The sequence below is a fragment of the Eriocheir sinensis genome, chromosome 55 (genome assembly GCF_024679095.1).
Source record: "Eriocheir sinensis breed Jianghai 21 chromosome 55, ASM2467909v1, whole genome shotgun sequence".
In the NCBI taxonomy this organism is placed as follows: Eukaryota; Metazoa; Arthropoda; class Malacostraca; order Decapoda; family Varunidae; genus Eriocheir; species Eriocheir sinensis.
This window is the reverse complement of record NC_066563.1, coordinates 6,227,078-6,366,415: the sequence shown is the minus strand read 5'-3', so window position 1 is coordinate 6,366,415 and position 139,338 is coordinate 6,227,078. Positions and strand designations below refer to the sequence as shown.

Sequence of the window (139,338 nt, the reverse complement as noted above, 5' to 3'; positions counted from 1 at the left end):
GGAAGCAAAGGAGGAAAGAGAGAAGGTGAGAAAGTATGACCCAACACAGACCCCGTGGAGCGAAAGGAAATATGAGAGGAAAAGAGGGAGTGTATAGAGGAGCGAAAAGGGATAACTCAGCACTCATAAAAGAAGAAATGGGTACTAAAATAAAATAAAAGAAGGCATAAACTAATGGAAAATATTGAGTGGAAGGAGCAGAGAAAGTAACAGTAGAAAGAATATCAAAAACAGAAGACTTGGAAATCATTAAACAAAGAATAAGTACTAAAAGAAAAACTGAGAAAGTAGAAAACAAGGGAAAATATGGAGTGGAAGGAAATGAGAGAGAGGGAGAGAGCGAGGGAGTGTATAGAGTACCAAAAAGGGTAGCAGAGTAGGTACAAAAAAAGTATATGAGATAGTATAAACTTATGGAAAATATGAAATGGAAGGAGTTGAGAGAGAAGGACAGTAATAATAAAGTTACGAAAAAAGGAGAACGCAGAACTCGTAAAGGAAGGAATGAGATAATAACATGACAAGAAGGAAGTGAAGAGTCTATTCTTCCAAAAATAATGAATTTAGACCCGCCGAAGGAAGAGTTAAATGGGAAAATCATAAAGGAACTAGCAAACGGGTCTACACTCTTGCACACCGAAATGAGATACAAAGAACACATAATTTAATAAAGGAAGATATTATAGGAAAAAGTTATGTATTTAGAACCCTGGCAGAGGAGGGTTGAGGAGGAGAAGGACGAGTTGAAGGAGAGTAATAAAGGGAAAGTAAGAAAGTTATGCCAAAGGAAGAAAGTTTAGAAGCAAGAAGGAAATGCAGGGTAAAGGGGAAAGGGAGGTCTTGTAATTGTGCCAAAATTGAGTTGGTAATAGCGAAGAGAGAGAGAGAGAGAGAGAGAGAGAGAGAGATGAAAAATGAAACAAAAACGTTGACTAGACGGATAAAAGTGAATGTATTGAAATATGTTTGTGATCGATTACCGGGAGCCTCACTTAATCCCTTGAGGCAGAGACATATATATTTTATCCATATGAAAATACAGAGAATCCAACAGCTCTCGAAACGTAATACTCTTGTTTAAACTGTATTACTCTTCTCGAAAACAAATGGCAAATAAAATGGTAATGAAAAACTTACATTCACGTGTAAATTAAATATCAGTTATTGAAACGCAGAATAAATTGAAAGAGAGAACGATTTTGTAATTTATATTGATAAACCAGGGAGAGATAACAAGCTTTGGAAACTTAATAAGTCTGTGTAAATTTTATTGTTACAAAAATATAAATAAAAAATGGGAAGATTATGTTTAGGAAGCAATTTTACATCGTTATTGAAATATTGTTATAGATATATGAGAGAGAGAGAGAGAGAGAGAGAGAGAGAGAGAGAGAGAGAGAGAGAGAGAGAGAGAGAGAGAGAGAGAGAGAGAGAGAGAGAACAAAGAGTTGTCGTTGATTTTAAAATTGCACAGAAGAAAAAACGAAATCCCCCAAATCGTCGCCTTTCCCTGATGACGTAGGAGGTAAACACAGGCGTTGATTGGCTCTCGCGGCAAACGTTTCGAAAATATTGGAACACCGGAAACTGGCGCGACGGTTCTCTTTTTTTTATGACTTTTTTTTGGCGTTTTTTGCAGTTTTGTCGCGATCCTTTTGTGTGCTTTTTTTGTGCGATTTTGTGTTTTGTGTGATTGCGTGTTTTTTTTTTTTTTTTGGTTGATTTTTCCTTGTTTTATGTCATGCGTGTTTTTTTTTTGTGTGTGTGTTTTTCGTGTTTCTGTCGTGATGCAGAAATACATACATACATACATACATACAAGAACACAGGCATACATGAATACAAATAACTCTTACTTTATTAAACACACACACACACACACACACACACACACACACACACACACACACAAAACACACACTCACCAACAATACCTCCACTCAAACACCATACGCAATCACCTCCATCAAACACACGCACACACAAACAAAAAAGAAAAACAACAATTCCAGTATTTTATTTCGTCGGCCTTCGAGCAATCTCTTTTACTGTCAATAAAGATCAATTTACTCCAAAAGGAACGATCACCTGACTAGAGACATCACCTTTGATCCAAAATTATGCGCAAACAACGTATTCAATCCTTCACTGTAACACGACACACTACAATAGACTCACGCAGGCCCATCGATCGTTCCTTCCTGCACTTCGATAAAACATTCAGTCAATTTAGTTTTTTTTTTTTCTGTGCATGCAAATATCTGTGCCGCGTCTCATTTCTCTTATTCTCTTCTTTCTTTGCTCATACTCTTTCATCTCCTTTCTTTTCGTTTTTTTTTTCTTTCCTTACTGTCACGACTCACTGTTCCTGCTCTTCTGTAAGACATTCAGTCAATTCACTCTTTTTTTCTGTGCATGCAAATAGCTGTCACGATTCACTGCTCTTTCTCTTCTTCTTTTACTCATACTCTTTCATTTCCTTTCTCTTCGTTTCTTGTTCCTTCCTCAAATTACTGTCACGACTCACTCCTCTTTCTCCTTTCTTTTGTTACTCACACTCTTTCCCTTCTCTTCCTTTCTTTTGCCTTCCCCAATTTGCTCTCACGATTCACTACACTTCCGTCTTTCTCTACCCATACTCTTTCATCTCCCTTCTCTCCGTTTCTCTCTCTTTCCTTCCCCTCTCCATGGCTCAATCTCCGTGCACGCAACTATCTCTTTATCTCACTCTCTCACTCCTTTCCCTCCTTCCTCCTGTCATACTCTTTCCTCTCAACGCTTTCCATTTCTTTCCTTCCCCCTCTTCATTGCTCCATCTCTGTCCACGGGAAATATATCTGTTTACTACCTCCTACTCCACCCCTCCTCCTCCCTTACTCCTTCCTCTCTCTGGTGTCCTTCCGAGGTGGAGTGTCCGTGAGAGAGAAGAAGGGCAGTTACGAGTGGCTGGTGAGTGAAAAGATTGCGTTGAGGACGGCGAGAGAGAGAAGAGTCAGTGGTGAGTGGGAGATGAGGATAAATACTGCGTGGGACGTTGAGGAGGAGGACGAGAACGAGGTAGAGGAGGACGAGAGAGAGTAGAATGCAAGTTGAAAGCTGTGGGTAAGTGGGAGGAGGGAAACACTGAGGCTTGATTGAGTGGCTTTAGCGTGAACGAGTTACAGGGGCGAGGGTCTTGGTTAAGCTTAATGATAGTGGGAGAGGAGGACTAGGATTAAAGGGAATATGGAGTAATGAAGAGATGGAAGAAGGGAGATAGACGGCATAAAAATTTAAATGGCAGTACCGAATTAAAGTATAGAGATTAGAGAGATAGAAAGATAAAGTCAGTCAGTCGGTCAGTCATTTAAAGGGAAGATAAAGGTATGAAAAGAGAGAGAGAGAGGAAGGGACATAGAAGAAATAAAAAAAAAGAATGTCAGTACCGAATTGAAATAGAAGGATTTAAGAGATTGATAGATACAGTCAGTCAGTCACTCAGTCAGCCAGTTCATTTAAAGGGAAGATAAAGGTTTTAAGAGAGAAAGAGAGGATGGGACATAAAAGAGATGAAAAAAATAAAATGCCAGTACCGAATTGAAATAGAAGGATTTAAGCGATAGAAAGATAGTCAGTCAGTCAGTCAGTCAGTCACCCACATCATCAACACCAAGGGAACTGAAACCAATTAGGCCTACACACACAAAAAAAAGTCATTTCCGAATTGAAATAGAAGGATTCAAGAGATAAAAAGATAGTCAGTCAGTTAGTCAGTCAGTCAGTCAGTCGATCGGTCAGTTACCCACATCATCAACGCCAAGGGAACTGAAACCAATTACACACACACACAAAAAAAAGTTGACGGACACACAAACACACACACGTACCCCACAACATATCACCACTCCCAGCGTTCTACAACCCTCCCATACGGCCCTATCAGTCCTCTTTAAGACCAGCAGATCCAAGAAAACAAACATAACAAGAGAGCAATGACGACAAATACGACTGCAATGAAACTAAATCGTCCTCCCTCTCCCTCTCCCTCTTTCACTCTCCAGCGAGCTCTCTCTCTTGCGCTCTCTTCTGGCAAACTAATTAAGTAGAACCTCACACACCCCTGCCCTCGCGAGCCTCATCCCCAACGCAATATCGGGCCTTAACTGAAGCCGCCTCCCTCCTTTACGTTGCTTCTAAAATAGTGTTTTGAGAGCGCTCGCCATTGCAGTCTGGTATCGTACGTCTGGCAGGCTGAGGGACCGTGGGTTGGACCGGACTGCTGGCGGCGCGGGTTGCTTGGCCGAAGAGAGCGTGACTGTGATGTGATATTTTCGTACCGTATTGCAATATGGAAATGTGTTGTGTCGTGTTGTGTGTGTATTGTGTGTGTGTTTTGGGGTCTAATTTGATACTCGTCAGTTTTCATATGTGTTTATATGTTTTTTGTTTCGTTTTCGCTATTTTCGTTTTGTGTCGTGTTGTTATTATTTTCATTTGTTTTGTCTTGTCTGTCGTTTTCTCGTTTTCGTTATTTTTCACGCCATTTTTCTTTATATCTTTTTTTTTTGCAGTTTCATTTTGCTCATTTTTGTTATCTTTCACGCCTTTTTCTTTATTTTTTTGTAGTTGCATTTTGCTCATTTTTGTTATCTTTCACGTCACTTTTCTTTTATTTATTCTTTCACGCTCGTTTCCATTAGTGTGCGGAACTTTTTATGTATTTCACACTCCCAAGGTATTTTGAATCAGCCTATTTTGAAAACCAAAATCTTATGGTTAATAATTGTAAAATTATATATTTTACTTCTGGGTGTATAGACTGGCGAGTATTTCACGGCGGCAAACTTATTTTAGGTCTCCAGAAAGCTTAAAAATTTGGAAAGCTTGAGTCAATGCCGTTATATAATGGAACGTTTTGTAGCATGTGGTGACAGGCTTTTTTTTCTATTTTATTTTCCTTTTTTTTATTCATTCGCATCATCTGTTATCATCTTTTTTACCTCTCAACTTTTATTTCTGAATCTGCTGCAGACAACGTTGCGACTCGCCTTTGTAAGTTTCGGCTCCTGGCATAGAAAAAGGATTAGAATATTTATGAAAAAATCCACAAAGGATCTGAACCCAAGCAGCGAGCAGTCAGGCGTATGAGCTGGAGGTAAGGGAAGCTTCGGGAAACGATTCTGATTGCAAAAGGGATCAAGATGCTGATATTTATATTTTTTTTCTGTCCCTTAGTGCTTTGCCCCCGCTGCCCTTTCTCTTCCTTTCCCCCTTTTACTTGATTTTCCTTTTCCCTTATGTATCTCTTCTCTTTTGTTAATCTCTGGTCTTTTATTTACTTCGAAGCATTCACTCTCACCTTTTTTTATCATTTTTTCGCCTTCCTCTTTTCCTCCCAAACTGTTATCTCTATTTGTTTTTATTTTCTGACGTTAAAGTTTTCCACCCTTCACCTTTCTATCTCTTCTTTATTTTCCTCTTTGTTCGCATCAAACTTTTACTGGAATCCAACTTCCATTCCTTTTTCCTTTTGCCCTCCTTTCATTTCTATTTTTTTCTTCCATCCTGGGTAACATATTCTCTTGTTTTCCTTCACCTTCTATTTCCCTTCTTCCTTCTCCTCCTCTTCCTTCTCCTCCTCCTCCTTTAAAAACTTACATCTCCTATTCTTTCCACCTTTCTTACGCCTTTCCCTCATTCTCATCCATTGTTAGTTTTTCTCTCACATCTCTTCACTTTTTATTTTCCTTTTTGCTTCATTTTCTTCACTTCGTTTTATTCCCCGCCTTCATCGCTTTCCTTCATTTTCCATTTCCTTTCCTTCTCCTTCTATTCTTTTCACTTTTCTCTCGCCTTTTCCTTGTTTTTGCCCACTGTTAGCATCCTCCATCTTCTATTTTCTTTCTTTTCTTTTTCATTTCTTCATTTTATTTCTGCCTCCTTCGCTTTCCTTCATTTTCCATTTCCTTTCCTTCTCCTTCTTCCTACTTCTCTTCCCTTCCTGTCTCTCCATCACATCCTTTAAGACGTGGTTCCCTATCATCTTTCCTACTTCCACATCCGCAATCTCAAATATTTTTCCTCCCCTACATTTTCTTTCTATTTTCGTCTCTGTTTGGCTTCTTACCTCCTTTCTTTCTCCGCCTTTCGTCAGCTCACCTTCATGTCTTGTTTCTTGCTTTCCACCTATTTTCCTTCTTTTTTTCTTTCTTCCTATCTCTATATTTTACTATATCACATGTCTTTCTTAGTGTTCTGTCTTTTCCTTCTATTTATTCCCTTTCTTCCTTCCTATTTTCACCTTAATATTTGGTCATTTATTTTATTTCTTCTTTCACTCCCTTTCCATCTATCATATATTACGTCTTCTTTACTCTCTTTCTTCATTTTATCTCCGTCTCTATTCCTTACTTACCTTTTCTTCCCTTCTGACTTTTCTTCCTTTTTATTTCCTTCTATCTTTCCTGTTTTCACTTTGATGTTTGGTCATTTATCATATTTCGCTTTCACTTCCTTTCGATCTATCATACCTCATGTCTTTGTTGTCCTTCCTTATTTTTACCTCTTTTCCTCGTACTTTCCAATCTTTCTTTTTTCTCTTTTGGTTCTCGTCTTTTCCTTTTTTTTCAATGATAATCTTTTCGTGCAATATTTCTGGATTTTGTTTCACTTTTGTTGCTATTCTTATTTATCTATTCCCTTCCTCATATCTCTTCTCTTCCTCCCTCTTCCTCCCTCATCACTATTCCGTGTGTAAGCAAGAACTGACGCATCAAAGATAAAGTAGAATGCAAAAAGTCGACTTTTCTCGATCCACAAAAGGAAAAATTCGAAGAAGGAAGCCCCCTGACGCAGTTTCCAATCCCATAAAGTGTTTCGATATTCTGGCTCTGAAACTACAGAAGCCATAAAAATATAAAGGAAAAGAAAAAGGGTTGGCGGTAAATGCATTCGCGATCAGAATTTTGTCGTTTTTGAAGCTTACATGAACGAGAAAAAGAAAGCAAAAGAAAATAAATAAATGATTGTACTCGTGCATTGAATTTTGCAATTGTGAAAGTGCAGAAATCACGGGTCAGTGCAAGAGTGGGCGGAGCTTATTCAAATCATATTATCGCCTATTGCTGCCAATGCTGAAATATTCGTGGGATGCATGACCCACTATTACTTAGTGCATGGTGTTAGGTTATTAATAAATAATAACCTATAGCCGTTAGGGCGTTAGTTAAGTGTTATGTAGATAAGAGATGTCAGCTGTGGCGAGTGCTGGCATCTTGGCCGCGGCCCGCGAGCCCGCCAACGTTCGGGGGGCACCTTCTCTTCCCTGAGTGACCCAGCGACGACCGGACGCGCCTTCTCCCTCTCCCGGCCACGTGTTTTACATCGTGGTGGTCTTCCTACCACCTGCCGTATCCACAAGTCAGGTGACTGTGTACTGCAGGCAAGGGAAGCCCTTGGGAGGTTACGAGAGGCGTGTTTGCTGTGTGGAGCACCTTGGGAGGTTATGAGAAACGGCAGGACTCATCGTGGGCGTGAGACCACATGGCTTCCAGGCGGGATTCAGGTGCGCCCATCTACAGCAAAGTACAGTTCGTGCCTAGGATCGTTTAAGCCTGTAAGCTAGGTAGCTGTATGCCTGGAATTAATTAACTTTCCTTATTTTCAGCGAGTTTTCCTTGTTGAGTTAAATAGACTTAGGAGCAGGTTTATCTGGTCTTTGTTTATCCTATGAGGGTGTGATTGGTCAAAAATAAGTGACAAGAAGGGGCCTGTGAGCGTGAGAACTCAATTTTCAGATAATTTGATTAATATTTTTATGGCTGAGAATACATCGAGATCTTCAGAGGTCAAGACCTTTTACAAGAACCCCACAGTAATGGGACTTGTAGATAGGGGAAGGATTGGTAATGGGACTGGTGGATAGGGGAAGGACTGGTAATGGGACTGGTGGATAGGGGAAGGGTTGGTAATTGGACTGGTGGATAGGGGAAGGGTTGGTCATTTGACTAGTGGAGAGGGGAATGGTTGGTAATGGGAATGGTGGATAGGGGAAGGGTTGGTAATGGGACTGGTGGATAGGGGAAGGATTGGTAATGGGACTGGTGGATAGGGGAAGGGTTGGTAATGGGACTGGTGGATAGGGGAAGGGTTGGTAGTGGGACCTCTCTTTTAGCCACTCTTTAGTTTTGTATATTATGGGAGCGGTGAGTAGCGTGCTTTTTCCTTCTACAGTCTACACTCTTTTTGTTGCCCTTGAACCGTCTCTTCGTTGTAAAAAAAAAGTGACCTAAATTTTGGCGTTGTGAAAGTGCACAAATCACGGGAGAAAAAGAGGGAAAAAAAGGAAAACAAGACAAACAAAGGCATTCGTGGTCTCAATATTGTGAACTTGAACTGTTAAATTTAATAACAAAATAAAATAAGTATATACGTTCGAGTGGCCGGAATCACAAGGAGAAGATAATGAAAAAAACAAACGATATGAACGATGGCGGGGAGACGTTGGAAGGGGAGCGATATGAGTGGAAGCTTGGAGGGCGGAGGAATCGCATCAGAACCAAAGCAAACTGGACCAACCTAAATCATGCACGTTGGAATAAACAAAATGAGGCAAGTAGAGCGCAACGGGCCGTGTCAAACCTTGCCAAACTAAACTGAAATAGACTGTACATGCAGAAATAGATAAGATAAAGCATGTAGGGTGCAGCAGACCGTATAATACCATGGCAAACTAGACCGCAATAGACCATACACGCGAGAATATTTAGGTGAAGTCATGTAGAGCGAAAGAGGCCGTACCAGACTCAACGGTGCCAGATTGTCGTACTCAGCCGCTTATATTTCCCGACTTCCTACCCCAAAACTATCTTCTGGGCTCCAATAACGAAACTCATTTATAGTTATCGTTAAAAGGTTTAGCTCCTGATGTTTCTTGGCAACAGGCTTCAGAAACCGGTAAATACTATGCTCTGAGTACGATAATCTGGCAACGGTGAATTCAGACCATGCCAAACCGTACTGCAATAAACTATACACGCACCACTACACAAGAGAAGGCACCCAGGGAAAAAAAATATCTATAGCACTACATGGAAGGCTGATGGAGCTGCGCCAAGATCATAAACTTAAGCATATATGAGGAGGAAGGAAAATATGCATGAAAGTTTTCTCTGGCTCTTAGACTTCGACGCTGATTGGAACAGAGATTGGCAGGACGCGAGGACTGGAGAGCAATGCAGTTCTTCGAGGAAAAGAGAGAGGGGGAGAGGGAGAGGGAGAGAGAGATTCTGCATGGAGCTCACTGATATCAGAAGCATTTGTAAGGGACGCATGCATGTTTCTGCCTCACTTGCTTAAAATATTTGGCATTGCGAGGAGCTGTGGGGATGAGGTCGGGGAAGGGAATGCTAAAAGAAGAGGAGGGAAAGGGGGATTGGGAGGGTAGAAGGGGAGGTGAAGGGGGATTGGGAGGGTAGAAGAGGAGAATGGGAGGGGGCAAGGGGGTTAGTAATGGAGGAGGGTAGAGGGAAGGGGTAAGTAAAAGAGGAGAGGATATAAGGGGATGGAGATGGTAATAAGGGAGGGGAAAGGAAGGGGGAGGAGGAGGAGAGAGAGGAAGAGAGCGGGAAGCGTAAGAAAAGAAAGAAGGGGGTGGGTATGGTAAAAGAGGAAGAGAAGGGGAAGGAGTTAGTAAAAGAGGGGAGGGGAGAGAGAGGAAGAGACAGCGAGAAGCGAAAGAAAAGAAAGAGGAAGGGGGTGGGTATGATAAAAGAGGAAGAGAAGGGGAAGGAGTTAGCAAAAGAGAAGGAGGGGAGAGAGAACGAGAGACCGAGAAGCGAGAGAAAAGAAGCGGGGAATTGCAGGGGCGGAGGAAGGAAAGTGCGCACAAAAAGAGAGAAAAGAAAAAACGAAAAAAAGGCAATGTGTTTCTTGACCGTCTCCGTTTTCTTCGCTTTTCCGTCGCAAATTGAACCCGAGACTTATTATTGAATGAAAGTGAGACAAAAATGCATCGTTATCTTCTGCCTTAAGACCAATTAGGCGGAAATAGTATACGAAATTCTTTCCAACTGTCTTTTAGTTATTTAGTTTATGTTTCTTTAATCTTGATATGTTATTGCTTTTGTCTGAGTATGAATCGTTTCTGGTAATGTTTTTTTTCTCTGTTTTTTTTTTCTGTTCCTTCTTCTCTACATTTATTCCTTTCTCTTCTTCCGCATTTTGTCTCTTTCCATCATTTCTTTCCTTCTTACGACTTTTCTTTTCTCCGTCCTTCATAAATTGTATCTTCTTTTCCTTATTGATTTACGTGCTTATCGTCTCTGGTAATAATTCTTGTATTTTTTCTGTTCTTGTTATCATTTATTTTACTTTTTGATTTGTACTTTTTATCGCTTCTTGTAATATTTCCTGATTTATTGTTCTTTTGGTTTCCTTTTTTTTCCTTTTCAATTTACATGATAATTTTTCTTGTAGTATTTTTTTTTTCCTTTTTTTCTGTTCCTTGCTAATGTTTCCTTTCCTTTTAGATTTACACATTTTCCGTTTCTTGTATTTTTTCTGTATTTTTTGTTTCGTTCTTGCTTTTTTTCTCTTTTCTATTTACATGATTATTTTTTTTCGTGTAATATTTTTTTTTTCGTTCTTGCTGTTTTCCTCTCTTTCCAATTTACATGATCGTCGTTTTTTCTATATTTCTTGATTATTCATTTTTTTTCTCTTCTTTCCTATTTACATGATAATTTTTTTTGTAATGCTTCTTGATTTCTTCCTGTTCTTGCTCTTCTTATTTTCCTTTTTGGCAAACTTGTCTCATATTTCTGTTTTCACTTTGTCATAGTTTGTCTCTGTATCTCTTTTCTTCCCCGCGTCCTCGTATTACTCTATTCACTCCCTCTTCCTGACTTCTTTATGTTAAAAATAAGCTCCTTTTTGTCTTTCTGTCCTTCCTTCCTCCTTGACTCATTAATTAATACCTTCATTCCACCTGCAGACTCTCCCTTTCCCGGTTCTTTTGCATGTATTTTTGCCTCTCGTCACTCCTCTGTTCTTCTTTTCTTCTTTTTTTCTTTATTTGTACTTTCCTTTCTTCCTTCCTTCCTTCTGCAGTCCCTCCGCATTCTGACTTCTTCCTTCATTTTTTCCGCCATACCTGTCTCCCTCCCTCATTCCTTCGTTCCTTCCCTCACACCCGTCCTTTCTTTTTCATTTATTCCTTTCCTCCATCCCGGATTTTGTCTTCTCTCCGTCAAATCTTCCCTTTTCACGGTTTTCCTTCTCTCTTTCCCTCCCATATTATATCTTCTCTCCTCCCCCTGTATTCTGCTTCCTTTTTTCCTTTCTGCTTCCTATTCTTCGTTTCTTCCCTCTTTACGATATCCTTTCCCTATTTTTCCCTCACAAATTGTATATTCCTTCCTCCTCCGCATTTCCTTCCCTCCCTCCCTCAATCCTTCCCGCATTCTGCTTTCTTTTCTTTCATTCTTGCCCTTTCTCTTTTTTCCTTCTACATTTTGTCATATTTCCTCTTTTTGGCTTTCCTTCACTTCCTTTATAGTAACCTCATTCTCCTTTCTTTCCTCTATTCTATCCCATTACTCAGCCTTGTCCTTCCTTTCCCTCCTTTCCCAACAGTTTCCCTCCTATTCTTTCCTTCCGTCTCTCTCTTTTCTACATTATTTTGATCTTATTTCCTCCCTCTGCCTTGTTTTCCCTCCCTCAGTTCCTCAATCTTTCCCTCGTTCTGCTTCCCATCCTCCATTCTTCCCTTCATAAGCCTTGTCCTTCCCTACCTCCCTTTGCCGACCGACACATGCCTCTCCTCCCCGTGGGGTTCCCGACACAGCTGATTTGATGATTCTTTGATGCCGCCTCAGTCAGCTGGCGGCACGTTGCTCCTCAGCGGGTGCCCTCTGGTGATCTGGAGAGCAGTAGGGGACAGGGACGTAGAGAGGGCGAGTAGAGGGTATGGGTGGACACGGTTTGGGGGAGGGGGAGTCGGTTTCTCTGTGTGTGTGATGGGGAAGGGAGCGATCGACAGGGTGTGGTTTTGTTGGCTTCAGTGTTTGGGTTGGAATATGCTTTGTTATGCCTTTGTTGTTGGTCGTGGTCGTGTTGTTGTTGGTGGTGGTTGCTGTAGTGGTTCAGTTCAGCTTTTGCAACACAAACATAGAGGGATAAAACAAAGGAAAGGAAATGAGAGAGGAAAATGAAGGAAGGAGGAAAGGAGAAAGGAGAGAATTGGGAAAAGAAGATAGAAAAAAGTAAAGAGAAACAAAGATTTAAGAATGAAAATAAGAGGAATGAAGGAGGAAAGAAGAAAGGAAAGAACTAGAGAAAGAAGATGGAGAAAAAAGTAACGAAAAACAGAGTAAAAAAATAATAAATAGGAGGAAAGAAGGAAAGTAAGGTACGGAAAGAAAACAAAGAAAGAAAATAAGAGACAGACAAACAAAATAAATGATAAAACCATTAGCGGTTTCCTTTTTGTCATTTCGTGGGTGGCTGTTATCCGTTGTTTTTCTCTTATTTTCCAAACCTGTGTGTGGTGACGGCGATACGTAAAGGTTATTGTTGTTAACGATGGTAGTGAGGGATGAAAGGAGTTTGTTTTGACGGTAGGTTGCGAAGTGGTGATGGTTGAGGTGCTGCTGGTTGTTGTTGTTGATGGTGGTGGTGGTGGTATTGTTGTTGTTATTGTCGTTGAAGTTGCTGAAAGAGTAGTAGTAGCGATGGTATTAAAAGTATGATAGTGGTTTGTCCTGACGGTAAGCTTAGGAACGGTGATGGTAGAAGCGTTGGTTGTTGCTGCTGCAGTAGTTGTTGTTTTGTAATAGTTGCAGAAAAAGTAGTACTGTCTATCATGGTTTTCCCTTTTGTTTTTTGTTTATATGCAGTTGGAAATACGGATAAAAGTTTACCATATTAACAAGACTAAAGGAAATCCATATATATTTAAACAATTATCCCTCCGCCCCCAAAAACTGGATATCCTTTTTGTTCCCAGCTGTACGAAATACGATGACAGTCAATTTATAAGTTACATTGAAAACTAACAAAACCCATGAATATTGAAATAGGCATACCCCACAATTTCGTTATCCTATTTGATTTCCACGTACTACATCCCGTTGCAAATGCCGGAATGTCAGAATATCGAAATCCCTTACTATTGACGTACTTACACAACAAAAGTCGGTCGTCCTCTTTCGTTTTTATGCCCAGTGGAGAGGAACGCAGAGAACATAGGGAATTTATTAACACGGCAAATAAATAAAAATCACTCACAGAAATCCAATAACAGTCAATATAAAAGTGAGTTTTCATCGAATTTTCAAGGAGTGGCGGACGGCGACGGACATTCAGGAAGCCGGGACGAAAAACTGTACCGAGTGTTTTTGTTGAGTATTTCCTCACCACAGTCCTCTATATTACTGTTCTCTCTCTCTCTCTCTCTCTCTCTCTCTCTCTCTCTCTCTCTCTCTCTCTCTCTCTCTCTCTCTCTCTCTCTCTCTCTCTCTCTCTCTCTCTCTCTCTCTCCCCCCCCCACACACACACACACACACACACCTACACAGAAGAAGGAATTTGAATAATGTATTTCGGAAACTTTCATCCCATTCTCTCTATCCCATTATCCCTCGGCTTTTTATCCAAATCTACAATATTTTTTGAGTGCGGGCGATAAATCAACACAAAAAGCCCATCACCACGAGACTACAATGAATATATAAGAAGATAGATGGACATACACACATAGAAAGAGAGATTTGGTATGTTTTTTTTTCAGGAGTTAGTAGCATATTAATTATTTTTTACTGTACTTTTATTCATTGTTTTAGGGAATGTTGGTGAGGATTCTGAATTATTTGATGAGTTTCCACTGACTGGGTTTAATAATGTCACTCTGATCACATCTTATTAGGCGACCATTCACGCTTTTCCGAGTTACTGATTCGGGAACTTAAATGAAAGAAATCCGTTTTTTATTCTTTTTCTCTCATTTCCTCCTTCATTCTCCGCTCCTTCTCCTTTCACCTTTATTTCTTCTTTTCTTTCCATTTATGACTCTCTCTTTGCCTCTCTTCTTCTTCCCTCCTTCCCTCCATCCCTGTTTCCTCTTTCCCGTCCTTCCTTCCTCCATCCGTCTATCCCTTCCTTTCCTTACCTCCTTCTCCCTCTTCTCCCCCTATTCTTCCCTTCCTTCATTATTCCTCTCTCCCTGCCTCCTTCGCAACACCTGCCCCACCAAGTGTTGCAAGTTGTTTTGCCTCGCACGCCTGTTTTTAACGAAGTCTGGAAGTGTTCTTGTTGAAAAAATGTTGTGCATGAGAAGTTTTTGCTCATTCACTTTTACGCAAGAAGTCGTGTTCGCGAGTGGGAAGTTGCGTCAGTGTTGCCAGAAGCGTCTTGTTGCGATGTTCTTTTGTCTGGTGGAGTGAGTGTGTGCGTGTTGTGTAAAGGAATCTAGTCAGAACAGGAAAAGTTACGTAAAATTAATTATGTGGAGGATCTGCATAAGACTGTCTCTTTTCCATTCTCCTTGTTTCTCTTTAATTATCCTTAAGTTGAATTGTATACATTTGCAGATACGATTATTTGCTACCTCTAGAATATTAAGTGTCACGCTAATTATGCAAGGAAAACTAGAAGGAATATCAACCCACCCCCCAAAATAAACAAAATAAAATAAAATAAATAGAGACAATTAATAGTTGAAAATAAAGTAGACCTGTAAAACTCTGCGGTACTTTACACCCGCGTTTCATTGTACGTCCGTTTGGTATTTATTCGAATCAATTTGCAAGTTCTCGTTGGTATGTCGAGTTAAAGCACATGTATCGCTTTGAAATTCATTACCATGGTTCTTTTAATATATATGTTTGCTTAAGCGTACGATTCTCTCTCTTTCTCTCTCTTACTTACCTATTTTTTATTATTTTATAGGTAGTTTTTAGTTGGATTTCTACGTCTTTTACATGTTTTATTTTACTTTTCACTTTTAATATTCTTTTTGACCTCATTCCTGCTCTCTCTCTCTCTCTCTCTCTCTCTCTCTCTCTCTCTCTCTCTCTCTCTCTCTCTCTCTCTCTCTCTCTCTCTCTCTCTCTCTCTCTCTCTCTCTCTCTCTCTCTCTCTCTCTCTCTCGATCTATCTATCTCTCGTTTTTGGGGTGTAATTGAATCCACGCCACAACTCCCCCACACTCCTAACCAATCATCACCCAAGTCATCAATTAGTCATCATCCACGAACGCCAATCTCATAGGAATTATCGTACACGGGCATCCCAGCGTGAGGAGGTACGAGAGTTTTGCGAGGAACGTACGTCAGGAGTTTTCTTTCTCTTCTTCATCTTTCCATTATGCGTTTTATAATCAGGTTTAGTATGTGTTATGTTATGTTATGTTATGTATGTGTTAGGTTAGGTGTGGTTTAGTATATGTTAGGTTCGGCATGTATTAGGTATGGTTAGGTATATGTTAGGTTAGGTTGGGTTTATTATATGTCAGGTTAGGTTAGGCTAGGTTAGGTTACGCATGTGTTAGGTTAGGTTAGATGTGTGTTAGGTATGTGGTGGTGATTAAAGAAATGTGTCCGTAAAGAATCCGTCCGTAAAGAAAAAAGTAATATTTGTTTCTTATCTTTCACTCTGTCTTTGTTTAGTTGAAAAACATTATATATTTGTTTGGGTTTCGCTCATGTATAGTACGTGTCTCGAGCTGAAGGATATAGATAAAGAAACATTGCTACATCCTCTCTTTCCATCCTGCAACCATTTTTTCTCTCTCTCTCTCTCTCTCTCTCTCTCTCTCTCTCTCTCTCTCTCTCTCTCTCTCTCTCTCTCTCTCTCTCTCTCTCTCTCTCTCTCTCTCTCTCTCTCTCTCTCTCTCTCTCTCTCTCTCTCTCTCTCTCTCTCTCTCTCTCTCTCTCTCTCTCTCTCTCTCTCTCTCTCTCTCTCTCTCTCACATGTTTGATCGATTCCCAATATGCTTGGTACCAGGGTATGTTTGTTTTCATAATAGAACGTATTTTGAGAGGAGGAACAGAACCAGGACGAGGAAGGGGAGGAAAAGGAGGAGGAGGAGGAGGAGGAAGAGGAGGAAGAGGAGACTGCCAGAATAGGAGAGAAGACAAAGGAGGAGGATTGGTTCAGAGAGAAGAGTTGCCCAAATAAGAAATTGCTTGTGTAGGAAGAAGTGAAGAGGAAGATGAAGGACGAAGTAAAATGAAAAATGAAAAAGGAGGAAAAAAGAAGAAAGTGATACAAGAGGATGAGAAAGAAAATAAAGAAAAAAGGGCAGGAAAAGGAGTGAAGATAAGAAAAGGAAATGGGGTAAGTCTTGAAAATAGAGTGACAGGAACGAAAATAAGAGGAAGAAGAAGAAAGAAAAGAAAAAGAAGTTAGACGAGAAAGAAGAAAATCAGAGTTGGAAGAAACAAAAACAAAACAAAAATAGAGTGCTTTTAAGAGACAATGCCTGAACTAACCCAACATTTTTTTGCCAACGAGAAGATGAAAGACGGACACAAAAGAGAAAATAAGAGGAAAATAAAACACTAGAAAGCCAAACCTGAAAAAAAGAACAATGAACCGTAACGAAGCGTGTGATTAACGAACACAAAACGGGCATGAAAAACGACGGACATAAAACAAAGCGACTGGCATTGATTGGAGAGAGAGAGAGAGAGAGAGAGTTACACAAAGGACATCGAAGTAAACAAACATATCAAGGATGGAAAACAAATGGTAAACAGATTCTCTTGTAAGCAAACACACATTAATTTCGTCAACATAAACAACATCAACCAGAGAGATAAAAACAAAGACAAGTAGAGATGGAGAAAGGACAAGTACACACGAAAAGACTGCTTAGCGATAGAGAGACAGGCATATAGAGATGAAGAAAGGATAAAAAACAAAATAACAGACTACTTGGAGATAGAAACAAACAGAGGTAGAGATAAAGACAGGATGAACACTTACAAACAGACAGCTTAGAGAAAGAAAGAGATAGAGAAAGAGCATATACACACTAACACACTGAATACAACGGGAAAAGAAAAGTATCACGGCTCTCTACGTAAACACATCTGTCAACGTAACTCCTCGTCAGGTGTGTCTTCCCGGCCAGGCAATGCACGTGTTCTACCTCCCAGGTGTACAAAGCCTTGCCTCAGCCTCCTCTGATCCAGGGCTTCACTTTTTATCCAGCGCTTCCCTTTGATCTTCTCTGTGAGCTTTCCGTTGCTGTTATTACTTCTCCTCACACGAGTTGATGTTGTCCTAATGGGATGAGAAGGGTATATGGTTGTGTGTGTGTGTGTGTGTGTGTGTGTGTGTGTGTGTGTGTGTGTGTGTGTGTGTGTGTGTGTGTGTGTGTGTGTGTTTATAATGTATGCTCCAGTTTTACACGGTCTCCCCTCCAAAGCCATTCCATTGACAATAGTTTCAACAATATCAGTCAGCCGGTATTGTTATTGTGATTTTGTTTCAGTTTCGCCAGTTTTGTTTTCTCTTGCCCTCTCTCAAAATATTGTCTTCTGTTTATCGTTTTTGTTTTATTGGTGTTTTGTACGAACTTCATGTGATTTTATTAATGCTATCGTTATGGGTATTAGTATCATCATCATCATTATTATTATTATTATCATTGTATTACTATTATTATCATCACTAAAACCGACATTAATTTCCTCAATATTCCACTACCAACGCTCTATCAAGTTCTCTCTCCCTCCCCCCACTTCCCACTCCCTCCCAGCCTCACACGGTCACCTCGGACACGGGGGCTTCGGCTCCGGCCACCACCGCGGCATGTTTCGGCACCCTGGTCACTCTCGGTCCGCCTACGCAGGTACAGCCTCTTCCCTTCCCCTGTAGATGGCGTAGCAAGCCCCTGGGGAAACGTATAGCCCGCCTGAGTGACTTTATGGCAGAAGCGTATATCGTATAAATGCGTTAAAAGTTGAAGTATGCCGTAAAGTATGTTCGTTTTAGAGTATTTCGCTATTTGATGTGTGACTTTATGGTTGAGGTGTATAGCGTACAAATGCGTTAAAAGTTGATGAGTATGTCGCATATGTTCGTTGTGGAGTATTACGCTATTTGATGTGTTTTACTTTTGGACCTGTTTCGTTTTTTTATGCTTTTTTACGTTTTATTTTGGGTTTTCAGAAGTATGTTTATTTTTGTTTGCTTCCTTCGTAAGTGTCCTTTTTTTACGGTTTCTTTTCCTTTCTTTCTTCCTACATACGATGCTTTTTCTTTTTTGTTAGAGTATTATGCTAGTTTTGCGTTTTTTTGTACCTGTTTCGTTTCTTTGTGCGTCATTTTAGGTTTTCGGAGGTCTTTATTTTTCTGTATATCTTTCGTAGGCTTTTTATTGGTTTTCTTTCCCTCTCTTACTTCTCTCTTACTTTCTATATTTATCTCTTACTTTATTTATCTTTATTTATTTATCTATGTATTTATCTCTTCCTTTATTTTTTTATTTCTCTTATTTTATTTTTATTTCTTTATTTTTTTGGCTTTTTATTGGTTTTCCTTATCTGTTTTACTTCGTGTATGCGTTGCGGTTTGTATCTTCTCCTATTGTTGCCATTCTTCCTTCACTGCAATTTCATCCTTCCTTTGTGTGTGTGTGTGTGTGTGTGTGTGTGTGTGTGTGTGTGTGTGTGTGTGTGTGTGTGTGTGTGTGCTCGAGGCCTTCCCTGCTTCCTTTTTCCTTCCTTTCGTTCGTGTTGATCTTTCCTCCCTCTTCCATTCATTTCTCGTTCCTCCCCTCTCTCATTTTCTCCATTGTGCTCTTTGGCTTTTTCCTTCCCTCTTCATATTCGTCCTCCTCTCGTCTCATTTTATACTCTTCCTCCTCCTATCCGTCTTTATTTTTTACCTTTCTCGCGTTTTTCTCGTGTTTTTTTTTTGTCTGATCCCTCGTCCCTTCTGCTTCCTTTGTCTGCCTCTTTCCCTTATCATTCTCCGCTTCTCCTCTTTTTCTCTCGTCTTTCTTTCTTTCATCTCCTTCCCTCCTCTTCCCTCCCTTTCCCTTCCCCAGTCGAGAAGAAGCATGCAGCGAGCCGCGAAACAGCTCTCGTTTTCTGGCCAATTTCCCGCCAATCATAAATCCTCTATGTTATACTCTCAACGCTGATTGGCCCGCTACCCGAGCCAGCTTCGTCAATGAGGAGTCCCGTTCCGGCTGCGCCAATCAGTTAAGGCGACGCTGGGCTGTGATTGTAACCAGGAATGCAGTGGTCCCTGGTTTTCCGCATGGTCGTTCGTTGGTGAATTCCCTTCCTGGTGCGACTCAGCTCTTCCCCTGATGCTAAACGGGTCCTCTTCTCTTTTTACCCATATTCTTAAACACATCGGCGCCCTGTCACACACATTAGACAAGGCTTTTGTAGGAGATGTAGGCATTCCCAAGGGTAGTTTGATGACCCTGGTGGAAGGTTGACATTTCTTCTGTATGATGAAGGTAAAAAAAAACTCATTAGAACCCGATCAATCTCTTCTTAGGCCTTTGGAAAAAGCTGATGTGAGAGGCGGAGGTGTCTGAGAATACTGACCCAGAATAGTGTGTTTAAAGCATCCGATCGTCCTTCTGGCACTCAGGATGCACAAGTGGTAGTGGATTCCCTTCCCCCGCGATTCCCTTCCTCCCATCCTGCCTTGCGAGCTCTCCGATCCCTCCGCACAAGGGCTTCAGCCTAACTAAGAATTTGATTGGGCTGTCAGTGCTCCGGAGGCTCGTTTGGCAGTGAATTCCATTATTCCCTTAACTCAGCCGGTCCCATCAAGCCTTGCCCGCTCCGCCCCTCTCTCCCTCCCTCGCCGGCCACAGGGAACGAGGCCAAAACCTCCACAGTTGCGTCCAGACCATGTTACGACGCTATATTTTTTTGTGGCCAGTCACACTATATTCAGTCGCCCTCCCTTGCCCTTCCCCATCACCCCCACACCCACGCCCTCACTTTCCCTCACTCTTTCCCTCACCCCCACGCCCTCACTCTCCCACTCCTCCCTCATGCTATCCTTCCTCTCCTTCACCCCCTTTCACCCTCTCCCTCACCCCCACCTTCACCCTATTCCCTTACCTCCTCCCCTTCATTCTCTCCCTCACCCCTGCCCTCCATCTCTCCTTCACCCTCTCCTTCCTCTCCCACGCCCTCTTTCACCCCCCCCTCTATCTCACCCTTCCCCTCTCCTTCGCCCCCTCACTCACCTTTTCTCTGCCACACTTGGCCTATGTTGAGTATTTCCCTGCTATAGTTCAAGTTTTGTTTACTCTACATATTTTCTCCTTGTTTGTACGAGTATGTATTAAAATATTATTCGTTAGTGGACGAGTATAGTTTTTATATGTTGATTTTGTTTGCCAGGGAAATCGGATATATATAACGTCTTCATATTTCCATACTTTCCGTAATGCTAAATATATAAGAAAAGTTTAAGGAAAAGTAACGTTGTGAAAGAAAATATGGATTATGTATATTTAAATTCCATCTCCATAACTTTGAAAAATAAACTAAAGGAATCAATCCAACCTTACATGTTCAAGCAGGAGAAAAACAATGAATTAATAAACAACCTTCAGAAGGGAAAGAAAAATACATAAAAACAAAAAAGAAGACACAGAGAGATACATCAAAACAAAAATGAGACACACAGAGAGATACAGAAAACCATCACACCGTCTCTTGGTAAAAGCAAAAATGTATCTTCTCTTTTCCTGCCTGTACTTTTTTTTTACCCCGCCTTTCACTTTAAAGTTGTGTGGGCGTTTCTCTGTCTAGACGGATGTGTACTAGTGTGTGTGTGTGTGTGTGTGTGTGTGTGTGTGTGTGTGTGTGTGTGAGTGTGTGTGTGTGTGTGTTTGTGTGTGTGCGTCTTTTCACGTTTGTTTTAATATGATTTTTTATGCCGCATTTGCGTGTTAATAGTCGTGCAAGTGTCATGTTATCTGTCTGTCTGTCTGTCTGTCTGTCTCTCTCTCTCTCTCTCTCTCTCTCTCTCTCTCTCTCTCTCTCTCTCTCTCTCTCTCTCTCTCTCTCTCTCTCTCTCTCTCTCTCTCTCTCTCTCTCTCTCTCTCTCTCTCTCTCTCTCTCTCTCTCTCTCTCTCTCTCTCTCTCTCTCTCTCTCTCTCTCTCTCTCTCTCTCTCTCTCTCTCTCTCTCTCTCTCTCTCTCTCTCTCTCTATCCTCTCTCTGCAAAGCCTCCTGATCTCCAATTCTTCTTCATTTTCTTCTTCCCAGTCTTTCCCAGTCTTACCTTTGCTCCTCTCCCGCCCCGGAGCCATTACCTGAGCAGACAACCTAATTACATTTCCTCTCTCTCGATATGATCATTGCGGGATTCCAGGCGAGAGAGAAGACAGACATTTATGGACACCCAGACAGATCTTCAGACAGACCGAAATACAGACACACAGATAAAGACATACACAAACAAACAAACAAATATAGATAGACAAACACATACAGAGAGAGAGCGGCAGGTAGGGTCCCAGAATCAAGGTATCGGCTGTCACGACCACACCTGCGTTTTGATTAATGGAATGGGAGGAAGGTGTTCGTTTGTTTGTTTGTCTATGTTTGTTTGTGTGTATGTGTGTTTGTGTATGTGTGTCGTCTTGTGTGTGTATTACGTGTTACTTGAGGGAGTATATATGGTAACGAGGCAGTTGTTATACTATTTGTTTTTCCTGTTTTCAATTTTTACTACGTACTTACTTACTATACTATTTACTATTACTAGTTACTATTTCTAGGCTTTTCTCTTTTTTCTTTGCTCTTTTTCCATGTTAGTTACTATTGTTTGTTTTTAAGTTTCGGCCTGTGCCGCCGGTTGGCTTTCTTGGTGGGGCCTGATGATTGGCCCGATCCGTACAGGCGCAAGCAAGTGTTTATATTGACGCCATCCTGCTTGTCTCATGCTGCCCCCGGAGCTCACCTTTAATCCTCTCTTTTTGAGAGAGAATCTAGAGTCCGGGCTGATGGGTGGTCTTCAGGATAGCCTGTGGGTAGTCTGAGGCCGCTCGGCTGTGACTGGAATATCCCAGCCTGTGGCGGCGGGCAGGACCCGAACCCGCGTCCTCCAGGACGCTGCGCAGGGACGCTAACCACTCAGCCACCCAGAAGTTGATTCATTTTTTACATAGTTATCTCCTTACGTAACAGTATCGACAAAAAAATGATAACTTAAGCATTTCTGCCAGTAAGAAAAATGGATGACAACAGCAAAGATTATGGAGGAAACATAAAAACTAATCCCATAAAGAAGGATTGGATAACATTAGGCTCACGTTACGAGCATAATTGATAAAATATTGTCAATTAGGCTGACGGAACGGCAATTCTGTGATGAAAAAAACATTCTCTCTCTCTCTCTCTCTCTCTCTCTCTCTCTCTCTCTCTCTCTCTCTCTCTCTCTCTCTCTCTCTCTCTCTCTCTCTCTCTCTCTCTCTCTCTCTCTCTCTCTCTCTCTCTCTCTCTCTCTCTCTCTCTCTCTCTCTCTCTCTCTCTCTCTCTCTCTCTCTCTCTCTCTCTCTCTCTCTCTCTCTCTCTCTCTCTCTCTCTCTCTCTCTCTCTCTCTCTCTCTCTCTCTCTCTCTCTCTCTCTCTCTCTCTCTCTCTCTCTCTCTCTCTCTCTCTCTCTCTCATTGATTTCTCTTTGTAAGCAGGTTTATGTAAGTCTCTTGGAAATGGACTGTAAGAAGCAGGTATTTAGTTCTTGAGTTCCTTCGATTTTGCTGAATTAATGTTTTTCTTTCATTTAATCGTATCATTTTTTTTTCTTCTTCTTTGTCAAAGCTCACATTTCTTATACACTTGTCAATGAAAACCTTCCTGTACTTTCTTATTTTAATTTTCTTTTAACTTTTCATTTGCTTCTTATTCCTTTTCATGCTCTTTTATGTTTCCTGACTATTATTTGCTTCTTTTTACTCTTTTAATATTTATTTATCATTTTCTCTCTAGCGAAATCCCATCTTCATTTATGCACGTCAAAATTGTATCAGTAACGTAATATCTCTCCTTTTTCTCCTTTATATTTTCATCTTTCCAGTAATTCTTCTTTGTTTCCTGTTTTTATTTTCCTTCCCTGCCCTCGTTCCTCACTGGTCTAATCTTCTTGACATCCTATTATCATATTCGTCCTTTGCCCACCCTTGACAACATACATCACAACATTACTTCTTTTATTATTCATTCTCTAGCATGCATTCTTCAAAGGTGTTACTATATTATTCTCTCTTAATAATCTTCTTTGCATTCCACAATCTGTAGCTCACCCCACCTGCGTTCCATTCCCTTGACACACACACACACACACACACACACACACACACACACACACACACACACACACACACACACACACACACACACACAGACACACAGACAGACACACGTTCCTCCCCCTCACCTTTTTTTTGTCCTCCTCCATCTCTCCCCCTCTCTCGTTTTTTCTCTCTCCCTCCCTACATCCACTACGTTCTTACCTCCTTCCTTCCCCCTCTTTTTTTCTATTTATCTCCCTGTCCTTACTAGTTTTTACTCTCCCTTTGTCTTTTCCTCTCTCTTATTCCCTTTACCTCCCTCTCTTTCTCTGTTCTTTCCTTTCTCTTGTCAATGTAATTATTCTTCATTTTTCGATTTTTTTTCTTATGAAGGTATTTAGTACTTTTGGAGGTCTATTTCTTAATGGGTTTCCAATTTCGTTTAATCTATTTTTTTGCATAGTTGAGTGTTGTAATCGTTATGTTATGGTATTGTTTTGTTTTCTGCTTTATAATGATGATGGCTTTCCAATCTCTTGCTGTGGTTGTTAAGGTGAGTTTCATTTTTCCCTTCTCATTTTTTCTTCTTACTCTTCATCAACGTTTTATTTGATGTTATTCCTCTTTCCCTTTTTTTTTTGCCCTTTTCTACATTCCCTCTTCGCCAAGGTTCGTCGTTTTTATCAACCGGTTTACTTGTTTTTGTTTTCTTTCCATTTTCCCATTTCGTTCATTCCCTCTTACCCGGTTCTCGTTTTCCCGCTATTAGTTCTACTCTCGCTGATCTTCCCTCTGTTATTCCGGTTCCTCTCCTCTCCTTTGTTCTTTTTCTTTCTTTTCCCCTTTTTTCCGTCTTTTCCAGCAGCTGCGAAGGTCTTTAACAGATTTACGAAGATTGTGGCAAAGCTCCAGGTGCTCTCTCTCTCTCTCTCTCTCTCTCTCTCTCTCTCTCTCTCTCTCTCTCTCTCTCTCTCTCTCTCTCTCTCTCTCTCTCTCTCTCTCTCTCTCTCTCTCTCTCTCTCTCTCTCTCTCTCTCTCTCTCTCTCTCTCTCTCTCTCTCTCTCTCTCTCTCTCTCTCTCTCTCTCTCTCTCTCTCTCTCTCTCTCTCTCTCTCTCTCTCTCTCTCTCTCTCTCTCTCTCTTTTATTTTTCTTTTCGTAACTTCTCATGTCTCCAATTCTCTCGGTTGAACTTTTCTTTTCAATGGTCGTATTTTTGGGGGTTTATCTTCACATTCTTATTTTCCTTCATTTGTCGTTTTCTCAATCTCCCTTCCGTCTGTCGTTCCCTTAATTCCCTCGGCCTCTCGTCCCTTACCTATCTCATTTATTTAATCTCCTTCCCTCTTCAGTCCATCCCATTTACCCTCTAGCTCTCTCTTCCCTTCCCTTCCCTACCTTCCCTTGCCTGCCTTCCTACCTTTAATCTCTCTACCTGTCCAATCTAACCCAAGTTCTTTTCTTGGCTTCCGTTCTACCCTTGTTTTTTTCTTCCTTCACTTTTTTCTTCCTTTCCTCGTTTCCTTTTCTTCTATTCTTTCTTTTTCGTATCCTCTCTTCCTACCTTCCCCCTTTCTCTCTTCGTCCCTTTCTTCCCCTGTTTCTTTCCATCACTTGTATGCCTTTTCACTACCTTCATCCTTCCTTCCTTTCTTACTTTCTTATTTTCATCATCCCTTTAACCTTTCCTATATCTTCCTTTCCTTTTCTTCTTCCTGAACTCTCTCTTGTTTTACTCATTTCCACATTTTATATTTTCTGCACTGACTCCTTCCCCTTTCTACTCTCCTCCTTTCTTTTATTCTTCCTCCTTCCCATTCTCCTTATCCTTCTCAATATCATTTTCCCTGTCTCCTTCCTTTCCTTCCTAGTCCTATCCTCCTCCCTCTTATAATTCTTCCTCTCTCCCATTCTTCCTTCCTTCTCCTTATCATTCTTTCAGTTTCCCTTCCTCCTTCCTTTCCTTTTCCCCTCCCTCCCTCTACCCTGGTTTCCTTCCCACCTCATCTTCCTAATAACATATTTTAGCAGATTTCCCAAAGCCGCAAAAAAGATCACTCAGACGAAAAATTCAATCACGTAAAATGAATGAGACTCGGCACTAATCTTGGTGTCTGTTGATAGGACGGATTAATACAGGCGCTGCCTTCATTAGTGTGTCTGTCTGTCTGTCTGTCTGTCTGTTTACCTGTCTGCATGCCTGTCAGCCTGTCTATCTACCTATCACTTTTGTTTTCCTCTATCTACTAATCTAAATATCAGTCCATCTATTAAATATATATCCGAATCTATTTATTTATTTGTCTCCCTGTCTATCTATCTATCTGTGTATGTACCTATCTATCTATCTATCTATCTATCTATATCTATCTATCTATATTTCATTATCTAACTATCTGTATCTCTCTACCTACTCGCTTTTCCCTCTTCCTCTTTCTCATTTCCCTGAATCATTATTATTTTTATTGCTTTGATGTTTTTTTTCTTATTTGATGTTCATGTTAATTAATTTCACCTCCAGCAGATGCTCACCTATTTTTATTTTTCCCTCGTGTATGTGTGTGTGTGTGTGTGTGTGTGTGTGTGTGTGTGTGTGTGTGTGCCTTACCTGTTGACTTATTGACGTGTGTTATAATTCATGTCTTTTTATTCTCTCTCTCTCTCTCTCTCTCTCTCTCTCTCTCTCTCTCTCTCTCTCTCTCTCTCTCTCTCTCTCTCTCTCTCTCTCTCTCTCTCTCTCTCTCTCTCTCTCTCTCTCTCTCTCTCTCTCTCTCTCTCTCTCTCTCTCTCTCTCTCTCTCTCTCTCTCTCTCTCTCTCTCTCATCGATTCTTTCTTAAAACACACACACACACACACACACACACACACACACACACACACACACACACAATTTCCTGACCTTTCAGTTTCCCCTCGCCTGCCCTCACCTTCCACCTTTATTTTCACCTCCCTCCCTCCCTCATCGCTCCCTCCCTCTCCCCCTCCCTCTTTACGAAGTACGGAGCCATAGATTTTCTTTTTTTTTCCATATTTCCTTTCTCTTATTATTTTCTTTCCTATTTCTCGACTGTTTTATTTCATTTTGCATAGTTCTTTCTCTGTTATTTTTTTTCTATATCTCTCTTATGTTTTACTTTATCTTGTATATTTTTTCTCTGGTATTTCTAGCGTTTTTCTCCTCTTCATATTTTATCTTTTGGGTTTTCGTTATTCATGAAGCACATACATATATTTATTCTTGCGCACACACACACACACACACACACACACACACACACACACACACACACAAATACACACAATTGCAGAGAGAGAGAGAGAGAGAGAGAGAGAGAGAGAGTCTGGACTAGGCTTTGTCTAAGGTGGTTGCCATGGTGACTCTCAGAGAAATAGATGAACATCATATCTCGCTCGGCTTAGCGGCGCGAGCAAAAGATGCCGACGGGGAAAAAAACTGATCGACGGAAATCTGAGAAAAAATGGAAAAGCTGGCCGATAGGTAAGAGGAGCGGAATGGAGGATTGAAATATATAAAAATCTGAAGAAAGAGAAGGAAACTTAGAGCAGAAGTTAGATAAATAATTTACAGAAGAAAGAAAAAGAGAAGGAAGAGTAGGAAATGGAAAAGCTCGTTGATAGGGAGAAGGAATGGGAGTTGGAGGAATGGAATCGACAAAAATCTGAAGGAAGGGAAGGAAAAGTAGAATAGGAGTTATATAAATAATGTATAGGAGAAAGAAAGAGAAGGAAGTATAGGAAATGGAAAAGCTAGTCGATAGGGAGAAGGAATGGGAGTTGGAGGAATGGAATCGACAAAAATCTGAAGAAAGGGAAGGAAAAGTAGAATATGAGTTATATAAATAATGTATAGGAGAAAGAAAGAGAAGGAAGTATAGGAAATGGAAAAGCTAGTCGATAGGGAGGAGGAGAGGGAGGTGGAGGAGTGGAATAGACAAAAGCATTAAAAAGAGTGAAAATCTCAGATAGGAAGGAAAGTTAGAAAAGGAGTTAGCTAAATAATGTATAGGAAAAACAAAAAAAGATAAGGAATAGAAGGAAACAGAGAGGTTAGATAGATAATATACTGGAGAGAGAAAAAATCGGAAAAAAATGGAAAGCTAGTCGATAGATGGGAGAGAGAGAGAGAGAGACGAGGAGGGGAATAGACAAAGGCCTAAACAAAGATGAAAGAAAGTTACAGAAAAGAGGAAAAGTTAGAACAAGAGTTTAATAAATAATATACAGGAGAAAGAGAAGGAAGAGGAGGAAGTGGAGGGGTGGTTAGATAGGAGGAAAAAAGAGATAGAGGAGGGGAGTAGACACAAGCCAGGAAAAAAGTGAAGGGAAAATTTCAGAAAAGAGGGAAAGTTAGAACAGGAGTTAGAGAAATAATATATAAGAGGAGGAGGAGGAGAAGGAAGAGGAAAAAAAAAATCAGAGGTCAAAAATCTATAACGCCAAAACATACAGAACATAAATGAAAATAAAAATAAAAAGACTAGTTAAGGAAAAAATACAATATGAATCTGAAGCACACTATTGGTGCGGTTTTTTTATATTTACGATTAAATAGGAAAAAAAAGGAGAGAGGGAAAGTGAACACAGAAGTTAGATAGATAATATTGAAGAGGAGAAGGAGAAGGAGTAGGAGATAATGTAGCGAAGAAATGATAAATAGTAAAACAAAGAAAACATAAGATGAAACAGTAATAGAGAAAATAAAAAAACAAGCTCAGAAAAGTGCACTAACAATTTACAGTACTTTTTTGCTGCCTATTTGTACCTATTATTGTACAGAAAGGGAGAATAAAGGAGCGTCCAGATGTAGAAACACTTTAGTTAAAAAAAAAATGATGGAAAAATGAAGTCTCGGGTAAAAACATAACGCTAAAGCCAACACTCAAATATTTGTCTTACCTGACGTGGCTTACCTGAGTGATGGCCGCCGCCTGCCACACACCTTTCCCGGGACTCATTCTCTCTGACACCGCTCCCGACCCTTCCTTCTTCCTGTTCCTTCTTCCTTTTTCTGCGTCTTTCTTTTATTGTGTATGCTTTATTTTTTTAGTCTTTTAATCAGTTTTTTTATTCTTTAACCTCTATTTCCCTCTGTTAACTTATCTGTTTATTTATGTATTTATGTATTTATAATTTATCTAATCCATTTATTGTTTTCATCATGTCTACCTTCATTCATCTCTATTTTCTTTATATTTTACTATTTCATCCTCTTTCTCCTTTTTTTCTACCTTTATTTTCTGTAGTTTTCTTTCGTCGTGTTTCCATTCATTAATTCGCTCTCTTTTGCATGTACCGTTTTAGCTTTTATATTCCTAATGACTAATTTTTTCACTTCTTCCTCTTTCTCTTCTTCTTCCTTCTTATTTTCTCTATTTATTCCACCCAACGCTTTCTTTATTTCCTTCTCCAAAGTCCTATTGATCCATTTTTCTGTCCTGCTTTCTATTCTCTCCCCATTTTTATATTCCGTCCTCATTCCTCTTGCTTTCTCTCTCTCCCCCTCTCCTTCCCATTCATCACGCGCCCTTTCATCCATTCACTTGCACTCCCACTTCCGTATTTCCATTCCCTTTCTCCACCCTCCTTTGTCTTCTGTCCTTCCCCGCGGCTAAGAGGGTTTAAGAAGCTCTAAAAATAAACCTTAGTTTCCAGTGGCTTCCAGGGATGAAGAAAGAATAATCCCTTGTAGTAGAATTGCTATAATGATTGTGAGCTGTGAGGCTTTGTTTAAGGGGCTCGGGTTGAATGCGTGTGTGTGTGAGTGTTTGATTGTGTGTTTGATTGTGTGATTGTGTGTGAGCGTGTGTGTGTGTGTGTGTGTGTGTGTGTGTGTGTGTGTGTGTGTGTGTGTGTGTGTGTGTGTGTTTGTGATTGTGTATGAGACAGACAGATAGATTCATTGGTAGATAAAGGAGAAAAAAATGATAAAAATAGAAGGAATAGAAGTAGGAAAAAACATACGAATGACATAATTAATAAACAAGGAAAGGAAGAGAGAAAGAAAGAACTGAAGAGAGAATGAAAGGAACGAAAATAAGAAAGAGTTATATACTAAGGTAGGTGTGTGTGTGTGTGTGTGTGTGTGTGTGTGTGTGTGTGTGTGTGTGTGTGTGTGTGTGTGTGTGTGTGTGTGTGTGTATGTGTGTGTGTTTGTTCGCGCTTTCTCGGAATAGCGCAAAAGGTATTAGACTCGATGCTATTCTTGCTCACGTCTGTATCTGTCTCGTTAGTGACCTGAACGCCTCCTGAAATAAACTCAGGTACACGAGATTGAGGTCAAGTGAGGTCAGACTCCATTACGTAAAGGTATGAAAATGAGAACAGGTCAAAATCTGATAGACGTTGGTAAGTAGGTCATCTTACTATATTCGGGTTAAAAGGGGAGGGCGTATGGAGATAAGGAAAAGTAGGAGAGGAAGAGGGAAGGAGGTCAGAATGAATGAATGTATGGAGGTAGTTGTGGGTCATTCTAATGTACGAAAAAAGAAATGAAGGATGTGTGGAAAAATAAATAGAGAAAGACACCAAGAACCGAAGGATGGATAGTAGAAAGGAAGGAAGAATATGAAAAAAGGTATGTGAGAGTAATGAAAGAAAAAAAAGCTAGTAGAGAAAGAAGGATAAGTAGGAAAAAAAAAAGAGAAAGGCACCTCTATCCAAGACTTTCCCTAATGAGTCTTATGCTAAAAATATGTCCTCAGAAAATGTTCGTATGCTAAAATTGGGCTCTCAGAAAACTGGTACGTTGGAAAATATTATTGAAGGGATCGTTTGAATGTACCCAAGGAAATATTACTCTGGAAAATAACTACCAACGTCATTGAACTTTCGCTCATGAAAAAAATTAACTTGCAACTTTCACGAATCAAAGTTTTCAGAAATGTTTTGCCTTTGATCCTCTTGCTCAGTTTTTTTTTCTTTAATTAAGTTTTCTTTCTTCTCTTCCTTGCTTTCCTTCCTTCCTTCCTTCCTTCTTTCCCTCCCGCCCGTGCCTGCTTCTTTCCTAACTTTCTTTCATTTTTCATTTTTGTTTTCTTTTCTTTACTATTTTTTCTTCTTTCCATTTTTTTTACTTTGCGTTTTCATTTTCTTCTTTCTCTTCTACTATCTACTCTTCAGTCCTTCTTTCCTTTCTTTCTTTTTTTCTACCTCTCTTCCTTCCTTTCTCTGTCTATCCATTATTTCCAACTTCCTTCATTCCTTTTTTTCCGCTCTTTCTTCATCCTTCTTTCCTTCATTCACTTCTCTTCCATTTTTCATCTCATCTCTTCTAACTTTTCTTCCTCCTTTCTTCTCTCCATGACCAAGCAATTCCTCTTCGTTTTCATCCGTCTTCTGTATCTATCATCAGCCCCATCGTCCCTTCCTCATCTATATTCTCCGTCATCTAATCATACATTCCATTTTCACTTTCTCCCCTCCTCTTCCCCTTCCTCTTTCCATCCTCTTTACCACCTCTCCCTTCCATCACCTTTCCTACCTCTCCCTGCTTCATCTCACCGTCCACGAACCATTATAAGCAGCGAAGAAGAATGATGTGTCGATGCAAATGAATTCTCACCTTAAGTTGTGTTGATGATCATAATGGTGTTAATGATTCTGATGACTTCCTTTGTAGTTAGTGAATAGGTGATTATGTGAAAAGGCCTCTCCTTCCTTCCTCCTCCTTTCCCCCCTTTCCTCTAGTCTCGGTTCCTCTAAGTAAGGGAGATACAGGTTAATGAATGGACCGCTTACAGGTAATGGAGGGGAAAGGTGGAATGGAGATAGAGGATGAGGGAAGGAGAATGGAATGGGGGAGATAAAGGGAATAACGATAGTGCTGGAAGATATTGTGGGCATGCAGTTGTTGTGTTTAAATGCCTGAGAGAGAGAGATTACAGGCTTATACGTTTTGCATCGTTACGTTTAATCTCTCTCTCTCTCTCTCTCTCTCTCTCTCTCTCTCTCTCTCTCTCTCTCTCTCTCGCTTTCCAATTATCATGTTTTGTCTTCTTATTTTCTTCCTTGTTCTCTCTTTCTTCTTGTTCGATTTTCTTTTATCAATATTCTCTCCCTCAATTTCCTCCCTTCATTGGCTCCATTCATACGTTTTCTTTGATTATCTCTCTAATTATGCTTTTTTTCTCTCTTTTCTTTCTTCTTGGTTTTGTTTGTGTGTGAATGTGTTGAAGGGATTGATTTATTTATATTTTCTTCATCTTTCTTATCATCCGTTACTTGAAGGTACATATTTATCTTCTTTCCCCTGTGATTTTTTTTTCACTCCCACTCTCCCTCTCAAAGCAATACCTCTCTTTATTTCTATACAATATGAATTTTTTCGATTTTTTTTTTATTTCGTTTTAAGTTGCTACATTTTGATTTTTCATTTCCATTTTTTTGTGACACTTTTTTCGAATATTTTGTTTTTCTCTCATAATCGGAAGGTTTCAATGTTTTGTTTATCATATCATTTCTTTCACATCTTTTCCGTACTTTTTTTTCCGAGTCGTGGATCTTCCCGCTCCTTTTTTTCCTCTCTCTTTACTCGCTTAATTTAACAATCTTTCTTCTTTCCACATATTTTCGTTTATCGACATTTCTTCCAATATTTTAGCTTGTTATCAATCTCTCATCTTCCTCCTCCTCCTCTACCTACTCCCTCTTTTATTCTTCTTTTTCCTACTTTTCATCCTCCCTTTTCTCTTCTCGTCGTCCTCCTCTTTATTTCTCTCCTCTTTTTCCTCCTCCTTTACCATCTCCGTCTTTTATTCTTCTTTTTCGCACTTTTCATTCTCCCTTTTTTCTTCTCGTCGTTCTCCTCTTTATTTCTCTCCTCTTTCTCCTCCTCCTCCCCCCCCTCTCCGTGACTTCCTCAGCCCCTCGCCTTTAGACCCAGGGAAGACGACAGTCCCTTCAAGGAAGCCAAAAGTACAGGAGATCAATGCAGTCCCATCTCGCGCCCGTTACTGCTCCCCTCCCCTTCCGCTGTTTGTTTGTTCGTTTCTCTCTCTCTCTCTCTCTCTCTCTCTCTCTCTCTCTCTCTCTCTCTCTCTCTCTCTCTCTCTCTCTCTCTCTCTCTCTCTCTCTCTCTCTCTCTCTCTCTCTCTCTCTCTCTCTCTCTCTCTCTCTCTCTCTCTCTCTCTCTCTCTCTCTCTCTCTCTCTCTCTCTCTCTCACTCTCTCTCTCTCTCTCTCTCTCTCTCTCTCTCTCTCTCTCTCTCTCTCTCTCTCTCTCTCTCTCTCTCTCTCTCTCTCTCTCTCTCTCTCTCTCTCTCTCTCTCTCTCAAGGGTCACTCAGGATGGAAGATTCTTAAGAGATTCTTTCGGCCTAACTCTCCTTAACTTTCCTCTAATGTTATTTTCCGTACTTTTAACACTGATTTTTTTTTAACGTTCCCGAGAATGCGTGAAGTGTGTGTGTGTGTGTGTGTGTGTGTGTGTGTGTGTGTGTGTGTGTGTGTGTGTGTGTGTGAGTGTGAGTGTGAGAGAGATGGATAAATCGACCGAAAGATGTCCAAATATAGATAGATAAACAGATATATTAAAAGAGCGACTGAGAGAGAATGAAAGAAAGACAGACAGATAGACATAAACGAGACGAGATACATACAGAGACACTAACAGACACTAACAAACAGACAGCTACAGAGGCACAAAGGGCACAGACAGATTGAGTGACAGACCTGGATAGCTAATGAGATGTGTCGGGAAAATCTTCAATCATATAAGAAATTTTTGATCGAGTCGCGTAAGAAGTCATCTCTCTATATAATCTCCTAAAAACCTCCCTGTATACATAATCTTCTAAAATATTTTCTCTATATATATACAGGTGCCTTGCTTGACCCTCTACCCTCTCCTCCTGATCTTCCTCTTCTTCTTTTTCGACATATTATTATTCTTTCTTTTCCTCTCCTTCTCCTCCTCCTCCTCCTCTTCTTTTGCTCTCATCTCAACGAAACGAGAGTGAAGTGGGTGGACAAGGCGAGGAGGGAAAGATGGAGAGAACGAGGAAAGAAGGTCATTTATCACGTTTTTTTCCCCTCCCTTCCTCTCTCTCTATCTCTTTGTCCTTCGCTTACTTCTCTTTATCTCTCTGTCTTTCTCTTCTTTATTCCTTTTCTTCAGCTTTGCGATCTTGACAATTATTCCTGTTTTTTTTATGCCTTGATTCGTTTTTTTACTTGTGTTTGCATCGTTTTCTCTTTTTTGTGTGTGTCCTCTCTCTCTCTCTCTCTCTCTCTCTCTCTCTCTCTCTCTCTCTCTCTCTCTCTCTCTCTCTCTCTCTCTCTCTCTCTCTCTCTCTCTCTCTCTCTCTCTCTCTCTCTCTCTCTCTCTCTCTCTCTCTCTCTCTCTCTCTCTCCCTCTGTCTCTCTCTCTCTCTCTCTCTCTCTCTCTCTCTCTCTCTCTCTCTCTCTCTCTCTCTCTCTCTCTCTCTCTCTCTCTGTCTCTCTCTCTCTCTCTATCTCTATCTCTCTATCTGCCCTTCCCTTCCCTTCCCTCCCCCTCCCTTTCCTTCCCTTCCCTTCCCTTTCCCCCCCTCACCTTCCCTTCCCTTCCCTTCCCTTTCCTTTAATTTCCTTTCCTTTCCTTTCCTTTCCTATCCTTTCCTTTCCTGCCCTTCCTTTCCCTTCCCTTCCCTTTCCATTTCATCTCTCCCCAAACATGTTTCTCACTTTACTAATCTCACTTTGTCACTCTTTTATCTCCTTCTCGTACTTCTCTTTTCTTGTCTTTAATCTTACCTTCATGCTCCCTTGCGGCCGCTCTCCTAAATCTAATCGGCTTATGTTTCCTGCTCGTCATTCACTCTATCTCTCTCTCCGTCTGTCTGTCTGTCCCTGCATCCGTTCTTTCACAATATGTCACTCTCTCCATCGCCATTTTCCTCTTCTTCTTCCTTTCCCGACTTTAATCTTGTTCCTTATGCTTCCTTGCGGTCACCTCCTAAATCTCATCGACTTATGTGTCCTGCTCGTGTCTTTCTCTCTCTTTCCTTGTCCCTTTCTGTGACTCTCTATCGCATATTTCTCTCTCTTTCCCGTCACTGGTTTCCTTCCTTCCTTCCTTCCTTCCTTCCTTCCTTCTCACCTTCCCCTCCTGCCCTTATGCGCTATTATTCCTCTACTGTTTTTGTTTTTATATTCCATATTCTCTCTACTTCTCCTTATTCTTCTTTTATTGCTGTACTTATATCAGTTATTCTCTTCTCCTATTTCCTCTTCTGTTTCTGTATTTATGTCCCTTATTCTTTATTCTTCTCCCAGCTCTTTTTTTTACTGTCCTTGGATCTTCTATTATCTCTTATTATTATTATTCTTCGTCTATTTCTGTTCTTAAATCTCCTATCCTCTCTTCTTCTCTTTATTCCTCTTCGTCTATTTCTGTTCTTTGAGTCCTGGAACTTCCGACGTTTAGGAAAGGCTGATTGGTTTAAATTTCTCCTTCTTTGTGTCGTAAATTTAAAGTGTCACCCAAGAAACGTAAACATTTTCTATTAGTGTTTCTTTTTTGTGTGTGTGTTAACTTCGGCTCGATGGAGAACTTTGAAACGACGAAGAAAAATGTATTGGAAGTGGAATAGGAATGAACTGTTTTATGTGTGTGTGTGTGTGTGTGTATGTGTGTGTGTGTGTGTGTGTGTGTGTGTGTGTGTGTGTGTGTGTGTGTTTTAATTAAATTCGATAGTTCGGTTTTTATTTCCCTTGATTGGTCATTAATGTCACTGGGCTTCGATGCATTTTTTTTTATGTATATATTTTAATTTTCATATTTTTTATTCAGTTTGAAGCGATCACTGTTTTCAATCAAGGACGACCATGTTTTATGACTTTGACGGCTGGGTTTAATGGCGGGGAAACACACACACACACACACACACACACATCCATACTCTCTTATATAGGAGCATTGATTAGCGGACTTCTTTTTCTCATTTATTTTTGCCCTTGAGCTGCTTCCTTCACCGTAAAACACACACACACACACACACACACACACACACACACACACACACACACACACACACACTTGCTGGCTGTGTTGCTGTCAGCGTGTACCATCATAAGGTTAAGTGGACACTTCCTTCCCGCCTCCACCCTCCTCCTCCTCCTCCTCCTCCTCCTCCTCCCTACACGTCCTTCTAAACCTCCTACTCAACCTCCTCCTGCTTCCCTCCCACCCTCCTCATCCTCTCTTTCTTTTCATTCATACTCTTATACATCATTCATTTCTTCTTTTTCTTCTTTTTTCTTCTTTTTGCTTCTGTGATTTTTTTTTTTTATCATTCTTCAAAAACAGCCATCCGCCTCTCTCTCTCTCTCTCTCTCTCTCTCTCTCTCTCTCTCTCTCTCTCTCTCTCTCTCTCTCTCTCTCTCTCTCTCTCTCTCTCTCTCTCTCTCTCTCTCTCTCTCTCTCTCTCTCTCTCTCTCTCTCTCTCTCTCTCTCTCTCTCTCTCTCTCTCTCTCTCTCTCTCTCTCTCTCTCTCTCTCTCTCTCTCTCTCTCTCTCTCTCTCTCCCCCGTCTCTCATCTCTCTCATCCACCTTCCACTTATACTCCACATCACCCATCTCGTTGTCCATTTAACCTCACTCCATCTGTCCCTTATACCACTCCACATTGCCTTCCTCTCTCTCTTCCTTGCCTCTCCATCCCCCCTTCTCCACCCTCCCCACATCTTCCTTCAGACTACCTACTATGCGTGTGTGTGTGTGTGTGTGTTACCGTGAGTGATGAAGGTGAATCTAAAGCAGTTAAGACTACCGCCCACCCCCATCACCACCATCACGACCACTGCCATCATCACCACCACCACGACCGCTATCATCACCACCACCTCCACTATCGTCAGTCAGTCAGTTAATCAGCCAGTCTTCCGCTTAGTGTCTCGTGCGGGATTTGCTTGTTGAGTCGCTTGCGCAGACAGTCAGCTAGTCGGCCAGTCAATCAGTCAGTCTATTAGTCAGTCAGTCACTCACTCACTCACTCACTCACTCACCTACTTTACTCGTCAGTTGCTTGCTTATTCACTCCTTCCTTCCTTCATTCGTCCATTCTCTTCATTTATTCATTCATTCTTTCATTCAATCATTCATTCACTCATTTATCCATTCATTCAGTTAGTCAGTTAGTCAGTCAGTCAGGTAGTCATTGGTCAATCTGTCAATCAGTCAGTCAATCATTCAATCAGCTATTCAGTCAATCAGCCTTTTCATCTCAGGTTCGTTTCTCATCTCATTAGTAGTTAATTAGGGTAAAGACGATCATTAAGAGGCTCAGAACATACTGCTTCTAACTTTTGCAATCTGTTAGTTAGTGTGTATGTGTGTGTGTGTGTGTGTGTGTGTGTGTGTGTGTGTGTGTGTGTGTGTGTGTGTGTGTGTGTGTGTGTGTGTGTGTGTGTGTGTGATTAATTCATCTTTAGGGTTAGCACAAAACTCTTCACGTTCTTTCCCTTTTCGTTTAAATGAGTTTGGATGAGACGCAAGGCTTCAGTAGGTGGTAATTTATGATGTGGTGTGATTAATACGGTTCTTTAGGGCTGTGGGTAGGTGGGGGGGGGAGAGAAGGATAAAGGAATGAGAGGAAAAAGGAAAGAGGAAGAAGAGATAAGCAGGAGGAGGAAGAGGAAAAGGGGAAGTGGGGTTATGGTTGATAGGGGGAGGAAGAGACTGTGAATGAGGAGGAGAAATGAAGAATAGAAGGGGAAAGAGTAGGAGAGAAAAGGAAAGAAGAGGAGGAGGCAAAGGGAAACAGGAGATGAAGGAGGAAAAGAATAAGAATAAGAATAAAAAGGTGTAAGGATTAAATGTCTTGTAAATTATTTGGTGGTATGAATAATGTGGGTCCTTGGTGCTGTGTGTGCGTGTGTGTGTGCGTGAGGAGGTGTAGTCATGGAGGTGGAGAGTCTGTCGTGGGCATTACTCAGCTTCATCGTCGGGTTTAAGAGCCTAGCGAGCGAGCGTGTGGATGTGAAAACTTGGCCTCGTCAGGACGGTGATGGATCATGACAGACAACAACCCTCATCACGACCCCGCTGGCCTCATGTTCCCCTCGCACGCCACACGCATCACACACACACCGGGCCATACAACACAGCTTTTTTTTTTTTACAACAAAGGAGACAGTTCAAGGGCACAAAAAAAGTAAACAATAATAAAAAAAAGCCCGCTACTCGCTGCTCACAAAAAGAATCCAAAGAGGTGGCCGAAAGAGAGAGCTACACACCACTACCTCTTAAGTTTTTCTAGCGCCTCTTCTCTGTGCATATGTAAGCTTATAAGTACGGTAGGAGAAGGAGAAAAAGAATAAGAAATGGAGTTTGTGTCGTGAGCATAACTAGGAGATGTAAGGATTAAGTGCCTTGTAAATTATTTGGTGGTATGAATAATGTGGGTCTTTTGTGCTGTGTGTGTGTGTGTGTGTGTGTGTGTGTGTGTGTGTGTGTGTGTGTGTGTGTGTGTGCGTGAGGAGGTGTAGTCATGGCGATATATGTGTTTCTTCTTTCACATCACACCCTCGGCCATACACATCTCCCCACCATTGCCTCTTAACTTTTTCTAACACCCTTTTTCTATGCATCTGCAAGCTTTTAAGTACAAAGGGCTGTGTGTCTTTGTTTCTCTGTGTTTCTTCCTTACTCATATCAGCCTTCACCATATACCACATCACCTAATCTCTGTCTGCATTACTTTTACAACTTCGAAGCTTCCAAGTCATATTTTCAACCTTGTTAACTTTACGACACATTTGTAAGCCGATAAAGACTTAAAAGCTGTGTCACTGTGCTCCCTCTCACTCGTAACATCTTCCACCATCCACCACAGCTCCATACCACTACCTCTGTTAACTCTCCCAAGTGCCTCTTTACTATCCATTTGCAAGCCTCTAAGTACAAAAAGCTGTGTATATGGGTTACTTCTTACTCGCAACAGCCTTCACCGTACACATCTTCCTACCGCGGCCTTCACCACTGTTGTAGCCCTTCCAGCGTTCGAGTCATATTTTCATTATTATTACCTTGAGAACCCATTTTGTAAGCCTCTAAGTACTAAGAGCTGTGTACCTGTGTTTCTTCTTACTCGCACCAGCATCCACCATATACCACAGCTCCCTATCATTGTAATTCTGCCGTTGTAACTTTTTCCAGCTTCCAAGTCATATTTTAACCATTATTACTGTTCCAATCCATTTGCAAGCCTCTAAGTACTAAGATCTGCGTGCCTGTGTTTCGTCTTACTCGCAAAAGCCTCCGCCATACACCACATCTACCCCCCACTACCTCTGTTAACTCTTCCCAGCGCCCGAGTCATATTTTAACCATTGCCTTTATGATCCTTTTGTAAGCCTCGTTTCTTTCTTACTTGTAGCAGCCTCGACCATACGCCTCATCTCCCTACCACGGCTTCCACCACTAATGTAACTTCTCTCAGCACACGGGTTATATTTTAAGCATTATTACTTTTAGGACCCATGTTGTAAGCCTTGTGGTACTCATAATCGTTCTTTTTTTTTCTTCTTTTCTTTGTTCTTATTATTTCTTCTTTTTTTATCATCCTTCATAAACTGCCTTCCATTTCCTTTCTCCATCTTCTTCCTCCTCTTTTCTTCATTCATTCTCTCAGTTATCATTCTTTTCTTCATCTTTTCTTCTCTTTCTTTTCTTTCCTTTTTTTTCTTAGTTTTTTCCTTCTTCCTATCATTCTACATAAACTGCCATCTCCCTCCCTTCTTCTACGTCCCACACATTATCTCTCTCACACATAAGTACACTACCAACGTACCTATCTATACTATACTAAACACAACTATACTCTTATCTACTCTATTCTATACACATGCTGCTCTCTCTATATATTTTACCCCCGTGTACTAATCAAGCTCTCGCTGCTCCCTTGTCGGCTAGTCGCACTCTCCGCCGTATATGAATAACTAATATGTTTTCCCTCATTCGCAGGTACGTGGCAGGTGACTGGTTGCCATAGAAACACATCATCGCTAGGCCTGGAAGGGGAGTGAGTATAAGCGAGTGACGGAGTGGATGAAGGGATGGAGGGAGAGAATACTGGAGTTAGATTTAAGTAGAGGAGTGAGGGAGGAAATTGGTTAGTGTTGAGGGAGTAAGGGAGTGTGGGAGTGGGTAAGGACGTGAGGAAACACAAGCAAACGGTAGAGAAAAGGAGAATGTGAGAAGAGGAATTATGGGGTAAGGGAATGAATTAGGGAGAGAATGATAGAGGAAGGGAGAATGTAAGTTAAGGGCGTGTAAAATATGGAAAGTATAAGGAAGTTAGGGAGTGAGAGAAAAAGGAGAAACGTAAATAAAAGAATAATGGATGAGGGAAAGGAGCGAGAAAATGAGTAAGGAGGTGAGACAGGAAAGAGAAATGAGAATAGAAAGGTAATGGATAAAATAAATGAGTGATTAAATACGTAAGGGATTAAAGAAAGGAGTAAGAGAGTGAGTGAATGAATGAATGAGTAAGTAAAAGAGGAAGGAAGTGAGTTAACAATTGAATATAGTGAGTGAGCGAGTAAAGAAGTAAAGGAGTGAATAAGCTAATGATTAGGTGAGTGAGTGGGTAAAGGAATTAGGGAGAGTGAGTAAGCAAAGTGGCAAGGGAGTGATTAGTATTGACTGCAGAACCCCCATTTGTTTTGATGAGATGAATTCGCCTTCCTGTGCGGCCGTGGGAGGCAAGAACGTCACTCGCCCGCCACTCATTAGGGCGCTCATTGTGTTCCTCGGTATCATTGTTGGCGTTCTTGTTGTTGCTGTCGGGCTGTCAAGGAGTCCCCGATGGGTTATTAGACAGCCGAGGATGAAAGCCGTAACACCACCACACCAACACCCACAACACCACAACCTCTTCAACCCTCCCCATATCATGTCAACACCCCCTACACCACCACCTCCAACATCCCTTAAAGCCTCTTCAACACCACAGCAAGCGAATATTGGCATCAGGGGAGCCTAGGCCATTACCAAAAGCCTTCTTATGTGTGTTATCTAAAGGCGCCCTCCTACCACACTCCACACAACTCCCGCCTACGCACGACCGGCTCCTCCTCCTCCTCCTCCTTCCCTCTCTCTCTCTGCTTCCATCTATACTCTCCGCCACCCCCGCTTACATATCCTCACCTCCTCTTCCTCCTCCTCCTCCTTCTCCCTCGCTGCTTCCCTCTTCGTCTGTTATCCCGCTGCAAGCCGCACGAACAATGCCTGCCAATGTCAACACTTCATTTGCAGCCCAGACTCGGATCCGCCAGCGTCGATACTGTGTGATCTGCTCCGGCGAGGCTTTGGCGTGAATACAAATTATGCCGCCCAGCTAATGGCTCCCTCTCAGCTCCCGAGCGTGTCTATCACCTATAACACTGCAGGAGACTGTATCCATTATGTTGGGTTTTCAGGCTTATTTAGGTGTAAATGGGTTTGAGTTAGCGTTACGTTCCCCCCCTCTAAGCTTACCTTCACAGCACGTAAACTTGGTCTCGTATATATCAGCATTGCAGTAGATTATGTATGTTTATTGGTCTTTAAGCTTAGATATGTTGCCAAGGCGAAAAGTGCGAGTTATACCGTTTAGCAAATCGTTTATCTTGGCTCAAGCGGCCTTCTACATATAATCATAATAAGTTGTATGCATAAAATTGGTCTTTCAGTTTAAATATATCAAGAGCAAAGGTTCTTCTCTTTCCTTATACGTCATATACCCTATACTTATGAATTTGATGTTTTACGAATTTTGCCGCCTTGCTAATCATATATTTCAGCTCAGGAGGTTTTATATTAACATTTCAGTAGATAGTATGCATAATTTGCGTCTTTGGGCTTAAATATATCACCAGGAACAAAGGTGCTTCGTCTCTTAGCCTTATTTGCCCCTCACACAGCGTTGGTACTCTTTCCGGAGGGATGGAGCTTCTCTTTCTTTTCCTCCTCCACTTTCCATTTCCCTTCTCACCTTTCTTTCGGCAAGTACTGTGTGAGAGTTCATTCTTCCTCTTTTTTCCTTCTCTCCCTCCTCACTCTTCCTGTCATCCTCCTTTGTACTCGCCTGCTAGTGTTATTTTTCCCTTCTTCTTTCCTCCTTCTTCTTCCATCTCCCTTCTTCTCATCTTTCCTCCCGCATGTGTACTGTATGAGACTCCTTTCTTTCCCTTCTTTCCTTCCCTCACTCTTCACTCTTCTTACCTTCCTCCTTTGTGGTCGCCTCCCAGAGCTGCTCTTCTCTCCTCCTTACCTCCTTCCCGTCCCAACTCCCTTCTCACTTTTTCTCCTGCAAGTACCGTATAAGGATCCATTCTTCCCCTTCTTCTTTACCCATCTCCCCCCTCACTCTTCCTTCCTTCTTTGCATTCGCCTCTCAGTGTTCTTCTTTCCTCCTCCTCTTCCCATCTCTCATCTCTTTCCTCCCGCGAGTACTCCACGAGGCGCCATTCTTTCCCTTCTTCTCTCCTTTCTCCCTCTTCACTCTTCCTGGCGTTCTCCTTTGTGCTTGCCTCCCCGGGCCACACACTCTACCTCACCCCTTCCTACACTCCCCACCTCACCCCCTCCCTACACTCTCCACCACACCCCCTCTCTGCATACACATACCACCAACGCCGCCCCGCTTACTCGCTCACCCCAAACATGACACACAAACACTTGAACCCGCGTCTGCATACCTGCCCGCTGCCGCATTCGTAGTCATATGAGAATGTGGAGGAGGAGGAGGAGGAGGAGGAGGAAGTAGAATAGGACGGGAAGGAGGAGGAGGACGAGAGAATATGAGAGAAAGGAGAGAGGCGTATGTGGGAATAGAAAGAATATATGAAAGAAAAGGAGTAGGAGGCAGTGAAACGGATGTGGAGATGAAAAAAATAATAATAAGGAAGAGAAAACATTAGAAAAAAGAGAAGAACATTGGTAGTCGTGGAAGGAGGTGGAGAAGGAGAGGAAGGAGAAAGAGGAATGAAGAGGAGGAAGGAAAGGAAGAGGAGAAAGAGTATGAGGAGAAGAAGGAAGGGTAGTAGGAGAATGGCTAACGAGATGAGATGAGAGAAAGGAGAAAGACAAATAATGGAGTTGAAAGATGAAATTAAGAAAAACGAGTTGGTGAATACGAAATAGAAGAGAAGGAAAACTAAAGAGGAAGACCCGACCTGAAACGGGATAAAGCTAAAAGTAAAAAGAAAACATGGAGACACGAAAGAGCAGACAGACACACACGAGAGAGATATTCATGGGAAGGTGGGAAGTTTCTCTCGGCTAAAATACTCGCGTCTTACAAGAGCTTCTCGTGTTGGAATACTAATGTTTTCATCCGGCTGAAGATTCTTGCACTGTGGAGGAGCGTTGGAGAAGGAGGAAAGGAGGGATGAGGAGGGAGTAGGAAAGAATTAAAAGATGGAAAAGTGTTAGAAAGGGAGGAGGGAAGAAAAGGAAGTGGGAAAGAGCTAAAAAGTGGAAGAATGTTAGTGGGGAAAGAAGGGATGAAGGGGGAATGGAAGAGAGTTGAAGGTGGAAGAAGGGATGAAGGGTGAGTAGAAAAGGGTTGAAAGATGAAGTTTTAGAAAGAGAGGAAGAAAAAGAGGGAAATGGGAGAGAGAGATTGAGAGAGAGTTGAAAGGTGAATGAATATCAGAAATGGAGGAGGGAAAAGAGGGGAACAGAGAGAGAGAGAGAGAGAGAGAGAGAGAGAGTTAAAAGATGGAAGAGTTTCAAAGGGAGGAGGGATGATAGGGAAGTGGAAGAGAGTTAAAAGGTGGGAAAGGGAGAGACAGGAAGAATAAAAAAAAGGAAATGGGAGAGAGAGAAAGTTGAAAAATGAAAGAGTACCAGAAAAGGGGAAGAAGGGATAACAAGGGATTGGGAAAAAGTTGAAAAGGGGAGAGAGGGAAACTGAAAAGGGCGTGGCATAGTCCGACAACGCAGTAGAAGTCAGCGAGGCGGGATGAAACAATACCAAGTGGAGTTCAATCCTAAACACTGCCTCGGTAAGTGTATTTGTAAAAGGATCGCATTGCATATCAGAGGTCTTGGTTTTGTTCCTTTGTTCTGCTCGCAATTTCAGCAGGAGGTTGTCTCTTAAGTAACTGAGAGAAAGAGAGAGAGAGAGAGAGAGAACGGAGAAAGGCAGTAAGTCGAAGGATAGAAAGATGAAAACACGTGAATAAATTGGAACAAAAGTCATTAATGTGTAAAAAAAAATGTGCTTTTAATCTTTCAATTTTTTTTACTTTTCATGACATTAATAACAGTTTAAATATAGAAACACTAAGACGAGAGCAACGAAGGAAACTAATACTAGATAGTGGGAACGTATGTATGTGTGTGTGTGTGTGTGTGTGTGTGTGTGTGTGCGGGACTGACCGCTGAAAGGTCGGCCCATTGTTAGCTCACAAACACAACTGATCTCAGGTTCCGGCAGGGGGGACTCTAATGGTGTGTGGCAGACTGGCTCCCATTACCTACATCCCCTTTGAACACCCCTTTACCTATCACTAACCTACCCATTTCCCTTTTCTAGCTCCATTCAACTAGCACCGCCCCTTAGCAAACCTATAGCATCCTACCATTTCCCTTCATACAACAGCCCCTTGCTCAGCACTTCCCTCTAGAACACCCCTTAACATATCACCTCCCTAACTATTCCCCTTTCCCAGCTCCCTCTTCATGGCACATCCCTTAGAGAACTTACCCATTCGCTTCCTTTAAACAGCATCTCCCTTAGCACACTTTTTACCCCTTTTCATCTTTTAAAACCTCCTCCCACCCATCATCTCCCCTTAACAATCACCACCTTACTTATTCCCCTTTCCCAACTCCCTTTATCCCAACACCTCCCTTTGAGACACCCCTTAACACCATCAGCGTCCTGCCTTTTCCCCTTTCCCAGTTCCCTTTACTCAGTTACCTCCCTTAGAAGGACCATTAGCTCCCAAAGCCCTGCCTAAGCTTCTCTCGTCTAGTTTATCTTTCCCCATTCTTCCCCTATTTCCTTTCCTCGTCCGTCTTTCTCCCCTTTCTGGTCATCTATATTCTCTTCTATTCTGCTCGGATTTGGTTTTCCCCTCACATCCCTGTTTCATCCTCTGCTCTGTCTGTCTGTCTGTCTGTTTGTCTGCCTGTCTGTCATGTCTTTTACTTGTTTTGTTTTGTTTATGTTTTCTGATTCTTCCATCTCTATCTCCCTCTCATTTTTTTTTCTATGCATTGCTTCTTTTTATCATGTCTATTTTTATTCATCTTTATTCATCTCCATTTTCTGTTACTTCCATCTCTTTCTTTCTTCTCTTCCCCTTTATTTTCTATTATATTCATTCAACCTCTTCCTTCTCCTCCTCCGCGCTTTCTCTCTCTCTCTCTCTCTCTCTCTCTCTCTCTCTCTCTCTCTCTCTCTCTCTCTCTCTCTCTCTCTCATCTAACCTAATTTATGGTCATCCTGCCAAGTTTTACTCACCCTTACTCAGCCTACGAATCCCCCCTTGCCACCCTTTCCGCACGTCCCCTTCCTTCAACTCCGTTCACATACCCTGAAGTTGGCCCTCTCATCTATCTAAGTTTACCCTTCAATCACCGCCTTCCTCGTCTTCTGTAAACAATCATCGTATATCCTCCTATCTCTAAACTTGCCTCCTACGAACCAAACACACACACACACACACACACACACACCAACTAAAACAAAGGGACTCCAATCGACCGGAGTGAGAAGGAGAAAAGGAAGAATAGGAAGGAAAAGAAAATGTATCGCTGGTCGTTCATGAGCGAGAGATGTATTGATGGCGATGATGGTGATGGTGCCGCTGATGGCGAGGAAAAGATGGGCCATAAAGGGTTTGTTGAAAATAATGAAGGTGATGATGATAGCGAGAAGGAGAAAGAGGAGGAGGAGCAGCGGGAGGAGAGGGTTTTGGTGGGGGATGTGAAAAGTGGGGGGAGGAGGAGAAGTAGAGAAGGAGGAGGAGAAAGAGGGGGAGGAGGAGAGAGGAGTTGAGGGTGAGAAGAAGGGAAGAACAGCCTGTGAATGAGGAGAGCAGAGGAGGAATAAAAAGGGAATGTGAAGGAAACAAAAGAGGAGGAAGAAGAGGGAAACAAGAGGAAGAGGAGAGAAAGAGGAGAAGTGGCGATAAGAGGGAAAAAAAGAGGGAAGAACAGACCATGAATGATGAAAAGAAAGAGGAAGAATAAAAGGAAAAGTGCAAAAAGAAGAGGAAAAAAATATTAGAAAGGGAAAGACCAAAGAAAAGAAGGAAAGACGAGGAAAAAGAGGGAAAAAAGGAAGAAGAATAGAAAGGGAAAAAGCAGAAGGAAGATAAAAGGAAGAACGAATGGGCTGAAAGAACAAGGGAAGAGGGAAATTATGAAGAATAAATGGAAAAGAACAGAGGAAAAAGGGAAACAGAGGGGGAGGAGGAGAGGGGAGGAGGGGATTGAGGGTTGTTGAAGAGGGCAGTTTATAACGATGATTTAGCGGACGTGATTGGTAATTAGTGTCTTAATTGCGTGCCCTTCGTAAGTTATCGATGATTTAATGGCTCATAAGGGCCCTCCGTGTGTGTGTGTGTGTGTGTGTGTGTGTGTGTGTGTGTGTGTGTGTGTGTGTGTGTGTGTTCATGTTCTCCATTAATCACGCAACACACACACACACACACACACACACACACACACACACACACACACACACACACACACACACACACACACACACACACACACACACACATTTACACACATTACAAGCAACTCCACAAAACACAATGCAAGGAAAAAACAATAAAACCAAAGTGCCTAAATCTGCTGGTCATCCACAAAACTCACTAATTGAAAGAAGGAAAAAATAGTAACGTTTCTTTATTGTCTCTCTTGTTTGCGTTCAAAAGCCTTTCCGAGCAAGAAGTGTTTGGAGACCATTCCTGAGGCCGAACGTTCAAGTATCCATTGTGTTGAGATTCTAAAGAGTGTGTGTGTGTGTGTGTGTGTGAGAGAGAGAGAGAGAGAGTGACAGTGATATAGAGACGAAGATAAAGAGAGAGCGAGAGAGAAAGCATTATCCAGGAGGTGTGACAAAGACAAACGACAACACTTAACTAGTCACTCTCGGATCCACTTTTTCCCTTATATACAGATTGCGTACAGGGGAGAGAGAAGGGCTGCCAGAGACCACCACCAGATTAAACTTTTTCGATTTATTCATTATTCTTCTCTCTCTCTCTCTCTCTCTCTCTCTCTCTCATTAGACAAATTGCATATAACCTAATGCATAAATATTTCCGTTTATTACACATTTTTATTTACATCTTCCATTATTTTATTATTATTATTATTGTTATTATTATTATTATTATTATTATTATTATTATTATTATTATTATTATTATTATTATTATTATTATTATTATTATTATTATTATTATTATTATTATTATTATTATCGTTATTATTATTATTTTGCTCCCGCCCGTGCTTTCAACTTATTAACTTTTCGTAATTTCCTGTATTAAATTTGCATAACGTTAGAGAGATACAGACAAACGGACAGACAGAAACAGGGACAAACTTCGACAGATTTATAGACAGCCAGACATTCAGACGGACAGAAAGAGAGAGAGAGAGAGAGAGAGAGAGAGAACAAGGCCAACACCACCACCATCACACCGGAGAGAGAGGGAGGTAAATATTTAGACAAGAGGACTCAACACCAAGAGGAAGGAGAGGAGGAGGAGGAGGAGGAGGAGGAGGAGGAGGAGGAAGAGAAAAGGAATGAGGAGAACGGTGGTAGGAAGGAAAGAGGTTGAATGGGAAAGAAAGGAAATTAAATATTGAAGAAAAAAAAAGACTAAAAACTCAATGGAAAGAAAAAGATTGAAATTAGAACGTAAGAAAGAGGGAATGGAGGAAGAAGGAAGAAGAGGAAGAAGGAGGAGAAATGAAAGCTATAAAAGAAAGAGAAAAAGGTACGCTATGAAATAGGAATGAAGGAGAGAGAGAGAGAGAGAGAGAGAGAGAGATGACGTATAGTTGGTATCATCGTCGCTAGGGGAAACTTTTAAAATATCCTTTCGTCTTCAGTGAACCTTCAAATTCTTCCCCCCTTCATAACTCTCTCTCTCTCTCTCTCTCTCTCTCTCCATCTGCTCTTCTCTTTCTCCATTCTTAATTCCTTTCTTTCACTTTCCTCCCTCTCTTCTTTATTATCCTTTCAATCCTCCCTCTTATCACTCTTTCCTCCCTCATCTTCCTTCCTCTCTTTCTCCTCTTTCCCTCATCCTCCTCTCAAGCATCTTCAGTTTCCTCTCTCATTTTTTCTCTTTCATCCTTCCCTATTTTTTTCTCCATACCCCCTTCCTTTCTCTCCTCTCTCTCCTGCCTCTCTCCCTCTCCCTCTTCTCTTCTTCCTCTCCCACGCTGGCTGCTTGGCTGAATCCTTTAAAATGACCTCTTACCTTCTTCAGTCATTGATCTGCATGTGCTCCCACGAGTCTAAGGACCCTCATGTCTGGCTGCCTTCCCCTTCACTCCCCTCCTTCCCTTCGTCTGCCCTTCCTTACCTCCCTCCTCCCCTCCTCTAAACCCCTTTCTCTCTATCTCTTTCCCTCCCTTTGCCCTTCCTCACCTCCCTCCTCCTCTTCCCTCCTTCCCCTCTTTCTCAACCTCACCCCCTTTCCCTCTCCCTCTTTTCCTTCCTCTGCACTTCCTTACCGCCATCCTCCCCTTCTCTCCCCCTCTCTATCTCGCCCCCTTTCCCTTTCTCTCTCTTTCGTTCCTTCTACTCTTCCTTGCCTCCCTCCTTCTCTACCCTTCTTTCCCTCTCCTCTCTCTCTATCTCACCCACATTTCCCACTTTCTCTTTTTCATGCCATTTCCCTTCCTCTCTTCCTCTCTTCCCCTCCTCTTCCCTTCCTCCTTACCCCCTTCATCCCTCGTCTTCCCTTCCCTTTCACCCCCCCTACCCCCCTCGTTTTCCTTTCCTTCTCCTTTCCCTGCCGCTCGTCTTCCCTTCCTTCCCTTTGCGCCCTAGTCACTTCCTCTTCAACCCCCTCCCTTCGTCTTCCCTTCCTTCCCCTTAACCCAAACTCCTTACCCTCATCTTCTCCGGCCGCTCTTCTCCCTCTCTCCCACCCTCTTAGCCTGACCCATTCCACCCTATTCAATAAACAAGAAGAAGAGGAAGAAGGTATTTGGATGATCTCAATTTGGTGTAGTTGAGTGAAGGACGAAATCAAACAAGACGAAAGAAGATAGACAGATAGATACAGAGACAGAGAGAGAGTGAGAGATTGAGAGTGAGTGAGTGTGAGTGTTAGAGAGAGCGGCAACACCAATTGGTAGCGGATTGGAAGCCTTTGGACGGTAAAGATTAAAGGTTCGTTCCATGCATATCCCAGGCGGTCGGGTGGAGGACGCGGCGGGGGCGGTGCTGGACATATTTAGGAGAGGCATTGAGTGTCTCGTCCGGGCAGGCAGCGGAGCCCACCACGAGAGAGAGAGAGAGAGAGAGAGAGAGAGAGAGAGAGAGAGAGAGAGTCCTTGAATAACAATTTGTATCATGAATTGCCTACTTAGATGGAGATAAAAGTCTTGTAAAACGAAAGGAATGATTTTTTTTATTTGCATTTTGTATAGTTTGTTATGTTTTATCTTATTTGTTGTATATTTCTATATATTTATCTGTTATGTGTGTGTCTCCGAATTTCTTATTTGTGGAAGGAAAATTAAGATGTACTGCTAGGCTATTTGTAAACCAAGGTGGGGTTAGGCTTACAGGAGCGCTCTCTCTCTCTCTCTCTCTCTCTCTCTCATTTTCATGTAATTCATTTCTTTCCCCCATTTTCTTTCGTGGACTTGCTTTTTCTCTGTCTTTTACCATCCTTTTCTTTCCTCTTATCTCCCTTACTAGCCCCCCCCCCTTCACTCTCTCTCTCTCTCTCTCTCTCTCTCTCTCTCTCTCTCTCTCTCATGGCAGGCTGGGAACGCGGCTCTTTCAAGGTCACTTCTCACCCCGCTTGACACCACTTTTGTTGGGCCGACACCTCCCGTCAGAGAGAGAGAGAGAGCGAGAGAGAGAGGGAGAGGGAGAGGGGGGTAGGAGAGAGGGAGGGGATCAGAGGAGCTAAGAAGAAGAAACAAAAAAAAAGAGATGTAGGAAACGAGAAAGGTCAAAAGGGGAGAGAGAGAGAGAGAGAGAGAGAGAGAGAGAGAGAGAGAGAGAGAGAGGTGGGAATGGGATGAAAAAAGCAAGCAAGCAGACGAAAGAAAATGGGGAAAGGGAAGAGAAAGCAAAAAAAAATCGAGGGGAAGCTTATCCATAAAAAAAATGATAATCGTCTTTTTAATTATAGTACTAAATTACGAAAGAAAAACTCATGTTCTCCCTCACTCATCATTTTTTCTCCCCTTCCCTTCGTCTCTTAACACAAAGACATAAACAATTCCCGGAAACCATTAATTTTTATCCTCTTTTCTAGGACTCGTCGTGTTTTCTGTGTGAATTATTTCCCCGCCGCCTCCCCTTGCCTGTGTGTTTACCGACCCGCGCACAAATTAATCGCATAACATTTGAATAATAATAAGTGCGACCGCCTGAATGTATGTATTTTTCCGCGCCTCTGTTGCCCGTGTTACTGAATAATTAAGGAGCGTTCAGGTACCAGCATCCTTCATGTTGTAATTTGTGAAAGAGGTGTGTGTGTGGGGGGGGGTGAGAGAGAGAGAGAGAGAGAGAGAGAGAGAGAGAGAGAGAGAGAGAGAGAATCTGGAAGGACTATATTAAGTTTAGCTAAGTTACCCTCCCTAACTTTTCCATCAATTTTGCTTCGACTTCTTCTTTTCATAATTTTTTGCTTTGCTGTCATTTCTTTTCTTTTTTCCATTTGTTTCTGTTTTCTTTGTTTTGAGAGAGAGAGAGAGAGGGAACCCAGATATCCAATTCATTAATGCTCTCCTTAAATCATTACTCATTATTATTACACGTCATTAGTATGTATAATTTTAGTTACTTATTCACCCTCACACACACACACACATGCGTTTCCCTCTCCAAGTCTCGCGTGAATGCATGATTGAAAAAGCTTAATGTAAACGGTTTTGATATATATTAATCTCTTCTTTCACCCTTTCTCTCTCTCTCGTTCTCTTTATCTTGTTCTCCCTTCCATTCTCCCTCCTCTACATTGCCGCTTTTTAGTGTATGTAAGATCGGTTTGAAGGTATGAAGACACCTCTCCTCCCGAAATTGACCTCTCTTTTTGGACACTCTTTTGACCTCTATTCAGGAGCAGTAAGTAGCGGACTTTTTTTTCATATTTTTCTTTACGCCCTTGAACTGTCTCCTTAGCTTTAAAAAAAATAATAATAATCAGCTGTAGATATTTTTGTAACACCATCTTCGCCTCCTTCTCATCACCCTTCTCTTCTTCTCTCTCCCCATTCTCTCTTCCTCACACATTTCTTTTCTCTCTTCTCCACATTTTTCTCTTTTTTGTGTAAACAGGATCCCTTTTAAGGTTTGGTCAACTATAAATACATCCTAACACATCCTTTCGCCTCCTCCTCATCCTCCTGTCCTTCCTCTTCCCTCTCCTTCCTCCTCCTCTTTTCCTCACACATTTCCTCTCTAAACCTCAAGTGAATTTAGAATCTGTTTATTAGTTTAGTCTGGTTATGTTATGACACTCTTACATCCTTACTACCTCCCTCTCGCTGCCCTTTCCTCTCTCCCTCGGTTACCCTTCTTCTCCCTCCCTCCCTGACCTTATTTCTTCCCTCTCCCTTCTCCTTCTTTCCGTCCTCCTCTTTTTTCCCTCCCTCTCTCTCTCTCTCCTTTTCTCCCTCAATTCTGCACGTATACCCTTCTCCCTTCTCTCTCGCTGTCCCTTTCTTTTCTTTTCTCCCTCAATTCCTTTCTTATGCCCTTTCTTGGCCTTTCTTCCTTCTCTCCTGATCTGCCTTTCTTGGCCTCTCTCCCCTCCCTCCCTCCCTCCTCTCCTCCTTCTCTTCTCCTTCTCTTGTTTACGGCAGCAGCTCTCCATCACCTCATCCATCCCACAAGTTCACGGAAAACTGCGACCAACTCAAAATACGTAGGAAAGTTTGCTGAGCGGGGCGCGGCATAACTCCTGCTTAAGACCGAACGGAGACAGACGCGGAGGAGAGACGCGAATTTTGAGAAATGATGGAATGAAGAGAAACGGTGAAGGGAAATGAACGTAGTGAAGGAATGGAGTGAATGGATGAATGGAATGAATGAATGAATAATTGAATGAAGTGAGTGGAATGAAAATAAATGTTGAATGGAGTGAATGAAGAGAAGTGAATGGAATGAATAAAGGAATGGAAGAGGTGAATGACAGAAGTGAACGGAATGAATGAATGAATGTAAGAAGTAAATGGAGTGAATGTATGAGTGAAAGAAGTGAATTAATGAATGAGGGAAAGTGTATGCAGTGAGTGGGTGAATGAATGAAGTGAATGGAGTGAATCAGTGAATAATAAAAATGAAGGAAGTCTTGGGAGTTTTGCAGTTTTTGTTCTGATAATTCTTGGTTCCTCGTTTTGCTGTTTATTTTACTAGTTGCTTTAGCGAAATGGTACATATTTTGTTTTTAGGTTAGAATATGTGACGTACTTTTACCCATCAGGAAAATATAGCAAATTTCAATGTCACGAAGATGAAGAATTTGATAGTTGTTAAAAATCTTTGTCTATTACTTCTACTTTTTATTTTCTTCTTCTTCTTCTTCTTCATATTCTTCTTATTAATATTCTTCATTTCTTCTTCTTCTTTCTTAGTCTTTGTATTTTTACTATCGTTATTGTTCTTCTTATTATTATTGTTATTATTATTATTATTATTATTAGTAGTAGTAGTAGTAGTAGTAGTAGAAGTAGCATTAGTAGCAGTGGGTTTTAAATTATTATTATTATTATCATCATTAAAGCGAGTAATTATAGATGCGAGTAAATATATTTTTGTTGTGTTTTTACTTCAGATTTGTGAGAGGAATTAAAACTTTTGTTATCTAAGTATATTTATGGAGAGAATTAAAATTATTGGAACGGAAGGGTGTATCCAGACTTTCTCTCTTATCTCCTTGCTAATTCAAACTTTCTTCTTATATAAATATTTAACTTATTTTCTTCACCTTATCTTTCTTCTTCCTCTCTTCTTTCCTCCTTCCTTTCCTTTCTCCCTCAACACTGGCTTTCCGTCCCTCCCTTTCTTCCCTCCTTCCTTCATTTTGTCTCTCCCTTTTCCTCCATCTCTCCCTCCTCATAAACCCTCTCCCAATATCTCCCCTCTGACCCTCCCTCCTTATCTCTCTCCTTATCTCCCCTTTTGCCCTTCTCTCTCGTTTCCTTCATTCTTTTATCATTGTTTTCCCTCCCTCTTACTCCTTCACCCTTTCTTATTATATTTCCTTCTCCCCAGCTCTTCCTCCTTCTTCCTCTCCTTTCCTCTCTTCGTTCCACTGATTACTCCTTCCATTCTCTCTTCGTTCCTTCTCCCATCTCCCTCTTTTTTCTCTTCCTTCCATCCCTTCTTCATTACTCATCCTCCTCACGTTAATCCTTCCTTCATTCCTTCATTCTCATCTCTCCCTCCTCCCTTCCTTTCTTCTCTTATTTATTGCTTCCCTTCTTCACATTCCTTCCTACTTCCTTTCTTCCTTCCTTCTCATCTCTTCGTTTATTCCCTTCTTTATTATTTCCCTTCCTTCATCCTTCCTCCCTTCCTTCTTCCTTCCCATTTCCCTTCCCTCCCTTTTTCATTTCCTACCTTCCTCACATTCCATCATCCTTCTTTTCTTCCATAATCTCCCTCCTTCCCTCCCTTTCCTTCACCCCCTTGCTATCCCTCCCTTCCTTCTCTCCTTTCCTCCCTCCCTCCTTCATCCAATATACACTAAGTTACCTCCTTGTTGACTGCCATTTTGCCTTCTTTTCCTCCTCTCTTTCCTCCTCCTCCTCCTCCTCCTCCTCCTCCTCCTCCTCTTCCTCCTTCTCCTTTCCCTCGTTCTCTCCCCTCCCTCCCTCCCTCCCTAACCTTTATCCGTCCTTAACTTGTCTCGCTGCGCTGGCAACACTGAGGAAGAAGAAGAAGAAGAAGAAGAAGAAGAAGAAGAAGAAGAGGAAGAAGATTAGAAAATTAATTGAAAAAGAGAAAGATGGAGAAAAAGAATAATAATTAGAAGAGAAGAACTACGAAAATGAAGAAGAAGAAGAAAAGGAAGAAGAAAAAAAGAAGAAGAAGAAGAGGAAAGAATCAGATGATAAAGAAAATGAAAACAAAAAGAGCCTAAAATTAGTTAGTAAACACATCGCAAAACAAAATAAAAACAGGAAAAAACTGGAAAAAAATGAAAACCAAAGAAAAATTAAGAACGGAAGAAGGAAGAAGGCGAAGCGAAATTTATGGAAAAGTTAAAGAGGGTAATTTAGATAAAACTTACATAATCTCTCTCTCTCTCTCTCTCTCTCTCTCTCTCTCTCTCTCTCTCTCTCTCTCTCACTCCAACCGTTTCTAATTATATTCATAGTTGTAAAAGTTTATCCCAAGATCCTCGAGTTCACCTGCGAGTGGATTTAATGGGCAGTTGGGAAATTGGAGATGAGGGAACTGAAATGAATGTTAGAGATGAAAGTGGAGTGATGCAGAAGAGGAGGAGGAGGAGAAGGAGGAGGAATGAGTGGATTGATATGAAAGGAAAAGGAGAATAAGGAAGAGGATATATGAATTTAATAGGAAGATAAGAGGAAAGGAATGAATAGTGAAGGATGAATAAGTGCAAAGTGCAGTGAGAAAGAAAGGAAGTGAAGAGAAAAACAGGAAAATAGAGTGAAATGAAAAAAGATGAATGTAAAAAAGGATATAAAGAGGAAGAGAAGAAAAGAGAAAAAGACACCATCAAAAAAAGGAATAATGAGGTAGAGAAGAATAAGGAGTGAAAAAAAATGGGGATATAGCGAAACGAAATAGGATAGATAGACAGACAGAGAAATGGGAAATATGAGAAAAGGAGAGAACAAAGGAATATAGAGAGTAATTACTATTAGAGGAGAAAAAGGAAAAGGAAGAAGAATGAAAAGGGAGTGAGGGGGTCGAGAGAGGGGGAAATAAAGGAGATGGAAGAGAAAGGGAAATGAACAATAGGAATGATTTTTTTTCTCATCATATAAGATTTTTAGGTTCAAGAAAATCGATATATTGATGTTGAGACCCCGTGGATCTCTCTCTCTCTCTCGTGGAAATAAATGAAATGCAAATAAAGAGACAATAAACCATTAACACACACACACACACACACACACACACGCACACATGCACATACACACCTTACCCCCCCAACCCCACACACACTCACACACACACACCCTTTCCGTCACAAAATTAAAAATAAACATTGAATAATCATCAAAATAAACACCTTATCTAATTATGTCCAACACTTCTGCAGGAAATTGGACTTAAAAAAAAACACGATCCAGTCTTGTATTGCGAACGACATGAGGGAGAAAAACGTAATCTCGTAATCTGATCAGTTCGTTCTTTCTCCATTTGTCTCCTAAGGGACGGAAGGAGAGAGAGAGAGAGAGAGAGAGAGAGAGAGAGAGAGAGAGAGTGCAGGAGTAAAGTGAAGAAAGAAAAGCAAAATGAAATGAAATGGAAATGAAATGGAAGCAAAAAGAAATGAAACAGATAAACGTAGATAGACAGACAGATAGATAGATAGAGATATATAGATATACAGACATATAGATAAACATAGAGAGAGAGAGAGAGAGAGAGAGAGAGAGAGAGAGAGAGAGAGAGAGAGAGAGAGAGAGAGAGAGAGAGAGAGGGGGGTGCAAGGACATGGCAGCGAGGATGAAAAGTTAAAAGGGCAGCGAGGGGACGACGATCGGGGAGGAAGAAACATTTTGGAATGACAAGACAGAAAACGACGAAGCGAAAAAAATAAAAGACAAAAATAATTCAGAAGTAAAAATAGAAGCCATAGAAAAACTGAAGAGAAAAGCAGGATGGTATTAAGTGAATCAGACGCATGGAGAAAATGAGGAAGGAAATGACAAGTGGAGAAGAATGAGGAATGAATGAAAGGAAGGGAAAAGAAGATAATAATGGCAATGGTGAAAAAAAGGAACAAAGAAAATATGAGGATAAGAGTTAACGATGCAAACAGTAGAAGAAATAGAGAACCAGAGAACAATGAGGTATGAAAGGAAGGAGAAAAAAAGAAAAAGAGCAATGGTGAAAAAGAAAAAAGGACAAAGAAAATAAGAGGATAAGAGGAAACGATGCAAGCAGTAGAAGTAGAGAACCAGATAACAAATAAGGAATGAAAGGAAGGGAATGAAAAGGGGAGATAGCAAAATATAAATAAATCAAAAAGTTAAGAGAGAAAGTAAAAGACTTTAGATCAGAACAACAGATGAAAAAACATATTGGAACAAGGGAAAGGAGGAAAAGAAGACTACAATAAATTAAAATAAAATGAAAGCAAATATAAAGAAAAATACACCGACGCAAAATCAGGGCAAGAGATGGAAATAAAAAGAGGAATATAATAAGATTTCGAGGTTAAGAAGAAGGAATGAAGAAGAGAAGCAAATGGAGGAGGAGAAGAAAGAGAAAGATGCAGAGAAACAAGATCAAGGGGGAAGAGAGGAACAAAGAGAGGTGGAAAAGGTAATTGGGAGGTGAGGACAGAAGGAATAGGAAAGGGAGTAAAGGGAAGACAAAGAGAAACAAGAACAGAAGCGAGAATTGAAGAGAATAGGAATAGAGAGCGACAAAAAAAGTTACTTCGTGGTGGAGGAACAAGATAGAAAGATGAATAACTGAAGAACAAGAAGAAGAGAACAAGTAAAGAAAAAGAGATCAAGAAACCAAAACATGGATAAAAAGATGATTTCAAGTCAAACAGAAAACAAAATAGCATCAAAAATAAAAGTAGAAAGACTCAAGGAATAGAAAAAAAAGGGTACGATAAAGGTGATTTCGTAACAGATAAAGAGTAGAAGGAGGAGGAGGAGGAGGAGGAAGAAGAGAAGGTACACGAGAAAAAGGAGAAAAGGCGGAAAGAGGAAGGGACTGCGGGACTTGACAAGAATGTGTATCGAATTTTTTTGTCTCAGGAAACCAATTGCAGCGCGGAGGCCGGCAGGGAGGAAGAAAACAAAACCTGAGAGAAGAGAAGGAGGAGGAGGAAAGTAAGATGAAGGTAGAGCAGAGAGAGAAACAGAGAGAGAGAGAGAGAGGGGGACAGAGACAGATAGACAGGATAGGTGAGGGCGAAGAAGGCGGAAGAAAGTAAGATAAATGTAGAGCAGAGAAGGAAACAGAGAGACACAGACAGATAAAGACAGACAGACATATAATTGGACAGAAACGAAGACAGATACTGATTGATAGATAGATGAATTGAGACAGGCAGAAAGAAAGAATGATGAAAGAGAAACAGGCAGATAGACAGACAGGCAGACAGAGACAGAGAAAGAGAAAGAGATAGACGGACACATAATTGGACAAAAAACGAAGACATATAGTGATAGAGAGATGGATAGAGACGGAAAGAGAGAGGCAGACAGAAAGAAGGAATGGAAAAGAAGCTAAGACAGGCAGATGTGCATGATAATAGACGGAGGGATAAAACTAGGACACGTATTAGACAGGACAAACAAAAAGAAGACACACACAATAACAGAAAAACGGACGGACAGACAGAAAGACAGACAGACAGACAGATAGACAGACAGACAGACAGACAGACAGAAAGAAACACAAGCTAAGCACAAATAAAACAAAAAAGTGATTAAATTTATAGCCAATCAAGAGTAGCCATTTTTTTGTTGTTGTTTTTTCATTCGCTCCAAGAAAAAAAATTCCCCCCTTTCGTACCCTTCACGGGGAAGGGGTCGAGAGAGAGAGAGAGAGAGAGAGAGAGAGAGAGAGAGAGAGAGAGAGAGAGAGAGAGAGAGAGAGAGTTCTTGAAAAAAAACGCGTAATAGGTTTTCCAATAATTTCATCAGGGATTCCTGAGAATTCTTGGTATCTCAACAGAAATATGAAATCCTGGAGCTGAAAAACAAACAGGAAAACGGAAAATAAGAGCTAGTAAACAGAGAAAAAGGAGCTTGCTATCATAAAAGCAGCAAACAAACAGAAAACAAAGAAATAAAAAAGCTTCAAAACAGAGAAAAGGCAAGTAAACATAAATAAAACCGGAAGGCAGAAAAAAAGGAGCCTGCCAACAGGAAAAAAACAAAGTCCACAAACAGAAACAAACAAAAAACAGAAATAAACAAAAAGAAAAACAAACAAAAGCAAAAGATACAAAAAAAGCTAAAAAATGCATCCGAATAGAAAGAAAAGGAGCTTACAAAAAAAATAAAACAAAAACAAGGAAAATAGACCACTAACAGAGATTTAAAGAAGACGCAAACGAAAAAAAAAAGCCTGAGAACAGAATAAAGAGATAAAGAAAAAGAAAAAGACCAAGAAAATAAAAAAAAACTGAAAACGGAAAAAAATGAACTTGCAAAGAAAAATAAGCCCCCCAAAAAAGTAAACAAAGAAAATTCCACAAATAGAGATAAAATGAAGACCGCACGCGCACACACACACACACACACACACACACACACACACACACACACACACACAATGAAGCCAAACCAAAGAACAGAACGAAAAAAAAGATCACACGCAGAAAAAAAGCTCAGCCCCGTAAATTTGTAAGAAAAGAAAAACTCCTGAGCTGCGACTCCGTTTAATTTCCAGGCGGCCTCGAAAAAGGTGCCAAAAATCCTTCGCGAGGGGAGAATTTAAAGCGTCGACTCATGAAGGTGAATATTTTGCGTTATTTATTAAGAATCGCGTGAAGTATTGACTCCATTTCCTCCTCCTCCTCCCTTCCTTCCTTCCTTCCTTCCTTCCTTCCTCCATCCCTCTCTCCCTCCCTTCCTCCTCCCGTCCTCCGTTTCTCAATCCTATTCCTCCTTCTTTTCCCCTTTCTTTCCTCCTCTTTTCATGAGAGAGAGAGAGAGAGAGAGAGAGAGAGAGAGAGAGAGAGAGAGAGAGAGAGAGAGAGAGAAGGGAGGAGGAGGAGGAGGAAAGGTAAAAAATATTGCTGGAGAGAGACGAATGAGGAGGAAAAGGAGGAAGAAGAGGAAGAGGAGGAGGAGGAGGAGGAGGAAGAAGAAGGGAGAGAAAAATATTGCAAGAGAGAGAGAGAGAGAGAGAGAGAGAGAGAGAGAGAGAGAGAGAGAGAGAGAGAGAGAGAGAGAGAGAGAGAGAGAGAGAGAGAGAGACGGGCAAGAAAACTGGGAAGTGGAGTAGGTCGGAAAATAAGAGGGAAAAGAAAAATCCGGGAATAAAATAATGTCATAAATAATAGGAAGAAATGGACTGCGAGGAAGGAATACAAGAATGGGAAACAAGATTAGGTTTTAGAGTTTTCTCTCGCAGTCTTACATTTTCTTACTTTATTTTCTTTTTCTCTTTTCTTTCCTTTTAATATTTTTTTTTCTGTGAGTCCAAAAGTCGAGGAAAATTTAATGTAACACGGAACACTTAAGTCAGGCAAGAGAGAGAGAGCTCTCTCTCTCTCTCTCTCTCTCTCTCTCTCTCTCTCTCTCTCTCTCTCTCTCTCTCTCTCTCTCTCTCTCTGTCTCGTCCATTTTTCTTTTGTGGGTCTGAGGGCGCCAGGGACGAGGGGAGACTGATGGAAGTGGGAGGAAGGGGAGACGGAGGGGACGGAAAGCGAAAAAGTAGAGGGAGAAAAAACAGACAGACAGACAGAAAAGAATCATTTGTTTTTCGTAGATCCTTATGGTGACATGGGGCCTTGGCAGCGTCTGTCTGTATGTCTGTCTGTGTCTGTTCTTTTTTTTTATTTATATTTTTTTCTTTCTAGTTTTTACTGTTTGTGTCTACCTACTGTTGTTTTATTTTTATTTTTTCATGTTTTTTCCTTCCATTTTGAGTGAGTGTTTTACTGATTGGAAAGGAAAGTAATCTAGTTAAAAGGAAAATACTGAAGTCTGTCTCTGTCTGTGTCTGTCTGTCTGTCTGTCTGTCTGTCTGTCTGTTTGTTTCTCTCTCTCTCTCTCTCTCTCTCTCTCTCTCTCTCTCCGTGTTCCTCCTCCTCTCACCCTTTCCCTCCCTTTGTCTGGGAACTGGAGGGAAAAAAGGTTGAGTGAATCTTCTGTTTCCTCCTCCTCTCTCTCCTCCACAAAGGGCTGGGCGATCAGTCCAAAAATATCTCCTCCTCCAACTACCTCCTCAACCCACCTCGTCCTCAACCAACCTGCTCCTCGATCTACCTACCAACCTCTTGTTCACCCACCTTCGTCCTTGTAATAGATTTAGTTTTATTCTGATATTTTCTTCGCTTTCTTCTTAACACCTTTCTTTTTTGCTGTTTTTCGTCGACCTATGATTATTTTATCCTTTTCTTTTGTCTTGGTTTGTGTTTGTGTCACCTGTTTGTCAGATATGTTATACGCTTTAACTTCACTATTCATCTTTCTTTCAATATAACTTCATTATACCTATCTCGTGCTTCAACGCTTTATGAACAATTTTCTGAACACTCCCTTTATCTTGTGTATGCAGACCTGTAGAACATCCTTTATTTATGATTTTTCTTTTTCGTATCGACCTATTTCCTTCAACATAACTTATTCTCCCACCTGTCTCCTCCTTCAGTTTTTTCTCACACCTTTCTAAGCATCCAGCAACACTCGGTTTCATCCCTCGAGAACGCTTTAGCGCCCACAACTTTCCTCAAACTAGCATATTCTCCCTATCCCCTAAACTAACTTATTCCATCGCCTGTCTACTCCTTCACCCTTCTTTTCACACCTTCCTCAGCATCCCCCAACACTCGGTTTCGCCCTGGAAAACGCTTTTGCCCTCATAACTTTCCTAAACCTAACAGCACATTCTTCCCCTGTCCCCTAACCTAACTTATCTCCTCACTTGTCTTTTCTTTCAGCCTTCTTTTCACACTTTCTTAGGCATTTCCCAACACTCGGTTTCAACGCTGCAGAACGGTTTTGTTTCCATAATCTTCACCAACCTTACACATCCTCTTCTTTCCCCCTAACCTAACTTATTACCCCACTTTTTCCCTTCAGTCTTTTTTCGCACATTTCTAAACATCCACTAACACTCGAGAACTATTTTTTGCCTCCATAGCCTTCCCCCAACCTAACAACCTCCGCCTGTCTCCTACCTCGACCTTCTTTCCAGGCCTGTCTTAGCAATCCTTTCACTCGGTTGAACACTCGAGCACGCGTCATACCCACAACCTTCCGTCTCGGCCTCTTGTTTGTGCTTCTGCTGCAAATACCCGGCGCCTAACGTGTCGCAACCTATATCGTCCTTTATCCCGGTAATCCCTGAATTATCTCGTGCTTTGGAGCCTTCGTCCTCAAACTACTTAGCCTTAAGGCGGAATTTATCACCAGAGAGGCATTATGGGCCGAGTTGGTACGGCGCCGGAGTCTCCCATTACCGCAGGAGGTTAAGGGGGAGAAAGAGGAGTACGAAGAGGAGGAGGACGAGGAGGAGGAGGAGGCTTCTTTGGCAACGGTTCAGGCAAGCAGTGAGGAAGAGGCTGTAGGATAAAGGATACTGCTGGATATGGCTAAAAGGAGGAGGAGGAGAAAGAAAGGGAAGGAGGAGTAGGAAGACAGGGAGAGGAAGCAGAAGACTAAGTAGGAAAAGAATACAGGGAGAGTTTGGTTAAGAGGAGAAAGAAGAAGAGGAGGAGGAGGAAAAGGAGAAAGACAAGATGATGCAGAAGGCGAGGTAGGAAACGAGGGCAAGGAGAGTTTGGTTAAAAGGAGAAGGAAGAAGAGGAGGAGGAGAGAGAGACAAGAAGAGGATGTGGAGGACGAAGTAGGAAAAGATGCCAAGGAAAATATTGTTAAAAAGAAGAAGGAAGAAAAAGAAAGTAGAAATTATTAATATGAAAAGAAAACTAATAGAAAAGGAAAGGGAAACAATGGGACAATAGTAAGAAAGTATTGTGATGGATTCTTAAATAAAGCCCAGAAAATATTGTGATGGATTCTTAGATAAAGCCCAGAATATATTAAGATGGATTCTTAAATAAAGCCTTGAAACTTTTATAACACATGAAAAAACTTTAATCTAAGGATCGTTGATTCTTAACAAAAAAAGAAGTATAACATTATTAGATAAGACGAAAAAGAGAAATAAATGAAAAAGTTGAAAAAAAATGGAAGATAATAAAGAACAATATCAAACAACTTGGGGGCGGTGGCCAAGTGGTCGGTGTGCGGCCGTGATGAGCTTGTGGACCCAACCAGGTTCGAGTCCCACCAGAACAAGCTAATTTTTCAAGCCACCGCTGAGTGCCAGAAGATAACCCACATTCTGCCCAAATCTTCAATCATAATATCAGCGACTTCGTTCAAGTGGAGCACCTCGTTCAAGTGGAGCACCTCGTTCAAGTGGAGCACCGGAGGGCAGCATGGGCCAGGCAGAGAGTCATCATACATCACGGCAGCCACTATAAATAAATTCGCCTGTGCCACTAAAGGGTTGGGGCAGTCCAAGAGGCCCTTCAAGAAAGCCTACCGGCGCTACAAGCAGCACCTAAAAAAAAAAAAATAATAATAAGAGCAGTCGAAAATAAATACACGAGGGACGATATACAGGTGTCAGATATTAATAATGAATCAGGTAAACATTTAAAGCCAAAAGGAAAGCGCAGGAAAAGTGGAGAGAAGGAGAGAGAGGAGGAGAAAAATCGCTTACACCCTAATTGAAAAAAATTAGAAAAACAGAAAAATATACTATCTGCCTAAAATAAATATAAACGAGACGATATGCAGGTGTCAGATAGTGATAATGAATCATGAAAACACTTAAGGACAAAAAGAAGACGGGGAAAAGTGGACAGGAGGAGAAAGAGGAGAAAAATCGCTTACACCCAAGTTATAAAAAAAAAAATCAGCTAAAATAGATATAATAGACACAGTTGTAAGGTGTCAGGTATTAATAATGAGTCAGGCAAACACTTAAGACCAAAAGGAAGACGCCGGAAAAGTGGACAGAAAGAGAAAGGAAAAAATCGCTTACACCCAAGTTGAAAAAATAGAAAAACTAAGAAAAAAATAATTCGCAGCTAAAATAGATATAATAGACACACTTATAAGGTGTCAGGTATTAATAATGAGTCAGGCAAACACTTAAGACCAAAAGGAAGACGCAGGATGAGTGGACAGGAGGAGAAAGAGGAGAAAAATCGCTTACACCCAAGTTGAAAAAATAGAAAAAAACAAAGAAAAAAATAATTCACAGCTAAAATAGATATAATCAACACAGTTATAAGGTGTCAGGTATTAATAATGTGTCAGGCAAACACTTAAGCATAAAAGAGGGCGCAGGTAAAGTGCAGCAAAGGAGAAAGAAGAGGAAAAAAGTCGCCTCCACGCAAGCCTCCCGCAGCCTCTTTGGGCCTCGCTGGGTAAACAAACTTCGCTGCCAGACATATGACGATGATGCCAGAACACGACCACTTACCTCGTACCGTAATTCTCCTCCCCCTCCTCCTCTTCCTCTTCTCTCTCTCTCTCTCTCTCTCTCTCTCTCTCTCTCTCTCTCTCTCTCATCGTGTTTTTTGCAATAATGAGAATTCCTCGTCTTTCATCTTCCTCATTTTCTCCTCCTCCTCCCCCTCTTCCTCCCCCTCCTTTTCCTTCGGCTCTTCTTCTTTTTCTTCTTGTTCCTGTTCTTCTTTTTCTTCTTCTTTTACTTTCCTTCTCCTCCTCTTGTCCTTCCTCCTCCCTCTACTCTTCCTCCTCTTCCCCTTCCTATATTTCACTCCCTTCCTCCGTAAATATCAGCAGTCGGAATTGATTTTTGAGTTTCCGTTCGACTTCCAGCGCTGAGAAAAAAGGGTTGGATTACATAGGTATAGAGCTGAATTCGTTAATCAAGAGCCATTGTGTGTCGCAGAAGAGGATGTTAACGAGGGGAAGAGGGCGCTGAGATGAGGGGATGAAAGAGTTAAGCTGGTTTTTTTTTTGTTTCCTGTTTTTCTCTTTGCCGTTTTTATTTGTTCATTTCTCTCCCCTTCTCCTCATCTTCTTCTTCTTCGTCGTCGTTGTTCTTCTCATTATCTTCATCATTGTTATCGCCATTTTTTTTTACTACTGTTCTTTGTTTTATTTTGTCTTTTTCTTCTTCTTCCTCCGCTTGTTTTTCCTTCCCTTACTCATTTTCTTCCTCTGCTTTATCTTCTCTCTTCCTCTTTATTGATTTTTCATAGGGCCTTTCTATGGTCATTTTCTCTTTTTTCATTTGTTTTATTTATCAACTCTTTTTCTTCCACTTCTTCTATTCCTTTCTTTCTCATTATCATTCTTTTCATAGTATTTTCCTATCGCTTTTCTTTCGATTCTTAATTGTTTTTTGTCTCTTTTCCTCTTTCACTTCTTCCTCTTCTATTTCTTCTGCTTTTTCTTCTTTCTTAGTCTTTATATTTTTCTCGTAGTGTTTTTATTTTACTATTCTCTCTTATATTCTGACTTTATTTTAATCTACTCCCCTCTTCCACTTCTTGTTATTCTTCTTCATTCTCCTCCTCCTCCTCCTCCTCCTTAGCCTTCGTCGAGGTGTCTCTACGTACAAAATAATGAAGAATGACTTGAAGGGATGACGTACCCTCCCAGCCTCCTCTCATCTCCTCTATCTTATCCCTCTCCCTATCAATCTCTCTCTCTCTCTCTCTCTCTCTCTCTCTCTCTCTCTCTCTCTCTCTCTCTCTCTCTCTCTCTCTCTCTCTCTCTCTCTCTCTCTCTTCCTGTCATTTCTTCCCTCCTGTTCCTCTTTCCTTTCTTCCTTCCTTTCCTTCTCTATTAGCTTCACTTTCTCCTCTATCCTTCTTTCCTTTCCTTTTATCCCTCCTTCTCTTCTGTCCCTCCTTCTTTCACATCACTTCTCTCCCAACTTCCCTCCTATCCCTTCTTTTCCGCCAATTCTATTCCTTCTCCTTTTTCCCTCCTCCCCTCCTTTCCTCTTTTTCCTCTGTCCATCATTCTTTCCTCCAATTCCCTTCCCTCTTTTCCCACGCCTTCCCTTTTTTCCTACCTTCCTTCCCTTCCTTTCCTTTCCTTTTGTCTCTTTTTCTCTCCTGCCCTTCATTCGTTCCCATTCTTCCTACTCCCACCTTTCTTCCTCTCCTTCCTTCTCCGCCAATTCTATCCCTCCTCCTCTATCCCCCCCTCCCTCCCTCCCTCCTTCCCCCCTTCCCTCTCTTCCCTCCCGTCCGCCAACGCCTGTCAAACCACCTGACGCTCGCTATCCATTACTCATTTTAATTATCCTGGAATATATTTTTTCAATGTAAACTTCGAAAATAGTGAACTTCGGCAGCGACGGGGGCAAAATGAGAGAGAGAGAGAGAGAGAGAGAGAGAGAGAGAGAGAGAGAGAGAGAGAGAGAGAGAGAGTAGTTGCTGTGTTTTCAATGATGGTTGTTGTCAATATAGAAAATGTTTGGCGTGTGGTGTTTGATGTTTTATCTCTCTCTCTCTCTCTCTCTCTCTCTCTCTCTCTCTCTCTTCACTTTTTTTCACACTTTTAGTCAAATTTCTTCTTGGGTTACTTCGTCTCACCCTGTCACATCCACGCCTGGCTCCTCCTCCTCCTCCTCCTCCTCTTGACCTTCCTCCGTGATCTTCCGGGGGGCTTCGTGGTGCAGCGGTTAGCACACTCGGCTCACAACCGAGAGAGCCCGGGTTCGATTTCCGGGCGGAGTGGAAAAAATTGGGCGGCTTTTCCGATACTCTACGCCCCTGTCCACCCAGCAGTGAATGGGTGCCAGGTATTAATCGGGGGTTGTGTCCCGTCTCCTGGGATCTGTTTCCTTCTCCTGTAATTCCTTCCCCTTCTGTCTCTCTCCGGCATACGACCACAGATGTTGCGCCGACTAAACGAAACTTTCAACTCTCTGTGATCTTCCTCCTTGCTGCCAAGGTGTTGAGAGATTAGTTAAGCAAAGTTCTAATGGGAGTGATGCGGCTTTCGGGAGGAGGAGGAGGAGGAAACATGGAAACATGGAAACGCAAGCAACAGAAAGTCTTTTGGCTCATTACGAGGTTGCCTGCTTTGGTGATTTAATCTGCTCGACAGTCATTTGGTGTCCGCAGAGCAGATGAAAGCACTTCGGTATTCAATTCAATTCAATGACGGTAGGTTTGATTTTCAAGGGAGTTGATGGTATTCGCATTTACTACTTCTTAGGGAAGATTATTCCAATGGCGGATTGCTCAGTCTGAGTAGAAACTCCTGCCAATATCATGTATTACACCGCCTCCCTTGAATATGTAGACCGTTATTTCTAGTTCTTACGTTAGACTGTAGCTCAAAAAACTTGGAGTGGTTGACATTGCTGAAGTTCTTTAGGTACTTGAACACCTGTATCATATCTCCTCGTAAGCGTCTCTTTTCCAGCATGGAGAGATTGAGTCGCTTGAGTCGTTCTTCAAATGGATGAGCCCTCAGTGGTGGAATCATTTTCGTAGCACGTCGCTGAAGAGGAGGAGGAGGAGGAGGACGAGAACACTAGAAATACGTAGTGGTAGTAGTAGTAATAGTTGTTGTTGTTGTAGTAGTAGTAGTAGTAGTAGTAGTAGTAGTAGTAGTAGTAGTAGTAGTAGAACAAAAAGATCAAGAATAAGAAGAAATAAGAAAATAGCAAAGGGAAAATAATCAATAAAGTACAAGACTTGGGAAGAGAAGAAAAAGAGAAGGGAAAATAAAATAAAGGTGCAGAGCGACAAAAATAAAACAAAAAAATGACGAGGTGAAACAAAACAAAACAAGAAACGCAAAAAAGTCAAAACAAAAACTCCAAAACCAGAAAGAAAAAAAATCAAGCCATCAAAACAATTAAGAAAAAAAAATCATCAATAAAGAAGAAAGATATGAGGCACTAACTTAGAAATAGTGCAGAGGAAGGAGAAGAAGTTTTGTCAAGAGATATTGCCGACAGGAAGGAATGAGGAAGAGGAGAAGGAAGAATGATCGTTGTTTTATCACGAGCGGGAAGGAAGCGGAGGAGAAATATTACTCATGAAAGGCGTTGGAAAAATACACACACACACACACACACACACACACACACACACACACACACACACACACACACACACACACACACACACACACACACACACACACACACACACACACACACACACACACACACACACACACACACACACACACACACAACTTTATTCCTCTTCCTCTTTTTCCATCTCTCTACCTACTTTTCATCCCCATACTCTCCTCCCTCCTCCTCCTCCTCCTCCTCCTCCTCCTCCTCCTCCTCCAGTAATACTAATCATATCTTCAAACCAGACAGATAGATAGATAAATAGATACAGAGAGAGAGAGAGAGAGAGAGAGAGAGAGAGAGAGAGAGAGAGAGAGAGAGAGAGAGAGAGAGAGAGAGAGAGAGAGAGAGAGAGAGAGACCTTTCATTCATAACAAACCTGACCTTCCTGATCATCCATTTCATTAGGCCGATTGAACCCCGCAGTGAGAGAGAGAGAGAGAGAGAGAGAGAGAGAGAGAGAGAGAGAGAGGGAGAGGGAGAGGTAGAGGGAGGAGGACAGACAGACAGAAAGACACACAGACAAACAAACAAACAGAGAAAAGGATTGAAACTAGAGTAAAATTATAAGAAACATCAAGAAATAGAGTAACATACAAAATAAAGAAGAAAAACATGTGAAAATATATAGAAAAAGGAAGTGATATGCTGAATAAACAGATTTTCTCCTTCTTTTCCTTTTTCTTGACTTTTTCTCTACAGCTTTCTCTCCCTCTTCACTGGACGCCTCTTCTTCCCCTCCCTTTCATCTTCCTCCTCTTCTCCTCTCCCATCTTGAGTCCCTAGGGAGGCATAACTGTCCTCTTTTTCTCTTTCCTTTACTCGTATCTCCTCACTCCTCTTTTCTCTCTCCATTACTTGCACCTCCTCACCTCTCTCTTCTCCTCTTTGCCTCTCTCCACTTCCTCTCTTTCACATGTTCTCCTCTCTCTCTTCCCCTTCCCTCTTCTCCTCCCCTCGGTTTTTCGTTTCCTCTGCTCTCTGTGGTTTTAAGTAGTGAAGGGAAAAGAGGTGGAAGAGAGGAAGGAAAGGAGAGGTGATTGAGAGGGAGCCAGCCACACATGAGAAGTGGGTTTGTACTTGGTGAGCGAAAGAGAAAGATTACGAAGTGGCTGAAAATGGATACCTCAACATCACTGAAGGATATTAAGTAAGGGTCTCGAAGGCTGATAAGAGGGAAAAGTGAAGGTTGGGAAAATAGCTGACATGAAATAGTTGGGAAGTAGAAGAAGTGTCGAAGAATGAGACAGAAAATTATGGTTAGATGTGAAAGAAGAAGTGTCTTGTTTTGCAGAGAAATATATGGTTTGTGAATTGTGTTTAGATAAGTCCAGAGAAGGTAGAAGTAAGAATAAGACTTGAAAGAGTTGTGAAAAGAAAAAAGAACTATAGGAAAGTCTAGAAATATAATATAGGCTTGTAATTTTTAGATGACTGCAAGGAATATTGAGGTTTTGAAAGAGAACTGAAAAGGATGACAATAGAGGAAAAACAGGGAGACTAGAAAAATCGTGTGTTAATTTTAGTTTGAGAGATGAGAAATTAAGTTAGAAAATAGCTGGAAGGGCTGAGAAAAGAAGAGCATCAGTGGCCTAGAAAAAGGTTTGTGACACTTTCTGGGTAAAAATATGAGGTAAGAAAAGAACTGAAAGGCTGAAAAAACGCGAGAGAAAAGTGTCGACGAACCTAAAAATATAATAGTTTGTAAAATGTTCGGTTAAAAGGAGCATAGAAAAAGTTATCACGAGGAAAATTGAGTTAGCGAGGATGAAAAACGACGTAGGGAAATGTAGACGCCAGAAGACTGAAAAATGAAAGTCCCCATTGTTTATAGTGAATGGCTTTGGAAGGGTGACACGAGGGAAACGGGAGGAGGAAAAGAGCGAGTTAGTGACTGAAAAGAAAGACAGATAGAAATATTAGCCCAATCTGTCCTGACGCGAGTCTGAGGACGCCTCCAACAAGTAGCCAATAAGTTTTTTTCTTCGTTTCCATTTTGTGTTTTTATCTCCTCTGACAGTGATAGATTTTGATTCTCCTTCATTCCATAGCTCAGTATCCTCTTTTTCTTTATTTTCTTTAATATACGAGTGTCTGAACTGTTGAATTGTATGTTAATTTGTAAATGCGCTTTGAAAAGTTAGAGAAATATTAATCAAAATAAATGAAAGCATGAAATAAATTGAGAAACGATGGCTCGCACACATACACACACACTCACACGCACACACACACGAACACTAACACACGGAAACAAACAAACACAAACAAACAACTCAAACAGAAGTAGCCGCAAGGGGGTGAGGGACAGCAACTAGATAAATAAAGCAACAAACGACAAAACTAAGGCAAAACAGACACTCCTACAGATGTTCGCCTTATGTAGGTCAACAAGTCCCCGGATAAACGACCTCTGCCTCTCGTTTAGACATCTGGTGCTGGTAATGACGGCGTCCTGCTTAGACAATCAAGGCATCCTACACGCCCCGGCAGCATCCGCACCGCAGCAGGACATCTCCCGGCTCTTTGCTACAAGGGATCCTGCAGAACAGAACTATAGGATACCTTGGCTAGCGTGCACCAATCACATGTCTCCTGGAAAGCGAGGGGGCGTGGCTTGTCTGCGGTGTAGCCAATCGTATATACTTGATGCAAAAAAAGGGGAGGAGCCTGTTTGCCGGTTTAACGTATATGTGGATTGGACTATGGTATGTTCGTAATGCAGAAAGGGGCGGGGCTTATTTTTGGTGTTAGCGTGATCCGAGTTTAGGTTAGGTGAGTGGGAGGGGCTTATTTGCTAGGTTAGTGTGGACAGACAGGGCGGAACTTGTATGTGAGCTGGACAAATGGTAACTACTTAATGATGGAAAGGGGCGGGGCTTAAATTCGGCGTTAGTGTGAATCGAGTATAGGTTAGGTAAGTGTTTTGCCTCTCCTCCTCCTCCTCCACAAGCGTCTCCTCCTTCTCTTGACAGGTGTTAATTAGTAAATCTTGCTTAACTCCGAACGTGAGGCATAATAATTAATCAGAGGCTGAGGAATGGTGATAGCAGGCTCGGGATGAGGGGATGAGATGAAGCAGGAGGAAGGGAGGAGGAGGAGGGATTAGAGCAGGTAATGCGGAGAAGATGAAGGAGAGGGAAGATGAGGAGGAGGAGAAGGTGGTGGTGATGATGGTACAGAGAGAGAGAGAGAGAGAGAGAGAGAGAGAGAGGGAGAGGGAGAGAGAGGTGACAGAGGAGAAGGAGGAGGCGGGGATGGCAGGAGTTTGTGAGACGGGCATCCTATCTCGCGTCGGAAAGGGTGAACCAAAGAGTTTCGAAGATAAAATGTTCCTGCGCGACGCGACGTGAGAAAGGGAAGCGGAGGCGAGAAGAGGAGACATGGGGAAAGAAGAGGAGCGGGAAGGGTAGGAAATGAAAACTCGTGAGCGGATATGAAAGGAGGACAGGATAAAAAGGCGAGAGTGAGAAAATATAGGAAGGAGAATGTGTTGTCGAGAGAAAGAGATGAGAGTGGGAAAGCAGGATAGAAAATGAAGTCTAATATTAAAGAAAGAAATAGTACAGTAGAGGGTAGGAAATGAGACCTCTGCTGCGAGAAAAAGGCAAGAGTGAGAAAATATAGGAAGGAAAGTGCTGTCAGGAGAAGAAAAAGGCGAGTGAGAAATAATAAAAAAGAAAGTGTTGTCCAGTATGGGAAAAAATGTTTACAGTAAAGAACGCAACGTATTTTTAACACTGAAAACTCTGAGGACGGACATGAAAGGAGAACAGAGATATACCAGGAAGGGAAAAAAATAATTATACAGAGAGAAAAAGGAGAAACGAAGTAAAATTATGAAAAAAAGAATGGAATCAACAAGTAAATCATAATATTTAACGTAATAATAAAAAAGAGAAGTGTTGTAGAAAAAAAAATGATTGTGAGTAAATAGAAGAAAGAGAATAATATGGAATGCAAAAAAGAAAAAGCACAGTGGAGGACGTATCATATTTTTAACAAAGAAAACTCAAGAAAAATGAAAAGAGTATAAGAGGAAAATAGTAAAATGTGAAAATACAAAAAAAATGAAATGGGAAGCTACGTTTAATAAAAAAAATAAAAAAAATTACCTATTTTAAGAAAGGAGAACAAGAGGGAAAAAGTTAAGCGTTAGAATACAAGAAAACGAAGTGGAATAGGATACTACGTTTAATTAAAAAAAAAATTACTTTTTTTTAAAAACGAGAACAAGAAGAAAAAGTTCAGCGTAAAAATACATGAAAACGAAGTAAAATAAGAAGCTGCGGTTACTTTAAAAAAAAAAAAAAAACGTTACCAATTTTTCGAGACGAGAACAAGAAGAAAAAGTTCAGCGTAAAAATTCATGAAAACGAAGTAAAATGAGAAGCTGCGGTTACTGAAAAAAAGATAAAAAACATTACCTATTTTCCACAAGCTACAGTATTCCAAAACTTCGATGACGTAAATGAAATGCCGACAGGAGAACAAAAACAACAACAACAAAAAGCTAAGTGTGAAAATAAAAGAAAATGAGGTGAAATTAATTAATGAGTGTGATTAAGAGCGTATATTATTGTCATTAAGTCCGGGTCATCGCTCTCGCCGTTTGTTCACCTCACAAACGCCGCATTATGTCACAGCACGTCACAAATATTAAAGAAAAGTACAAAACAAAGCATGCATATCCCCCTCTTCCTCCCTTCCCTCCCCTCTCGCACACACACTCACACTCATATTAATTTTAACTTCTTTTTTTTTACTGCAGTGGAAAGGCGTGTGGTGGTGGTGGCGGTGGTGGAGGTGGTGGTGACGGGAGGAGGAAGTCGGGGAGGAGTAGGAAGGGGAAATGAATGAAGGGGGAAGGGGAAGGAAGGGGAAGGGGAGGAGTGCATTCTGCGTGGAGAAGTGAGAGAAAAATATTGCTCTCAGCCAACCATTCTTATTTCTCTCATTTTACTTGTTTTTTTTAACCCTGAGCTTCATTATTATTATTATTATTATTATTATTATTATTATTATTATTATTATTATTATTATTATTATTATTTCACTTATTATACTTATTTCTCTCTTTTGAATTATCGTCTCATTTTTTCTTCATCTTTAAATTCTGTATCTAACATTCTGCATCTTTTTTTCTACCCCTTCAGATGGATTTTCGTTCTACTCACCACGGGAAAATTGTAAGAATGTGTTTTGTTTCCGGTGACCCGAGTATTCGCTACCGTAAAGCATATTTGGCGGCTTTATTACCATCATGTGGGCGTAGTTTGTTACTGGTTTGTCTTTACTTAACTGCGTATCACATATCCTCTCTAATATAAGTCTGTAGTAAAAGGCCTCTCTTTTTTTTCTTCTTTCGGAGCAGCGTATAGCGGGCTTTTTTGTTGATGTTTCTATTTTTTGACCCTGAATTGCCCCCTTGCTGTAAAAAAGAACACTTCCCCGTCCAGCTGTGAGTGAGGAACGGCTGGAGTGTGAAGGTTTGAGCTCCGAGGCCACGCACAGCTGTACCGTATGCTCCCATTATAGATATCTTCTCCAACCGTTGTTATTTTATATGTTCTGTGTATTCTATTGCTGCCGTCGCGTACATAGTTGTAGGAATAACATTAAAATTATTCACAGTATTTTACAATGTCATAATATTAAAAACTGCGTCACTTTTACGTCCAGCTCAGTTTTAAGCACCACTTAGCGTTACGATTAAATCCCATACGACAGCTGCATAGTGTAACATCCTGGAGCTTTCAACTGTAACGTAATGACATGCAAGTAGATAACCTTTACACTGACCTTCCGATACTCTCTGAATGCCCTTTATTTGACCTTATCTGACCTATGAGCTTTAAATAAGTCTCTCTTGATTTGGACTTCGACACGCTTAATCTGAACTTACCTTTGGCTCTAAATACTTCCCTTTAGATCTGAATAAGCACCCTTGATCCACCCTTTTTATAACCTCAGTCTTGACCTCGGGAGTTTAAAGACTTTCCCTAGATGCCTATAAACTCGAAGTGCGTGACCTTGAACCTTCTCTCCGCAGCCAAGGAGGACCTGATGATCCTGCCCTCGGTGTCGCAACGCTCGGTCTTCCAGGGGTCGAACTTCTTCTTCTCCTGCAAGAGCGAGGCGGACAACGTGCAGCGGATCATGTGGACAGGACCTGAAGGGAAGCAGATCACCGACTACCAGGGCAGGTCAGGTCACGCCGGGTCACATAGCTAAGGGTTGCAAACGAGTATACATGATGGGTTACAAGGTGTAGATAGAGAGTAGGAAATGAAAGGAAAGAGGAATAGAGGGACTGGGTGAGTTAGGATAGCAGAAAGTTGCGATATATGGTAGAACAAGGTGGGTGGAAACTAGACGGAGAAAGAGGAAAGGAAATAGATAAAGAGATATGTGGAGTGACTTGGTGAGCTGAGATGCAGGGAAGTAAATTGATGAAGGGACAATATATCAAACTTGTTCTGTATTGTTGAGTTATATGATCATTTTGTGGATTTATGAGAGAGAGAGAGAGAGAGAGAGAGAGAGAGAGAGAGAGAGAGAGAGAGAGAGAGAGAGAGAGAGAGAGAGAGAGAGAGAGAGAGAGAGAGAGAGTCTATAGAATTTATGTTCAATGTTGTTTTCGTGTCTCTGCGTGATGACCAATGTTGACAGCACACACCAAACAAACAACACTCACATACCAGCTTTTGACAACACCATCACACCCTCCACCATCATCAACTTAAACACTACCACCATAACCATCACCACCACCACGACCCCCACTACCATTACAAGCACCATGACCATCATACTTAACACCACTTTCTTCATCACAACTGTATCCACCACCACAGAACAGCAATCCCAGTATCCACAATTACTTAGCTTACAGTCCCAAGGCATTACAATCACTATAGAGTCATTAACAACCCAAATAAGTAATGTGTGTATAAGCATCAAGCACCCACCACCACCACAACCACCACCACTAACCACCACTACCACAAAAGCCGATAACAGCACTACCTTTTTTGGCTTGTAATTATAGTCACTAACTCCACCACCAGCACTGCTACCACTCTTACTTGCACCACAACCAACCAGTGCAGCAATCACCACTAACTAGAACCACCACTAACTCCTACCACTACCATTAACAATCACTACCAACATCACAAACCACCTCAACAGTCACCACCTCAATTCACCACAACTAAAGCCCCTGGCAACCACACCCTCACCCCCAGCCACACCCCAAAAGCGCCTGTTAACCGCACAAACACACTTAACATTGGTCACACGTCCTTGCAGTTTTCCATACACCGCCTCACCTACCCCAATCTGCCGGCCCTGTGTCCTCGGCTCCTCAATGTCCCCTGCCCTCAGTGTTCCCTCGTCCCTCTCCCCTCTCTTGCCAGCAGCTGTCCATTCCCCTCTGTCAGCGTGGTGTGGTATGTCTGTTTTCCTCCTCCTTTACCAACAGCAGCATTATCATTTTTCTCTTATTTTTGTGTGTGTGTGAATTATTACAGAATGAAAATCCTCCACTGTATTAGTAAGATTTTAGAGGATTTCGCTGTAATGCACTTCCGGGTGTAGATATATATTATTTTAGAGTTTTCCAGGGAGTTTTTACTTTAATACTGAATGCTAAATAAGATTTCGTATTACGTGGCTGTGCCTGGAATATGTTAAGTCTTCTTTTGTCATCTCTTGCAGTGTCAAAAGTCACCTTGTTTTATCAGTTCGCAAAATTCATGTGACAACCGGACGTGCAAACAGCCGAATCCTCAGTTAGTGAATGTAATGCCTCCCTGGGTTGACCTTGGGCGAAACTCTCTTGTTCTTTCTCCTCTACAGCGTGCCCTATACCGAACTTCCAAGGTGGGTGGCGCGGGAGCATCAGGTATAGAGATGAAGCAGTGTACCCTTCAGCTTTACCGCGCCCCTCCGTTACCTTTCATTAAGTAGCACTCACTCATAATAGATGAAGAAAATAAGGTTGCTAGCTATGTACATTGTTTTGACTTTTTTTTGGCCTCAGCATGTACATATTGACTCTAAATGCGGCTTGTGATGGTGATGGGGATAGTTCAGAGGATCAACAGTGGATCATTCCCTGAAGGTTTTGTCCTCAGCATTTTAGATGAAGAAAGCGCGTTTTTTGCTTCTAGTGCCGCTCGTAAAGCTGAAGTGGAAAGTAATTCGATTAAACCTTTATTTCTCCATGTTAATCAACACTAATAGTTCCGTTGGCTTTGTTGTTATTCAGCCTCTAAAACACTAGCACCTAACTATACCTCTCAATATGGCTTTTTATCTCACATCCACAAAGTACTATTTAAAAAGATGATTATGTTTTCCACCTGCCACGAAATCTTCTGCGGCTGTTTCCACCTTCAGCCTTCTTGTCTGTCTGGAGTTGTGTGGCTTCATGTGCTCCATTTACTGTTGTTTTTTGAGCCTCATGGAAGCTGCTTAAGAACAACAATAACAACAACGCTATTAAAGAGACACTTGAGAGTTAGTATGTACTGAATGAACATAGCGAGAGTTCTCTTCATGGCTTTTGTGCATCGTAAGGTTTGTGGAGCTGTTGTGTGTCTGTCCGCCGAGCAGAGATATATAAAAGTTCTTGTCGCATTGAACACCGCCTGGCATCACACTTTGTTTCCATTACCCTTATGTTTAGTCCAGCACTTTACTACAAGCTTCCTTTTTACAATACCGTAGTCCGTGATAAGTTCTAGTCGTAGTTAGTTCATAGTCACGCGTAGCTGCCTGCGAGTGGTTGGCACAAGCTGCTGAGATTAAACTGATGGATATGTCCCTCCCTCCCTGTTCCCTTATAATTGTAGCATCTAATCAGAGGAGTGTTCTTCCTCATACCACTCACATGCTTCTGGAGGTAGAATGATACTTAGCTTAACTAGAACGATATAATTAACACTCAGCAAAAAGGAAAAGAAGGATGAGAAACTTATCCACCAAGCCATTAGATTGATTAGAAGATACCAATCAATAGAATGATATCCCTTAGACACTTACCAATCATATACTTTGAGAGGCAGAATGTGGCTTAGATGACTATTTGTTTATATAGTTTTATGTATCAAAATGCCTCAGACGGGGGGAGACTCACTAATCACTAGGTAGCTAAGACCACCAAGTTCTGCATCATACTTTTGAAACTGTGATGGATAAGTTACATGAAAAGGAATGTTGTGTTACTACAGGTACGTGACAATGAAGGTTCTGGAGAGAGTGGAAAGTATAGACGGGATAGATAAGCTATGCAATGATATTCGAGTTGAGGGATGGAGCTCAAGACTTTTAAGAACATAACTCTCGCACTGGGCTCCATCCCCCTCCTCCGAAGCTCCGTCCCGGCTTCAACAAACATGGTAGGGGAATGGCGTCCTCAAGTTAACCTCAGCAGCCTTTAGTTGGTGTGGTAGGAACGCACCGTGGTAGCGAAACGTGTGGCAGATATTGTAGTTGTGTTTATAGTCGCCGGAGGGAGCACAGAGAGTTAGATAGCGCTGTAATGGACACGTAGAAAGAGTATATGATAGCAGTGCCTAGTGACCTACTTTTTTGGACTAATATTTACATTTATTTCATGGTGATCATTCTTTTGAAGATTGTATTGTCAGTAATATTTAGTCACGTATAATAAACATGAATACTCGTAGTGGTTTAGTGTAATCTATATTTATGACAAGGTGTTTAGTTGCGAATGTTTGTGACGTAAAGAGAATGACGTAAAAGACCAACGTGTTCTTATCCGTATCTGAAGCTTTAGGTCACGTCAAGTCACGTCGAGTCACGTTTCGAAGCAGCATCAGTCGGCGGGCGGCAACATGGTATTTCGCGAGTCATGTTTTTTTTTTTTTTTTTTTCATGTGTAGGAGATGACGATGCGGATAACTTTTTATAGATTTTCGTTACGTGATGAAGAAACTGACTCGGTAATTTGTGGTCATAATCTATGCGCTTGCTTGCTTGCTTGGTGTGTGTGAGTGTGTGTGTGTGTGTGTGTGTGTGTGTGTGTGTGTGTGTGTTAAGACCTCGCGCCCTTCCTTGCATCCTCTTTTCCTCCTTTCTTTCCTTTCTGTCCCCATTCATTTTGATATATTTTCTCCTCCTCCATATTTTCCGTCCTTATTGACTTCCTTTTCATATTCTTCATTTCTCTCCATTTCTTTCACTTCCTATCATCTTATCTCTTTTTCTTCTGCCCTCTTCTCCTCCTCCTCCTCCTCCTCCTCCTTCATTAGTCCCCAAGAAATTTTGTGTGGAAATAACTTTTATATTCGTTATTTTCTTGGACTATGAACACAATACGCCGTTGGATGAAAGTTATTGAGGTTTCAGGCCCAGAAAACCTTGAACACGTAACTGATAAGACGTTCTTCCTATTCTTTCCGCATGTTTGCCTGTGCGTCTTGTTGTCTGGATGTACAAGAGACTGCCAGGGTGCACGATGGTGTCTGAATGTGGATGTACGGTAATGTGTGTGCATGTACGACTATTCACTGTGTTTACCCGGGAAGTTGACGAGGCAGAGTCAGAAGAGTTTGGCCAGTTTCATCGCAGGCGCCGTATTGCTACTAAAAGAGCCGCTTAAAACTCAATTTCATACTGACTCAATAGTGTTTTGGTGACTCTGGATATCATCAGGATCTCGAAAAAGTACCTAGAGCAGATAATAACAATATTGTATCAGGATCAGTTTGAGCTTGACACTTGTATTATCAATCGTTCATGGCTTGAGAGTCATGAGTGTTTGTTTCCTCGTTCACAGCGCGGAAGCCTTGCATAACTACCGCCAGGCTCAGGAAACCACCCTCCAAAACCCCGACAATATTTTCTTCGAGACCTTTTGAAATAGATGGACTAAGACTTCTAAGAGTTGGATGATACGGACCTCAGCCTCTTTTGGTAACAGCATTGTGCCTGTGATGAAGCTGGCGAATCTTTCCTACGCTATGGCTCTGGGACGGCGTGAGATGTTATGGTGAAGCGACGTCTTGTTATTGACCAGACTCTCCCTCTTACTGCTCAACCAATAGGGTCAGACTTTCTTTCCCACCCACTTATCAGCCAATCATGACCAGACCCTCTTGCCCACTCACCCACCAGCAAATCCCAGACTTTCTTTCCCACTCACTCGTAAGCCAATCAAGAAGACGGGACGCGTGGACCTGACAGCGACAACAACAGGGTAACTTTAGACGCTTGCTGATGGACAGTGAGTTAGTGATTTGCGAGACTGACAACAAGCGATTGACCCAAGGAATAAAATACGTGTAATTGGATGAAGAAGGACGGCAAATGTTAGCTAGAGTTTCCATGTTAACTGGTTGTCTTTCGGTGACTATTTTTTTTTTTTATATTGGTTATTTTCTTACGGAGTTTGACCATAGGAAAAAATGTATATATAGACGAATGAAGAAGGAAGGCAGATGTAGGCTAGAGATTTTAAGGTTTACTGGTTCTCTTTCGTTGATGCTTTTTTTTCATTGATAGAGTTATTCATCTGTATTTCCTCCTGCCTACGACTTCAACTCTTTTAAGAGGAGGGTATCAGGACACCTCTCCTCCCGAATTTGACCTTGCTTTTGGCCACCTCTTCTGGTTCTTTTATGGGAGCAGCGATTAGCGGGCTTTTTTTATTGTTTTTTTTTTCTGTGCCCTTGAGCTGCCTTCTTTGTTGTAAAAAAAAATTGGTTTCCTGTGAACTTTGAGGATTCACGTTTCTCTTATCTTTTTCTTCTCTGTTGACTTGATCCAACGCCTTCCATCTCACCTTTTGACACCTCTGATTAGTTCCCGTTTTTTTTCTTTCTTTGATTTTTCGGAGCAACTTTTTTTCTTCTTCACTGTTGTTGTTTTGCTCCTTCGCCTCCTCTTTTAACTCCCTTTCTTCTTCTTTTTATCTTATTTTCTCTCTCTCTCTCTCTCTCTCTCTCTCTCTCTCTCTCTCTCTCTCTCTCTCTCTGTTTATGAAGAAAATCTATACTAACTTATTATTTTTTCCATATAACGTTTCATTTAGGTCGCAGTCGAGTTTATGAGAGATGTTTTTCATAATTATTTCTTATTTATTGTGCCTTTCATTGTATGTAGGTAATATTCCTTCTTTTTCGTGGTCATACTAATTAGGGAACAAATTAAGTCTGATATTAAAGTCGGTAGCCGTGCGGTTTTTATACAATTAGAATCCGTATTTTACATGTTCACCGAATTTGCATAGATTAATTATTCCGTCCTAATTACATGAGGGACGATACACACACACACACACACACACACACACACACACACACACACACACACACACACAGGAAAATAAAAACTTTGAAGAAAATCGATATATTTTTCAATGGCTTCAATTTTCACTCGCCTATTCGTTTTTTTTTTATCCTGAGTCCGTGTGCTGCGATGTGATATTTAGTTCTTCTGATTCCTGTCACGTTCTTACTCCTATTTCCTTCATCTATGTTCCTGTACTGCACATTCATGGTTCTGCTCTAATCATTAAACTCCGTAGCTCTTCTAGTGTCCATGTATTGCGTCTATCGTCATTACGTTTTGGACTGTGAATGTTGTATCCTATCAATTTTCTCTTATTTCTTATTTTGCTCCGTAGTAATAGTCACTGTCCTAACACACACACAGATCCAATTTCACAGTCCAATGGCTTCCCAAGTGTCCTGAACAAATATTTCACCAAGTTTGTTTCCTTTTCCGGAAGGCACCAGACTACAGAGACTAATGTATGGTATTTGGTGGCTACAGAGATGCTATCAGGCTTGAGAATACTGTATAAGAATATTTTGTAGTCGTAGGTGCGATGTAGAAAACCTAAACATACTTGTGGACTTGTTTTATTTGGGTATTTATTTAGTCATTGGGTTGCACTGTGAAACTGGACCATAGTATTATTTATAAGTATTTGTGAGACCGTAAGTACCCGTATATTACTAACCACTTATAGTGATTTATTATTTTTTTTTTTTTACTAAGGAATGTCAAGCAAGCAGTTACAAGTATGTTATTTTACTCTTGCAAGTCTCCACGTCCTTTTTGAAGTATAGATTTTAAGTATAATTTTCGCCAACAAATGCTTTAATCCATTTTTTCTATATTTTTTTGTGTACATATTTTTGTTTAGTCATAATTTTAAATACAACTTCGCTAACAAATACTTTAATCCTCTTTTTATGATTTGTGTACATATTTTTATTTGTTTACTCGTGATTTTCGGCTCGTGAGCGTCCGTTTGCCTGCGCCTGTTGCTGATGCTTGCCTGTGGACGCGCCTGCTGGTGGTTGTGGTGGTGGTGCTGGTGGCTGGCACGGCATGAGTGGCGCTACTGGGCGGGAGTGTAGTGGTGTGGGTGTGAGTCCCTTTACAGAGGTAGTGATGCAGGGACTCGAGCGATGGTGAGCGCCGGTGCTGCCCTCTGTGTGCGTGTGTGTGTGTGTGTGTGTTCCTGGAGTTGATAGTTTTAGCTTCTGCGTTCCAGGCGACGATTATGATTACTGTGTAGTGTCTAGTGTTACTCGGTCTGTTACACGGTTTTACACATTCCTAATCAATTGTTGTCGTTGCTCATTTTTTTTTTATTGTCCGTAACTTAAGGAATCGAGTAAAATGATTATTTAAAAGGTGTCGGTAGATTGTTCAAATACGTATTACCTTAAACAATGAAAATACTACGACTCTAGAATGCACTATAATCAAACATTGAAATATTGCGTGACTACATTATATAAGATGTTAGGGGATTCTTAAACCCTAGCAGAGGTGTTGGCCGAGCCGTATGGAATGCAAAGAAAAGGCTATTAAAGTATTTACTACGGTCAAGCGATGAGAGATTGCTCGGACACTATTAAATTGAATGATAAGTGAATCTTAGGCCACAACGAAAGGTCGATGATGGTCTCGCTTTGTACCGTGATTACCGCCGCGACCCTAATGGAATCCAATACTCACCGAGGTGGAAAGATCAGAGGCCGCCAGCAACAGTAACTTTAAATTAAGTGGCGGCGCGGATAAACGCACCTTTACTACGGATCAATTCCAGTTGTACGGCGCGCTGTCTATCTGACGGATGGAAGGATTTGATACGTAAAGGGATATTTCTGTTTGGCTATCATTTACTTCCTATATACGCGGGACCGTCTGAGGGCAGTGCAAGCGAGGTGGTTATGTTGCTCCGTGCGTGTCAGAGGGCGCTCACCCTTTGAACTATTACAGTCATACTAAGGGTCATTATAACGATACTGCCCTGGGCCCTGTGCGTGGTTGAATCGTCTCTATATGCCCCTGGACATTCCACAAGCATATCTAGCAGCAAAGGCTTAGAGTTGAATTCCCTGCGTATTTGGATGCGATAGAGGGGAAACTTAAATGTATGACAGTAGTAGCCTAGATAACACTTTCCCCTTTTATCAGCAAAATTTAGCATAATTCATTTTGTTTTCCGTTTGTGATAGTTTTCCTTACTTATATACTTTATTTGCCACTACCGTAGATTGATCCTCGAGAGAAAGGCAATATAAGAAACTTGTGTCCTCAGCTAGGTTTATCTCTTCATTTTCCTCTAACGCATGACCTGACGCTGCCTCTCCCCCCTTCCAGGGTTCACGTTGAGGAGGGAGGGGATCACAAGGGTGTTGAACTTGTGTTTGAGAACATTCTGAGGCAGGACCGCGGCACCTACACCTGCTCGGCGAACGTGGACGGCAAGGAGGTGTCCAAGTCCTTCGAACTCTTTGTTGACAGTGAGTAAACAAACTTGGCAGGCTGTGCAAGTTTGCGATGTTCTTGTGTTGTAGTTGTGACGTCCGTGCTCGGCGTGGCAACACTTCACTAGCATAAATATCCCTCTGTGTGAGCTCGTTGGTATTATGCAGGTAAGTTGTATATTATTCCATTATTATAGTATTATGATGCAGCTGTGAAGGTATGAGATGGGCAAAAGACATTGAAATCAAAAGTGAATTTTATTTATTGCAGTGGTGATGTAAGTAATCAATGTTCTGGTTGTACTGATCTTTTATAGTAATATAAATCTAACTGAATGTCACATAAGTTTCTCATGCTGTTTATCTGTTGCTTAATCTTCTGTTTGCTAGACCTAATTTATTTGTATTATGTATCTTTTTCTTAATTCCCTTTATCCTTAATTATCTGTCTTAGATGTGTTGGGGTTAAAGGTTTGCTCTTCAGACTACTGATCCGTGTTGAATGATAATGATAATAATAATAGTGACAATAATAATAATAATAATAATAATAATAATAATAATAATAATAATAATAATAATAATAATAATAATAATAATAATAATAATAATAATGATAAGGATAACAATAGTAACAATAATGATGATAATAATAATAACGACAATAATAATAATAATAATAATAATAATAATAATAATAATAATAATAATAATAATAATAATAATAATAATGTCCATCGCGGGAGCCGCAGAGTAATGTAAACGCGGCTGACCGTGTCCGTAGAGTTTACCGCATCACTTCCGGGGTAACGCTGCCTGTACCACTAACACATTCTGTTTCGTAGGCATTGGAAAGTTGGAGGCAGTCTGGTGGAAACCTTGATAGACATCTGCTAACAGGCCGCTGGTGATAAATGTGGCGGGAGATTTCCCAAGACTAGTATTTATGCTGTTAAACAAAATAGTGATATTTTGTGTTCATGCAATATTTGTTACGTATGCTCCAGATAGCTGTTGGAAACTTAGTGTAACAAACTTCAATGTTGCTTACTATATACACAAACATTTAGAGGTCTAGTGACTGCTACTGATACTATTACTACTACTACTACTACTACTACTACTACTGCTACTATTACTACTACTACTACTACTACTACTACTACTACTACTACTACTACTACTACTACTACTACTGCTGCTGCTACTATTACTATTACTACTATTACTATTACTACTACTACTGCCACTATTACTACTACTACTTTTTATTAGGTATTTATTAAGTTACTATTTAATGAAGACAGCTGCAGTCTGCTTTGGATGAGTGGCCTGTCCTTTGCAGCTATCCTGGAGGCCACAGTGTTTATATGTTTGTTGATTTACAGAGGAAATTGACTTCCTTGACACGCCCCGCACCCAGTACCTGGAGGAAGGCTTTGACTCCAGGCTGCTGTGTGACGTCACTGGCGACCCGGTGCCCACTGTTTCCTGGACATTTGAGGGGAAAAAGATCAGTTATGGTGAGTCACTGGAGAGGAATGAAAGAGTTGCAGTGTAGGTAGAGTGTTGATAGCTACTGACTTGTTGATTTAGATCACAATGATCCTGAGTGGGTACCTAATGTGTATACTGTCTGTTGAAAGTAGTAATATATCTTACTGATAATTTCAGTAAAATAGGTTTCTGTAATATCTAACATTATATATTAGTGTGTAAAGATCAAAAAAATTTCTACACTATTTTTCAAGCAGTGTTTAAGGAGTTGAGTTTTACATGGATCCTTCATTTTTAGGGAGTTACTATACTACTACTAATAATAATGATAATAATAATGATAATAATAATAATAATAATAATAATAATAATAATAATAATAATAATAATAATAATAATAATAACAATAATAATAATAGTATTAATAATAATAAATGTATCCATATATAATTCATATGCTTCACTATTCACAATGTATTTGTGTTGGTCTGAGTTTTATTATACTGTGCCAGTACTAATGGCATCTAAGCTCAGTGGAGGTGAGTCTACCAGAGCCTGCTGCAAAAAGATAAGGAAAAGTCGTAAGTCACCAGTCAAGCTGAACATCTAAATCATCACCAAGGACAGAGAGTGAAGGACATGGCTTAATAATTTTGTTTTACTAATTGCAAAAATAGGCTCTTAATTTAATTTGGGGATCTGTCAACCAATCACTTTACGATCATTTTTTGAGGACCACAACCCAGTCGCACAGAACATATCCAAGATGTGGGAGGAAGTTTGCTTTTACATATGTAAATACCATTATTATTTAAGTGTTACAGGACTTACTCAAATCCTTTACAATGTGTACATAAAATGCCAGTTGATACCTCAAGGAATGTTTTCATTTATCCTTCAAAGAATGCCCTTTTCACAATTTTTTGGTTCTTTCACTCTCTTGTTCCATTCATTTCTAATGGTACATTTCCTTGCAGGGGACAAGTACTCAAAGCCCGCTGACAGTCCCAATAGCCTCATAGTGGGCAATGTCACCCTGGAGGACGCTGGGCAGTACGTGTGCAAAGGGGTCCAGGTGTCCACGCGCATCACAGAGATGAAGGACTTTAACATTACCGTCAAAGTTCACCGTGAGTGGCTTGCATGCAGCTACCCTTGTGTTGCTGTCATACAGTCAGCTGGGACAAATCAACCTTTGGATTAATTTTCCATTGCATACCTATATTGCCTACTTTATCCACCTTTAATATCATCAAACTGTTGTGACTGGAAGTACTCTACCTAAACTTGGCCTTTTTATGAGGAACTGCATCATGAAGTGCTGCACAATAGTAATAAAGAAAGTCAATGGGCAGTGTCCTCATATAGTGCTTATAATATGATAATGAGTGACTATAGTGACCTTTCTTAATTTACAGCTGTATTTGATGAACTTTATTCCTGAGTATAACAAAAACAGTCTTCATGGCGACGTATTGATCTCTGTCTTGCTGATTACAGACAAGCCACTTTGGAACAATGATGACAAGACCATGGCCTACAGCTTCCTGTCTGGCAAAGTGAACCTCACCTGTGAAGTTCAGGCCGAGCCCGAAGCCAACTTTACCTGGACCAAGGACGAGGAGGTGATGCAGCCTTCCAACATCATCCAGATTTTCAACAACAACAACACCAGCATCCTGCAGGTGAGGCCCAGGGCAGGCGGAATGAAGGATTTTGTTTATCTCGGAGATGAGGGGCTCCATAAAAATGTGGATATGAGGAACAAAAATATTTAGCTAGAAATCCGTGGGCCCGGGTTCAAATCCTGGCTTGAGCAGTTGGCATGCAGCTCACCCAGCTGTTGATCTTCCTGTTCGGACTGGTTGATAAATGAGTAGTTGGGGACACCTGGGGAAGGTAAACTGTGTTAACCCAGATATTGCACTGTCCCTGTGCCTCGGGGTAATGGGTTTTCACCCACCACAGGCTGAAGGGCCAATGGGATGGAGATAAGCACTGAGGACATGCATAGTTGTAACTTGTAGCATCCATCCTCTTAGTCTCTGTTTTATACCAAAACCTCTATCGTTTGCCAGTGTGGGTTTTATTTACATCAAGAAGATCACGTCAGTGTGATTAGCCTAGTCTACCTTTAGTCTCTGTCTGTTTTGTTAATCTTAATTGTTAATCTCACTTCTTTCATTCCTTTTTACCTTGTCCTTCAGCTGATGGTGAAGAACTTGAATATGATAATATAATTAAGGTACTGACACTGAAGGCATCTCTGCTCACTGTTCCTTCCTCCTCCCTCAGCTGACAGTGGAGGACGAGGACATGTTTGGAGACTACCTGTGTGAGGCGCAGAACAAGCTGGGCAGACTGGTGCGCGTGATCATCCTGCAGGAGGGTGCCAAGCCCGCTGTGCCCACCGCCGAGGTGAGGAAGGCAGGACGTTGGAAAATCTGGATCTGTTCCACATCGCAATTCCTTAAGATATCCTCAAATATACAGAAGACTCATTCATTTTTACACTTACTGAAAAAATTGTCTGTAGCTTACCTGTGTAGCCTACTAGAGGGAGGTTATGTTCCAAGTCTGGGATTGGGTAATGGATGTAAATTATTATTATGACCCTCTCAATAAGTTATCCTTGCACACAGGTGGTAGACAAAGGAGTGGACACCCTGCACCTTGACCTTGATGCCAAGAACCACCCAGACATGCCCATCGTGGGGTACAAGGTGCAATTCAAGGAGGTGGGCGAGGACTGGACCCGCGCCCAAACTGCTGAATTCAAGAAAGGTTTGTCACAAAGCTGTTAACAGGGATTGATGAAGGCTTAAGAACAAGGAAGTAAAGAAGAAATGAAGGATCAAGAGTAGGGAGACATAAGCACTGTTTTAAAAAGAAATATAGGTTTAATTATGTATCCAAGTTTCAATCCCAGTCCAGGGCAGGCAGCATGCAGCCCACCCAGCTGTCCATCCTCCCTTCTGGGCTACAATATTGCTAGAAAACAAAAGCTTTTTTTTTTTTTTTTTACTAGCCCCATACCCTAAAAGAGGTGCCTGTTATATACAGGTATTGATGCATGAATAAAATCCTATATAACTTGATAGATATGTAGAGAAATCACTTAAAGGTAGGGATGGCAATGTAGCCAATGTAGGCATCGTAGTGTTCCAGATATTATTGGAAATCCAAGAATATTACACCAACACACAGGATGGCAGCAAACGGTGAGACTCATGCATAGGGTTGCAAAAGGTGGGAAAGTTTATTGTATTAATCAATAAAGAATGACCTCACTTTGTTGTAAAGAAAGTCTCATTAGTAAGGAAGCAAATATGAATTTCCTGAGTCAAGACCTAGCTATAGCAACTGTTTGGGGTTATTCTAGGTTATGTTAGGTTAAGTTTAGGGTATCTTCAAACACATAATAGTCAACAACTTATGGTATAAATCAAAAAAGTGTGACCTCACTCTGTTATATAGAAAGTCTCATTAGTAAGGACGTATATATGAATTGTTGAGTCAAGACCTATAGTAAATGTTTGGGGTTTTGTTAGGTTAGGTTCGGTTAAGTTTAGGGTATCTTCAAACACATTATAGCCAGCACCTTACAGTATAATTCAACAAAGAATGACCTCACTTTTTTAATAGAAAATCTCGTTAGTACGGCAGCTTATACGAACTTTCCGAGTCAAGACTTATAACAACTGTTTGGAGTTTTGTTAGGTTAGGTTAACTGGAGGGCATCATGTGCCTCAATAGGTGTCACTTAAACAATCCTGCCTGTGCCACCGCTGTGCTAAGGGATATTCACTAACAGACCCATACAACTGAAGTCTTAAAGAGGCAACAATAACCTGAGGCACACAAAAAAAGCCTTAAGGCACCATAGGCAAACTTGTAAATTTTTCTTCTCAAAGTTTCTGAAAATTCCACAAAATTCCACAAAATTCCCAAAATTCCCATGGAAAGTTTTCCAGTTCAAAATTCCTGAGAATTTTGCAACCCCACTCATGCATGTATGTATCTACATAATGTTCTTAGTTTTCTGTTAATATCTGGAAACTACAAGGCCTACCAATGTTTTTTTAGCAACACTCCCTGCCTTAGCTGTAGACCAAGGAGTGTGACATTTTATACTCTCAAAAGCAAGGCGGTAGTACTGAGCAGAGAGTGAAAGTTAGTGAAATGAACAACAGTCCCTGATCACCCCTCTTGTCCCCCTCACAGGCAGCAGCTATGTCCTCAGGAACCTCAAGAATGACACCCCCTATGTGATGCGGGCAGCTGCTCAGAACGCTGCTGGATATTCAGAGTATTCCGTCGAGATCTCCAACAGAACGGATAAAATAATTTCATCTGCCAGCACCTCCGCCTCCTTCAGCATCTCCTCCTGTGTTGCTCTCCTCCTCTTCCTCCTCATCTCTGCCAGCCTCTTGTGAACACTGGAGGAAGCACCTTTGTAGCTCACTCTCCTTAGCTCATGATGGAAAAGCTCTTCAGTCTACCACTTAACAGATTGAAAGCATAATTTATTTTTTTCTTGTTCAGATTCTTTGGGGAACTGAGATAAAATTCTAAGTAGGTTTGTATGATTTTCTTGAACTTGGAACATTAAAAGAGTAAGTGGCATAATTTCTTCACAACAAAATCCATTAGATCTTGATGCAATGTGGTGCAATTTCTCTAAAATTTGAAGGCAGATGAATGAGTTTAGGATCTTCATTTGTTGCTTGCCTTCATGACGGGAGGACGTTCAGTCTCCGTCACTGTGTCCTCGGTGCAGCCTTGTCATCAGGTTAGCAGCGGCCAGCACAGCTGGGCCACGAAGGCTCACTATGTGATGCTTAGTTTCCAGGTGCTGGATTCTAAAAACAATTGTTTAGCATATGTAAATTTCAGTACACATGTGTGCTATTATGTTATAATATATACTAGAGAAGGACTTTTCCATTTAGGAAAATTCTTTATGGAAGTAAATTGATTTATAGTTTCTAAGGAGTTCCTATATCACCTGATATTTTCAAGGCCACCTTATGGTCTTGTTAACTCTGGTGCCATTGCCCTAAACGGTCAAGTTCTCACTAACATTCCATATTAGATGCTATTGGAAGAATTACTGAGGCAACAACTTTGCAATGGGAGACCTTACTGAGGACAAATTAGGATATGAAAGTTTGTGTTCCCTTAATGTAATTATTTTGGATCAGCGTCTCAGTATTAATGACTTGTTCTCTCTGTCTTGCTAGTGATATCAGGTGGTATTCGTGTACATAACGTTAGCAGTGTTTTACAGCCACAGCCGCGTCTGTATTAGTTGACCCTCGTTAGTTGAGCTCCACACCCTGAAGACTGCCGGACGATGTGATGATCCGATACCTGGGTAGACTCTAGGTCAGGAGGCACGCTGACCGAAGGCTTCACAATGCAACAGAAAATGCAGGAAGTCTTTTTGCCTATCAGAGATGTAAAGATACTGAACAAAAAGTCTAATGATAACCAAAGATATATGAGATAGCCAATGTTAATAATTTTGTAACATTTGAGTCACAATGCTACTGTTTTTTCTTCTTCTTTTTTTCACTGCATCAGGTGTGTTGAGGGCGAGATTGCTGGGTCAGTGAACTTAATGATATAATCTTGTATACCACGTTAGTGAGATGTTGTGCTTACTAAGGAAGAACCAACGCTGTTTTCCCTTCCTGGTGGTGGGTGTCGGAGTTGTACGTCTCCCTGCCACAACCAAATGCAGTTTACTTCTTGTCCAGGATTATTTGTTCCTCGAGCCAAATCTATTTTCCTTTCCTTTTTAAGCTTGCAAGTGTGCCCAGAGTATGAAGTATAGCCTCAAGCAAAGCCAAAATGTGATGTGTTTGTAGGTGCGCCTCCAGACTCGATCCGGCTTGACCCAAACAGAGGGAGCGGAAGGAGTGTAACAGAGGAGTGGCTGGGAGTTTGGAATATTAACGTTTATATCACTGTGGTCACTAAATTTGTGAAGCTTATCCTGTGCTTGTCATTATGGAGACTAAGTTTGTGATACTCAGCTTTATTACCCTTTTACTTTGGTTACTGAATCTACTTTTTAATGTGGTGAAGTTTTGAAAAGAAGCATGTATTGTTTTCTTTACATTTTATCAGTTTTAAGTGTAGTGATGAGCCGGGTGCAGGGAACGAACAAAAATCTTCTGGGATAAAGAGATGTCAGATTGTCGCAGAGGGTTTGAGGCACCTCTTTGCATCTGTGTGGTCATTACATAAGCATAGGACGTTCTCTGCATCTATTTACTCACATGTAAATAAGAAATATGGGAACAATTTCAAGCACTTACTGTTAGGAAATTATGAAACGTATATGTAAGATGGATAAGCCACAACTTCCTTCCTCATTTGTACTTGTGTGTGAGGTATGTATTCTAAAGTCTGTACACGGTATTCCAACATTCTCAGCCTCTGCCGCATAACTGCACCGAGTGGCTGTACGCCTGTATGCAGTACCTATATACTACTACTATTGTTTGCTGTACATAATAGCTAAGGCCGAAGACTTTTCTGTGGTGTATATCTTAAATTATATGGATGTGACTGGGTCTTATGTTGTAACCGCTGCTCACTCGGGGCTCCCAGGGCTCGAACAATTTCCAATTCTGCAGATTTTTATTATATTTTGCATATCTAGGAGGAAAATTATTGTGGCTATGTAGTGTGTGTGTGTGTGTGTGTGTGATTATCCATATGGTATTTTAGGAAAGTTTTACACACCATTCTGTCAAGTATTTGAATCATCAAGAAAATTACTTTGGCAAATGAAACTGAGGTACAGAAATGAACTACATACTGCCGAGACAAAGAATATAAGTGCTTACCTTTCTTTTGATGCCTTTTTTTTTCTTTTTTGTAGCACAGTTAAACTTTCCAGAGTAATTTTGTGGGGCAGATTTGAGTGATGACTGGAATGGTGCGTGTCTGTTTGAGTGTGTGTGTGTGTGTGTGTGTGTGTGTGTGTGCCCTTGAACATTTCCTCATCGCAGAAAAAAAATATCCATATACTAACCCAGTAGCAGAAACGGGCCAAATTTGTGGCTTTACCGCGTACCAGTGACCGACGAAATTTTTGGGTTGACATAAACCCCCAAAAAATAGAGGATGCATAAACTGATCACAAATGAGTTGATGTATATCATATACTGATTTGCGTGAGTGATGATTTTTCCTCATTAATCGCTTAGAGGAGCCTTTAAGATACATGATCCCTGAAGCTACTGGGTTAACCCCCTGGAATGATATGTGTGAATCTGAATACTTGAGTGGAATGATGTGTGTGAGTCCATGAACATTCCCTCACTGCCTCATGGAAGGGAAGAGCAGTGCATCATCCAAAGAAAACAAAACAGAACCATTTCCTAACCCCCTGGAGTCAAAGACCAAGTTAGACATTTATTTAATTTCTCCTCAATTTGTGTTGTAATATTAGTGTACTTTTAAAGTGCTCTCAACAGCAGGCAGAGGAGTGTGAGTGTGGGGGGGAGCGACTGACCACTTGGCCGCCACTTGACGCTAATTCTGACATTCCCTCTTTGACCTCACGTCCTTATGATAGATGTGAGCTCTTTATTAGTTTATATCACATGACTCTGTAATTTTTTTTTTTTTTTTATTTTTTTTTACACAGCACAAACAAGGAAAAAAAAAAAAAAAAAAAAAAAAAAAAAAAAAAAGCCCGCTACTCGCTGCTCCTAAAAAGAATCCAAAGAGGTGGCCGAAATGAAGGTTATTGGATAGGAGCAGTGAGTAGTGGGCCTATTTTTCACATTTGTTTCCTTTTTTTATGCCCCTAAGCAGTGAGGGGGTGAGAGATGTAATGGTTTTCTTATTTTCTAACTTGAGTGCTTGTCTCTCTCCAATAACCTTATTTATCCTCCACTAAGCCATGGTAGAGTGGTAGATGTGATGGTTTTCCTGATTTCAAACTTCAATGTGTTTCTTTTTTTTCTTTTTTTCATTTTTTTACAGCAGAGGAGTCAGTTCAAGGGCATAAAAAAAAGGAAACAAATGTGAAAAAAAGGCCCACAACTCACTGCTCCTATCCAATAACCATCATTTACTTGCTTACAAACAATGAAGGGGTGACAAAATGTGATGACTTGCTAACTTAAATGCATGTCTCTCTGATAACCTTGAAGCACCCTCTGTCAATCAGTGATATCACTCCCATGATTTTCTCTGCAGACTTCCATGCTTCTAATTTGTGGTTCTGTCATTCCCCTCCCTGCATGGTACAGTGATGTGTGAGTGTTGGAGATGGGCAGGAGCTTGCTTGATTTCATGTGACTGGATATCAAAGGAAGGTGTCAGGGAGCAACCCACTAATGTTTATGAGTGGATTTACATGTTTCCTGTTTTTTGAAGTCCATTTTCCGAGGCTGAAGAGTGTGTGTGTTGGGGGTGAGGGGGAGAAGGTCGGTCTATACATTGCATTATAATGGGCAAGGGGCGTAACAAGATAGGGATGGTTAACCTTTACAGTGGTTTGATTATCTGGGTGAAGGGGATATTGTAGCTGTGTGCGCCATAATAATAATCCATTTTTAGTATATTGGCTCAAAAAATGTGAAAAGAAGCATTGAGTGATTTGGAACTTGTTACTTTAATCTTAAATTGTACTTAGTGTATGAGTGGAGTCTCCCATGTTCACTAGTGCATATAAGACTCTCCACCCGAAATTGACCTCTCTTTTGGTTACTCTTTACTTTTATCTTTTATAGGAGCGGCGAGTAGCGGGCTCATTTTTATATACTCTTTTTATTGCCCTTGAGCCGTGTCCTGATGTAAAAAAAAAAAAAAAAAAAAATGTTACCAGTGTAGAACTATTCAAAGACCTATAACTATAAGGATATGTAACGCGCAAGGCATTGTTTGTATCCAAGGTATAATACAGTGGTTTGCCGGAGGGGAATAGGAATGAAGAGAGGGAAGAAAATGCTATTCTTGCTAATGAGGATGATGCTGTACCTGTGTGCCTACCCTGTGTGTGTGTGTGTGTGTGTGCTGATATGAGGGAGATGAAAGGAATAAGTAAAAGTTTTGAGTGACACTATTGAGAAACAGAAAACATTTAAACTTGTCTGCTTTCAGTTTTATATATATTGGCATGATAAAGCACACAAAATCATTATCTAGTTTGATGCGAGATTGTTTTATATGGCGTTTCCCGTATGATTTTGATTGGGCATTGATATTTTCTGTATTCCTGCATTACTAAAGTGAACTACGCCTAGCCAGTTCTCATTTATGTCTAGTTCCTGTTTTCCCAGTGTGTTCATAGAGCTGCCAGGCCATGAGGCGCGCTGACTGTGTGTCGTGGTGGCGCCCCTGGTCAGTCAGTCAGTGCCCAGCGCCCCCTGTCGTCCCTCGGTGTATATAAAGTTTAGCTCTCCGCTGAACCAATAAAATGATTCGAAAATGTAGCGAGTGCTTTGCTTGCCGTACCCTTGTGCTTCACCTGTGAGTCGAGCCCTTGACCCGGCGAGCTAGTCCAAGGGTCGTTACTGGTGCCGGAGGACTGAATGGGGGATTGGGAGAACTATGTATCTAAGGAGTAAGTAGAAGGGTTGTTAGAGAGACGTGAGGCGGGGGGTGAGGGAGGAGAAAGGAGGGGAAGAGGAAGGTGAGTTGAAGAGGCGAAGGCAGTCCACGCTGAGGAGGGGCGAGGTGAACATCGTCTGGTTCTTCGATTGCAGGTCAGTTTTCTTGTTTTTAGTGTTGTGAAATATTTGCACTTGGCTGAGTTATTGTTTTCGGTGAGCGGATTGTTGGTGACTAAAGCTTTTGTATCTTTGTGTATTAGAGTTGTCAGATGATTAGGAAACTATTTGTTGGGTTAGGCCTGATAGTCGTTGGCTTAAACTATTCGCTTGGTGAAAACATTCAGGAAGAATAAAGCGTTGGCGACCTGTGTTGAAGCTTTGGGAGCTTGGAAATAGTTGTTCAGTAGATAACTTGGTAATTATTTAACTATCAGACTGCCCTGGTATAGTTAAGACAAAAGGTAGGTCAGTTGCATATTTTACTGTTCCATGGACACCAACCATCATTTTGGTTGTTTTCACTTTATAAACTGCAGCTTGTCTTGATAGCCACATAGTCTTAATTTGGCGTAGTTTGAAGTTTAGTGCATGGATAAAGCGAATAAATACTCCAACGCAGATTATAATAACTACTCGTGACGAGTTAAAGTTGAACTACCTCATTATTCAAAGTTTCGGCGAGCCAATCTTTTACCAATATTGGGCACTAATAACGTTATGCGTTACTCTAATTCGGGTGGTTTATAGCAAAATTTTTAGCCCTATTACTACCCTTGTTTCAGGCGCGGTGGTGTTCGTTGTGGCCTCGTCTGGTGACTGCGCTGTCCGCTGTGTTCAGCTGTCCACGGTAATCCAAGTATACGTTTGCATTCGTGGAACTATATTGTCTGTAATACTCAATCTTTGTTTTGTAGATGCTGGTTTTGAACTTGAATTTGTGGGTCGAAAGGACCTTTTTTTTTTTTTATTTACTTGCTTTAATGTAAAACATTTAAGATGTTAGTGCAGGATAATAATGGATATTGTAATTCGTGTTTTCTCATACGGTTAAACTTTCTCGCTCTCTATTAACGTTGCAGGCGCCCGGCGTGACGTTGCTGCTTCCTGCCGTCGCCCTTCCTCCCTCGCAAACCACCGACGCACCATCGACGGATCCACGGCGGCCGGAAGTGTTGTTGTTGCACGGTTTTTGTCAGACTTAAGGGCTAGCAAGACGCTGGTTATTAAGCAGTTTTGTGTAAGAGTTCGTTGGACTCCTCACTTTTGATATTTTTAGTTTTTTTTTTTTTTTTTTTGCTTTTTCAAGTGCTGGCTGATGCAGGAGTTGTCTCCGGACGCTCAATGAGGTATTTTTATATAAAAAATAAAGCTAATTTTTGCGAAGTTTTATTCTCGTTGCATCCAACAGAAGACAACCGAAGTACAGAACGCAGCCAACCACTCCGCATCCTACTCGGTTGACAGCAAATATTTGAATAAAGTATAAGTTCTGTTGCTCCCTTTCTCTGCTACACAGGTGAAGGGACTTCATTCGGACGATGACCACCACTCACTCGACTTACTTGCACCACTTCCCCCTCACGTGCCCCTTAGTACTTACGGTCCAGGCTTCTTCCTCTCTCTACTAGTAACGTAACGCCATCCAGTACTTAGATGTTTGAATGGGCTGCTTAAATCACCCTGAGAAATAGAACGAGCAATACCGCATGTCGATTTGTGCTGAAAAGGATTTGTTCAAAGCAGCACCTTTCAGGCCAAGATGATCACCTTTCAGGCCAAGATGATCTACAAATAGGCAAGGGGGTAGAGAGGAGATATTTGTGAATAGCAGAATGTTGAATGCATAGGTCGTGAGAGAAGTGTTGTAGACCAGAAGCAAAGAGTAAAGGAAGATGAGTAGCACTTTAGTGGAAGACCAGAAGCAAAGAGTAAAAACTGGCTAGAGGGGAAAACTCTACTCGACCATGGATTCATTTCTGGAAGGCTCAGGAAGAACCTATTCATGAAAGCAATCAAGACTCACTACGAGGTTTTCGATAAGTGTATCGAGGCTAAACTAGCAGTGGAGCGGGGCCTGAAACCTCACAACGGTAAACGCCTGCAATATGGACTCCCTGGCTACTCTTGTACTTTCCCTTCCGGCTGATCCCTTATATTCCCACTTGTAAACACCACTAAAGTCCCAAAGATTCCTTCCTTACACCCATTTCGCCTCTTATACCCTTTTCCACTTCTTTCAGCCAGCCCTCCCCCTGACCGTCTGCCCTCACCCCTACTCCCCCAACAGTCTGCCCTCCCCCTCCTGCCTACCACCATTCACCCCTCCCCCTGACCGTCTGCCCTCACCCTTACTCCCCCAACAGTCTGCCCTCACTTCCTTCTCCCCTGAAAACAGCCTCCCCTTACCCCCTTCTTCTACCCTTCACGCCTGCCCTCAACCCCTACTTCCCCAAACAGTCTTCCCTCACCCCCTCCTCCTCCTTTCACGCCTCATCTACCTCTTCAGCGGATTGATTATCACGACTTATCCCGCGCCTCCCCACGCCCGCCGCCGCGACACACACGCCCTGCCGCGGGTTGCTCCTCTCACCCAGCCTTATCGATCTTCAGCTCCTCGGTCCCTGGAAATAAGGTTTGGGTTCAGTTCTTGTGATATTTAAAATGTTTGGACTCAGTTCTCACGTAATTTTAAAGGCTTGGATTCAGTTATGTAATTTTAAGGTTTGTATCAATTTCTTATAAAGTTTTAAGGGTTCGGTTTGCTGCCCTTCGAGAAAACAAAAATGGCTTATGCGGTCCAAAAAATCCTTAAAACACACACATATACACAAGCACACGCTGACTACACGACTAACCCCCTTTCCCCCCCCCACCCATACATAAATTAATACCAACACACGTCATATTCCAGAAAAAAATCCCATAAATTACACGTATGCATGATAGTTCTGCAAAAAAAAATAAAAAAAATACATACACAGGATATACGCCCACACGCACACGCACACGCCCACCCCCCCCTACCACCACCACCACTGTCAGAACGTTTAGCTGAAGGTGATGTGTCTGGGGCTGGCAAGGAAAAGTGTCTTACAAGTTGTCGGGAAGGTGGATTACGAAGGCGCGAAGCTCCTCTATATACTTCGCCTTTGTCATCGCTTACAGTCTTCCAAGCACACGTTATTTCGCTCCCTCCTTCTCTGTCTCTTTCTCTCTCACTGTTTCTCTCTGTCTGTTTTTGTCACAGTCTGTTTTCTCTCACTGCTTCTATATTTGTCTACTTCTTTCTCTCGCTCTCTATCTTTTCTTCCCTCTCTCCAATATTCCTTCTCTCTCTCTCTCTCTCTCTCTCTCTCTCTCTCTCTCTCTCTCTCTCTCTCTCTCTCTCTCTCTCTCTCTCTCTCTCTCTCTCTCTCTCTCTCTCTCTCTCTTTCTTTTCCTCCTTTCTTTAACCCCATTTGTTTTTCCTTAACTCTCTCGCTCCCTAATCATCCTTGCTTCCTACAAACCCCTCCTGACGGTGGAGCATATAATATACTGCTGACTGTGTGTGTGTGTGTGTGTGTGTGTGTGTGTGTGTGTGTTTGAGTAAATGAATGAGTGAATAAATAAATGAGTGAGTGGGAGAGCGAGTGAATGAGTGTGTGAGTGAGTGAATGAATGAGTGAATAAATAAACGTACGTGTGTGTGTGTGTGTGTGTGTGTGTGTGTGTGTGTGTGTGTGGTTGGCGGCGTACAGCAGGCCAGGACTCCTCCCCGCCTCGCTCGACGCAGGTGTGAGCCCGTGTGAGGCAGGTTGGGTCGGGCGGGGCCGCGGTGGTCCGGGCAGTCACCATTGAGACGTGGACGCAAAAGGTCGGGCGGCTCCCTCCCTCTCGCGTGTGACCGCCCCTCCGCCCCCTCCCCAGGCACGCTGTAGTCTCCCATCGCCAGTAAGACACAGCGTTACCCTCCCGTACACGCATAGAGCCAAGACTCCGCCGATTCACCGTAAAAGAGCGTGGAAATCAATCTTTGTATAACTTTTATGAACAAAGTTTGCCGCGCGTACTACATGTAGATTCTTTTTTTACATAAGGATGACAGTCAAGTCGGTATAGTTTGATGGTATGAGGAAGTAACTGCCTGATTTCCTTACTTTATCTTCCGCGGCGACTGGCACAGGAGCGGTATCGAGTCTGCATCCAAATCTCCCAGCGTCCTGAAACTAATCCTGCCGCGAGGCCACGCTGCCGCGGCTGCCATCGCCCGCGACTACACGCTTAGCAATAATGACGTAAGACTGCCCTAAATGCCCTACTTAAAAACGGACCCGCACACCACTTAACCAATAACCTTCTCTACTTCCCTCAGACGGGTAAAGACAAAACAATGCCGACACTGTGCTGCTCCCCGTGCCACACAGACGCTGCCATGAACCAGACTGACTTCGGGGGGTGAAGAGGCGCTAGGCAAACCTCAGGACTTGGCCTGGTGACCTCTCCCAAGGCTTTTCTCGTCTCCCCGCCGGCCGGTAACCTTCCTGAGGGGGACATGACGACGCAGACGAGGAAAAACACTTTGCGGTAATTGAAGAAATCGCCCAATGAAAGCCTGAGTCGAATTTAAGGCTGTTTTTTCTTCCCCTCACGCGGTGTTAATGAGAGCAAGGATTCGCGGGCCAGAGAAAGTGCAAGGAACTGAGGCGATGAACGTGACGCGAAGTGGACGAGGAGTAACCCACGCTATCTGATAACTCGCCGCAGACACATCCTGACGGGTTCACGGCTGGACACGAACCTGCTGACGGTGGTTCCTCTCACCATGCCGCCTGTCCCACCCCTCACGCCCCCCACCGGCACCAGACTCATGGGGGCGAGGGCGTCAGCTGTGGTGGTGGTGCTTCTGGTTCTCCTGTCCGGGCGAGGGTCAGGGAGTGAATTCCCAGACCGGGAGTGCTGCGATTCCGCCCCTCCACCACCACCACACTACCACACCGTCACCTCCACCTCCACCAGCACCACCACCACCACGCCACAGCCCCCGACATACGGTAAGGTAACAGTACCACTTAAGGCCGCTAATCTACGTTGTTCCGCCCATTATGTCCATTTCAATAATCACACCTTTATCCTCTAATATGACGGAGGTAAACACGGGGTCGGTAAATATATGGAGACTCGCCGGTAGGGGGAAAAGTACCTGTCCTGTGGTGGTATCCTACTCGTACAGAGGTAAACGTAAGGTCGGTAAATATTTGAGGACTCTCAGGCTATACGGAGGGCTAAAAAAGGAAGAAATACGGAGGTTCGTGAATATTTGAATACGGGTTAGGGAGGGAAGGGGAGTCAAATTAACGTGGTTTGTGGGGACTAACTGTTTGTTTTCTGTTTACTCCTATACGCGAATGACAGGTAGACACAGAGTCGGAGAATATATGAAAAAGCAAGATCAAGGGAAGGAGGGAAGATTAAAACTATCTCGAATTCACTGTCTCGTCAGGGTAAAGATAATCTATTCTTTTCTACTCATATTACGTTAGGAAGTATATGAACGCCGTAGATGAATGGAGATGAGGTCGAGGTAGAAAGTGCATGTCTTCAAGTAACTGTTCTGTAATGATAAAGATTTGCTATTCATTCTTACGGATATGAGAGAGAGAAACACGAGGTTAGGAAATATATAAACACCCGCAGGTAAGAAGGGGTGAAAGATCTCTCTCTCGTGGAGGTTATCAGATTTTTGCATCCAACAAGTATCTGTGTCGGCACCTTTGCAGCTAAAATTTTATCAAGTGTCTTTCATTTTCTTGCTCTCCGTCTCCTTCCTTTCCAGTGAAGTAGCCTGTCGGGGCATTGTTTTAACCCTCTCATTTTGCCTTTGTAGCTCATATTATATCAGTATCTTTCTCCTTTCCCCTTACCTTTTTCGCATTCTTATTCTGTGTCTTCTTTTTGCTTTCCGCTTCGCCTCCTTCCTTTCCAGTGAAGCAGCGGGTCTTGTTTTGTCTTTATTCAGTGCCGTAAAAAAACACTCCACATTTTAATCTTTTTTCCTCTTCTATTAACTCCTATTTTGCCCCTTTTTCTCCTTCTACCTCTACACTCTTCATTCCCTCTCCTCCTTTACTTCATAGTCTCCTTTTTTCCCCTTTTCTCTACATTCTGCATCAACCTTTTCTCTTCTTTCCTTCTTTATCTTTCACTCTAGTCCATATCCTTTCCCCTCCTTCTTCTTCTCAGTGTATATGGTTCCTTTCCCGTCTTTTTCTTCCTTAACGTGTGGGGGGCATCTTTTTGACTTCTTCTCTGCCTTTACTCAATGCCGTAAAAACATTCCTACGCGGTACATATTCTTTCGCCCTCTTGTTTTCTGTGTCTTTTCGCTTCCTGCTCCGTCCCGTTCCTTTAGACTGAAGAAGCGTGTTTGGGGCATTATATTTACGCTCTTGTTTTGCCTTCAGCCAGTGCCGTAAAAAAAACAAAAACAAAAAAAAACATTCCTACTCTTTACTTATCCTTTCGCCCTCTTGTTCTCTGTGTCTTTTCGCTTCCTGCTCCGTCCCGTAATTAGACTGAAGAAGCGTATTTGGGGCATTATATTTACGCTCCTGTTTTGCCTTCAGCCAGTGCCGTAAAAAAAACATTCCCACGCGGTACATATTTTACGTCGGAGGGGCAACACGCGGTCACATTTTTCGCGGGGAACATCATGCCAGTAAACCAGTGACCCTTTCAGCCCTCCGCACCCTCGCTCCCGCCGCTGCCCTCCCTCGGCCTCATCATTCATGCTTACCACAGTTATTTTCGGCTCCCTGACGCCACAAAAACGCACGCCCGACCCTGAGACGCGTTACATCACTCACCATCTCGTACATTAGCTGTATATGACCATTGATCCGTCACTCAGCCTCCTTCCTCATGTGACCTCCTCCTCCTCCTCCTCCTCCTCCTCCGTTTCTTTGAGTGGTATGAAAGAGTAGGTGTGGGCGGAGGGAGAAACAAAAAGGGATAAAAACAAAGAGACGTGAGTAGATGTGGGAGGAAGAAAGAGTGATGAAAAACAAGAATAACGTGGAGTGAAGGATAAAGAAGAAATAAAGATAAATGAAGTTAAATGGAGAATGTTAAGCAAAGGGAAGAAAGAGAATATGAAGTGAATGAAAATAGAGAAAGAAGAGTGTAGAAGAAGGAGGAGAACAATGAGCAAAGGAGGAAAGACGACACTATCCACAAAAGACGAATGAAAAAAGAGAGGAGGAAAAAGAAGAAAGTATAGCATGTTTAGGAAAGGCAAGGAAGCGAAGCGAAGTGAGAGGAATGGAGTGAAGAGAGGAGAGAGGGAAGAGGAGGAGGAGGAGGAGGAGGTAATGTTTGCAGAGTCACGGAAACAATGAGAGAGGCGAGGAGGACTGTCACCTCCGCCTGGGCGTGAGAGTTGAGGAGAGTCGCGAAGAGTTTGTGTCTCAAGTCCGCATTCTCAGACTCTTCTCGGTTCACAACAAATACTTTCAAAGGCCGCAAGGAGATTAGACGGGTTTTCATGAATGTTTTTTCGCATTCAAAGCGCAGAAGTCTTGTTAAACTATTACTAGGCTCATAAAACTACCCATGGAATTACCCACAACTTATAAGTAAGCTTTATCATATGGGTTTGTGTACAAGTAAATATTTTCAAAGGCCACAAAAAAGATTAGTCGGGTTCTAAGGAGTGCTTTTTAACATTCATAGCGCAGATGTCTTGTTAAACTATCACTAGGCTCATAAAACTACCCTTGAAATTACCTACAACATATGAGAAAGCTTTATCATATGTGAGTGTGTACAAGTAGATATTTTCAAAGGTCACAAAAGAGATTAGTCGGGTTCTAATGAGTGCTTTTTGGCATTCATAGCGCAGATGCCTTGTTAAACTATCACCAGGCTCATAAAACTACCCATGGAAATACCCACAATAACCTCTAAAAAAGCCTTACCTAATTTGGGTGTGCCCCGAAATGATTGAGGATATGACCCACAGTGTGTCTCAGGGCGATAGTCTTCGATGGTTCTTTTTCTCACATCAATCATATATAAAGGCCAAAAATAGAGGTTGAACGTGTCCCCATGAGTGTTTCTTTACGTTCATGGTGCAGAAACTTTGCCACACTACCACCAGGGTCATAAAACTACCCATGGAAATGCCTACAAATCCTACGAAAGCTTTGTTAAATGCATGAGTTTGGCCGACGAAAGGTTTGGGAAAATGGCCCACAGTGTCTCAGGTTGTGGGTTGTTTCGCGTCTCTTCACCGATTCTTGCTCTCACTGCTCCTCTATCGCGGTTATTCTGTCTCTTCCTCGCCCCGGGTCACCGCGGCTCGTAATGAATGCATGCGGTGGTAGCTCGCGGCTGGTTTGTCTCAATATCGTGGTTATCATGGCGTGGTTCATGTTTCTCAACGATTTTCGCCTTCTCTGCTTCCCTGTCATTGCTTGCTTTGATTTAGTGATTTGATTTGGTCTTTATTTTTACTTTTTTACTATATTTATTATCTTTACTATTATCTTTTGCTATTTTACGACATTTTACCGCGGATATCACATGGAAGTCTGTGGTTCTCCTTTTAATAGTTAGAAAGGTTATAATGACTGGGTTGTTACTGTGAATAGCTCCATGAAATCAGCGAGGTGTTTGAATCTGATGCGTAGCTCGTAATGCATTAATGCCGTGAGTAATGATGTCTGAGCACAATAGGTTCGTGAGAATTTCATATTGTAAAAAAGTGAATAGCGTGTATGTGTTGAGCTTCAATAAGGGATTATCGGATGGAAAGCAACGGTGATGAAGTTCTGACTCAATTAACCAAACTCTCAAGGGCAAGCACAACCTTCATGATTACAAAATGTTTTAAGATCAAAATAAACGACTGAGGAAAATATAAACCTGGAGGAGAAGAATTAAATGTAGAAATAATGGTCTTCGTTTGCCAAAAAAAAAAAAAATCACACATACATAGATAAATAACTAACGAGGCAAAGAAAATAAAAATTGACCTAAACGAATTTAAAAAGAAGGCAAGGAAGATATAATGATCAAAATGTACCTTCTGAGTCATAAAAAAAAAATGTATCAGTAACTATAACTTCAAACTACAAGATGATCTAAACATGAACGGTATAAGTAAAGATAAAAATGTCACCAAGAAACAGAACTTTAAACCGAAGCCAGATATAAAGCATGTACGACTTAAGCATTAAAAAAACAGCTAACAAACAGGAATAAAGCAAAAAAAAGCTAAAATATGTACGGTTTAAGTAATAAGGATGGCTACTAAATAAAGCATCCATAAATCATTAAAAAAAAATATATGTTCATCCCACGCAAAATAAACACTAACAAACTCAACTGCAAAGCGAATATTTTTTTAATCATAAGCGAAGGCAACGGAACGCGAATCCCTCCCAACAAATTATATACAAACCCGGGAGCGATTAATACAAGACCACCACCACCACCACCACAACCACAACTATTACTACCATCACCACCACCACCACCACCATGACCATCACTACTTGCAACAAACCACTCACCACCACCATCGTTGAAACATCACAATCACAATCTCTAACATCACACCCACGACATCCACTACCGTCACCACCACTACTAACACCACCATCCTCACCACCACCACTACTAACAACCCTACCACAACTACCACTACCAACAACAACAACAACAGCAGGCGAAACAGTCACACCGAAAGCAATTATCGGGGTTTCCATGAAGAACATAATCACTCACCATTCAACGGGTCTTTGCGTGCGGGGCTGAGTGAGTGTGAACAGGAATATAACCGCAGCGTTTTCATCACCATCGCCACAGTAAACCATTAACACCGCCCTTGCTCACTCGCCGCCCTCACACCGACCCTCTGACTGGTATTTCGCCCGAGATTGTTACCCGTGGCAGCTAAATGACCTAACGTGACCTTGCCTTGCTATAAACAGTCTACACTCTCGTCCACTCACGGCATATGACCACAGATGTTGCGCCGACTAAACGAAACTTTTCTCGTTCACTCGATTTTATTAAGTCTTCTGACTGTGCTTAAGAGGCTATTACCCGCCACAGCTAAACAACCTACTACTCTATAACTAAAACATATAGAGCAAAATCGTTTTAACTATAAGAAACTACAACTTTTCAACTATAGCCACCGACCCTCGCCATGCTCCTAAAGTTGCTCCTAAATTCACTACAGGAGGATATAAGAAAACGTTCCCTAATGGTAGAAAAATTCGGCGTTTCAGAAAAAAATTTAACCCAAATATTAAAACCTAACGTGACCTTGCTAAGCTATAAACTCTCATTCGCTGGCTTTTATACCTTCCTCTGACTGGTGTTCCGTCCGAGATTCTAAATAACCTAACATGGCCTTGCTGTCCTCAATGTTTTCATCCCCTCGCTGTTAATACACTTTCTGACTGATATTCCGTAAGATATTCTGTTAATTGCCGGATCGATAACCTAACGTGACCTCGCTATGCTACAAACTCGTTAGCCGGCCCTTTCGCTACCCTCTGATTGAGATTCTGTTAACTCTCGCTCCTAAACAATTAACCTAACGCGATCTTGCTATCATGGAAACTCTCATTCATTTGCCCTTACTGAGTTTTCTGATTGAAGTTCTGTCTTATCGTCACCCTCATAAAATAATCGCCTAAGTCACTTTTCATCAATTTCCAGGTTTTTGTCTACATCAATTTATTTTTATCATGTGACGCCCATTTTTGTAAAGTTGCCTTCGTAATTCAAGGTTCGAGTGTTTTAGAATTGGCCTTTTCATTTCTGCCTAAATCGTAAGCCAAATGAGATGATGACAAGTTCTTTTCTGATTTCCTGAGAAGTAAAAAATAATGACTTAAGCGGTTTGTTTATGAAGGTGACGTTATATTTCGTTAAAAGCGTCACATTAATAGCCAAATGGACTTGAATCCACTCTTTCAACGTCTTCTTGTACTGTGCCTAAGTGTTTTTTTCTTCTCCGTATATCTCACGGCACCAGCTGGAGCATGACTGGATCGGCTTATTCACTGCTTAACTTCGTATTTCAACGTTTACATTAAGCTTCCTCTGCGTCTCTTTATGTCGCCTAACTTCACCTCCTTGTTGAGAGAATCGTGTTCCTCGTCGCGACATGTTAGGAAACTTAGCGATGAAACTTCCTCATTTCGCCTCCGTCCTTGCGAGCAGCATAATCCGACTCACTTTACCTTCCTTTCATCTCTTTATGGTTAGGGAAACAGGCCACGGCATACTTAGAGAGAGTACCGAGACACCTCCCCATCTGAACTTGACCTCTCTTTTATCCACTCATCTATACTTTCTTATATAGGAGCAGAGTGGTTAGCCGGCTCTTTTTCTCCCATTTCTTTTTGCCCTTGAGCTTCTTCCTTTACTGTAAAAAAAAAAAAAATGTTGAAGAGGAGATAACGAGTTCTGACTATCTGAACACGCATGAGGAAACGAAAAAACTACTGGCATTTTTTTTTAAGACAAAGGAGACAGCTCAAGGGCACAAAAAAAGGAAAATAATAAAAAAAGCCCGCTACTCGCTGCTCCTGTAAAGAATCAAAAGAGGTGGCCGAAAAAAGGGTCAATTTATGGTATACGATGATGAAACATAGAAATATTTACACATAGTCGCTTTACAACGCTAGCGGATGAAAAAAAAATAGTGGAAAGTCTCTTATATGAAGCTCCAACCAACTAAACACACCTGAGGATACGAAAAATCACTACTAACACAGGAAAACGAGGATTAAACACAGAAACACTAACCCATAATCACTTTAGAATACTAGTACTAAAAGAAGAGGAAGGAAGGTCGCTATACAAGTCTTCAATAAAGGAAATTTGAGGAGATACCAAACAGTTACACATCATAATGAAACTTAACTCATTTTCACTGTTACTATTCACCTTCACCTTCGCTTCCGCCTCACCTTCACATTCTCTCAAGTAACCAATAGTTAAAAAAAAACGTAATTACAACCTCCATTCGCTCCAGCATAAAATAACATAATATAAGGCAGCACAAAATTAATAGTACACGCAAGGAAAAGTAGAGACCGACTCACACTTAACTCATTCTCGCCCCTCTCTCCGTGAAGTGAATGGGGGTGTAACTCGAAGTCGTAGAAATCGAAGGAATGCACATAAGAAGAGATGAGACATGCGGTGATTGCACGAGAGGAACAAAGAGAGGAGCGACAGTATCCTCTTCAGTGTGAATGTGTGTGATCACCTTTTGTACTTGAGCTGCATCGACACACACACACACACACACACACACACACACACACACACACACGCGTACCAGAAGTCTACGGTCAAAGAGCTTCTACTTCTATTTCTCCTCCTCCTTCTCTTTCTCCTCCTCCTCCTCCTCCTCCTCGTTCTCGTCCTCCTTCCCCTACCACTACTACTACTACTACTACTACTACTACTACTACTACTACTACTACTTCTACCACTACTGCTATACTCTTCCTCCTCCTCCTCCTGCTGCTACTACTACTACTACTACTGCTACTACTACTACTACTACTTCTACCACTACTACTACTACTGCTATACTCTTCCTCCTCCTCCTGCTGCTACTACTACTATTACAACTACTACTACTACTACTACTACTACTACTACTACTACTACTACTACGTCATCTACAGCAGGATTCTTCACAGTAGGTTCGCGCCAAAGTACAGAATCCCATTAGCTTGTCAAGAATTTCATTAACTGGTCACTCGATCTCTACTTCACAAATCCAGAACCTAACACCAAAGGGCTTGCGGAACGCAGCTCTTTATAGTACTGTCCAAAGCCTTCAAAATAGGGGATATGATTGAAGTATAACTGGGTCGCAGAAGGAGCAGTCTCAAAAATACTACACTACATTACTATACTATCACACCAAACTACTACCACCACCACCACCACCACCTCCTTCTCTTACCTACCCTTACACGCCCGTTGAGAGATGTGAACGACGATCTCGGGAAAGGCCAGACACTCACGGATGCTTCAGCCCAAATCCAGGTGGAGGGGGAGGCGAAGGCGGCGGAGGAGGAGGAAGAGGAGAAGGCGAAACAAGGAGCGGTGGTACAGATCGAGGTTGAGGAGGACGAGGAAGAGGAGAAAGAGGAGACGGTGGAGCACAAATAAGATATAGTGAAGGATCTTAAGCGAAAAAAAGGAGGAAAAGGAGTGCGATGAGGAATAAGAGCTGGAGGTCCACAGGAGAGAGTAATGAAAGTTAAAATGAAAACCAAAATTAGAATGATGAAGAGGAGAATGCACGAAAGATAAGGAGAAAATGAATGAAAGAAATAGGAAGAGAAGGTGAATAGAGGTAGAATGAAAAAAGAAAGAGATGCCAGAGTGAGTGAAAAAGCTAAATGGAGGTAGAAGAAAGAGAAGGACAAAGAGGAATAGGAGGAAATAAAGCATGATAAAAAAGGAGATAAAACGTTAAAATTAGGAGATAGGAGTACCTGGATAGCGGCACACACACACACACACACACACACACACACACACACCTGAAGAATAGGAAAGTGAAACATTAAAATATTCACATGTAACAACTCTATAACACTAATTTTACCCCAATATCGCTAAAATTCATAAGCACTGTTGAACTCTCACCCCTGCACCCATCATCCCCTTCCTTCCTGCACCCATCATCCCCTTCCTTCCTGCACCCCTCATCCCCTTCCTTCCTTCACCCTTCACACCCTTCCCTTCCCTCGCGTCCGGTGCAGTAAATAAGAGAGGAGAGAAGGGGAGCACTCAGCAGCCACCACCACCGCGGCCTCATAACCCCGTCTTGAATTAGCTATCTTAATGGTACAAAACGCTCGGAAACGGTTAATCTGCATGCGAATCCGACCCGGCGCTAAAATATTCAAGCTAAAATGTTTTCTTGGTATATACTTAGACTTTATAGCATTACTTCCTAGCTATGCATTACCTTACGTGGTTTGTGATAGTGTTGATGGAGTACTACGTTGCTCTGTGAAAGGAATCCGAATCGTCACTAAAAGGAAAAAAAGTTAAGTGCTCTTCAGGTACTTTAAATGCTTACTTCTTAACTGTGGATTACCTTAAGAAAATATAAAAGTGTTGATTGAGTCCATGTTGATGTGCGAAAGGAATCAAACTCGATCCTAAAATGTATAAAATGTTAAAAATTCATTCCTTTTTAGGTTTTGGGATACCGAGACAGACAGATAGACAGACAGACAGACAGACACAGACAAAACAGACATACACAAAAACAGCCCGAGTGAAAACATTGTTAATGTTGGGCATAATAAATGTTACTTGACCCAAATTAACAATGTATTTTCGAAACTCCTCTGATAAATTTTAGGATAGCAAGTAGAGACACACAGACAGACAGACAGAAAACCTATTGGACAGCCATATGCACGCAAATATAGTCAGATTGAAAACATCCACATTTTTTTTCTTCTGCCTATGGTGCCGGTAGACTTTCTTGGCGGAGGATGATAGTCGACCCCAGCCCGTTGTGGCGCAGACAAGTGTTTTATAGTGGCGCCATAAATTTGATCGCAATAAACATCACTCACTGGTCTTTGCGGTCACCATCCCTTTCACTTTATAAATCAGTCGTTTCCAGATTAATTTTTTTAACGTATCAAAATAAAAAAAGCCCCCCCCCCCCCCCACACACACACACAGACACACACATTTCTTCTCTTTATAGTTATTTTTCTTCTTAATATTCGTCCCTGTGTCTCTCAATTTTAAGTGTTACAAAGGTCTTGAATACTAGAATCCATAGACTCAAACAATTTCATCCATTCGTGACGTTTGTTTCATTGTATTCACGAGTCTCTGAGAGCACCTCGCCGGCGTTTACCGATGCACGCCATAAACAAAACCACTAATAGCCGGCTGGTGCAAAGAGACTGAGAATAATAGTTTAACGGGAACACTTAAAAAGTTAATACACAATACACACAAGAGCGGCTTCAAAGACGGAGTAAATTCTATAATGAAATCTTCCAAAGGTTATATATTTTATCTAACTATTCCTTCTTTCACAATCTGTCTGTCTACCCATATATCTATCTATCCATCTATCTGTCTCTCTCTCTCTATCTATCTATCAATCAACCAATCTATCTTTGTTATAAGAAATACACACACACAAAAAAATGCTTGTAAAGAATGGAAAGGAAAAAAAAAGAAAAAAATAATAAAAAAGTAGGATTGTGCTGTAGAGAGGGATGAATAGAAAAAAAATATATATGTCAATCTATCTATCTATCTATCTATCCATCTACCTATTTAACTTTCTATCTATCTATCTATCTATAAAGGTCTAAATTTATATGTAAAATAAACTTAAATGCACAAACTATAGTCGGGGTTAAAGGTCAATTTCCGTGCCAAGGGGAGTAAACAAGGCGGGTAAGACTCTTATTTAGGTGGCGGGCTATTTACTGACACCCGCGGCATCCAGGCAGGAGGTAGGGAGGAAAGGGAAAGGAGGAGGGAGGAAGGAAGGAGGGAGGGAGGGAGAATGGAAGGGAAGAAGAGAGGAAAGGAGGGAAGAGGATACTTATGATAGAGGGAAGGGAAGGAGGAAGGGGAAAGGAGGAGGGAGGAAGGAAGGAAGGAAGGAAGGAGGGAGGGAGGAAGGGAGGAAGGGAAGAAGACAGGAGGGGAGGGAAGGGGATACTTATGCTATAGGGAAGGGAAGGAGGAAGGAGATATTTAGCAAGAGATAGAGGATGGAGGAAGGGGGAGACCGATGTTACAAGGAAGGGATGGAAGAGTTGAAGGATATTAGGGAAAGGGACTCAAGATAAGGGGAAGACGAAGGAAGAGAAGGAGGAAGGGAGACTCAAGATAGAAGGGAAGGGGGGGATGAAGGTAAGAATATGTAGAATGGTAAGTTAGAAAGAAGGTCAAGATTGATCAACATTACTTATAGAAAACAAAAGAGCATAGAAGTGGAGAATTGACAATACTGATAATAAGATGAAGATGAAGACGAACAAAAACGCACAAAACTGAGACAACGTGGACCAAAAACAAGAGCGATAAGACAAATAAGAAACTGATTAGGAAAAACAAGAAAAAAAGAAGAAAATAAGGATAAAAAAAGAGAAAGAAATACAGGCCGTGGATGATGATGTGAGAAAGATACGGTGATGCTGGGGACGGGGGGTGGAGGGTGGGGGAGGTGGAGGAGGCGCGAGGAAGAGAGAGAGAGAGAGAGAGAGAGAGAGAGAGAGAGAGAGAGAGAGAGAGAGAGAGAGAGAGAGAGAGAGAGAGAGAGAGAGAGAGAGAGAGAGAGAGAGAGAGAGAGAGAGAGAGAGAGAGAGAGAGAGAGAGAGAGAGAGAGAGAGAGAGAGAGAGAGAGAGAGAGAGAGAGAGAGAGAGAGAGAGAATAATAGAGTTCACAGCTATCTTTGAGGACATAAAAGATTGAGTGATAGAAATAGAATGCATGTAAAAAGAAAAAATAGAAAACACAAAACATGACAGGAAAAAATAAAAGGAAAAATAAAAGAAAAAATAGAAGGTTTAAGAACGAACAAAACTAATCTCTGGAGGGCAAAATAAATGGATGGCCAGGAACTAGATATAAAAAAAGTGAAAATTCATGACGAAAAAGGATGAAAAAAAAAAGGCTTGCATGGCTGACAGAGGGCGAAAAAAATCGATTGACAGGAATGAAATATAAAAAAAAAAAAACAGGAAATAAAGAAAAAAAAAACAGAATGGAAAATAAACGTGCAGTAGTGAGGAATGAATGGAAAAGGAACACATGAAAAAAGAAAGAAAAACGCTGATAAAAGAAAGTAGAAGGGAAAGAAAACATAATAAAAATAGAAAATGAAAAGGCATGTGCAGTAGAGAGATATGAAGGAGAAAAGGGAATGCATCAATAGGCTCGTGAATTAAAAAGGATAGGAAAAAGCAAAAAAAGAAAAGGAAAAGGAGTGTACTGCAGAAAGGGATGGATAGAAAGGAAATAGAAAAAAATAAACAGAAGAAAAAGGGTTATGCAGTAGAGTGGGTAAAGGGGGAAAGGAATCTATACAAAAAAAAAGGAAAAATGTTCGTAAAGTGAAAGGGAAAGTAAATACTAAAAAAAATAGAAAAGGGAAAAAGGATTGTGTTATGAATGAATGGAAAGAAAATAAACAAAAGAAAAGGCTCGCGCAATAGAGAAGGGTGAATGAAAAAGAAAATACATAACAAAAGAGAGAAAAGAAGGGCTGGTGAAGTAGAAAAGAGAAAAGAAAACAAGAAAAAAAAGGAAAAGGATGAATGGAAAGGAAAAAAAGGAAAGGGAAAGGCTGGTACAGTAGAGGGAATGAAGGGGGAAGGGAAGGCCGCAGAAAAGGATGAATGGAAAGGAAAAAAAGAAAGGGAAAGGCTGGTACAGTAGAGGGAATGAAGGGGAAAGGGAAGGCCGCAGAAAAGGATGAATGGAAAGGAAAGAAAGAAAGGGAAAGGCTGGTGCAGTAGAGGGAATGAAGGGGGAGGGGAAGGCCGCAAAAAAGGATGAATGGAAAGGAAAGAAAGAAAGGGAAAGGCTGGTGCAGTAGAGGGAATGAAGGGGGAGGGGAAGGCCGCAAAAAAGGATGAATGGAAAGGGAAAAAAAGAAAGGGAAAGGCTGGTGCAGTAGAGGGGATGCAGGGGGAAGGGGAGGCCGCAGGTAACAGGAGGGGCGGTCACCTGTAATTCGTGCGCCTGTCACCCTTCGCAACGGGGGGTCATTACCGCGTGTCCCGCCCCCTGACAGGTGACTCCAGAGCTCGTCACCTGCGTCTCCCACCCCCCTTCACCCCCAAACCCTTTCACCTCCTCCTCTTCCCTTGTATCCCCTTCTTTCACCTCTATCACCTACCCTCCCTCCCTTTTCTTCTTCTTTTCCTATTAGTTATTACTCTACCTCTTCATCCACTTCTTTAACCCTTTTCTTTTCCCCTGATCCCCTACCACTAACCATATACCCCTTAATCCATTTTTTTCACTCCTTTTCTCTCCCCCTTTCCATAATTCTATACCCTTTCATTCCCTCTCTTTACCTTTTTCATCTTCCTTCCCCCCTTCCACGAACACCTTTACCCCTGCATGCCCTTCTCTCACCTCCTAACCCCCCCCCCCCCCCCACTTACCCTTTACCCCATACACCCATTTCTTTCAACCTCCTTCATCTCTTTTTTTGTCTCACCCCTCCACCGCTCTACATACTCTCCACCCCTCCATCTGTTTTTCATTTTTCCTCTGTTTTTTCCTTTCCTTTTCTTTCTGTCGACATAGCAAGGCCCTGAAAGTCTCACACACATACTTTTAATACCATCACCCCCACTACCACTACACCACTACCACCACCACCGTCACCATCACCACCCACACACACACTCTCAAGCGTAACTCCTCCTGCACTCCTCGTATGGTTTAACTGCTTCGCTAAACTTACAATTAATTAAGATGTGCAAGTTTCGCTTCAAAATTATATATATAACTCGGGGGGAATATTACCCTTTCCATGTTGTCCTCCCTTTCTTTCTTTCTCTCTTTCCTCTCTGCTTCTCATCCCTTCCTCCCTCCCGTTGCTCCTTGCTCTGTCTGTCTCCCTCCTGTCTGTCCATCTCCCTTTCTTCTCTTTTCACCTTTTCTCTTCCTCTCGTTGTTCTTTCCATCCACTCTTTGTTTTTTGCTTGTATTTCTCTTTATCTTTCTCCAGTAACTCTTTCCATTCTTTTCTTTGCCTGTTCCTTCTCTTTCCTTATTTTCCTGCTCCTCCTCTTCTTCTCTACTCCTACATTTTACTTCTCGTTCCTTTGTCCTTCCCTTTTTTTTTCTATTCTTGTTTTCCCATTTACTTCCCGTTCTCTTTTTCTTGCTCCTATTCTTATTTCTTTTCTCTTTTCCTTCCGTTCTCTGTGTCTCGTCATGACCGTCTCCCATTTTTTCGCCTCCTCCCTTCCCTTCCCTTATCACGCGTTCCTTTCCGTTTCCTTCTGTCACGTTCCATCCCGCCGCGTGTCAAGTGTTGCGTTGTAGCACTACGTTGCGCCGAGAATAGTTTTGCTGTGTTTCGTGTTTTTTTATATTCCCTGGTGTTGTTTTGTTTTTTGTTTTGTTTTTTTCAATTTTTGCGTTGCATTGGAATTTTTTTTCTGTATGTTGTATTTTGTGTTCTATTATTTGTATTTTTCTGATTTTTTTGTGTTTCTTCTGTATTTCTGTATTTTCTGCATTTTTGCTTCTGTACTCTTGCTTTATCTATTTCTCTATTGAGTTTTTTTCTGCATTTTTTTGTATTTTTCTGAATTTTTTGTATTTTTCAGTTTTTTTATATTTTTCTGTATTTTTGTATTTTTCTGTATTTTTTTCTGTATTTTTGTATTTTTCTGTATTTTTTGTATTTTTCTGTATTTTTTTCTGTAATTACTCTGCATTTTCAGCGGGGTGAGGTTGTGTTTCGTAGTTTCTCTCTGGATTACATAACCGACTCACTTATTTTGCCCCCTCCCCCTCTGCGTTCCTTACATAAAACGACTTCACTTTCTCTACTTCATTTCAACAAGCCCATCTTTCTTGGTTTCGTTCATTGAGGTCAAGTTTCATTTTTGTATTTTTTTTCCCTCGATCACACAACCCGGATGGCTATATGATACTCCCCCTGCATTCCTTTCCCTAATTACTCCACTTGGCCCACTTAATCTAAACAGGGCCATCCATCCTTCTCTGTGTTGACGAGCTGCTTCTAATAACTGCAGTGACGGGTAAGAGGCTCCAAGGACAAGATAACATACTCCAACTCTTCCCTTCCCCTTTAACACGACCACTAACACGCCATCGCCATCACCATCACTACCCCAATAACCATCATCACCATCATCACGACCCCTGCCATCACCACCTCATCGTCAGCCACGTCAGAGGAGCCCAGACCATCATCCCCATCACGGCCATCTCCTCCCCCATCACACTGTATCGTTTCTCTATCCCTTCATATCTCCCCCATCATTCGTTGAACTGCTTTGCCCCCTTTCCTCTGCGTCCCCCCATCTCTGCACCATCACCTCACTGCCCCTCCACCCCTTCGTTGCTTCAGATCGAGTAATAGTTCCCCAATAAATCACTATGTGGTGGGAGGAGCTGCCGAGAGAGAGTGGATCAGGATAATATGCGGCCATACTTTGATGGATATGGATGAGTCCGATCCCCTTCCCCTCCTCCTGCTTCCTCCTCCTCTCCCTCCTGCAGCCATAATCAGGTTCCATAATAACTCGAGTTCACGGTTTGAAAACACTGAATTTATCTCGTTTTTCATCTCTTTTGCATGGCGCTAGTGTGGGTTTTAGAGATAGGTAAGCATGTTTTTTTCCTGCTCTCTCTGCGCTCTCTCTGCTCTCTGCTCTCTCTCTCTCTCTCTCTCTCTCTCTCTCTCTCTCTCTCTCTCTCTCTCTCCCCATCCTATCATCACCGTCGTCCTCTGTAAGTTTTCCAATAGCGTCTCATTATTATTCATAGACGAGGTTCTCTTTCAATAATGCGCTGTAGGTTCCTTGTATACTGATCTGGCGGTGTGTTTCGGCGTCGTATTTCAGACTCAGGGGAAATAGACAGATAGATAGAGAGAGAGAGGGAAAGGAAGAGAAAGGCCAAGATAATAGAGGTACGCAGAAAGACACACAGAAATAGACATATAGACAAACATAGAGAAATATAGATATACAGATAGATAGATAGAAATAGACAGTTTGAGATAGATAGGGAGAGAGACAGAGACCGAGCTATTATACACACACAGAAAGACAGACAACACACGGAAACAGACATACAGACAGACAGATAGAGATATATAGATAAAGAGATTGAGATAGAGAGAAAAGTAGAGATCAACATAATATAGACACGGGGAATGACAAACACACACACACACACACACACACACACACACACACACACACACACACACACACACACACACACACACATATACGTAGACAGACAGACACACAGACAAAGACGTGTAGTTTAGGTCGTTGTCTTCTGTACTATAAAATCTACCAAAGAAAATAAAACACCAAAATCTGAAAGGCGAATTTACTAGACTGACAAAAAAAAAAAACATCCCTTCAGATAAAGAAAACTAAGAAAATTGCATTAGAGGCCATAATCTTATATCATTCATCGAGACCAGCGAGTCATCGAGAGTAGTTTTGTGTAGAATATTATCCCTCATTATAAGATGGAGGGAGAGTGGGCGAGGAGGAGGGAGGGAGACAAAGGGAAGAGGAGGGAGGGACGAAGGGAGAGGAGTAGGAGGGCGGGAGAAAGATGCAGGTGGTCTTTTATAAATTGAAAACACCCTGAGGAAAAGGAAAGGGAAGGAGGAAGAGGAGAAAATAAAAGAGGAGGAGGAGGAGGAGGAGGAGGCATTGAGTGAGGTCAGGGTGATACACAAACCGCCCTGAGCTCCGAGCAAACCCCACAAAAAAAGTGATAATCTAAGAAGTGATGAAAAATGATTAAAATGCAGAGTCTACATAAGCCTGTACTCTTAAGTTGGTATTAGAAGGCACTTTCAGTTCTCACATCAGCTATTTCTAAAGGTCAAAGAGGGGATCAGTCGGGTTCTAATGAGTGTTTCTTTAGGTTCATTGTACAGAAGGGTCAAACTACCACCGGGCCATAAAACTACTCTTGGAAATGCCCACAACTCCTACGAAAGCCTTGTCAAATATGTGTTCTTGAGCGATGAAATGTCTAATAATACGACTCTTAGATATTTCGGCGCCCAAGCACACACATTTAACAAGGTTGTGGGCATTTCCAGGGGTAGTATTACGAATCTTCTGGTAGTCTGACCCTTCTTCTGTACCACGATCGTGAAAGAACACTCATTAGAACACAACTGATCTCTTTTCTGGCCTCTGGAAATGGTTGATGTGAGAGGCGGAAGAGTGTGATACTACCAACGCACATCGCCTTGCTTCGCTCGCCACACCTTCCGCGGGTCTCAGTGCCTCGCAAAACAGCTTAGTTGACCCCGTGATCCCTCGTTTTCTCTCCCTATTGATACCACGAGAAGGGAAATTCTGCTTGTACCTGAGAAAGCAGCTAAAGGGAACGGAGAGCGAGAAGGATACATAGACACGTGATTCAAAAGAGCGCATGAAAATGAGACAGAAGCTAAAGAAACGCAGAAAAGAGAAAATTACAGACTCATGATTCAAAAGAGCTCATAAGAAGTGAGGAAGCAACTAACGAGCGAAGAGAAAGAGACAGACACTCGGGGTTCAAAAGAGCGTGAAGAAAGTATAAAAGCAGCTGAAGGGGCGAAGAGAGAGAGAGAGAGAGAGAGAGAGAGAGAGAGAGAGAGAGAGAGAGAGAGAGAGAGAGAGAGAGAGAGAGAGAGAGAGAGAGAGATTCAAAAGAGCGCATAAAAAGTGAGAGAGCAGCTACAGGAACTAATAGAAAGAGACAAAGAGACGCAGAATTCGAAAAAAAACGCGTAAAAGAGAAAAAAAAAAGCTAAAAGAACGAGGAGACAAAGAAAGATACAGACACTCGGGGTTCAAAAGGTCGCATAAAAAAGCTCATTCATCCCAAAGCAGAGAAGATACGAGAGAATAATTAATAAGCGATGCAGAGAAGCGGATTAATTAAAAGCGAAGAAAGTTAATGATAAAACTACGGTAGAGTATGTACATAAAAATCTGAAAGGCAATTAAATAGACAAAAAAAAAATGCACTAGAAAATAAGAGAAGCATAAAAGTACGTGAATTACAATATTAATTAATTAGGGTTTAGGGAAGAATGGATGATTGGAGAGAGAGAGAGAAGGGAAAGGAAGGAGAGAGGGAAAGAGGTGAATGAAAAGAAAATAAGAGAAACAAACTTAGATGCATTACAATATTAATTAATTAGGTAACAGTCAAATGGTAAGGGAGAGGGAAGAGAAGGAGGGAGGGAGGAGAGGAGGGGAGAAGAGGTGAAGGAAGAATAACTAACGAGAAAAAAGAAAATAGATAATGAAAATAAGAGAAGCATAAAATATTAATTAGGGTTTAGGAGGGAATGAATGGGAATAGAGAGGGAAGAGAAGGAAGGAGGAGGAGGAGGGAAGGAGGGGTGAATTAAGGATAACTAACGAGAAGGAAGGGGTGAAGGAGGCAGCAAATGACTGGAAAAGAGGCGTGATGGAAGGAGGCAAGCGATGGAAGGAAGGGAAGGTAAGGGAAGGTGAAGGATGGAGGTAGGCTGATTGCACCGAGGGGAGAGGCGACAGAGCGAAGGATGGAGGAAGGGAAGGAAAGGAGGTGGAATGAGAGGGGCGAGGAAACTGCTTACCTCACCTTCCTCTCTACCCTTGGTCTCATACACTCTCCCTCAACACACCTGTCCCACATATGTTCATCCTACACCTGCCAGACTCACCTTTGCAGTCTATACCTTCCACACGCTTTGTTTCTTTTTCTCACCTGTACCACAACTGTTCATCTCCTACCTGTCACATGATTGTTTTTATTTGTTCTATACCTGTTCCACACACATGTTCCAAACCTGTTCATCCTGCACCTGCCAGAGACTCACCTTTGCAGTCTATACCTTCCACACGCTTACTTTGTTTCTTTTGCACACCTGTACCACAACTGTTCATCTCCTACCTGTCACATGCTGGTTTTTTTTTCTATACCTGTTCCACACACATGTTCCAAACCTGTTCATCTCAGACCTGCTAGTGAGGCAATTTTGTTTATCCAAATCTGTTATAGCACACCTGCCCTCTCACACCTGATCATCCTTAACCTGACACACACACACACACACACACACACATACTTTATTATCATAGCCCACTACTAGGACTCATGATTACCTTGTTAGACCTGAAAATGCATTCCACTAAAGTCAATTTCAAAAGTTATATTCATGAGACTCCAGCATAGAGTATAACGTTAAATTCTAGGAGCAAAAAATCTATAAAAACTTTCATGCAATAACACTCCTTAAAAATTGTTAGCGAAAACCATGATTGCAAATGTTTATCAAAGCCGAGACCTATTCATTTTGCAAGAAAGAGTAAACTGTGATTATATGATATTTAGGGCAAAATTTCATTAATATTGTCTGATGTGGGGACTTGGCGATCCCTTGGCAGCGCTATAACAGTAACGAGCTCGTTCATCTCTTCTTAACGACATGAATACACCTGCAGTTAATCAGTGTGTGTGTGTGTGTGTGTGTGTGTGTGTGTGTGTGTGTGTGTGTGTGTGTGTTGCTGTGCGAGTATATACATTGATCTACGTGTGTTTGTGCACTTTCAAACTACTGCAATGCTAAGGTAAGGGACACACACACACACACACACACACACACACACACACACACACACACAAAAGATCGTTCATATACACATACAGCCCCGCGCGCCATCTGTCAGCCATCGACCCAACTAATCCATGTATTCTGGACAAGGGACTCGAGAGACATCGCTTCTGAACCAGCGGCGGGGAACCTCAAGTATAGCTATTATCTCATCGATCGTAAAAACACCAGGAACCTAACTACGCATTTCTTCACGCGGGGATTTACGGGCGATATAGCAAGTGACGGATCTGAGAGGACATAAACTACTACAAAAAATGAATCCGCGTTTTAAGTAAGGGAAGGTGATGAATTCCAGGTGTTCGTGTGAGTTCTGGAGGCAACGAGGGAATACAAGGCGGTGATTGGTGGAGTGCTGTGACATTAACATCCTCTCAGCCAATAGAAAAAAAGCCCTGGTGACGCAATGCTCTCTCCTGATTGGTGGTTTAACAGATAGTGCTCCTACTCCCCCCAGCCTCTCTCTCTCTCTCTCTCTCTCTCTCTCTCTCTCTCTCTCTCTCTCTCTCTCTCTCGACCAATCCCAACAGACGAAAACTCAAGTATTTGTTTTGGCTGAGTGGGGAGAGAGAAATGGGAAAGGAAGGGAGAGAGAGACAGAGGGAGAGATGAGAGAGGAATGGGTAGGGAGGGGAAAGCTAAGGGGTGGGGTGAGGAAAAAGGAATAGATAGGAAAGGTATAGAAAAGGGATGGAAAGGGAAGGGAGAGAAAGGGACAGACTAAACTAAAAAGGCAAGAGGGAGAGGGATGCATAGAGGAGGGGGAAGTAAAGGGAAATGAAAGAGAGAGGGGCGTTTTTGGCTATTAGTGAAGGGGAAGGAAGGGAAGGGGATGGAAAAATGGAATCATACTAAATGGAGACTTGAAAATGAAAAGGGTAACGAGGGAAGAGGAAGGGGATATGAAAAAGGGGGAATATACAAAGGAGGTGGAAGGAAGGGAAGAACGGTAACAGAGGAAGGATGTGACTGGCAGGGGTGGAGAGAAATATTGAAGATGGGGAGGGTAATCTTGGACATAGGTAAGAGAGGAGGAGGAGGAGGAGTAGGGGAAGGAGGAGGAGAAGAATGGAGTTTAATGCTGAAGAAGGGAGGGAGGGAGGCAAGGGGGGTCGGGGGGTAGGGGGATGCAGTAGCGACTCTGGTAATGAAGGCAACTCGTCCAAAAGTAAGCCTCTCTTGGGAGCCCCGCCACGTTCATTATTACCTTCCTCCTCCTTCCTCTCTCTCTCTCTCTCTCTCTCTCTCTCTCTCTCTCTCTCTATCTATCTATCTATCTATCTACCTCTCTCGAACGCAAACCCAAATTAAGACCGCAATATCACTCCAATCTCTTCATCTTAGTATATTTGCACCTCCTCTTCCTCTTCCTCTTCCTCCTCCTCCCGTACAACTTTCACCCGTAGTACACTTTCTTCCTCTCTTTCTATCTCCCTTTCTTTCTCCCCTACCTCCATTCATTCTTCCTCCTCCTCCTCCTCCTCCTCACCCAACACTTATCGACCAGCCCACGACACCCGCTGGTCACACGCCGCCAACACGACTTTGCTGAGTCTTCATTCCCCCGATGGGTCCACGAGTCAATCAGCGACACACCGATCTCGTCCTTTACTCTGCCCGACAATGTGTGTGTTACTGTACCACGATTTGACACTTCTTATGCTATCTTCGCTGACTGTTTCTCTGTACACATCAATTTCTTCGCTACTTTGGCTATCTGTCTGTCTCTTTGTACTACGACACACCACTCCATTTGTTGGTATCTGTCTGTTTCTGTCTAAATGTACCCCAACACGCCATTCCCATTGCTACACTGTGTCTCTGTTCCACGACACACGAAACTCTAGTTAGTCATCTCTCGCTCTATCACGACACACTACTACTTAGCTACTATGTCACTGTAAATAAGTTCTCCCTCCTCGAAGGTACATAATCACCTTTATTTTTATTGCCAGTTGTAGCCTACTTTTGGGTAATAAGAGTACATACCTGTTGCTCGTGCCTGAAGGTGGCGCTGCTGGTGAGAGCGAGACCACAGCCGCTGACGAGGCCGAGTGTGTGATGTTTGTCGGGCGAAGCTTCGTGATGCTGTTTCGTTTTCGTTGAGTCGATCATAGTTACAGCTTGACGAGGCTTCTTCACTGGTGCTTCCTCGTTACCTTGTTACTAAAGAACCCTGAAAATGAGTAAAATATGAATAAGTAGTTAATAAGTACGTAAAATAACTAGTAATGCTGGTACAAAATCGTGCAATTCACTACATCTGTCACCAGAAAAACATGAACCACATAAGAAAATCGTTGGTTGGGTGAAACCGTAAATTGTCCGTAATGCTTAACAGAAAATCAACAAACGTGCTTCGTTAAAATAGTTTCAACATTATATCATAAGCGTTGCGAGTACAACCTACCTGACAGCCATCAATCAACCCGCTCATTCATAGCCCAGTGCCGTCTTTGTAGTCTCCTGAGCCATAACTCGTCCCTAGGCAAGATGAAGTGATGAAAAGGCGGTAAAGGGAATATAAATAACTGCAAAAATGAAAAAAAAAAGTCTAGCTAATATGGAAGCAACTGAAAATAAAAAAAGGTCTAGTTGAAAATGGTAGCAAATGAAACTTAAAGAAGTCAAGCTAGAAAGGCAGCAGGAAAAAAAAAAACTGAATAGAATGCAAATAAGATAAAAAAAAGCTATCTGAAAAGGACGCATATAAAGAAAAAGAAAAGACGCAAAAAGATTAAAAAAAAAAATCTAAAAAGGCAGCATATATTTAAAAAAAACTAGCAGAAATGGACTAATAATATATAAAACTAGCTAAATAGGTAGGAAAAACTAGCTGAAAAGGCATGAAAACCAGCTGTAAAGGGCGGATCGATATGAAGGTGCGCATCGCCACTCACCTACTCAGTGCCTCGCTAACGTCGTCTCTTTGCCTTGTCTCTCGGGTGTCTACGTAACTATGAACACACGCGTGACGGACGGTTCCCTTACCTGTTTTCGAGACAAGGACGGCGGCCAAAGTTACTCCAATGTTGTTGATGAGATAAGAGAAGTATAAGAGCTGCCTGTCACCCACTCACTCCGCCTCCGCCTCTTTTTCCACCTGCTTCTCCTCCATCACTAGTCACCAACCCGCTGCGCCGTCTCACTGCGCAGAGTTTCCAGTGTTTACAAATGGAGTTCAGCCTGTTACTCGTCTGTATGTGTTTGTTTAGGTTAGCTGGGGTTGTATGCGTGTAGAAGAGGGTGGTTAGAGTGGATTAAGTGAGTTGAGGTTGAAGATAATCGCGTTTATGTCTTTATTTGGGTTGGTGTTGAGTTCGTATAGGGTAAAATAGGTAACTTGGCAACTCATGTGCTTTTTGAACTCCTCTTCCTCTTCTTCTTCTTCACTCTCCTTTTTCCCTTCCATCCTGTCTCTCTTTTTCCCTTCTCCCTCTTTGCATTTCTCTTTATTCTTTTCTTTCTCCTTCATCCATATGCCTCTTTTCTCCTCCTTTCTGTTTATCATTTCCCTGTCAGCCTCTCTCTTCCTATCTTTCTTTCCCTTTTTCCCTTTATCTAACGTATCTATCTTTATTCATCCCCCTACATTCTGCAGTGTCTCCCTCTCCTTTCCTTATATGCCTCTTTTCTCACTCTCTTTTCCCTCCCTGCCTCTCTCTCTTTTTCCCTTTCCCTTTCTATACATCACTCTCTTGTCTTCTCTTTCCCATTCTTCCTTGAAATGCCTCTTTCGACCATCTCCTCTCTCTCTTCCACTCTCTCTCCCCATACCTGCGTGGCCAAGCTAGACTTCACCGGACGCAAACTGGTCCCTCGTCACAGTAACACACATGACACGCACACCTTTGAGGCACGCAGGGAGGGTCGACTGCGTTAGAGATTAGGAATGAGACACAGAAAGCGAACGGCAGGGATGGAGGGAGGGAAAAAGGAGAGTGAAGAGGAAGAGGACGAGGAAGGGGTAGAAACTGTTCCCTCGTCACAGTAACCCACACGACTGCATTAGAGATTAGGAATGAGACCCAGAAAGCGAAAGGCAAGGATGGAGGGAGGGAAAGAGGAAAGTGAAGAGGAAGAGAACTAGGAAGGGGTAGAAACTGCTCCCTCACAGTAACACACACGACACCCATCCACCCTTGAGGTACAGGGAGTGAGAACGGCGTTAGAGATTAGGAATGAGACCTAGAAAGCGAAAGGCAGGGATGGAGGGAGGGAAAGAGGAAAGTGAAGAGGAAGAGGACGAGGAAGGAATAGAAACTGTTCCCTCAGAGTAACCCACATGACACCCACCCACTCTCAAGACACACCACGCCAGGGAGGGAGGACTGCGTTAGAGATTAGGAATGAGACAGAAAGCGAAAGGCAGGGGAAGAGGAGAGTGAAGAGAAAGAGGACTAGGAAGGGGTAGAAACAGTTCCCTCACAGTAACCCACACGACACACGCCCACCCCCATGAGCCACGCCATGTCAGCGAGGGAGGACTGCGCTAGAGATTAGGAATGAGACCCAGAGAGTGAAAGGCAGGGATGGAGTGAGAGAAAGAGGAGAGTGAAGAGAAGAAGGAAGAAGAAGAGGAAGGGGTAGAAACTGTTCCCTCGCACAGTAACCCACACGACACAAGCCCACCCCCTTGAGCCACGCCACGTCAGGGAGGGAGGACTGCGTTAGAGATTACGAAGATTGCCCTCATTACTCTGCCAAGGAATACCAAACAAAGGCCAGCCGCCAACTAATCAGCACGCCAACCCTTTATCGTAATTATGAGAGGTAAATAATCCCTAATGAGCCCGAGATTTGATGGCTCCGGGATGTTTTTTTTTCCCTCTCGTCTCGTCTCCCGTCTCTGAGAGTAGCCATTAATCCGCCTGATTTAAACCCCATTACAGGTGCGCCTTAATCACAAAAAATCGATTATAGGCGATAAATTTAAGACTTAATGATGTCACAGTGCTCTCTCTCTTTATCTATCTGTCTATCTATCTATCTATCTATCTATCTATGTACGTGTGTGAAGAGGGTTTTCTGTATGTTTATGTCTTTGTCTGTGTCTGTCTGTCTGTTTCTTCCTTTTCGTGTGTCTTTCTGTCTGTCTGTCTCCCTCTCTCTCTCTCTCTCTCTCTCTCTCTCTCTCTCTCTCTCTCCCCCCCCCCCCCGTCTGTCAGGAGGCTGCTGAGAGCGATAGCATTTTGTGGCCCCGAGAAATCCTACTCATTAATCCAAAAAATCCTGATGGGGAAGGGATGATGAGGGATTGTGGCAGGTATTGGTGAGCGGGGAGGAGGGAGGAGGGAGGGGGAGGAGGAAAGAAGGAGAGAGGGAAGGAGGAGAGAGGCTTGGAGGAGTAGGGGAGGAAGTAGGAAGAGAAAAGATGGCAGGGAAAAGTGGGGGAGGGAGAAGGAAGGGAAGGAGGGAGGAAAGAGAGGGAGGCTGGAGAAGGACGGACGTGGGTGGAAAGTAGAAGAAAAGGTAGAAGAGGATGATGAGGGAGAAGGAAGAAGGAGGAGGGAGGCAAGGAGGAGGAAAGAGGGAAGGAGGTATGGAAGGGGGAGAAACAGGGAAGTGTGAAATGAGAAAAAAACGGATAAGAAAGAAGAGATAGAGAAAATAAAGGAATCCGATACAAAGACTATAATCTCACGTAATACATAAGATGAAGGTGAACGGGGAATAAATGGTAAACGAAGCATTATTAAACGAAAAACTGAACAGGAATCATTGACCTAAATAATTAAGTAGGTAATGAGCACAGTAAACTTTTGTCTATATGTATCTTCCTGTCTGTCTGTCTGTCTGTCTCTCATACACTAACACACACACAGATAGTATGTTAGTTATTCTATTAACCACACGTAAAACTTTATACGCTTTACGCACCCTAAAAAAAAAAAAAAACACGACAAACACAAAATTAGTTGAACACAAAAGCAAATTAAAAACCGACAAATTCATTTTTATTATTATTATTATTATTATTATTATTATTATTATTATTATTATTATTATTATTATTATTATTATTATTATTATTATTATTATTATTATTATTATTATTATTATTGTCATTATTATTATTATAAGCTACCAAAGCCTCCCTTCAAGGTGCAGCTACAGCAATTTGAACCACACAAAATAACAAAAGGTACTGGAGAAAAGCAAAGGCAACGAATAGTTAAGAAACTGGTCAGTCAAAGCCAAAAGGAGGAAAAATAAAATTACTGTTTCAAAAAGACATTCACACGAGACTCAAATGTAGAAATGTCTACAGAAAGGACAATCTCATTGGGTAACTGATTCCATAAACTTGTCAACGACGGAAGAAAACATCGTGAGAATTGTGTCGTACAAAAATTCATAGGATTAAAAGCAAGATGAACAGAGGAGTATAGGGTTGTATCATTAGCATATGAAGTAAGCTTATTTTCGAGGTTAATGCCCAAGTCAGAAATAAAAATGTTAAAAAATAAAGGTCCAAGGACACTACCCTGAGGAACACCAGAAGCAACAGGCAGAGAAACGGAGCAGGCACCATCAACAACCACACACTGTAATCGATTAGTTAAAAATTCTCTAAAAATATTGAGAAGACCAATACCAAGGAGTTGTAGTTTATGAATTAGAGCCCTACGATTCACAACATTAAAAGCAGAACTAAAATCGATAGCAACAACGCGAGACTCATGCACACGATCCGAAGAAGACTGCAGGTCATGAGACAGAGTCATTAATAATTTCCAAAGCGCAAACACACACACACACACACACACACACACTGCACGCTACAGTAACGAGACTCGCGCGCCGCACAAACTCACGCGTTCTCTTATCACCTATGCAGCGGCCCAATACAAGGTCGATAACACGTCTCCTCCTCCCCCTCCTCCTCCTCCTCTTCCTCCTCTCCGACGCCCTGACACCACACTGACAAAGACCTCCCACTGACCTTTATGCATGAACCTCACAAGTGAAGGATTGCAGAGTAAGGGAAAAGAAGAAAGGTCTGCGAGTAATTTGAAAACGTAAGTAAGAGATGACAAGGAAAGTAGACGAAGGAGAAGCTGAGGAAAATGTGAAGTGAGATTAGCTTAGTTAAGAAAACGTGGGTATTCATATAGTTCTCCTCAATTGACTTCGCAGTAACACTTAAGAATTAATAGAAGTCTGCGAGGAAAACGGGAAGCTGTTTTAGAGAGGAGGGAAACTGAATATAAAGTCATAATAGGAAAAATCGCATTCGGTTCAGAAACTTGGCGGCTTAGAAAAGACTAATAGTGGCTGAATATAATGATGATAATGATGAAAACGACTAGGAAACATACGTAATAAACAAAAACATACAAGGGAGGGGAAAACACATAAAAGAAAGCTACAATCACAGAAAAACTTTAAAAAAAACCTCAACCGTTGACTTATTTCACAGTTGATTACTAGAGGCTGAGTATAATGATGAGGACGATGAGTATGATGAACAAAAACGACAATTAACAAAAGAAATCAACAAGGGAAGGGAAAACAGGTATGACAAAGCAACAATCACAAATACAATTATAAGAAAAAAAAAATCTAAACCGTTGACTTCCTTCCGGCAGCCCGAACAGACCCATCACCGTCACTGCCTCTCCCTCCCTGTCTGCCTGTCTGTCCGTCTGTCTGTCTGTCCTCTCTTCCTCTCTCTTGCTCCCTTCTTGTCGTTTGTCCCTCCCTCCTTCCCTCGTCTACGTCATTGTCCATCTTTACTTATTCTCTCTCTCTCTCTCTCTCTCTCTCTCTCTCTCTCTCTCTCTCTCTCTCTCTCTCTCTCTCCTTGCTTTCCTCTCTCTTTGTCTTTCATCTCTTCTCTCTCTTGCCTTTTCTCACTCCCTGTCTCTCTCCCCTCCTCCTTCCCTCCCTATCTCCCTTCCTCCCTTCCTCCCAGCCTCCCTCCCTCCCTCATCTCGGCCCCGGTCCATCTGCCAGGGAAATGTCAGCATCCTCGCTTTGGATTTCATAGGAATTTCAAGCGCGTTTCTTCGGCCACGTAAGCGTTTAAGGGACAGACGCGATCCTTCCCCCTCGACACAGTGTCTCGCGCGGCCGACAGGGGGCGACGGGAGGCGAGGTGAGGAGAAGAGTCTGCCTGAATGCTGCTTTGTGACGGATGCGTGGGGGTTGTGTTGGAGGGGTGCAGGGGAAGATAACTCACTCTCGTCCCTCACAGCATCCCTCCTAACGCCTCCAAGCCATCTAATGCGAGCCCTCCATCACCTGCATGCTTCATCTTTGAATGCTGCTTTGTAATGAATGCGTTGTGTTGCGTGGGGTTAAGGGTTGTAGTGGGTTGCAGGGGAGGATAACTCACTCTCGTCCCTCACAGCATCCCTCCTAACGCCTCCAAGCCCTCTAACGCGAGCCCTCCCTCACCTGCTTGCCTCGTCCTTGAATGGTACTTTGTAATTGCTGCGTTGTGTTGCGTGGGGTTAATGGTTATGGTGAAGGATTGCAGGAGAAAATAACTCACTCTCGTTCCTTACAGCATCCCTACTAACGCCCTACAAGCCCTCTAACGTGAGCCCTCCCTCACCTGCATGTGTCATCCCCATATACCTAATGTCAGATGGTCCGTCCTTGCCTACACGAAGCTGCCAGATGCTGAAAGACCTCTCGCTTGAAGGGTTTTGCGTGTGTGTTTGTGTGTGTTTTTAAGTTATGGTGTTTTTGTGATGCTCCAGTGTTGTGTGTGTGTGTTTACGTTTTTTTTTTTTGCATTCACTGTTCGTTTGTTGTTTTAGCGAGTGTTTCTTTTTATCTGTTTGTGTTTTTATGAGTGATATGAGTGTTTTTATGTTGCTCTAGTGTTGCGTGTGTGTGTGTGTGTGTGTGTGTTTGCGTGTGTTATATTGCATTCACTGTTCTTTCGTTGTGTTAGCGAGTGCTTCTTTTCTTTTTTCTTTCTCATTATTTTTTTTATTGTTTGTGTGTGTGTTTTGAGGAGATAGGAGTATTGTCAATCTGCTTTAATGTTGTCTGTGTTAATGTTTTTTTTTTTCGGCAGTCACTGTTTTGTTGTTGTATAAGCAAGTGTGTCTTATATCTGTGTGTTTGTGTTTGTGTGTGTGTGTGCGTGTACGTGTGTCGTTTTCTCAGCTCCGTGGGCGTAAAACAGAATGACAGGAGGGAGCGAGGTTCTTTCAGTATATCTCTTTTACTCCCTCACTCTGGTAATGACGCGGAACAAAGATGAGATTATTACGGCACAGCTTCTTTCTCTCTCGGCTCAGGCTCTTTAATATTCCTCTGTGCGTGTTTATTCCTAATGTGTGTGTGTCTGTTTTGTTTTGTCCGACTTTCGTTGTTATTATTACTGTCTGTTTTGAGTATCCACAAGAGGGAATGGTGAGGAAAAGGAGGAGGACAAGGAGAGAGGGAAAAGGGACAGAGGAAAAAGGGGATGAAAGGAACAGTAATGGAGGAAAGAAAAGTAAAGAGAATGAAGTATAAAAAGGATAAAAGAAGGACAAAGGGAAAGTTGAAGAGGAGGAGGAAGGGAGAGAAGAAAAAGTAGAGCAACAGAGTAAATAAAAAGGGAATCAAAAGGGAGAATGAGAAAAGAAATGCCAGTAATGAGGAAAAAAGATGAGTTGGAGACAGAAAGAGGAAAGAAGAGAAGTAAAAAGAGGAAAACGCAGGAGGAAAAAAACAACCAGACGAGGAGAAAGAGGAAGAAGAAAAAAGTAGAGGAAAAAGGAGAACAATGGGCAGCGTAAAACTAAGAAAATGCAAAGGAGGAAAAAAAGGAAAATAAGAAAGAAAAAGAAAATGCAAGACGATGATGTTGGTGAGGAGGAGGAAGAGACGGAGTTGAAGTCGGAGGAGAAAGAGGAGGAGAAGGACTAGGAGGAGGAGGAAGAGGAAGAAGAAGAAAATGGGAGGAGGAGGAGGAGGAGGAAGAAGAAGAAAAGGAGGAGTCGGAGGAGAAGGAGTAGGAGGAGGAGGAAGAGGAAGAAGAAGAAGAGGAGGAGGAAGAAGAGGAGGAGGAGGCGGAGGATGAGGAGAAAAAAAACATGCACACCCAGCCTTGCATGGTGTTTACAAGTATATGATATGAGAAGGAACGGACGGTCGGAAGGCAGAGTTTACGATGCAGTTTACAAGTCTCCTTCACCAACACCACGATGTAAACACGCCTAAGGAGGAAGAGGAGTAGGCGGAGGAGGGGGAGGAGGAGGAGAAGGAAAAAGAGGAAGAAGAAGAGAATAAGAGGATAAGGAAAAGTAGGAGGAGGGGAAGAAGGAGACGTAGGAGAAGGGAGAAGATAAGAAAATCCATGTATATAGTCGCTTCTTATTTTTCTTATGGTATTATGAACTTACAAACACACTCCTCCTCCCCCCACCCGTCCTCCTCCTCCTCCTACTACTACTACTACAACTATGCAACTATTACTACTTCTACGAGGTCCCACTAAGATACCAACCGACACCATAGGCCAAAACGAAAAAAAAACACTACTACTACTACTACTACTACTACTACTACTACTACTACTACTACTACTACTACTACTACTACTACTATTTCTCCTCGCTACTCTCCGTATAACCAGAAGGCGATAACGAGAACTGACACTCCAGAACGAGGCAAAAAAGGAAGTGATTAGGCAACAGAAAGCCATTTGCAGGCGTGGACAAATGTGTTGATTAAGGACCTGCATCCCGTGCGGCGAGGCAAAGCGTCCTAATGAGAGAGAGAGAGAGAGAGAGAGAGAGAGAGAGAGAGAGAGAGAGAGAGAGAGAGAGAGAGAGAGATAGAGAGAGTGAAGGCAGAGAGGAGAGAGAGAGAGAGAGAGAGAGAGAGAGAGAGAGAGAGAGAGAGAGAGAGAGAGAGAGAGAGAGAGAGAGAGAGAGAGAGAGAGAGAGAGAGAGAGAGAGAGAGAGAGAGAGAGAGAGAGAAATGGAGAAAGAAAGACAGACAGATGGACAGACAGACACGATGATATAAGAATACAAAGAGGAAGAGGCAGACAGACAGAGAAACAAAAAACATATATAAAAAGCTAGGTAGATAGAGAGAAAAAATCCTATAACCACATCTCTCCATTCATAATTCTTCCCTTCCCTCTTTTTCCCTTACGGTATATTACCTCACCATAGAAGAAGAGGAGGAGGAGGAGGAGGAGGAGAGCCCTGATTGTAACTCTCCTCGTACGAAACAATCGGCAACCTCACCACGCTGCCTTTATGAAGTTGCTGCGTATGTGAGAGAGAGAGAGAAGAGAGGGAGGGAGGGAGGAAGGGAGGGAGGAAGTGTATGGAAAGTTAAAAGGGAAGAAGAAAGCGAGGGAGTGTATAGAAAGTGAAGAGGGAGGGAGAGAGGAAAGGTGGGCATGGAAATAGAGGGAGAAAGAGAGAGAGAGAGGGAGAGTATGGAAACTGAAGAGAGAGAGAGAGATAGAAGAGGAGAAAGTAAGGAAAATAGAAAGAAAAAAGAGAAAAAGAAGATAGAGAAAGGGGAGGAAACACAGAGCAAAAATGTAATAATGATAGGTAGAGAGTTAGGCAGATTAAAGAGTGGGAGGGAGAGTAGGAGAATGAATAAAGGAATGAAGAATGAAGAGAAGGAAATAAGAAAGAAAAGGAGGGAGGCAGGAGGGCAAGAAAATGGCGTATAAAGGAAAGAAAGATAACCAGATGGAGGTAGGTAGGTAAGTACGTAGGTAGTAGGTTAGGCAGAAAGGAAGTTAGTTAGTTAGGTAGGTAGGTAGGACGGTAAGGATGTAGGTTAGTATGCTCGTAGGAAGGAAGGAAGGAAGGAAGGAAGGAAGGCATGTGGCTAGGCAGGTAAGGGAAGGTAAGGGGGGGCATGGGACGGGATATGAGCGTGATACAAAGACGAAAGATATGAAAGGGGAGTCTGGATGAGATACAAGGAGAGGAGAGCAATAACAGGAGTCGATAGTGATTAGGTGAGTCAGGTGTTGCCAGGTTGACGATAAGGGAGGAGGAGGAAGAGGAGGAGGAGGGGGAAAAAGAAGAAAGAAGGAGAAGAGAGATGGTGAGAGAAAAGGGAAAGAATGAGGGTGAAGGGAGGAGATGAAGGAAGAGAAGGAAGAGGGGAAGGAAAGAAGATAGTTATGAAAGAAGAGCGAAGCGGAAAAGTCATGAGAAAAGGAAGGTTCTTAATATTATAATGAAGCGAAATTTGAATGATTGAATGAGGTAAATGATATGCATGAGAAAAAGAGAGAGAGAGAGAGAGAGAGAGAGAGAGAGAGAGAGAGAGAGAGAGAGAGAGAGAGAGAGAGAGAGAGAGAGAGAGAGAGAGAGAGAGAGAGAGAGAGAGAGAGAGAGAGAGAGAGAGAGAGAGAGAGAGAGAGAGAGAGAGAGAGAGAGAGAGAGAGAGAGAGAGAGAGAGAGAGAGAGAGAGAGAGAGAGAGAGAGAGAGAGAGAGAGAGAGAGAAAATGGAACAAGGTACTTAATCACCCTTTATAACTTAAACCATATATTCCGTCACTTCTTTTCGCTGATAAACAAAATAAAAGAAAGAAAAAAAGATGAAGAAAAACAGGTGAATTTTGAAACAATGAAAAAAATATATTATGCTTCTATATTGTTCTTTTGGGTAATTGCAAAGGTAAGGGAGAGAGAGGGAGAGAGGAGAGATAAAAAGAAAGAGAGATAGAGAGTCCAATGTCTTTCTTCTTCTCCCGACGATAATTTTATACTCGACACAACTTTTAAAGAAGCTCATTGGAATTTCGTTACTTGTGTTTCAGTTTCTTGTCGTATAAACTGTTGTACGTTTCTTCATGCGTTCAAACTTCCGAGTCTTTCCAACCAGCCCGGAAAGGAAAGATGAAAGTGTGTGTGTGTGTGTGTGTGTGTGTGTGTGTGTGTGTGTGTGTGTGTGTGTGTGTGTGTGTGTGTGTACCTAGCAGAAATTTCCAGAATCATAAAAAAGCCTAGAAATATGAAAGTACAATCAGGCCGAGGCAAAATACTAGGCAACAAGTCAAAGGGCTTCAAAATAGACAGTAAGGGGAACAGGAAAAGCAAAACTAGGTCGCAAAAGATGGAGAAATAATAGAGAAATACAGACATGAAAGTACACGTTTGGGGAAGAATAGAGAAGTGCAGAGACATGAAATTACAAGTTTAGGGAAGAATAGTGAAGTGCAGAGACATGAAAGTACAGGTTTGGGGAAGAATAGTGAAGTGCAGACATGAAAATTACACGTTTGGGGAATAATAGAGAAGTGCAGACATGAAAATTACACGTTTGGGGAAGAACAGATCAGTGCAGACATGAAATTATAATAAAACAGAGACAAAATACCAAACAAAAGGAGCCACGTAACTTTTAAAAAACAGACAGTAGACAGTTTAAAATACAGTAAAGGAAAGAAAGCGAAACAAAATCGTAGTAAAACAAATGAATAACGGTGAGCCACAATGTCACCAAGAACACAACACTAAGACAGCCAACAGGAGAGCGATAAATCAATAACCTCGCACCGGGTAAATAAAACATAAATCACGGACTTCAATATAAACGACGGAATACATTAAGACCTCAGCCCCCCGCCGAGGCCCTGATAGCATACATTAGGGGCGGCCATAAGAGCAAATACCTGTGATTCTCGCCCATACATCACCTTGCTGAGTGGCCTGACCTCATTGTACGGTACAGGTAGTAATTGATATCGCGTCAGAGTCATTGTGTCGATGTAAATGTATTTTTTATTTCATATGGCATAAGTTATTTTTGAGGGGGAGCTGCAAGACGATTTTGGAACTCTATATTATGAGTATTTTCTGGGCTTTTTCGTCTGTTATATCATTGTTTTGTGTTTGTTATGGAGTCTTGTTTACCTATCGTGTGAGTGACATATTATTTTTCGTTTTGTTTGTTTTTGCTAGCTTGTCTTTGTTTGTTTTTTGTGTTTTGTTTTGTTTTTCGGCACATTATTATTGCTTTACTTTCTGATAAATTTTCGTTCATCTTCCGTGTGACTGGCATATCATTTTGACAGCTTTACTTCGCCTTCTCTTTGTCCATTTGTAACATAGAAAAAATGAAGCAACACGTAGTTTCACAATCGTCTTATAATCACCAACTGCGTTCACAATTATATTCACTTCACTTTTCTCTGCACTGAAATAAAACAAGGAAGCACAAAGTAAGTTCACAAGTTCGAGATCTTAATATTTTCTTTCCTGTCCAGTTTTTTTGTGTCGTCTCTCGTCTCTGCTTCAGGTAATAATCAAGTGTCATTTGTTAGCCACCTGCGTTTCTCATTAACCTTGAACGTACGTGTGGTCACTCAGCAACGACTCAAAGCTTCGGGTTGCGTGGAGGAAAAGAAAAGAAAAAAAGGATACAGAAGCATGACATTACCTCATTTTTTTTGCAACGTTATTGAGTCTCATTTCCACGAAGCCTCTTTCTTCGCTGATGTCTGCTTTTTTTTCCTATTTTGTTTTTTACTCTTCCATCGTTTTTCTTTCACTCGGTCTGCCTGTCTGTTAGTGTGTCTGTGTATGTGTCTGTATGTGTTCGTATGTGTTTTCTCTGTGTATGTTTTCGTTTCCTTTTTCTGTGTGTTTACCGTATGTTTCTTTTTTTATTTTTTTCTATGTGTGTGTGTGTGTGTGTGTGTGTGTGTGTGTGTGTGTGTGTGTGTGTGTGTGTGTGATTTCAATTCGGCTGATATCTATGATTTAACGCCCTCTCCCTCTCCTTCTCTCTCTCTCTCTCTCTCATCCCCGAGTACCCAGGCGCTGCGTCAGTATCAGGGCATCAAACTCTGTCCTTTCGGAACTCAAAATCAATCAACTTCCACGAGGCAAAAGAAAACACAAGACGGTTCACAGTTTTCCGAAGCAAGCGATCCAAACTTCCCTTCAAGGCGACTCGCTAAACAATCGCCTAATTTTCACGAGCACGATCTTGAGTTAGTCTTCGCCTCTTCGTCTCTGCTTTGAGGAGGACATGAAAAGAGAGAAAGAGAAAAGCTGTTGGTGGAGGGAAGAAATACCAAAAAGAAAGAAAGCGGAATAAAATAAAAGCAAAGAAGTAAGAGAATCCATAACAATAAAAAAATAGGTTGATAAGGGGAAAAATGGAGAGTGAAAGAAGCTGTTGGTGGTTATCGAAGGGAAGGAAGCAAAAAGAAGGAAAACGGAGGAAAATATAATCAAAGAAATGAGTAAATCAAGACAATAGAGTAGAAGAAAGAATAGGTAGATAATGGAATAGGAAAGGGAGAAAAGAAGGAAAGGATTATTAGTGAAAGTAGGAAAAACAACAAAATGAGAGAATAGATGAAAAACGAGAATGAATACGTAGATGATGGAAAGGAAAGAATGCGAGAAAACAAAAGATGGAAAATTGGAGAAAAGACAAACAAAAGAAAAGGAATCAATGAAAGAAAGGAACAAATAACTACCAAGGAAGGAAAGAAGAATGAATGAATGAATGAAGGAAAGGAACAGGTGGGTAGATTCTCAAGGTAAAATGAGTAGATAGGAGCTAGCAGAGAGAGCCCATCATTAAGCCGACAAAGTTTTAAGCTGATAAATCAATGTAGAAGGGGAGAATGAAGGGATACAAAGAAAGAAGGCTTAGGAAGAGGAGAGAAAAGGGGTGGATGGGATGAAGGTATGAAACAAAGAGAACAGTGGGATAGAAAGAGAGAGATTTAGATATAGATAAAAACAAAACAAAACAAAGATACAACCAGATAGATAAAGAAAGACAAGAAAAGCAAACACAGACAAATACAGATATACAAAAAAAATGACATGCATAAATACATACAGATAAACAAAGGAAACCAAAAAGAAGGGAGAAAAAGACCGCGATGAGACATTACAAAAAGAAAAACACATAAGATCCAGACAGAAAGAAAAAAAAAAGTTGATTAGAAAAGTCAACAAGAAGGAAAGATATGGGATCCCCTTTATATAACAGTCCCTAAGATCCTTATAACAACAGATAAAGACAGACGTAAGATATAGACACACAAACCCAAATAAAATAGACATATTGACCACACCGTCTTAACAAAGGATATAAAGGAAGATAAATTAGACAGTCACTTTATATACCAGTCCCTTGGATCTTTATAACCATTAGTACGAAATCTCAACATTAAGAAAAAAAAGAGGAACAATTACATAACAGCCTCTTCTTCCCCTTACTACAAGAGGAAGATAATTGTGTGAGAAGATTCAAGAGGACTCCAACTTAGCTACTTTGGTCCTTGTGTGTGTGTGTGTGTGTGTGTGTCTGTGTGTGTGTGTGTTTCCATCCATCTGGAGTCTGCTTTTCGTCGCCCTTCCGGAAATTCGAGGAAGGAGAGAAGGAGGAGGAGGAGGAGGAGGAGGAGGAGGAGGAGGAGAGAGAGAGAGAGAGAGAGAGAGAGAGAGAGAGAGAGAGAGAGAGAGAGAGAGAGAGAGAGAGAGAGAGAGAGAGAGAGAGAGAGAGAGAGAGAGAGAGAGAGAGAGAGAGAGAGAGAGAGAGAGAGAGAGAGAGAGAGAGAGAGAGAGAGAGAGAGAGAGAGAGAGAGAGAGAGAGAGAGAGAGAGAGAGAGAGAGAGAGAGAGAGAGAGAGAGAGAGAGAGAGAGAGAGAGAGAGAGAGAGCGAGAGAGAGAGAGAGAGAGAGAGAGAGAGAGAGAGAGAGAGAGAGAGAGAGAGAGAGAGAGAGAGAGAGAGAGAGAGAGAGAGAGAGAGAGAGAGAATAAAGAGAGCAACCAATCCAATCAAGGACACAAAGGCATTAGTACATGAAGCCCAAAAACCGGATAAACAAATACTTTCATCACGAACACACACACACACACACACACACACACACACACACACACACTCGCACACACACACACACACACACACACACACACACACAGGCGCCCCCCTCACACACACACACACACACACGGTTAATCCACTCGCATCAGGGTCAAAGGGAATTTAGGATTGGAAGCGTGAGGACTGCCAGATGTAACATAAAAGGTCAAGTTTGGTCACTGATAAAGTTCGGCGTGTGACAGAAGAGACTGAAAGTTAGGGAGGGACGAGACGCTGTCAGTGGAGGAATATATAAAGAATGAGAGGTAAAAACACAGGAAAGGTCACATAAGACTACAAGACAAAGGGAGGCTTAAGAAGGGAGTTAGTAGTTGGCATAGCAAGACGTACTATCCCGTGGGGCAGCATGTGTTACGCAAGAGTCATGCATCACGGCACCCACTGTAAATAAAATTCGTCTGCGCCACTAACGAGCTGAGGTAGTCCAAGAGGCCCCTCAAGACAATCTACCGACGCTGAAGGCAACATCTATATACAAAGGCCCCACCAGGACATTAAAAAGGACAGAAAGGTAAAAACAATGGAACTTAAATGACTGAACAGTTATAGATTGAAATTCGGGATAGATGATAATGGATTGGAAGGCTGGGAGACTGAGAAATGAAGTTAATAGTTGGCATAGAAGAGACACAGCTTAAAGAGCACATCACACCCTTCAAAAAGGACACAAAGCTCAAGAAAAGGCACTGAAAAGACGAGACAGTAGCGGAAGGAGTGTAAAATTAGGATTGCAAGAGTCTGCTGTTGAGGGTCAAGTTCCAGGTATTAAAAACGGCCAAAGAAGACAACTTAGGTCACGGGAGGAGATGGGAGACTGACAGGAGGGAGTGGAAGGCCCTCCGATGTCCAGGGGATAACAGAAATCGAAGAGGTTTAGTCATTTCCAAGTCGCTTAGTCTGCTAAATATCCAGGATTGAGAAGAGGAGGAAGAGGAGGAGGAGGAGGAGGACGAAGACGAGCAGGAGATGGAAAATGAAGAAAAGGAAGAGGACGATGAACACGAGGAGATGGAGGAAGACGAGAAGAAGAACCATGGGGAAGAGAAGGAGAGAGGGAAGAAGAGGAAGGAAGGAAGGAATGAGAGTAGAAGTTACGTAAGTTGGAGGAGGTTTAGACGAGGATGGGAACTGACAAGGCGCTGTAGGAGAAGGATATTGGAGGGAGAAGGAGAGGTAGTAGTAGTAGTAGTAGTAGTATGACAATAGAACCAGGAGAAATAGCAAAAGAAAGAAGAGAAAGAAGGATGAGTAAAAAGAGACATGAAACAATGGGAAGAAAGAGAAGACAGGACTAAATTAACCCAGACTGAATGAATAAACAAATAAAGTATAAATAAATGAATAAATCAGAGGAAAGACAGAGACAGAGAAAGTGAGGGATGGGAGAGGACAGTTAAATCTCCTACAAAGAATAATTGTGAGCAGGAAAACTGAATTCACTCTCCGACATTACAATAAAAACATTTCAATCCCGCTAAAAGTATTAAAGAACCAAGAAAAGAATCACAAAGAAGTATTAAAAGAAGAATATTCAACACAGAAATTAAGGAAAGAAAACAAAACAACAACGCATAATATTTGAATGGACTAATTTGGAACATTAACACGATGAATAAAGAGAACGAAAACAAACGAGAGGAGACGCATTATATAACACAATACGATGAAACAAAACAACAGCGGGACAATGAAGGCGTAAAACAAAGGAGACGCGAAAGGAGAAACACGAAATGAAAAGGACACTAAAAATAAAAACAGCGACAATGAAAGTTACCGGCCGGAGAGAAAGTCGGGAAATGAAAAAGACGGAAATAGAAAAAGCTTCCCAGAAATATATATAAGATAGAAAGATGCCCCGAAATAACAGAAGGGAAAAGAACGAGATGGATTAGTTTTTGTATGTAAAGAAAAAAAAGGTAAATAAGGACGAGAAATATACGAAAAATCACACAACGTTAAATATTTAAAATCTGTAAAGAGAAAAAAATAATTGAAATTGATTAACTAGAAAAAAAGTAGATGAAAGAACAGAAAAAAATCTAAGTAACGAAAACTAACAATATGAATAACTGGCTTTTTTTTTGTGTGTAGTCTTGTTCGTGCGTTTGTGTACATATACATCTGCGACACTCTAGGAACAGAAGGAGAAAGAGACTGAGAAAGAAGAAGAACAAGCAGAACAAGAAGAACAAAAACAAGAAGAACAAGAACAAGAAAATGAAGGCAAAATAAGAGCAAAAAGAACAAGATCAACAACTATAGAAAAAATGGGATGGAGAGGACAATATTAATATCCTATAAAAATAACAAAAAAACTGAATAAAGAAGAAAAAGAACAAGATGAACAAGGGGAACAGGAAAAAAAAGAAAAAAGATAGATAAATGAAGCCGCCCTCAGTGTTATGATGTTGATAAAGTCGACGAAATAGTTACCACGACCCGGGTTTATGGGGCTCCGTGTCCATGCTCCTCACTGTCTTTATCGGCCACTAGGTCCGGGTTACAGGAGCGTGACTGAGTCGTGTTGGATACTGGACGCCTGATTTACTGTGCTGTTTCTTGCTTTCTCTTGTTTTGTTCTTGTTTATGCATCTTTTATTGTGTTTTTTCTTTTTATCTTAATCTATTTTCTCATTCTTATTATTTGTTCTGTTATTCCTTCTTTATTTGCTTATTTTTCATCCTTTTGTTTTATTCGCCTTTTGCTCCTGTTTTTTTTTTTTCGTAAATGCATCTTTTTGTCATGTTTTTTTTCAATTCTTTTTTTTATACGAATTTGTTTCATATTTTTGTCCTGTTTTCTTCTTATTTTTTTTTCTTGTTTTCTTCCTGTTCCTCTTGTTGATTTTATATTTCTCGGTCTTCATCTGTGTTCTTCAATTTCTCTATCTCTTGTTCTTGTTCTGCATTTGTTTTATTCTTTTTCTTTTTATTCTTCTTCTTCGTATTTTTTTCTTCTTTTTCAGTCTTTATTCTATTTCTCTGCTTCTTGTTCTATGCCAATGATTCTTATTTGTGGTATTTTGCTTTACTATATCCTTATTTTGCTTTACTAAATCCTTTTTTTCTTTAATTTTTTTCTCTTAACCTCTTCACGTTCCATATATTTTTTTTCATCATATTTTATCATTCAGTCAATCTCTACATATTTTTTCATCAACCCTTTCCATTTTTTTCATTTCTCAGGCAATTTTTATATTCTTTTACCTACTGTTTTTTTTTCGTTTGCTTTTTCGTTTTCATTATATATTTTTGGGGGGTAGAAACTTTTTGCGCCTCCTGTCTCTCTTTTTTTTTTTCTTAACGCTCCCCTTCCTCCTCTTTCTCACCTTCAACTACAAGCTTCTCTTCTGACACGCAACCACCTCCTCCTCCTCCTCCTCCTCGTCCTCTTCCTCCTCTACCTTCCTTCCCTTCTGCTTTTTCCTCCCGCTCCCAACTTCTGCTCATCTTTCGTTTGCATTTCTATTCCTTCTTCCTCCTCTCTCACATTTCTTCTTCCTTTTCTTCGTCCTTTTTTTCCTTGTTTTTCTTCCTTCTCTTTGCAACGCTCACCAGAACTCGCATTTGTGTTTGCTGTGGGAAAGTTGCCGTGTGTGTGTGTGTGTGTGTGTGTGTGTTTTGTCCATTCATTCCTCACATTTGCATCTCCACACTACATATTCTCTCTCTCTCTCTCTCTCTCTTCCCCTTACTTTTTTTCCTTTCGTACTTTTATTTTCTTTCGTATTTCTTTTCCTTTCATGTCATCTAAACAATTTTCTGCTGCTTTTTCTCTATTTCCTTTTTCTTCTTTTTCTTCTCCATCTTTTTTCTTCTTTCTCTTCTTCATTTTCTTTTCTTTTTCTCTATATCTTTTTTCTTCTCCCATATTTCTTTTCTCTCCCTTGTTCCTTCTTTCCTCCTCCTCCTCCTCCTCCTCCTCCTTGAGAAGTAAGTGTTTGTCCAAAGCTCAGGACTGGGAGGTGTTTACTGTGTCCCTCCTTCCCTCCTTTCCTCCATTCGTCTCTTCCTTCCCTTCCTCCCTCCCTCCCTCCCTGTCCTCCTTCCCTTCCTCCATCCTTTTCCTTCAATAGACTTTCTACACTTTTTTTTCCTCTTCCCCTGGCCGCTCTCCACCATCACACACACACACACACACACACACACACACACACATATACACACACACACTCACTCGTTCACCTGGTCTCATTGCTTAATCACTAATTTCATTCATCGTTACCTGCCCACTAATGATCTAACTTATAATCAGTGAAGTGTTGCGAGGAACAATATGATTTGGCATTTGTTTGGAGTGGATTGGGTGTGGTTGTATTATTGGTGGAAGTGGCTTGTGTATATGTTGGGAGGGGTGTGGGGGAGGTGGATGTTTGTGTGTGTGGGTGGGATGTATATGTGTGTGTGGGGGGGGGATTGTGTTAATATGTGTGTGAGTGAGTGTGTTTTCTGACTGAAGATTAACTTTCTGCATAATTTAAAGGGAAAGTGTCGAACAAGAGACATAGAAAATTGAGGAAAGTGATCGGGAAGGCTGACTTGATATTTTGCTACTGAGTAAGGAACGAGCAAAAAGGGTTATCATAGTAAAAAGTAAAGAGAAATATTAAAATAAAGAAAACAATAATGAAGAAAACAATAACACTCATGCATCACGATTCGTATATCAGGACAACATATCAAGAAAACAATACGCTAGAGAAAAATCATCAACAAGCAATAAAATACATCAACAGCAAACGAGATAACAATATTTTTTCTCCAATAATAGATAACACATAAAGTATTAGCCAAAATTTTCCGTCTCCAATTAACACTTCTTCAATTTCTTCCCAAACATTACATTAAATTTCTTCGCTCTTTTTCCCTTCGATTGAGTTTCCGAGAGTGTTGACTTGAGGAACTTTAGACCTCCTTCATATTTGTGGGAGGGGGACAACGACATGGAGAAGGAGGAGGAGGAGGAGGAGGAAAGAGAGAAATGAATGGCAGGATAAAAGTGAGAAAATTGAAAGGAAATGAACAAGGAGAAGAAAAAGGAGGAGGAGGAGGAGGAGGAGGAGGAGGAGGAGGAGGAGGAGGAGAAATGAAATGAAAATAAAACAAAAAAAGTAGCGAGAAATGAGAGGAAAAACGAAGGAGAAGGAGAAGGAGGAAGAAGAGGTGGGGGAGGGGAGGGAAGAATGGGAGGAAGAGAAAGAAAAAGTGAAAAATTTAAAGGAAAGTAAAAGAAAAGTAGAGGATTAGAGGGAGAAAACGATAGAACGAGAGAGAGAGAGAGAGAGAGAGAGAGAGAGAGAGAGAGAGAGAGAGAGAGAGAGAGAGAGAGAGAGTAAAAGAGAATAAAAAAAGAAAAAAATAATCGTAAATACTTGTCACTCAGAACTACATCAATGGAGTCGAAACAAACAAATAACGGACGATTAATTGAAGCAAAAAGTTTAACGCAGAAAAAAAACACTCCATTTATTCCGGTCACGTTACGTTAAAAGTTTCCTCTTGCCCTTCTCTCTCTCTCTCTCGTCCACTTCCTTCCTCTTCTCCCCTCCTTCCCTCCTTTTTTCCTTTCCTTTTACCTTTTTCCTCCTCCTCCTCCTCCTCCTCCTCCTCCTCCTACTCCTCCTCTTCGTTTGCCTTCAGCGTCTCTCTAAATTCCTACAGCGTCTACCTTTTTTTTTTTTTTTCCCTTTTTCCTTACCTTTATACCTGTTTTTTGTTCTCTCTCTCTCTCTCTCTCTCTCTCTCTCTCTCTCTCTCTCTCTCTCTCTCTCTCTCTCTCTCTCTCTCTCTCTCTCTC

The 139,338-nt window shown here is 41.6% G+C and overlaps 1 protein-coding gene and 2 long non-coding RNA genes across 4 annotated transcripts; 2 read left to right on the top strand and 1 right to left on the bottom strand.

The window, feature by feature from the left end:
- The first annotated feature begins 17,769 nt into the window (after window positions 1-17,769).
- On the top strand, window positions 17,770-89,162 carry LOC126983973 (neural cell adhesion molecule 1-like). The gene is made up of 11 exons (XM_050837253.1): window positions 17,770-17,836; window positions 71,575-71,607; window positions 72,471-72,624; window positions 74,282-74,305; window positions 81,074-81,216; window positions 82,569-82,703; window positions 83,655-83,807; window positions 84,178-84,362; window positions 84,973-85,095; window positions 85,320-85,461; window positions 86,902-89,162. The coding sequence occupies exons 1-11, from the start codon at window positions 17,797-17,799 to the stop codon at window positions 87,111-87,113; spliced, it is 1,344 nt and encodes a 447-aa protein (XP_050693210.1). The 5' UTR covers window positions 17,770-17,796; the 3' UTR covers window positions 87,114-89,162.
- Window positions 89,163-92,349: 3,187 nt separating this feature from the next.
- LOC126983851 (uncharacterized) lies at window positions 92,350-93,635 on the top strand. The gene is made up of 3 exons (XR_007736269.1): window positions 92,350-92,411; window positions 93,041-93,105; window positions 93,338-93,635. It is a non-coding gene; the product is annotated as an uncharacterized LOC126983851 (long non-coding RNA).
- Window positions 93,636-94,644: 1,009 nt separating this feature from the next.
- On the bottom strand, window positions 94,645-119,801 carry LOC126983850 (uncharacterized). Of its 2 annotated transcripts, XR_007736267.1 has the most exons (4): window positions 119,681-119,794; window positions 119,100-119,173; window positions 118,679-118,865; window positions 94,645-94,879 (listed from the first exon to the last, which is right to left on the bottom strand). It is a non-coding gene; the product is annotated as an uncharacterized LOC126983850 (long non-coding RNA). The 2 variants fall into 2 exon arrangements; XR_007736268.1 differs by lacking the exon at window positions 119,100-119,173 and having other exon boundaries at window positions 94,648-94,879; window positions 119,681-119,801.
- Between the last annotated feature and the right edge of the window lie 19,537 nt (window positions 119,802-139,338).

Bases quoted from the DNA above. Each gene is read 5' to 3' on its own strand.
- LOC126983973 (XM_050837253.1), top strand. From the start codon at position 17,797: ATGTTTCGGCACCCTGGTCACTCTCGGTCCGCCTACGCAG. The intron at 17,837-71,574 runs GTACAGCCTCTT...CTACCCCTTCAG, and splicing joins CTCTCGGTCCGCCTACGCAG to ATGGATTTTCGTTCTACTCA. The intron at 81,217-82,568 runs GTGAGTAAACAA...GTTGATTTACAG, and splicing joins CTTCGAACTCTTTGTTGACA to AGGAAATTGACTTCCTTGAC.